The 143,085-nt window shown below is 36.2% G+C and overlaps 11 protein-coding genes and 1 pseudogene across 17 annotated transcripts; 7 read left to right on the forward strand and 5 right to left on the reverse strand.

Moving 5' to 3' along the window:
* Positions 1-17,791: 17,791 nt before the first annotated feature.
* LOC110704428 (pentatricopeptide repeat-containing protein At5g39980, chloroplastic-like) lies at positions 17,792-22,756 on the reverse strand. 3 transcript variants are annotated; one of them, XR_002507935.1, is made up of 3 exons: positions 22,046-22,756; positions 19,117-19,205; positions 17,792-18,269 (listed from the first exon to the last, which is right to left on the reverse strand). XR_002507935.1 is itself a non-coding variant. In XM_021882208.1 (2 exons), the coding sequence occupies exon 2, from the start codon at positions 21,503-21,505 to the stop codon at positions 19,496-19,498; it is 2,010 nt and encodes a 669-aa protein (XP_021737900.1). In that variant the 5' UTR covers position 21,506; positions 22,046-22,733; the 3' UTR covers positions 19,348-19,495. The 3 variants fall into 3 exon arrangements, 2 of the variants coding, with proteins under 2 accessions (XP_021737900.1, XP_021737899.1); XM_021882208.1 differs by lacking the exons at positions 17,792-18,269; positions 19,117-19,205 and adding an exon at positions 19,348-21,506 and having other exon boundaries at positions 22,046-22,733; XM_021882207.1 differs by lacking the exons at positions 17,792-18,269; positions 19,117-19,205 and adding an exon at positions 19,348-21,515 and having other exon boundaries at positions 22,046-22,733.
* A 3,179-nt stretch (positions 22,757-25,935) lies between these two features.
* On the forward strand, positions 25,936-34,635 carry LOC110704429. Of its 2 annotated transcripts, none has more exons than XM_021882210.1 (3): positions 25,936-26,903; positions 32,589-32,861; positions 33,578-33,821. In XM_021882210.1, the coding sequence occupies exons 1-3, from the start codon at positions 26,208-26,210 to the stop codon at positions 33,608-33,610; spliced, it is 1,002 nt and encodes a 333-aa protein (XP_021737902.1). In that variant the 5' UTR covers positions 25,936-26,207; the 3' UTR covers positions 33,611-33,821. The 2 variants fall into 2 exon arrangements, with proteins under 2 accessions (XP_021737902.1, XP_021737901.1); XM_021882209.1 differs by lacking the exon at positions 33,578-33,821 and adding an exon at positions 34,040-34,635 and having other exon boundaries at positions 25,938-26,903.
* A 12,739-nt stretch (positions 34,636-47,374) lies between these two features.
* Positions 47,375-48,459, forward strand: LOC110704430 (probable acetyltransferase NATA1-like). Its single transcript, XM_021882211.1, has one exon. It carries the CDS (start codon positions 47,526-47,528, stop codon positions 48,231-48,233), a length of 708 nt encoding a protein of 235 aa, XP_021737903.1. The 5' UTR covers positions 47,375-47,525; the 3' UTR covers positions 48,234-48,459.
* A 7,218-nt stretch (positions 48,460-55,677) lies between these two features.
* LOC110704432 (probable inactive receptor kinase At5g58300) lies at positions 55,678-62,609 on the forward strand. 3 transcript variants are annotated; one of them, XM_021882213.1, is made up of 4 exons: positions 55,678-56,528; positions 59,343-59,445; positions 59,565-60,994; positions 61,729-62,609. In XM_021882213.1, the coding sequence occupies exons 3-4, from the start codon at positions 59,704-59,706 to the stop codon at positions 62,364-62,366; spliced, it is 1,929 nt and encodes a 642-aa protein (XP_021737905.1). In that variant the 5' UTR covers positions 55,678-56,528; positions 59,343-59,445; positions 59,565-59,703; the 3' UTR covers positions 62,367-62,609. The 3 variants fall into 3 exon arrangements, with proteins under 3 accessions (XP_021737905.1, XP_021737906.1, XP_021737904.1); XM_021882214.1 differs by having other exon boundaries at positions 59,343-59,433; XM_021882212.1 differs by lacking the exon at positions 59,343-59,445.
* A 1,617-nt stretch (positions 62,610-64,226) lies between these two features.
* Positions 64,227-73,795, forward strand: LOC110704364 (thioredoxin H4-1-like). Its single transcript, XM_021882146.1, has 4 exons — positions 64,227-64,289; positions 71,663-71,779; positions 72,960-73,082; positions 73,250-73,795. The coding sequence occupies exons 1-4, from the start codon at positions 64,227-64,229 to the stop codon at positions 73,394-73,396; spliced, it is 450 nt and encodes a 149-aa protein (XP_021737838.1). The 3' UTR covers positions 73,397-73,795.
* A 602-nt stretch (positions 73,796-74,397) lies between these two features.
* LOC110704434 lies at positions 74,398-83,306 on the forward strand (annotated as a pseudogene).
* Positions 83,307-83,529: 223 nt separating this feature from the next.
* LOC110704433 (serine/threonine-protein kinase AtPK2/AtPK19-like) lies at positions 83,530-87,106 on the reverse strand. Its single transcript, XM_021882216.1, has 7 exons — positions 86,591-87,106; positions 85,311-85,949; positions 85,132-85,214; positions 84,570-84,690; positions 84,306-84,479; positions 84,090-84,197; positions 83,530-83,988 (listed from the first exon to the last, which is right to left on the reverse strand). Exons 2-7 carry the CDS (start codon positions 85,716-85,718, stop codon positions 83,716-83,718), a joined length of 1,167 nt encoding a protein of 388 aa, XP_021737908.1. The 5' UTR covers positions 85,719-85,949; positions 86,591-87,106; the 3' UTR covers positions 83,530-83,715.
* Positions 87,107-95,726: 8,620 nt separating this feature from the next.
* On the forward strand, positions 95,727-97,070 carry LOC110704365. The gene has a single exon (XM_021882147.1). It carries the CDS (start codon positions 95,727-95,729, stop codon positions 97,068-97,070), a length of 1,344 nt encoding a protein of 447 aa, XP_021737839.1.
* A 13,836-nt stretch (positions 97,071-110,906) lies between these two features.
* On the forward strand, positions 110,907-114,763 carry LOC110704435 (1-aminocyclopropane-1-carboxylate oxidase homolog 1-like). Its single transcript, XM_021882217.1, has 4 exons — positions 110,907-111,207; positions 112,023-112,399; positions 112,754-113,086; positions 114,185-114,763. The coding sequence occupies exons 1-4, from the start codon at positions 111,048-111,050 to the stop codon at positions 114,443-114,445; spliced, it is 1,131 nt and encodes a 376-aa protein (XP_021737909.1). The 5' UTR covers positions 110,907-111,047; the 3' UTR covers positions 114,446-114,763.
* Positions 114,764-115,003: 240 nt separating this feature from the next.
* LOC110704366 (methylesterase 17-like) lies at positions 115,004-120,407 on the reverse strand. The gene is made up of 3 exons (XM_021882148.1): positions 120,340-120,407; positions 117,307-117,439; positions 115,004-115,258 (listed from the first exon to the last, which is right to left on the reverse strand). Exons 1-3 carry the CDS (start codon positions 120,405-120,407, stop codon positions 115,004-115,006), a joined length of 456 nt encoding a protein of 151 aa, XP_021737840.1.
* A 6,740-nt stretch (positions 120,408-127,147) lies between these two features.
* On the reverse strand, positions 127,148-130,016 carry LOC110704436 (methylesterase 17-like). The gene is made up of 4 exons (XM_021882218.1): positions 129,457-130,016; positions 128,587-128,727; positions 127,961-128,095; positions 127,148-127,817 (listed from the first exon to the last, which is right to left on the reverse strand). The coding sequence occupies exons 1-4, from the start codon at positions 129,703-129,705 to the stop codon at positions 127,533-127,535; spliced, it is 810 nt and encodes a 269-aa protein (XP_021737910.1). The 5' UTR covers positions 129,706-130,016; the 3' UTR covers positions 127,148-127,532.
* Positions 130,017-133,013: 2,997 nt separating this feature from the next.
* LOC110704437 (methylesterase 17-like) lies at positions 133,014-137,674 on the reverse strand. 2 transcript variants are annotated; one of them, XM_021882219.1, is made up of 4 exons: positions 137,147-137,669; positions 136,544-136,684; positions 134,177-134,311; positions 133,014-133,430 (listed from the first exon to the last, which is right to left on the reverse strand). In XM_021882219.1, the coding sequence occupies exons 1-4, from the start codon at positions 137,414-137,416 to the stop codon at positions 133,266-133,268; spliced, it is 711 nt and encodes a 236-aa protein (XP_021737911.1). In that variant the 5' UTR covers positions 137,417-137,669; the 3' UTR covers positions 133,014-133,265. The 2 variants fall into 2 exon arrangements, with proteins under 2 accessions (XP_021737911.1, XP_021737912.1); XM_021882220.1 differs by lacking the exon at positions 134,177-134,311 and having other exon boundaries at positions 137,147-137,674.
* Positions 137,675-143,085: the final 5,411 nt, after the last annotated feature.

Raw genomic sequence — 143,085 nt, forward strand, 5'->3', positions numbered from 1 at the left:
AAAAAAATAGAGAGTCATCTCCATTAACATCAGCAACAGCATCAGAATACAGTAAGAGAGACAGCAGCAAAAGGGTGTTCAAGCTCACTTCCTTCTTCCAGCCTTTATCTTCATCACCAATCTCAACATCAAAGAAAATCATGGAAAATTCTGATTTTTTTTAGCATTAACTAGATTTTAATGAAAGAAGAAATGGGGCAATCAAACATTGATCCACTCACACAATCAAGCAACGAGTATGAAGACATTGACCAAAGGAATAGGCTAAAACCTGAAATAGATTGTCCCCACGAAGACAACTCATTGAAATAATGCTAGCAATGCAAACAGGTAACATTCTCCCTAGAGGAGCAAAAGCCAAATTAGAAAAAGATTATGGGGTGCACAAGTCAACCATCACAAGAATTTATGCAGATTTAATCAAAGAAAGAGAACAAAGGGGAGTGGTTGATGTCAGAACTAAGAAGCTTGGGAAAACAGGCCCAAAGCCAAGAGAATACTCAGAAGAATGGCTGCAATCAATGCCTCTTCATTTGAGGACAACTGAAAGAAGTTATGCCGGAGCTCTCAAAGTCAGCCATTCAACTGTGCATCAACTGGAAAAAGGGGAATTCTGAGAACCCACACCAGCAACAATCATCCAAAACTGACAGAAAACCACAAAGTAGCAAGGATCAAATGGGTGTTGTCACACATTGTGCCAAGAGGACCATCAGCATATCCAACATATTTATCGATATGGATAATGTCATCCATATAGATGAGAAGTGGTTTTATTTAAACCCCGAAACAAGGAGGTTTTATCTTCTTCCTAACGAAGATAATCCTTATAGATGTGAATAATCGAGAAGGTTTAAATTATTGAAGGCTATATTCATGGCTCTTATTTCAAGGCCACATTCAAACAAAAGAGGCTTCATGACCTTTGATGGAAAATACGACATTTTCCCATTTATTGTCCATCAAAGAGCAAAAAAAAACAACAAAACAGAAGTGCAGGTACTATGGAAATCAAATCTTTCCAGAATGTCAATAAGGAAGAGATCAGGAAAATGCTACTACAAAAGGTAAAAGGGCAAGTTTTCCAATGTCTTTGATATGAACATGTCTCGAATTGCGTCTCTCATCGAGTGTTCGGTACCGTGCCTGAGAAATATGAATGCTAAGTGAGTGATGGACCGCATGATCGAGATTGCTCACATTGATAAAATCGCTATGAAAAAATAAAATAAACAAAATTCAAAAATGAGAAATAAAGCTTGCAAAGTTCAAAAGCCAAAAGTTAAAGATTCAAAAAGCACGATTGCACATCTCAGGGGCTTATCATGGTCTTGAGCCTTTTATCCTTTTTTTCTTTAACCTTTAGCCTAACCAAGTTACAACCCTTAAAAGACCTCTTTGAGGTATATACACACTTGTGTGAGGTTCGCTTACAGCTACGTTCGGCCCAATTCCTAACAGATTCGTATGCAACCTCACAATGAGGTGCGTCCATAATTATTATCACATTCATATTCATTATATACATAATCATATTCAAGGGATTTCCAGTGCCCATCCCTTCTATTTAGAGCTAGACTTGGGGGCTTGAACCCACATTATTAGCCTACCCAGCCTAAAGAGTCATAATATTTTGACTCTTCTCTAAGTCATTTATTCCATAGCCATAGCTTTTGCAGCCTAACCTTAGTAACACTTTCACACACATCACACATACATACAAAGCTAAATCATCCTTCCTTTAGGAACATTTTTCATGAAATCTTGATTTAATATTAAGCATGCCTCATCATTTTTCGAGTCAGTAGTTAGCAAAGTCATCATCCTTACACATCAAGCAAAGTCCATTCGAGTCTCTCGGTAGAGCTCTCTTTTGCAGGTCTCGAGTACATCAATCATTGTCTATACAGTCCAACACACTCGACTTGAAGGCATCGTCTTTATAATCACTTTTATCATCATCATTATCTTTATCATCATCAATATCTTCTTTTATCGCCTCTGTTCGGGGACAATCGAGCAATTTTTCGCCTCTATTCGAGGACAATCGAGAAAAATTTTGCCTCTGTTCGGGGACAATCGAGCGTCTTTTATCGCCTCTGTTTGGGGACAATCGAGCAATCTTTTGCCTCTGTTTGGGGACAATTGAGCATCTTTTATCGCCTCTGTTCGGGGATAATCGAGCAACCATTCGCCTCTGTTCGAGGACAATCGAGCAATAATTCGCCTTTGTTCGGGGACAATCGAGCATTCTTTTGCCTTTGTTTGGGGACAATCGAGCAATCTTTCGCCTCTGTTCGGGGATAATCGAGCAATCTTTTGCCTCTGTTCGGGGATAATCGAGCAATCTTTTGCCTCTGTTTAGGGACAATCGAGCATCTTCTTTCGCCTCTGTTCGGGGACAATCAAGCAATCTTTCGCCTTTATTCGGGGACAATCGAGTAATCTTTCCCTTTATTCGGGGACAATCGAGCATCTTCTTTAGCCTCTGTTTGGGGACAATCGATCAATCTTTCGCCTTTGTTCGGGGACAATCAAGCAATCTTTTGCCTCTGCTCAGGGACAATCGAGCATCTTTTTCACCTCTGTTAGGGGACAATTGAGCAACCTTTTGCCTCTGTTCGGGGATAATCGAACAATCTTTCGCCTCTATTCAGGGACAATCGAGAAATGTTTTGCCTCTGTCGGGGACAATCGAGCATCTTTTATCGCCTCTTTTCGGGGACAATCTAAAGACACCTTATTGTGTCTCCCCAAAAACCAAACCCATTGATGAGTACCTTTCACGTCTTTGATTAATGAGATTGGTAAAGAGTTAAAGAGTCTCATGAAGTTCCTTTTACCCTTGACCATATTTCTAACCTTACCTAAAATGTTTTAAACCAAAATCGTTCATTTCGTGTCTTTAAACCCAATAAAATTCATTTCGTGCCCAAATCATAAAAATGTCCCAACCAGATTATTTTGTTCCATAATCCTGGTCTAATTATTGTTTAATTGGATGGGGATTGAAAAGATCTTTCCAAAGATATATCATAAGCCCAAATCCGATTTAAAATGAATAAGTTATGGCCAAAATACTTAAACCGAGCCCAAACCGAGCCTAGGTCCACCTTACCTACGACCCAATGATCATATGAGGGTCCAATTACCATATTCCCAATCCTAAACCAATTAGGATTCTTTAGGAACTTCTAGAAGTTTCTACAAGGTTCTAATTTATCTTTTAAAGATCAAAGAGTTTGAGATTGAATGAAACTTCTCTTTTAATAATCCTAAACTGACACTACCCCACTATTTTGATGATATCTCAAATTCTACAAAATATTTCAATTTATTTACAATTTGTTAGAAAGTAGACTTCAAGATCTTTCCAACGATATATTATTTATCTTATTCCGATTTCTGGATCAAAATTTATGATAAAAACAAAAGCCATAAAACTGCAGGACCATCGCGTCGCGGTGAAATATGTTTTATTCCGATTCAAATTCTGATCTTTTCTGATCGCTTTGACTCTTTTTTTTCCTATAAATAGAGGTCGTTTCACACGTTTTCAATCACCAACAATCATCAATCTTCTTAATCATCCCTTTTCTCTCTCTCGTGATCCCATGATCCTAGCCTTAGCCTAAACACATCCTTGATCACTCATCCAAATCAGTCACAATACCTCTCATGAGATTTTCATACTCCTAGCCAACCTCGACGTTGCCTTCAACCTCGACGTGAAAGGTTGATAGTTATGAGGGTTTGGTCCCACATCTATTTCAATTCATATTTGATTTATTTACTTTATTGATTTAATCTTTCTTGAAATTTACTAATGTGTGTATTGTTTTAATAGCAAGTAGGTTGAGGCATCAAAGTGAATAATTTAACCACCTTTATTATTATATTTTGATTTTGGAGTAGAAATCATGTTTACATTATTACGTTAATTCCTAGTATTATGTTTAGGATGTTGTTATGATTTCTAGTATCATGTTTAGGATAATGCTTTGATATTTTTATTAGTGACATGCTAGGATTTGTTATTAATCCGTTTAGTATCATGCCTAGGATCTTAGTATTAATGATGTTTTGATGATGTTATTATGACGATTGTTGTGTCAATCATATGTTGCTTGATTTTTCATAATTTATTATTGCTTGATCACCCCCTTTTTGCAAGTTTAAAGGGAGTTTGTACTTGAAATCATGCCTAATAAGATAATTATAGCCTAATAAGATAATTATAATTTAATTTAGGCTAATATGATTTTAAATCAAGTGATCACCAATAATAGATTTGATTGTGCATTAATAATCAACTAATGTAAATTAAACAGGTTTAGGATTAATCTGATGTATGTATGTTGATTGAAAAATGCACATGAATATCATAAGAATTTAGTATAGGCCCATTTAGGGCGATTTCAATCTCTTTTAGGTTGGATTCGTACCATCATCCCCGAACATCCAGTCATGGTTCCGGACCACTATGGAGTTAGCGATTTCCGTGATCGTGAATTGGGTGTAACCTTCACACCCGTGAATGGTTTACAAGTTCCTAAAACTTGTATCTCTAGCTTTCTTCCCGTGGAGGATCGTCATGCCTAAAAAGCATGAATCATAGTGGGGCTCAAAAGTTAAGTTGGAAAAATTCCCTACAGTTTTTGGCGACTCCACTAGGGAGGATTTCTAGATTGATTCTTAAAATTTATTTTGGCAATTGATTTAGAATGAGTGGATGAGACTTGAAAGATTCTAGATATTCATTGTGCGTAATTTTGATTAACATTTCGACATAAGCATAAAAAGGTTCGCATTTGAAAGATCATCTGTAATGCGTCAAAAACATAGGACATACACGTAGGAAAGGCCGGAAATATCTTTCACAACTAAAATCGAACAGATGCTACGAAAAATCGAAAAAAATATTGAACGTAGAAATTGCCGCAGAGCGTCAGAACCATCACAGGACGATAGAAACCATCGCCAGACGATATCTTCATCGCGCCGCGGTGGAGCTGTCGCTGTGTGATAGTTCCTGCCTTCCAGCGATAGATCTGGCGATTCTGCGCCAGCTTTCTGTCTTCTTGTTTTGCCCGATCCTAATACTGCCTCGACGATATTATTTCCTGATTGAGTTTTTTCAACTTTTCTGAACCCATATGTGTTCTACATATGGTTTTGCCCTTGGGAATTCACGCTCCATCCACCCTAATGAACGCTCCGTGCAATAATGGGTGCATCCGAGTTTGTTGAATTCACCAAACCATGGAGTTGAGTTTAAATTTAGGGGTCCCATCCATCGTGCCAACCCTTCTAAGGTAAGGCTTCCGCGCGATGAATCCAGACTCTTAACCATGGACCTTGTTGAACACCATAATCCTTAACCTTAGAGAACTAGAGCCTTGGTTAGGTTGCAAACTCATTGCATCATATTGTGACTATTTGACTACTTGTGCATATCTTACTTGTGCATAACTTGTTTGAATGATTAAACTCACCTTTGGTTTGATTTGTTTCTTGTACATATGCCTATACAAACTAACCTTTGTCTTATAACTCAATTCTTGTACATATGACTTGTATATACTAACCCAAAGGACTTTAATTGCTTAATTAAATTGGTTAATTAATATGATCCTATAAAGTCTAAATATGCTTGATCTAGCAGACTAAAGGCTTAAATCTTCGAAAAAATCACCAAAAACAGATCAGATGACGTTCCAGTATTGGCCCGTAAATTTGGTTTGTGGCGCATCGCGCCAGTCTCCATCGCACTGTGATAGTCTTATCGCACCGCGATGGTTCCAGCGTCTTGCGATGGTTCCAGCGTCTTGCGATGGTTTGGTTGTTTCTTTTCGAGTCTTCACGTCGAGTCCTACTTTCATGATTAACCGGCTTAATGAATAAGCAAGGTCTTAACTTAATCGTTGTTGGAGTCTAATCACGTGTTTAGTCCCATGGTCATCACACGAGTCTTGAACATATCACTTTCACTTACGAGTCTTTACACACACTTTGTTCATACTCTTTTTTCACCCATGACCATGTCTTAGGTCCATACATGAGGCATCCTTTTCTTCATTCGAGTTGAGAGTCCATCCTATTCTCGGAAATTTCCATATCCTTTCATAAATACATCTTTTCCTTCTACACCACCTTCCATACGTTGCATACCTTATGCTTTTCTTTTCAAACACTTTCTACATTCACATAATTTCCTCTTTCACGCTTTCCCCATACATATCATTAACCTCATACACTATGATCTTTCCCCATTTATGCATTGAATCGAGTTCAAGTCATGTGATTGACAATGTGTGTCCATGGCTTCCCTTTTCACAACATTTGGTCAAGGAAAGAAGGGCGCTTAATTCGAGATAATACCTTTGTACAAGTACTCCTTTTCCAGAACACGGTTCGAAAGAAGAAGAAAACAATGGCGGCCAAACAAGAAGATGTTGACAAAATTCAAAAGACCGTAGATGATCTGGTGGAATTGGTCAAAGGATCACCATTCGAATGGAGAAGGTCGAAGACCCTGGAAAATATGTTCCATCTAGACAATCAAGCGCATCAAAGAAAGCCTAAGTCAAGTATCCAATGACTATAATTATCTTGGCCTAAGCTTTAAGGAAATATCACTGGAAAAGGATCTTCTTCCGCACAATTTCTCTGCCACTGACATTCCCAAGTTCAAAGCTACTGAAAATCCTTACTTTCATTTGAAGGCTTTTGATACAATCATGGAGATTAAAGGGATTGATAAGAAAATATTCCCTTCATCATTTTCTCTTTCCTTAGAACCACTATGACAATGGTTCTTCTTGATAGGTTCTGAGAAAATTGCTACTTGGGACAGTATTACTCATGCTTTCATTGATAGATATAAATGTAATATTCAAGTAGAAACTGATCATAGGGAACTTGAAATCCTTAAACAAAAGGAAAATGAAGGCTTCATCGCGTTTTACAATAGGTGAAGGAAACTTCTGCCAAAATGATTGAGGCCCCAGACGAGAAAGACTCTATGAGAATGTTCATCAGAAATCTCCAAGATAAGTACCAAAAGCACTTAAAATATCAACTTCTAAACACTTTCAAGGCTGTCTACAATATAGGCATTGAAATTGAGGATGAACTTATGAAATCGGCAGCTACTAATAATAATGCAAAAGGAAAGAAGAATGACGATCCTTCTTCTTCCTCTCCCACTAATGAAGTACACGCCATAGACACTCTTAAACAACGAATCCAAAGGTCGAAAAGAGTGTTTACTCCTCTAGGCATAAGCTACGAAACAACCTTCGATAAACTACACCACAAAGGACTGGTCATGCCCATAGGACCTATCAAGGATCCAATCCCAGAGGCCACACCACCTTAGTGGGATCCTAATAAACCCTGCAAGTACCACCAAGGAAGAGGTCATGGTACTGAGGAATGTTGGAAACTCAAAGAAGCAACGCAAGATTTGATGGATGATAACAAAACTTCCGAGGTTCTAGCCGTCGCAGAAGATCAAATTTTCTTTAATACTTCTCTCCTCATTACACCTGTTGATGAGCCCATGATCGAAAAAGTCTTTATAACTAACATTAACAAAGTGACCATGATTGAGGAGGATGAAGAAGTTTTCTTAGATGCCACCGAGGAAAACTCAGCAAGTCTAAAAGAAGATGTCCATAAGCTTCAAGATGTCATCGCCAAACTTATGAGTGCGGTGGAAGACCTAGTGAATCGAATATCAGTCATTGAACAAAACCCTCATCGCCAGGATCGGAAGAATGAAAAAGAACAACCACCCTCCTTCTTCTTCTTCCCTTCAAAGACTAAAGGAAAAACTCAATGCTCCTAAGCCACGGGTAAAACGGACCATTGATGAATACACACCAATAGTAATGACTTATAATGAAGCTTTCGACTATCTCCATAGCCAAGGTTTCATTCATCCTATTGGTCTAATCCAAGATCTAGTACCTGAGAGACGGTCTCCTAATTGGGATCCAAACTCCTATTGCAAATATCATAAAGACAATGGTCACACTACCGAACAGTGCTTCACCCTTAAAGATCGCATTCAAGACCTCATCGTTTCAAATTGGCTTCATGTTTCTCCAAGAAACAAGAAGGCCAAGGCTAATAACAATGACGACAATGGCAAGATCAGGAAGAACGACAATCCTTCTTCCGCTTCTTCCCATATCAACTACATCGATGCCGATGAAATCTGGGCCCTCGACAAAGATGCTTCAAAGACCAAGAAATAAAAAAGAGAGTTCACACCTATTGGAATGTCTTATGATGTTTCTTTTGATCGTCTCCACAATCGGAGCTTAATCAAGCCTATTGGTCGCACAGAAGATCCAACGCCAGAAAAGCGATTCTCAAGATAGAATCCCAACTTTTATTGCAAGTACCATCAAGGCAATGGTCATACCACAAATGAATGTTACAAGTTTCAAAACCTCATTCAAGATCTCATCGATGCACACAAGCTTCCATTCCCCTCTAGCAGGCAAGAAGACCGAATGATGATAAGCACAAAGCACGAGGCATGCTTCAACGACAAGAATTCGTGATTCTATTCTTATTTTTTTATTTCCCTTCCCCTTAATAATTCTAGCATAGGCACCCTCCATCATTTCTTAGATTTATTTCATGAGTTTCTCAATAAAATGAGCATTTCTTTCCTTGCATATGATCATTCCATTGCATTTCATTTCGAAAAAAAAATTCCCTCGTTTAGCTAAATACAAGGTATACCAATGATTTGAGGCACCCTTGTAGCCATATTATATCAGCTTTACCCCTTTTGAATATACAATCCTTTCTTGATAAACCACTTTGAGCCTCGTCTAACGATAGACCTTCACTTTTCCAACCCACGTCTACCTAACCTTGAGATGGGATGGTGTGCAACTTATGCAATTCTCAAAGCCAAGTACAAAAGCTTGAGTGATTTTCCCAAAATTTCAAAAGTTCAAAAAGAAATAAAAGTGTGAAAAGGGCAAGTGTTGTTCCAATGTCTTAGATATGAACACATCTCAGATTGCGTCTCTTATCAAATGATCGGCACCGTGCCTGAGAACACATGAATGCCAAGTGAGTGATAGACCATATGATCGGGATTGCCCACACTTATCCAAAAGAAGATTTTAAAACAAATCTTAATTGCAGAAATAAAACAAAAACAAGTTCAAGAGTGAGGAACCTCAAGCGTACAAATACCAAGATTTAAATGCAAGATTGCACACCTTGGGGACTTATTTTGGGTCTTGAGTCTTTATCCCTTCTTCTTCAACCTTTAGCCTAACCCCGTTACAACCCTTGAAAGACCTCCTTGATGTGTACACACACTTGTGCGAGGTTCGACTAGAGCTAAGTTTGGCCTGATTCCTAACGGATACGTAGACAACCTCCGTAAAAAAAACCAATCGACATAGGTGTTTGGGAAATACTCTTACTTCGTTTCCTCCCCCTTCATTGTCTTTTGTCACTTGCCCTCTGCAACTTCGTTAACCCCTTTTTTTTTCACTCCACTACTAAAAGTCTCCACCCATCAACAACCTCCATATTACCCTCCTACTACCCTATTAACCCTCTTCCAGCTCCTCTTCCCACCTGCCTTCTCACTCACCCCAAAGACAAAGGCAGAAGGTGTAATAGCTCCTTCCTTTGCCTTCCCCACACTCACATCCCCTCCCCTACCTTCCCCTTACTTCCCCTTATTTCTCCTTTTTGTCTCACAGCCCCCTCCCCTGCATTCCCCGCCCTCGCATTCCCTTTTAACACCACAACACCCCCCGGGAAGTACTGTCCGAAGCAGTCAGCACTCGATTATCAATCTTCCCTCCACTCTTCTCATGGTTGACCACATTAGCATTAAGTCCTCCCTCCACCAGAGCACCCTCCACATACTCATCTTTTTCATCCGGCTTATTAGTTAGAGCAGGACTAGCAGAGTTTAGATCTTTCTCCTTTGTCACAAAAAGTTGTCTCCTGCAATTAACAATCTGATTGTACTCATCAATATGTTTCTGAACTCCTTTTCTTGGCGACGCACGAAAAAACAGCCCCCACCCTAACCTCTTTGTCCTTTACCCCTCCGAAACCGTGGTACAATCTTTCTCCGAGTGGCCTATAATACCACACGCAAAACAGAAATACGGCAGCGTTTCGTACTTAAATTCTATTCGAACTTCCTCCCCTTTATTTTCTCTCACCTACTAGTGTCTATGCAAGGGTTTTTCTATGTTCATAAGAAGTCTGATTCTCTAGTATCTCTTTAAGTCCTAGAATGTCTTCCTCAATTTCCAAGAACTTGCCAAGGCTAGCTGTTAAGGTCTTAACATAAGCATCAGACCTACAATTAAATGACAAATTAAGCACTATAATCCAAAAAGGAGATCGAGACTGATCAACATGGTCAGTCTGTTCATTGCCTTCAATTCGTTCAAAACGAGCAATTATTCTCCCAACAACACGGCATACCCTTCATAATCTTCTCTTTATCCTTCAAGTGAAAGAATTGAAAGGCCTACAGATTAGGGCTAATAATCCTAATTATCATATCATTAGTCAAAGCCCAAACCTTCAACATTGTTCGTTTGAAAGCTTTGACATTATACGATCGAGATGTACACAGATGCCCTATTAGAAAAAGGTCAATATTTTCATTCAAATCTGCACATTCAACTTCCCTTAAATCGATCAAACCACCCTCTTCATCATCAATTCGGAGGGTCGAACACTTCTTCACCAAATCATCGGTCGTTGCCGCAGCCATCGCAGTCGTAACTGAGATTAGTCGCTCGGGCGGAGGGACGTCTTTCTTCGAGGAGAGAAACCCTTTCTTTCGAGGGAGATTTTCGAATATGACTAATAATGAAGAAAAAGTGTCTGAATTTCTCTTATTTAATTGTGGTTTGATATTAAATAAAATGTCCAAATATAATTATGAAGTTGATGGGAATACCAAACACGAGCCGTTGGTAATTGAAACCCCACAAGTGAACTAAATTCATAAATAATTTATAAGTTCCTAGTTCGAAATCATTAAGTTGGACATAAATGATTCAATAAACGAACTAGAATGTAAGATTGATTGATAGTATAGTCTCATGGGCTATAGGAACATAGAGATGTTCGATCAATCAAATGGAAGTGTATGAATGATATATGATAGAAATTTGACCTACCTTGAAGTTTAGGTAAAGAACTTTCGAATAAATTAGTGGATTCCTTTGACATGAGTGGAACACTATTCTTACTTGATGATTAGTTTAACTATGATTGTACTCCAACGTCATGCTGTAAAGGGGACTATACAGGGTACTTTTCGGTTTCTCTAAAATTTGAGTGGGAGTTTTGATTATCACAAGATTGGATTGAGTCATTCTAAAACATGATAAGTGTCATGGCCCCTTGAAGAAGGAGAATTGAGAAAATGCATGGTCGTGCTCAAATAGATTACATAGTAATCATTTGTTTTGCAATTTACACTCATATTTCAAGAAATGATTTGTAGATTAATATGACCTCGACATGTGATGCAATCATATTATCAAATCAAACACAAATTGACTTAAGGAATTTGAAGATTGCATACTTGTCTTAGACAAGTGGGAGATTGAAGCAACCATGTCTTTGTTAGGTGCAGTTACTAGATATATTATTGGATCAATATTATATATAGAGATAATAAGTTCATTCTTTTGGGTTGTCATTATCAGTTGCTAGACGTGATTAATGAAATTTGAGCTAGTCAAATAGTCCAAAGCCCAATAGAATGGATCCTATGAGGTCACACTTTTGTGGTGATGGATTGAACAAAAGAAGAAAGGCCCAATGTTGGGCTCTATAGAGGGTGGTCAACCATATGGAGTTATAACGGAGGATTTTGGGCTTGTTTGGGACCCTATTATATATATGATATATAATAGAGGCTTGCCTAGGTTTTCACACAACCAATCATAAGTTGATTGAAGACCAAGCAACCAAAAACCCTAATTTATCTCTCTTTCTCCTCTCCCCTCATCCGTTCCTGTATGTGCATGTGGTGTGTGGTGGTGCTCGTGGCTGGTTTTCTCCCCCTCAGCTCCGTCATAGAAGGTGGATTCGAAGCGTTCGTTCCCGACTAACTAGCATTAGTGAGGGTTCAATCCTAACCCATAGACCAAGTAGAGGAATCACATTTGAGGTTCTTTTTCTTCTAGAATTCGTGGTCAATCACGCATCAAAGGTATAATTTATGTGTTTCATTATGTGTTATTCTTGTAGATCCTGATTAAATGCGAACAAAAATGGTTCATGAAATTCCGCAATATAGTACCTAACTTTCTTACAGCTTTAGGGATTAGGAGGCAGCTCGTAGTGGGGAGGAGGAGGTTTACGGGGTATCGCCAGTAGGGAAAGCCTTTGCGCTGGCGCGCAAGGCAGTTGGGTGCCAAAAGGGATCGAAGAGGGTGGATGGCTGGCTAGTGGAGGAGTGGCTTTTTTTTTTGTTTGAAAGTTAACCTTGGTTTACAATGTAGTTCATCATTAAGGTCACGGTTGAGAGCTTTTAAAAGTATATGGCTACCAAAGATAATCGGAAAAAAAGTTGGCTACCATTGAAAATAAGCAATAGTAGAGGGTTACCATTGAGAATTTCCCAAATAATAAACAAAGCAAGTGGTCTCAAAAGTTACATTTACTCTAATTTCATAAAATTATGTATAATGTAATACGGCTATAATAAAAGTGTAAAATATCAATTAACTTAGAAAAACGTCATACACAATATTAAGGGTGTGTTTTATTCACCTAATTTTACTCATTTGGATATCCTTTTATTGATCCGAACATATCTTATCTTATTTCGAGTATTATGTGAACTTATCTTATCTTATTTGAATTTATTTACGTCGTAAATTAAATGCGGATCTTATTTGAATTTATTTATTTACTCAATCTTATCAAAAAAAATTTTTTTTTTTTTTTTGAACTTATCTAATTTTTTTTTTTAATAAGTGAAACTAAGATGAATATAACATGACCTAAACCTAGTTTGAGATAACATGACCTAAGCCTAGTCCGAGATTCCAAATCAAGGTGACAAATAAGAAAGCTAGATGACCTCATTTATACCCATACATGCCTAAAATAAGTGAATAAGGTGAATTGAATAGAGTCTAACCAATGAATGAGATTCCGACTCAAGATAGAAAATAGGAAAGGTAGAAGTGAATACTACCTTTACAAGCCACAACCAATACCAATAGTAGATAAGTGCATATCCGACATTGCCTTAGTGGATATAAACTTAAACCTACACATGCTTCTCGAGCTTGTTCCAGTTTATATCCTATATAAACATAGGAGTGTTAATATCACCCCTAAATCTGACGTGGATGAGCTGACCTTAAAAAATTAATGCTAAAATATTATTACAGTCAAGAGTCACGTTGTCAAATGTTGAGTGAAATTCCCAAGCTTTTGTCCTCCATTGAAGATACCCAAGGTTTCGTCCACCATTAAAGATGGCCAACCATGTCCACCACCACCATTTTCCGACGGCTTTGCTGCCGAAATAAACGAAAACCCTAAGAATAAAGGGTGAAACAAGGGGCATGGTTAACCCCAAAGGGTAGGGATTTGTCGTCATATTTGACTTGTTTATTGCAGCCGACCATTTCTCTATTAATGGTTTCAATTTTGAGTGATGAAGGAAGTGAAAATAAAGATTTCTTTGATGGAGTTAACGATGTAGTAGTAGTATATATCTAGTAAGTAGTATTGTTGTTGCTAATAGATTTACTCAATTACCCTTGACAGAGAAGGATCACTATGCCTTTATAGTAACAAAAGTTGTTAATATAGGATATAAACTTATAGTTCCTCATGTTTCTCCATTCAAGTGAATATCCTTCTACCCAGGTGGCCGGGTTTGCCCTCCTACAAATTTACAACCACATATTATCTAAATTCCACATATACCTAATTAATTACATATTTTCTCTTTCAACTACTTATTTTTATAACAAAGTTATTTCTTCGGTTTTTTTTTGTTGTACCGTATTGACCGGACATGTGTCAATGACAATTCTTATATGCACCCGGGTGCATCACCCAAGGTTGTTATTTTGCTCATTTGAAACCATCCTTTAATCATCAATATAAGCAAAAATATCTTGGATGCACCGTGCACCTGAGTGTATATACCAACCTTTACGGTGTGTTTGGATAGCAAAGGGGAAGAGAAAGGGAATGGAGGGAAGAAAAAGGAAGGGAGAGGAAGGGGAGGGAGATGGTAAGGTTACATTTTTCCTCCAAATCTTTCCAACATTAGAAGGATTTGGTTTATTAAGAGGAAGGGAAAATAAATCCTTCCATTTCCCTTCCTTCCCCTATCAAGAGGTATCCAAAGAAGAGAGGATGATTCCCTTCTTTTTTCTTCTCTTCCTTTCCCTCCAGTTCTCAATTCAAAAAAATATGTTAGTGTGTTAGTGTCATGATAACTACCAATTACTCCTTTTTTTTTTGTTTGTTTGTTTGCAGACATGTACATACATGTACCATGATAATTTTGTAAATAATATCTTTTTCACTTGACATACATATAATTCTAATAATAAGTAGATAATATAATTTTACAATGGTATACATAAATATAGAAATGGTACATTATATACTACAGTACGAAGTATATACTAAAACGAGACCTAATAGCTAATACTGATTAAAATAAATTAGATAAATAAATAAAAGTATCTTGTGTGACTTTTTTCTTCTACATACTTTATTCATTATTTTTTTTTTATATAAGATGAGGAAAATTTCCTTGTAAGTAAGGGCGAAATTAGGGATTCCACATGTTTAGGGGTGAGAATCGAACCCCTCACATAAGGACGGAAGGAGGGCCTCCAACCACTAGGTCAACCTTTGTTCTCTTATTCATTTTTTACTTACACTCATTCAATTCTTCCTAAATACGAAGTACAGGATTTTAACCTTGTCCACATACGAGAATAATTTAAAAACTTAAAAGTTTCACGTACGGAGTAAAACAAAGTATTATTGCAAATTAATCTCATACAACATTCATTTTAACCTTGTCCACATCCGTGAATACGTGACTATTAACCTTTGCTAATAAAATCATAACTAAATACGATCATGGGAGTAATCCACTAAGAAAATCAAATGGAAAACGAAATCTATAACAAATAAAGTCAAGTTTAATGTAATTGTAACGGCAAAAGAAGATTAAAAATAGGAAAGCATCATTTCACTTGAAACCCATGAAAAGTAGTCGTACACTCGTACTTGATATTCCTCTACTTACGCACCCAAAAAGTCTAGTTCAATGCCTAACTTACATTCAAAGTCACGGATATTGACAGACATCTCAAAACTGATCTCTCTTATTTTTCCAACTTTGCGTGCATTATGAAAAAATTAACCACTAAAAATAATTCTTCATTAAAAACCCATATTATATTTGGATTTTAACATTTGACTAAGGATTATGGAGTACTTTACGTGTGAGAAGAAGCTTCCTTCTCATTCAATCCAAATCCCAAACACATTACCACTATTTTTGTATGATTATAAATTATTATTGACTCGAGTTCTAGATAGAAGCAAATTGAAATTGAATTTTTCTAACATATAATTATTATTTTAGTTAACCAGTCAATCATAAATTTAATACAATCTACTCCGTATTAGATTATGTAATTGGCATTCTTTAACACTTCTGTGTTAGTGAAGTAAGTAAACTCAAGCCTTATAAATCTTGCATCATCCAATCACCTTTTTTTTTTGTGGGAAGGATAACAAATTATTTGTAGAGTTAGTATATTCTATTATTTTCTCTGTTTCCTTTGTTTATCTGATTTGAAATCTTTATTTTGACGGAATATAATTTGAAAAAACAATGAAGAATTTTTTACGAATTTAAGTTTTGTAGATTTACAAATTCGTAATTTTTTTTCTTTTCAAAATGAGTAGTTGAAAATATTGAGCAAAACCCAGTTAATATCCTATATTAACAAAAACATGTTTATATCACCAGTTTTTCTCTCTTCTCCCCTCACATGGACATTATTTCCTTCTCTCTCATCCATTCCCATGACCACTAAGGAAACAAATTACTCCATCCGTCCCTTATTTTTTGCCCCATTGTAAATATATGGGTCAAACTTTGACCGTGAATACTCGTTAATCTATACGTGATTATATGTTCATGTGAGATCTTGCTAGCAACGTCTCATTGTATATTTTATTAATATCAAGTTTTTATAATTTTTACGCGTATAAAAATGGAGATATATGCGTTTGAACACGCATATTAGAGACCGTGAAAAGTCAAATGGGGCAAAAAATAAGGAACAGAGGGAGTATTTGTTTTAGAGGAAAACCTCTTTGTTCCACATTGGTGGGATAAGGAAGGTTTTACTTGTTTTATATATTGGAAGACAAGAGTTTTGTCCCACATTGGTGGAGGAGGAAAGTTTTACTTGGTTTTTATATAAGGGTTTAAGGTTAGTTGTTTGAAGTGTTTTTCCTATTTTTATTGGCTAGAAGGGGGCATCCCTACGCGCGCACTACTGTCACCGTCTGGCTAGTTCGGTTCGCGGAAAACCGAGTTTTAACGTTCCCAGATTTTCGCCCTCTATCTTTATTGCTCCTTGATTCTTCTCCAGTAGTTGCGTTTGGTGAAGCTTTTAAAAATCGAGTTTTCAATCAGTTTTTTTACACACTGAAAAACTCTCTTCTTCTTCCTCTTAAAATCAGTTTTCCTCTAAATTAGTTCTGAGCATATTGTGAGTTCCTAATCTCTCGTTTTGAGTGCACATTAAGAGGGATCGTTGTGTTAAATCTTTGGGGGCAACGCCATCTCCGATTGCACCATAGTCGGGGCGAATTTTGCTTCTTAAGACAGTGTTCTTAACACGTCACAGCGTTATTCATACATTTCAATCTTGATGATTTTCTAATTTTTATAGTATCTCTACCTACATTTCCTTTTTTCTCCTCCCCTCCCATGGCCATGTCCAAGATCGACCACCTTCACGGCTCTAAATTGGCAGGCCGATAGGCCGACCAAAGAAAAGACACCCTAGTAGCAAATTATGTAAATTGGACCCATACTAACCACTTAGGGAAATGAATTTGCTCGTGCTGGTGCTGCGGTCGAATGGTGGTGTTAATGGTTAGGTCGGTTGGTGGTTCTAGTGATTGTGCGGTGGTCGGCTGGTGAAGCTAATGATCGTGCGGTGGTGCGGCATGTGGTACTAGTGATTGTGCGGTGGTGATAGAAGGGAGAGAAAGGGGTGTGGCTGCTAAATTTACAAACTTACCCTTAATATTAACAACTTTTGTTAATATAGGATATTAACTTGTATTTTCTCGAAAATATTGATGTTTGAATATATACAGGAAGTACAAAAGTAAAAACGAGACAAATAAAAAGAAACGGAGAGAGTAACTTATAGGTTATTTTTCGTTCCAAATTTCACCAAATTTTTTTTACGAATACATAAAACAAATATTACTTCATGAGATGTTTTTAAATTCGTCTTAATGTATATTGTTAATGTAAACATATCATAATTTTACTATTATTAAAGAAAATTAGAGATATTTGGGGTCACACTTGTGCATTGGAAATAAGGTGAATTGAACCGGGCTTGAGTAGTATGCAAAGGTAAATAGATAAATACTCCGTAATCCTAACTTGATGTCAATTGCTAGTAAAACTCTTGAGAATAACGCAAAGTAGACTCAAGTCAAATAATCAATAGTCCAAACTTGATATCACATAGAAAATTAAAATTTATCTTTGGTCTTGCAAATAGGGTCATCCGCAAATAAAGGCTTGAATTACAGCAACTCCAAGCAAACTCTTGACCAGCAACACAATAGCAAGCAACCTGATCTAGAATTTACAAATTAAATGGTAAAACGTGATTCAATATACCAAACAAAATCTGAACTAATAATCTAGCACTCTGTATCTCATTTCATCTGCTAACATACGGAATATTTGTGCAAAATGGTATGACGTTCACAATCCTAGTAACTTTTAGAGAGAAAATACAGATCCAACACATCTCTCCTACAGAAAAGCATGTCAATGGGAAGAGCACATCAGAGTATCAACTTCAGCTTCAGCTACAGATGCATAGACTCGTCTTTGTGATGTCACCCTTTGCTCTTCGTACATGGTTCTTTAATGCTCCTATGCCAAACTACAAGCGTTAATTTCACCAATGAGAATGCAATCACTGCAACATCCAATGGTAACACTGTCAATTACATGCTGAGGAAATGTAAGAGATCAGGAATTTCATGATATTATTTTACTGTCAACTTCCTGCTTAAAACATGAAATATGTGATTACAATGATATTTCCAACGCTCATTTAAAATTTACATAAAGTATAAGTTTGTTAGAAATGTAGTAGCCAAAAGAAAAAGTAACCTAACTTCCCAAGAACTAAGCAACAAACACTAATTCAAACTAAAGCATATTCGTATATTTAATGATCAGATACATTCACTTAGATGAAAGGAGTGCTGACATGAAGAAAGTGGGTATGCAAGAGCATGATTGGACACAAGCGGGCGAAGGAAAGCGATATGTGGATGAACACAGGAAATATAGATTATCAGATTATGCAATTGAACAATTCCTTCTGGAAAAAAGACTTTGGTTTAACAGTAGTTGTTGTGATCAAGCTCATTTACTTTAGCTATGCATTAACCAAAATATAAGAAAATCAAAATGAAACTTATTTCCTGTTCATAATTATCAACACCTCAAATTAAAACACAATTCATATTGAAATAGAGAAGACAAGCTGTAAAACACAGTTGCTGGACAAACGATGATGATCAAAAGAGATGTACAGATTATATTTTCATTTAAAACAAGAGTTGAATGGAACCAATCAACATTCTTTCTCAGGAGCAAAAGATCAAAATTAAACTAGTAATTTGATGGAACCAATCAACATTCTGGAAAGCAAAAATCCCACAATGGGTACTAATTTTGCAAAAGCATTCGAGCACTAATTTGATTAATCAAATTCAATTGTCAACCCTAGAAGAGGTATAGAGGCAGATAATTACCAGTTGCTTCAGATGCTAGAGGAGGGTGCTCAGAGACCATAGCCGTGTAATTTAAGCTTCAATGGAGATCTTTCTAACAGAGCAATTACCTGACAGAACAAGGAAAAAGGGGAGGAGGATAATATTTCTGACAATATTATTACTCCATACTAAAAAGAATTAACAATCTCGATTTCATGAGAACATATCTGTTAGTTGTTACTCAAAAATTTGCAAACAGAAGACAGAGAGAGAGAGAAAATGAAAGAAAATATGTATTAAGTGTGGGTTTAGAGAACATATACACCATCTACAGGAGTACAACACAAGTCTGTAACAAACTAAGGCCAAGGCAATGTACAAAACTGAGCATATACATTTTTTTTGTGGTGATCAAGATTTATTTGTCAGTCATCTCATTGATGATTCTAGCAGCATCACTGAGTCTTTTAGCTGATTTATATGAGTTAGAAACAACAAGATGCAATTCCTTCTTGTTTATGTTTGGGTCGGAATTCAGCGTCTCAAAAAGTAATTCCACAGTCTCAAAGTCACCTCTTGCACCATACAGACTCAACATTTGGAAATGAACTTCACTGGGGAAAATACAGCCCTCTTCTCGCATCTCCCGATAGACTAAATCAGCCCTTTCAAAATCCCTGACTTTTCCATAAGCATTCAAGGCAAGAGCGATGACATTTGAATTGGGGAAGTATCTAATTGCTCTCATCTTTTCAAACACCTCTATGACATTTGAATATTTCCTGTTTCTCGAATACAGTTCTATCATACACTCAAATACAGAGATATCCTTCACTTCACCGGCATCAAATGCCTGTCGAAAGACCCATGTGGCTTCTTCAATCCTTCCAGCACTGCAAAGAATAGTTATTGCAGTATCTCGTGGGATATTGTCTGGACACTTAAGCTCATGGAGCAGCCGTTTTGCATGAGCAACTAATCCTGCTCTCTCATAAGCCACTATCATAGTCTGATACAGAACCTGGTCAATTTCAACACCAGAACTCCTAAGCTTTTGAAACAACTTGGCAGCACGATCCAATTTCCCAGCCCTACTCCATATAGATATTATGGTTGAATATGTAATTGCATTTGGCTGAATCCCACTTTTTTGCATCTCTTGAACCAAATTTCCAGCTTTCTCGTGCTCAAGGGATTTGCCATATATTTTTATCATGGTATTGTAGGTAACAACATTCTGTTCAATATTTTTTTTCTGCATCAAGCGGAAAAGATGTATAGCTTCACCAAAAAGCTCGGCTTCTCCATACACTCTCAAAAGTGTATTATAACTAACAACATTAGGTTCAATGCCCATCTTTCTCATGCTCCAGAAAAGCTGATCAGCTTCCTTGGCCATATCAAGCTGTCCATAAACATCTATCATAATGTTGCAGGTAGTGAGGTCAAGAACACATTTAGCCTCACTCATCTCAGAAAACACAGACAATGCCTCGACAAACTTATGATTCTCCACATGCATATTCAAAAGTGTCGAGTAACTAACTGTATCTGGTTTTACTCCATTTTCTTTCATTTCTTTCAAAAGATCCTGAGCCTCACAAAACAACTTAGCTTTCCCAAACACATTAATCATTGTATTGTAAGCCACAAGGTCAGGCCTAATACCGGACCTCTTCAACCTTGAAAACAAAGAAATTGCTTTGGAATAATCACTCAATTTACGAGACAACTCAATCAAGTTACTGTACAAAACAAGATCACCAGACACGCGATCCTGCTCCATCTTCTGTAGCCAAGAAAGTGCAGAATCAAACAAGCCCTCTTTCCCAAATTGGGTAATAAGCATCGAGTAAGTAAACCTATCAGGGGCCAATGCTCTCTGTCGCATTTCGTCAAACAGGCCATGTGCAACCTCCCATTGCTTTGCCCGAAGCACATTACGGATAACAACATTGTAAACAAACACTGATGGAGAATATAAAGCAACATCATTTATCCAATCAAGCAATGCAATTGACCGTTGCCAATCTGATTCCCGAGAAAGAAGAGAAACCATAAACCGAACAGATAGTTGCCTGCCTTTATAAGGTGACAAAAGAGCAAACAACTCTCCCTCATCTGCAGTTTGCGAAATGGATTTCAACAAATCATCCATGTCTACGCTGTGGTCTAAGAAAGTGTTTCTTTGTGGTTGCTTTTGGCGGTATGTTTGTGGTGGTTGCTGTGAAAAAGAAGTAGATGATGGCGAAGGGGCTGCCTCTGACAGTAACCTGGTCCAAACATCTTTGGTTGAAGATAATGAGGTTCGTGTGAGACTACATCGAGTTCTATGTCCATGAATGATGTTCTTAAAAGTGGAAATTCGTTGAGTGTGTGCAATTGCAAGAACACCTCCATCCACCATCAACAAAGTACTATCAAGCATCCTACATAAACTAAACAAACCCATTTTAGAGATCTTATTAACAGATTAGAGCTAGACAACCATACATTACGACAAATCCGCTCCCTTACTTCACAATAATCCATTTTTTCCAAGAAAATGAAAAGGGAACTCATACTCTATATTTGATTTATTTAGGCACACAAGCCCGTCTCCAAGGAAAGGGCAAGAGGGAAGCTGCCGAAAAGTTTCAAATTCATACTTCCACCCTAACATTGAGGAATATAAGCGAAAGCTTACAACACATTATCGACCAAATTTGAGTCAATTATAAAATTAAGCTCTAATTTCACATAAATTTTTTCTCGCTTAAGAATATTAACAATATTGTTCGCTATAATCTATCTTCAACTTCAGTAATAATAACCAATAGTTTAATAATCTACTTTAGAAGAACCCTAAATTGACTATACTGACAAAGTGACCATTCAATTAAGGATAACCCTATTGTGAAATTGAAATTCAATGAATAAAAACAAACAAATAGAAAAAAGAAAAAAAAAAAAAAAAAAAACAGCTTACCTCAGAAGGTACTTCAATGGTGGAGAGCTGCTTCAATGGAAGAAAGGAAGGTCAGAATATGCTTCAATGAAGGAGGGGTAGAGAAAGAGTTGCTGCGTAAAAGTGAGTTGTTCACGGTCCAAAATCGGAAATTTAAAATTTAGTACCCAGATGGCCAGAGATTGGACCAGTTGTGACTAGGGGTGTCAAAAAAAACCCGATCTGATTGACCTGACCTGATAATCCACTGACCCGAACAATATCCGACGGATAATTTGAGACTTTTTTTTAATTTTTTGGGCTGGGTGCCCGGCCCGTGAAAGTATTCAGGTAATGGGTCGGGTCATGGGGCTGAGCTTTGAATGACTCAAGTACCTGTATGACCCAGTAGTTTTTTTTTATTATTTTTTTTTATTTTTTTGCTAGGTTAATGACAAAAAGAGGGGTTGTTTGATAAGTAGCTTTTTGATTGCTTTTTGTATACTTTTTGACTTTTGGCATTTAGACGTGGTCAAACAGCCAAAATATATGTTTGATTAATTGGCTTTTAAGTTGGCTAAAAAGCCAGCTTTTTCGCCAAAAACTAGTAAGAGTAGCTTTTTTGGGTTGGCTTTTGGCTTAAATGATAAAAATTACAATTTTATCCCTAATTACATCTATTAACATTCTCATCAATTACCTTTCTCTCTCATTAAACAAAAAACCCCCAATTTACTACTAATACAATAATACACTACAGAGGTGAGGATTATTATATTTGGGGGAAGTTCAGGCGAGTCAGATCACAATTTTAGATCATTAATATCATAATATGCATGTTTATGATTTATTTTTCTAAGTTACTACTTATGTTCTATTATTCATTTTAGATTGTACTATTGAAATTATTTTAAGCATTGTTTTACATGTGAGAAAAATATCATAACTCTTTTATGAGTCGTTTACCATAGCACTAATACTAATAATTATTATTGTTGTTGTATTGTTTATAGTAAATAAAATATGTGATAATAAGTATAAAAGAGCACTACTACTACTACTACTACTACTACTACTACTACTAATAATAATAATAATAATAATAATAATAATAATAATAGTAGTAATAGTAATAATAGTAATAGTAATAATAGTAATAGTAACAGTAATAATAGTAATAATAATAATAATAATTGATTAGGGGATTTTTCCCCGCCACGTGGACCAATCACGTGCTGCCACGTGTCATCCACGTGGACCAATTAGAGTCCACCACGTGTCATCTCGTAAGAGGTCCAAAGTGGACCAATCAGGCCACGACACGTGGCAGACAAAAAGCCTGACAGGAAAGCAGCCTCTGACGGTCCAAACTCCTTGGCAAAGGCCCAATCAGTCCTAGGTTTCACAAAACCTAGTATTGGGCACATTCTCCCACATTATAAATAAGATGTTTCCCCCAAGAAACATTGATGATATGATAGTCAAATCCAAACTCCAAATGGACCATCTCACAGATCTCCGAGAAACATTCGCCACACTCAGGCGGCACCAGGTCATGCTCAATTCTAAAAAATGTGTTTTAGGTGTTGATTGTGGGAAGTTTCTCGGATTTTTGATTGATCAAAGGGGAATAGAGGCGAATCCTGAAAAAATACATGCGGTCATAGATATGCAGTCGCCCCGCACTGTTAAGGAAGTTCTAAAGTTAACAGGTTGTCTGGCGGCATTGGGGAGATTCCTCAGTCGGTCAGGCGACAAGTGCCTCTATTTCTTCCAAGCAATTAAGAAGAAGACTATGTTTGAATGGGGGGGCAGATGCAGAGGCGGCCTTCCAAAAGTTGAAAGAACACTTACACTCTTTGCCAAGACTTGTCAGCCCTCTGAGAAAGGAAGTGTTGTATATGTACTTGGTTGTCTTCGATCATGCTCTCAATGCCGTCCTCCTTGCTGAAAGAGACGACAGTCAGCTCCCTGTTTATTTCATCAGCTATGTTATAAAAAATTCTTAGTTACGGTACCCCATGGTTGAAAATTTTAGTCTGGCCCTCTTTATGGCAGTAAAGAAGTTAAAACCTTACTTCTTGGCACATCCGGTCGTGGTCTACACTGATCAACCAATCAAGCGGCCATTAACAACCATGGAATCATCCGGGCGAATGATTAAGTGGGCAATTGATATGCAAAGCCTAGAAATCACTTTTGAGCCAAGGAAAGCAGTGAAGGGGCAGGCTCTTGCCGACTTCATTGTTGAGATGACTAGGTCGGCTGGTCCAGACAATCCTGATCAAGTCTGGAAGGTATATGTGGACGGGAGCTCCACAATGAACGGTTGTGGTGCAGGCGTCATATGTCAGTCTCCTGAGGGAGACAAGTATGAGTATGCACTACGTTTTAAGTTCCAAGCTTCAAACAATGATGCAGAATATGAAGCCCTACTTGCTGGCATTCGTATGTGTAAGGCGGCAGGGGCAAAGAAGGTGGACGCCTGTTCTGATTCACAATTGATTGTTAGTCAATATCATAATGACTATGAAGCCACGCATCCGGCTATGATCAAATATTTACAGGCGGTCAAAGAAGAGGCCGAGACACTTGAAGAGTTCCATCTCAGTCAAGTGCCTAGGTCCGAGAATAACCAGGCGGATGCCTTCTCCAAATTGGCATCCTCCGCCTCTTGTGACACACCAAGATCCGTTTTCTGGGAAGTAATGGAAAAAAAGGAGCATTGAGGAAGAACCCATTGGTGTTCTTGATCGAAGCTCCACCTGGATGGATGTCATCCGGGTATATTTAACAGACGTCACCCTGTCGGATACTTACCCAGAGATGACTATAATGAAGAAGCGTGTGTCTAACTTTGAGATGCACCAAGGGGAACTCTTCAAGAAAGGTTATCTACAACCTCTTCTGAAGTGTGTTACCCCAGAAAAGGGCCGAGAGGTCCTCGAAGATTTGCACTCAGGGTTCTGCGCCTCTTATATAGGCGGCAGGACGCTTGCAAGGAAAGTCAAGCGCCAAGGCTACTTCTGGCCTACCCTAGAAGCAGACGCCATGGAGATGGTTAAAAAATGTGACAAGTGTCAAAGGTTTGGCAAGCTCATCCATCGTCCGCCCATTGATCTGACGGCTATCCATAGCCCAGTGCCATTCGCCAAATGGGGCATGGACATTCTGGGTCCCTACACGCCTGTTGCAAGCGAACGGAGATATATTTTGGTAGCAGTCAACTTTTTGATGAGATGGCAAGAAAATATGTAGATATAATTATAGAATTGCCATTAAGATAAATGTTTTATGTTTATCTAGGAGATTAATGGGCCTCCTCCCCATCCTTGGTGCGGGAGATAGGGCTGAGGAAAACTATCCGAAAAACCGAAAACCTGATTCGTAACCGTTACGAAAATTAGGGTACTTGATCTGATAACCATAACGGTTCGGGTACCCGATTCGATAATTTGTTATCGGGTATGGCTATTGTGTATCATTTTAAAATTAACGGTTACCGATCCGATCCGATAAGCAATTTTTTTGTTTTTTTATTCCTTACTTAAATCTATTTTTCCAAAATCTAAACTCTTACTTTACTTCATAATCACTTTATAATATCAATGATTAGTAATATTATTAATAATTTGGTCAAGATCATGTGGTATTGTTGTTAATTATTGTTAAATGATATCATAATAACTACATTATTAAGTTTAATTATAATTATTGGATATTTTATTGGGGTACCCGATAATCGATCCAAAAATCTGGGTACCCAAAATCCAGGTATTAGAACTTATCGGTTCGATTTATAAATATCACTTTTGGTGATATTGGTTATCGATTACTCGAATCGTTAGCGTTAACGGTACGGATACTCGACTCATCCTCACCCCTGCCGAGAGATGAGCGGTGACATTGGGCTCAATACAACTTTGTATCATCTACTCTACTCAGCCATCCACCATTTCTGAACAGTGAAGCCCAATTTACCTACCATCCACGAAATCTCCCTCGATTTCCCCAATTTTTTAATTTTTGCCTTGGTTACAAATTACAATTTCCTTGACTTGATCTGCAACAAGGTCGTTGCTATCAGCAGTTTTTTTTTTTTCACCAAATTTCTCCCCAAAATCGAAGGATTCTCAATTCCATCAATAACAATGAAGTAACAACTTTAGCTCAATTCACTTGTAATTTTCAAGGGAAAAAAAAAATGTCGAAACCCCAACAAAGAATCATCAAAACTCTTCTCAAATTAAACTTCAATGTAATTCACAATCAAACCCAGATTTCTTCTTCAATCACAAAACCCTCAATTCATCATAATGTACGTAGGTTTGCAACTAATTTATCAAATGGGTTTGCAAATTCAGCTGCTAAATCTTCCAAAACCCTCCTAAATCCTGGTTTTCCATCTTCAATATCAAGACCCATTTCTTCAAATGGTGTTTTATGCCCAAAAATTGGTTTTTTCAAGTCATTTTTGGGAGTTTATTGTAGGAATTACTCGGCTGGAAATGCTAAATTGAAGGGAATTTCTGCAAAAACATTGGGTTTTGAAAAATTGGTGTTTAACCCACTTAATATTAGGCAGTTTTCAACTAAGATTTCAGGTCTTGGGAGTAAGCTTAATGCAGGTAAATTGAACAGCAATGCTGCTAAAAAAGTGGTTGAGAAGCCTTTATCAGCTATTAGCTCGACGTTTTCGCGGTATAAGGGAGTGATTGGGCTGCAAATTGAGGGGTTTTGGAAGAGGAATTTCTTGTTCATGATGGGGGCAGGAGGTGTATTTGTTTGCATTGTACTGTGGAGGATTATGTTTGGGATTGCCAATACTTTTGTTGGATTGTCTGAGGGGATGGCTAAGTATGGATTCCTTGCTCTTTCCAGTGCCATGGTTGCTTTTGCTGTAAGCCCTTTGCATATCCTGCAGTTAAATTTGAACATTATGTTTCTTGTCTCGGTTTCGTATGATTACATTGGCTTGTTCTGTGTTGTTTTTGTGCTGGATTGCTTGTAGCACCTATGATAGTAATGTGTTCTGAACATGGTTTATGCAGAATTTTGCTCCATTTTTGTGTGGTACCCTTTTGTTCATTACGTTCACTTTGCTCATTCCCATTGCTTTTGTTTTGCTGGACTTATTGTTCTCTTGATCTGAAGGATCACTAGGGTGATAGAATTACAATAATAATACTCTAGAAGGGGGGGTTGAATAGAGTATGGTCGTTTTTCGCAAAGACTGTAATTTCAAGGTCTTGAAATCAGTTTCTAGGCGGAATAAACTGATTTCACTTTCTGGTTTCAAGGCTTTGGAAATGGCTTAAGGATTTGAAATGAACTTTGAAATGCGACAAGAAGAAAGAACGAAAAGCAGTAAATAAAAGAATAAATGACACAATGATATTTTTACGAAGTTCGACAAGAATGCCTACGTCTCCGCCTAAAGGTGTTTAACCCTTAGGATTTCAATCTATTTTATTTTCTTTCCCTTAGAGTACTAAAGTAACTAGAAGACATTCCCTCTTCTTTCCGTAATCACCCGATTACACTTTAATCACTCAATTCCTAGAAATAAAAAGACTACCCAAAATACAATGATTCGCCTTGTTCAATATCACTCTTTGATATTTCTTTTTCACTCACAAGATATACTTTTTCTTTTCTCTCAATAACAATTACAAATAAGGTAATGAATACTTAGAGAGAAAATAAAACTAAGTAAATGAAGCTTGAATAACTCTTGTATTTCGTTGTATCACTGTGTTTTCTTTTCTTGGATGAATAAAACACTTGAGCAGCTTCACACAATTTATAAGCTTCAACAAACTACTGGAGCAACGAAGAAGTCTTGGAGCCGTTTTGAAATTCGAATTGCAACGGCACTGAGCAGCACAAACAGCCGCTATTTTCTAGGCTTCAAAATCTAACTTCAAGCAGTTAGTTTGTTGAATATTTCCAGCCTATTTTGTAGATTAACAGCCTGTCAAAACAGCTCAATAAAACAGCTAAGATTATCTAAATAAAGTCTATCTTTTTGCTTAAATATATTCGGAACCTACAAAACAGCAATTTGTTAGTCAAAAGATAATTATATAAAACAGAATAGTTATCTTGAATAAGTATGACACAATATTTATCTTAAGCATAAAACAAAAAACATATAAATAATATTTATCTTAACTAAATAAGCATGAAGATAAATATTAAAGCTAGCATCACATTATCATTCGAGACATCTATAATTCTACCTTTATTCATATAAAATTAACCACATATATATTGACTTTCATCATACAAAATTATAATACTGAAACAAGGTGGAGTCTTCATGATCTCTTCTTAATCGTATCGAATTAGTCCATAAATACTAGTGTGTCTGTGGTTCGCAACAGTTCTTTCTAGTGGCTTGACTTGCTATTTAGTTAATGCTTGTTGCCGATTTCTATTTCATCGGATTGATTATAAAGATAAGGATATAGCAGAATAATTAGCCTATTTTGTGGGCTTTTGCAAAGGAGATTACTCAGATTAGGGAGCGGCTAGAAAATTTTATACAATGATTCGCCTTGTTCAATTACAATCTTTTCATAAGAACTTTTTGCCAAATTATTTGCAGTTAGAAACAACAATTATTTTATTTGATTGATTTGCATTTCTGGCTGGTCTTCTGTATTTTGCAGTAGTTAATTACTATTGCCTCCATCATGTTACATTTTTACATTTATATTGAATTTTAGGAGTATACCTGTGTTTTTCTGTTGAGTCTCTAGAGGGTGACTCAGCCTTCATCTCAATAAGATGCAGTGGCTGTTGATTGTTTGTTTAGTAACTTTACCAGAAGTTTGTATTCTAACAGTGAATTTATTGAATCTTGCTTGAGTGATTATTGTCCTGGATCCAGTATTCTTTAGAGACAGGGTGGTTTGGATACTGAACAATGTAAATTATGAGCTCTAAGATATTTCAATACAATTGCACTTGAAGTTTGCAGCTTCTTTTATCAGTATCCCTACTCATGGGTCGTGAAAGTCATGAGACTTGTGACAATCTACTAGAGCCAAAGGGGCTACCTTGTGGCTGCTAGGCTATGTACATCTGGACTTCCCTAAACCTTGCAGCTGTAGGATTGCATCGGGTTATTGTATTAAACTCAGAACTTGATTGGGAGCATCGAGCTGATAGGAAATTTAAGTGATGTACTGGAGAGTTGAGATTGTTTCCGAAATACCATAAAAGCTTTTTAATCAGAACTAAATATATGTTGTGCAGTCAGGGTGTCTGTATGATGAATAGAAAAAAGATAGTGGTTTGAAGATTTGATTCTAATTGTGCGTTTATCATAATTTGTTGATCAGACATTTTTTTTGCTGGAAAAGAATATGGCTTAAAGATTAACGCTTTGTTTTGATAGCGAATAAGGAAGGAAAGGAAGGGGAGGGAAAGAGGAGGAAGGGAAGGGAAAAGAAAGGGAGGGGGAGGTGCGCTCCATATTCCCTCCAAATCTCTCCAATTTTGTAGGGATTTTGCTTATTAAAGAGAGAGGGAAAATGGATCCCTCCCTCTCCTTTCCTTTCCCTTCCTTCCCCCAATCCTTAACCCAAACAAGAGAGTGTGTCCCCCTCCCTTTCTCTTCCCTTCTTTTCCTTCCATTTCCTTCTATCCAAACAAAGTGTAAATGTTAGTTTATGGGTTTTCCATAAATAATTGGTCACTCTTGAAAATGGTTTTGCTGTTCAACTAGCTTTCCTTTTCTTACAGTATGTTCATACTGGGTCTTAAATCTTCACATTACTCGCTTGCTGTTATGATGCCATTCACCTTACTGTAAAATTCTTTCCACCCATCTTCTCTTTTTCAGAAAATAGATAATAGAATTGACCTAAACTATATATATTATATAGCTTAAACTCATACATGTGTTTACTTCTCCAAACAGAGATAAGGAATGGATACTTTAAGGCTCCATCTCCCTTGTTTAATTCTTATCTGAAGAAGTGGTATGAAGATATTCATACCACATATCCACATGAGTTTTGACAAACTAGCTGTCAATTGCTAACCAAAAAAGGCTGAAAAGTCTACTCCGTGTCCTAATTCTCCAACTGATAGTATTTAAGATTATGTCACTAGAATAATCCTGAATTTTTCAAATGTGTTCTCTTCCTCCCTAGTATTCTTTTATGGGGATAACATTTGTGATTTGGATGAAGCTATAAATTGATATTAATGAAATTTTTTTGAATGTGAATAAGACAAGTTGAAGCTCCTGAGTCCTGACCTTGTGAATTCCGACCCAGTCTCTCATTTTTATGGGAGAGGGGGCATGGTGTTCTAAATGATGATTTTTTTGTTAAAAAGCTTTTCTCTAATATAAGCTCTATTTGTCTCTGGAATGCGTAAGACATGAGAAAATACTTACTTTCTTTAGGTAAAGAATTCTGCTTCTCGGGTCCCTTCAATTTTTTGTTGTTTCCTTATTACCATATATGATGAGCTGAACCTTAACATATAAGCCGTAAACCATGGCAAAACTTAGTTTGAGCCTTTTCAAGTATATTTTATATGCTATATGATGGAAGGAATCTATGGAACAGATTCCACCTTGTGGTTGTCTTGATTTTGGAAGCCATTGAAAGCAAAAAAAGTCAGTTGATGGATTGAGTATTCAACTTCAGAATTCAGGTTGTTATTCTGGAGATATAAACGAGTCCAAGAAGGTTAATGTAAGCTTAATTTGAAGTAGAGACATGTAGTCAAACTCTCAAAACGGTTAAGAAGGCTAGATTTTAATAGTTGTCTTCAGGTCGACCGCATCATAGGTTTGTGCTGTGGTTGGCCAGTTTTTCAATTCAATTTCTCATTTATAATGACGTATGCTCTATAGAATCGATATCATGCCTTCATTTTTAAGCTCTGGTGTAACAAAAGGTTATAGGGCTCCTGTTCAGCTAAATTTTGTCTTCTGGCTACTTATATAGAAGAGTTGGTTGTAGTGGCCTTCTTAAGGACATTATGTTATATATAGATCCCTTTGATTATGACGTGGATCTCTACTCTGTTCTTCAGCATTTTTATTGGTTTGCTTTATGGGATATATTGTGGCTAAGAAATAGGCTGAGCCTGGTTCAGGAATTCCAACCTAGCTCCTTTTTTAGTGGAATTATGATCCTTAAAATTAGGAGACTCTAGGTTCTGCTGAATGCTTCTTGTATTGTTATATTTTTGGTTATATTGTCAGTAAACACTGATTTATACTTCGTATGCAATTAGATTTGGCTACTTAATCCTAATTTGATTGACTTTTATCCATCTATATTGGTCGCTGTTTGTGTAATATCTTGATTGGGAAACTAAAGGAGAAGAATAGTATTTCCTATTGCTACTTATCTTCACCGTCAATGAGCGGTGATTCGGTGAGGTTATACTGATTGGTGACCACCTTATCCTAATAGCTAACTTTTAGAAATTGTATAATAATTTCCTACCGATTTTGACTCAAACGTGGTATTTATTAGTCGCTATGTTGTTGGACTGTGTTAACAGTTTTAAAATCCACCCAACGTCTAGATTTTTCCAGTTGAGTACTTTGGACTAGATAGTTTCTTTGGTACTGTTCGTCATCTGTTTAGAGTATGTTGCTGCTATTTAATTCTTGTAACACAGCTCTGTTTAGAACATGGAGCACACCAACAAGGATAATATGGGATGGATTGGCTGGGTCACTTATTTTATGGAATGCAGAGCCGTAAGTCTAATAATTTTGTAAATACTTTTCATCCAAAAATAAACTCCACTCTTTCCTTTATTTTCCCAATAAAACTCCATACATACTTATTTATTTATTTATTTTTATTTTTTATTTTTTAAATCTTCTCTATCTTATCAATCTTTTTCTCTTTCTTTTCTAACACCTTATTACCTTTTGTTTTCTCTCTTCACCCACTTTAAAATATCTTTATTCTACGTTAACTTTTTTTTGGTCTCCTTGTTGATCTCAAATGTAAAGATCATTTTGCTCTTATTGTTGTTTAGGAAAATTGTTTATCTACCTGACAGTAGAGTATAAACAAGGTCAACGAAACTTGTTATAAAACTATTGAACGTTTATTCCTTGTCTTCTCGTGAAACTATTGAGATAATTTGTAAGCTATAAAATTCGCTGTATTTGCTCTTGCTCCTGATTTGGATAGCGTTTAAAAAATTGGATTGATGATTCAATCTGGAATTCATTCACTGATAACTGAGTTCTGTCAACCTTTTTTTTTCTTCTTCCGTGTACCACAGTTAGATCTTGCATCTGTCTTTTCCTCATTTTTGTCTCCTTAAGAATTTGTTAATTATTGAACAAAAGCAGTGTTCTCTCCTACTCGGCTTTGTTTGCTGGCCTTATCATTTCTATTTTGTGGGTGGGAGCCTTGGAGGAGAATTATATTCTGGAATAGTAGATCAGTAGATTGTCAGTTGTGTTAATTTTGTAGCCTGTTAACCTGTGCTGTGTAGCTAAAGCTAAATTGTCTTGTCACCCATGGCACAGTCCTGCCTAAACTGATTAATTTTTATCCCTAATTTATCTTCGTTATATTTCCTTTAGGGCCTTTATCTCCGTTCAAGGTATAATATCAACCCAGATAAAGTTTATAGGATGGCCATGAAGGAGCTCAATACATCTGCCAGCATTCTTGAAGTTTTGGGTGCCCCTCTTGCTGGAACTGACTTGAGAGCATATGTGATGTCAGGAGGTGGGCTTACAATGTCCAAACTCAAACCCAGGCTGAGGAGCAAGCGTTGTTTTCTTATCTTTCCCATAAGGGGCTCTGAAAGGAAAGGTTTAGTGAGTGTTCAGGTCAAGAAGAAAGATGGCAAGGTTTGTTTCTATTATCTATGCTAGCTATACTCATCACTTAATTCTAGAGGTTAGTAATATGCTTATCATAGTTGCTTGTTCATTCAGTTACGCTTAGTCATTGTCATACACAAACACAGAATAGGGACTTAAAGTCGTTAGCTCATAACAAACAACGGTTTGTCAGTGTTCCCTGCTAGATGATTATGAAACTAGGTCATTTTTCATGTATTGCATGCATCGTATGTGTACTACAAACTGGCTGCTCTGGGATTTTTGTTAGTGTGTGTATTTTTCTTGATGACTGCCTGCTTCAAGTTCCTGAAGCCGGTAGCCTGCCTTTGTGTCTTGAAGATTTGCGTGTTTATCAGTGTTATTTGTATGGTTAGAGGTTGGAACAATTTAGTTTCCTCTTTTAGGTATGTGAAGTCTTCATTGCAACTTCTTATTAGCTTCAGAACCATAAAATTTTTTAAGCTTATCAATTACCATTGGGCTTTCTTGAAACTACTTTCAAGAGTAAGACCCTCTTTGTTCATGCTTGTAGTTTTTTTTTTTTTATTTAAGCTATAATGCTGCATTTTGCTGCGAGGAAGATACTCTTTTTGCAAACTTTTTCCTTAGACTACTTATATTTTCTTCTAACAACTTGGTTTTTTATTCTATATATTTGTATGAGATATGGGTTTTAGCAAATTGAGGTTGAGGAGTGCTGAGCAATGTAAATCAATTTGCAGTCTTATGGAGATGTGGAAGTCATAACCCCTTGAAGAAAATATTTTATCTTGGAAGTATCTTTCTGCTTGATTCATATAAGCAAATCACAGCGAGAGAATCACCCGCTGTGGATTTGCAGGGTTCAATTGTAATAAATATAATAGAAACAGTGGTGGAAGGCCGTCTTTCAATTCTGATGGGGCTTAAAGGGAAGATTCATTTGTACAAAGTATCTGTTTTGCGATCTTTTTAGTGGAAAATTTTTATGTATTCTCTTTACCAACACCTTTGATCAATGCTTCTAAATTCATTCTTCTATTACTTTCGTCCATGATTGACCCAGTCAGCTGTGATTCATATACACTACTCCGTATTTAGGTTGGTATGAGCCAAAAGATATTTACTTGTTAGACTAGAATATTTTGGTGGAATCTAAGCTGATGACTGCATGACTAAAAAGTGGGACTTTATTCATTTGGCAGTATGACGTGAAATTACTAGCTGTGGACATTCCAATGGCATCAGGACCTGATCAGCGTTTATTCTTGATTGGGGATGAAGAAGAGTACAGAATTGGCGGAGGACTGATCGGAGAGCTAAGAGATCCTGTAGTTAGGGCAATGGCTGCATCCAAAGAGTTGGAAGAGAGAGACGACATTGAGGCAGAAGAAGATGAAGAAAGAGAACTACAGGAGGCAGAGAGGAAGCACCAGGAACAGGTTGAGAAGCTTGAAAGGGATAGAACCCGGTGAATGTCAATCCTACGATAGTTCTTCACTCCCATATTCAAAGGTTTCCTTTGTGTTTTTCGCTTTTTTAGGAAGATTCCCAAGCTGTTCAACATGGGTGTCCCTTGCACTTATGCATAACTGAGTTGGGGAATGATTTCATGGCTTTTTTGGTTTGTAACGAAGACCATTTTTTAGCAGCCATAAAACTCAGGTGATACAACTGAGACAAAATAGGTGGGGTTGAAGTGTAGCTTTTCTCCTACTTTTTGAATGGAGCACATAAATTTGGATTTTTTTTTATATGCTCCTTCATTAAAGATAAGAAATAAACAATTGTTTACATTTTATTCAACATTTCACAAAGATATGATGTAGTTTTTTCTAAAAATCCATCTTCATAATTGTATCAATACCTCTTCTTGTTCAATCCAAGTGGTTTACGACAACTTTAAAATATTACTACTTTTGTTTTTCGTTACAATAAAAGATTAATTCGGATAACACACGTTCAAAGTTGGGGATTATTCCTAAACTTGTTCAACATGTTCTTGGTAGAATACAAATCATTTACAACTTACATTTCTTTCTAATTAATTAACTAACACGTGAAAGTGTTTGATTATAAGTAGTGGTAGGGGAATTTGATTTTTTCATTTCATTATTTCAACAATTCTCATACATTATGAACAATTCTCATACATTATGAAAATTTACACAAATACAATCTTTGTATGACAATAAACTAATCATTCCTATGTACTAACAAAAAAAAAATGTCAGAAGTATTTTTTAAAATATAAGTGAGCCTTGTATGCGGCTGGCTACACCATATGGTCGCTTGTAAAAGAGAAAGTAACTCTTATAACACTGATCGAGTAACCCTATAACACTTACCGAGTAACCCCTAATATACTAACCGAGTAACCTCTATAACATTGACGAAGTAACCCCTGTAAGGAAAAATCTTGCATGGACTAATTAACATTACATTAAACATAGTGACATTAATTTTAACATAGTAACCTTATTTTTAACATAGTAACCTTGACCTTTAATATTATTATGAATCTGAAGTACGACGTAACGTTGAATATAGTGACCTTAATTTTAACATAGTAACCTTTATTATTCATATTGACTAGTATATAAAAGATTTCTTAAAATAAAATAAAAAAAAAAAAAAACCCTCTTAAGCCCTTATAATACCAAAATGACTTTTATTTCAACTAGGGTGGCCTACACGCGCGATGCGCGTGAAGGGGCTAACTCTTACAGAGAAGTTGTATTTGCATCCTTCATATCATATTATTATCGCTTCATATCTTAAGGGGCAATTGTTAATTTAGAAATCTTAATTGATTTGCATGTTTCAATAATATTTCGTATAATATTTCTAGTGTGGTTTTTTTTTCTGATGAATTTTTTGTGAGCTTAGGTCAAACGGAGTAATAATATGCGAAATGTTGCAACTAAAAATGTAGAATTGTATAAACTTACGGCTTAGCCCTTCATTAATTGGAGCAAAACATATATATACAATGCTAATTCCTAGAGTTACCTTAATTAGGTTACTAGAAATTAGGAAACAATATGAAAGATAATACCAAATATTCCACAAAATATATCCCACAAAATATATCCTCAATACCCCCCTCAAGTTGGAGCACTAGGGTCATGAGTGCCCAACTTGGACAAAAGATGGTGAAACTGTGACTTCCCAAGAGCCTTCGTGAAAATGTCGGCCAATTGAGAAGTCGTAGGAACATAAGATGGAGAAATCAAGCCTTCAACAATCGCATCTCGAACAAAGTGACAATCCACTTCAATATGTTTGGTCCTCTCATGAAAGATCGGATTCTTTGCGATGTGCAAAGCAGATTGACTGTCACAAAATAACTTGATCGCCTGAGGGTGTTGCACACCCAAACTCAACAACAAACCCTTAAGCCACTTGAGCTCACAAGTGGCTGCAGACATTGCCCTATATTCGGCATCTGAAGAAGATGTCGCCACAGTTGGTTGCTTCTTAGTCTTCCAAGTGATAGGCGAATGCCCCAAAAACACCAACCAACCTGTGACAGAACGACGAGTTAGGGGACAAGCCGCCCAATCCGAATCACACCAACCTTCCAAGGTGAGATCACTAGTAGCACTCAACAAGATACCCTGACCCGGGGTACCCTTCAAATAACGAACAACACAAAGAGCTGCTTCCCAATGCTCAATGCGTGGCGCTTTCATAAACTGAGACAAGATATGAACGGAGTATGCTAAATCCGGTCTAGTTACCCCAAGGTAAATCAAACGGCCAACAAGCCTACGATACACTTCCGGATCCGCAAGAAGCTCACCTATGGCACGACCGAGCTTGTGGTTTTGCTCCATGGGAAAACCACTCGGCTTTGCCCCTAATAAACCTGCTTCAGAAATAATATCCAACGTATATTTTCGTTGACATAAAAATAAACCTGAAGCACTACGAGCAACTTCGATGCCCAAAAAATATTTCAAAGGACCTAGATCCTTCATTTTGAAACAGTCACTGAGATACACCTTGAAACCAACAAGTGCAGCGGAATGATTACCAGAAATAATAAGATCATCAACATATACTAAGACATTAATCTGAACTGTGCCTTTAGTATATGTAAAAAGAGAATAATCAGAGTAAGATTGAATGAAGTCGTACCCTTTCAAAGCCGTTGTTAGCTTTGCAAACCAACACCTCGGTGCTTGTTTCAACCCATACAAGGACTTCCTCAAGCGACACACTAATGAAGGATCTGCACCTTCAAACCCGGGAGGTAATTTCATGTATACCTCCTCAGCAAGATCACCGTGCAAGAAAGCATTATGCACATCCATTTGATGGAGTTCCCAGTTCTTTGATGCTGCAATTGCAAGAAAAGCCCGAACCGTGGTCATCTTTGCAACTGGAGCAAACGTTTCACCATAATCTATGCCTTCCTGCTGATGATTACCAAAAACGACCAAACGAGATTTAAGTCGTTCAATATCACCAGTAGAGAAATATTTTGTCTTATACACCCATTGACTCCCTAGAGCACGTTTTCCAAGAGGAAGGTGCTCTAAGGTCCAAGTGCCGTTATCCTCCAAGGCTCTAATTTCTTCCTGCATAGATTGTCTCCAACCTTCATGTTTCATGGCCTCTCTAAAAGATTTCGGATCATGACCACCAACAATAGCTGCCAGAAACTTACAATAATTCACAGAAAACTTGTCACAATTTATATAATGTGCTAAAGGATAGGGAGTACCTGAAGGAGTATTGGAAGACGGAATGGAGGGAGACGGATTTTTAGCAAAAACTGAGTGAGTCACAAAATCACGAAGACGAACCGAGGGAATTTTGTCCCGAAAACCTCGCCCCAAGGGCTGCTGATCTGCGGCCCCTGTACTGCCATTTTCATCATGACTTAAGGACTGTTGTGCTGAAGAACCTGCGCCCACAGCCTCCTCCTGCGGGTGAGCTGAAGCAAGACCTTGGTGGTCTGTCGTAGCTGCACTCGCAGGGTCATGGTCACCCAAATTTCTGCCCTCAAGTACACCATTGGGCATATCACATTCCACACTGCCATCACACTCCTCAAACTCAACAAAATCATCGTGAATAGCATATTGAGAATCAAAGTCATTAGGGTCAATGTTAACACTTTCCGGAGTAGCAAACGGAAACACATCCTCAAAAAATTTAACATCCCGAGACACAAAAAAAACTTTGGAGTCAAGGTCATACAAACGCCACCCTTTCTTCCCAAAAGGAAAGCCCACAAAAACACACTTCCGACTTCTACTAGCAAACTTATCTCCATTAGTTTTCTGATTATGAGCAAAACATAAACACCTAAAGGTACGAATGGCACCAAGCGTAGGGGGTTTATCAAATAGGATTTCGAATGGAGTTTTATTTTGTAGCAATGGAGTAGGAGTACGATTAATTAGGTGAGCCGCGACAAGTACACACTCACCCCAAAAATAAATAGGTAAGTTTGCCTGGAAACTCAAAGCTCTCCCAACAGACAAAATATGCCTATGTTTTCTCTCAACCCTCCCGTTTTGTTGCGGAGTACCCACACAAGAGGTCTGGAAAATAATACCCGTAGTGTCAAAAAAATCATGCAAACAATTAAACTCCGTACCATTATCACTTTGCACAATTTTTATGGTTTGAGAAAATTGTCTTTCCACCATAGCAACAAACATCAAGAACTTACGGAAAACCTTCGTTTTATCATTCAGTAAATAAATCCAAACGGCTCTAGAGTAATCATCAACTATTGTCAAAAAATAACGAGCACCACATGATGAAACATGTCTATACGGACCCCACAAATCACAGTGTATCTTTTCAAAAATTCTAGATGCTTTATTGTCACTCAAAGGAAAACTATCTCTGGGATGCTTAGCACGCATACATACTTCACATCCTTTATTTAAACAAGCTTTATTACTAACTGTGGGAAGCAACTTAACTACTTTCTCAGAAGGATGACCCATACGACGATGCCACAACTCCAACTCTGAATTTGCAGCGCTCACATGATGCACCGAATCCATTTTGCTAAAGTAATACAATCCGTCTCTCCTAGTCCCCGTTCCAATCAGCTCCTTCGTGTGGTCCTGTATAGCACAAATATAAGGGTTAAATTGGACAGTACAATTAAGGTCATCGTTGAGTTGCGAAACAGAAATCAAGTTACAACTCAAATTAGGGACATAGAGTACTCCGGTGAGAGTAATCTTGTCCGATAAACAAACAGAGCCAATAAGAGACGACGACACCGTGTCTCCATTGGGCAAACCAACCGGGCACTCGAAGCTTTTTGTGTCAAAAAGCCAATATTTTTCTCCGGTTACGTGATGTGTAGCTCATGTATCAATAATCCAAGAGGTGTCATCAAACTTACCACTCAAACGATTATCAGAAATTGTAGCATTACCCATCAATCCCGTAATTGCCTTCCATTGTTCACTAGAAAATAAACGACCCGAAGCAAAAGAACTTGTATCCTCCGACTTCGAGCCACCACCCGAAACTGCATTAGCCTTCACCGGACCTCCCCGACCACGACTAGCTGCGGGTGGCCCCCCCTGGCTGCCAGCGGCACCCTCCGGCCAGCCATGTTTGTCATAACATCGGTTTTCTTCATGGCCTCGTTTTTTACAGTAAGCACAAATTTTATCGGACCAACACTTCACGGTTTCATGACCCACTTTCTTACACTTGTCACACACTGGCAGCTGCCTGTCAGAACCACCGGCGCCACCTGCACGACCCCTCCCTGCAGCAGTCCGTACAGCGAACCCGAGGGCAGGAGCAGGATCCTCCTTTGTACGAGAAATCCCTCTAACATTCTCCTCCTGTGAAACCTGTTGGTATGCTCTGTTCAAAGAGGGCAAGGGATCTTGCAAGAGCAATGTAGAACGCAAAGCAGCATAATAATCAGAGTACAAACCGAGCAAAAATTGTTGGAGACGATCCCCATCACGCCTCTGTGCGTGTTGCTTCCCAACATTACAAGAGCACTTCCCACATTTACAAGAAATTAGGGGTTCCAATCTATCAAGTTCATCCCACAAAACCGCTAATTTACTATAATAAACCGCAACTGTCATGTTTTTCAATTGTTCACATCTATTAATTTCAGATTTAATCTGTTGAATTCTAGGGCCATTAACGAGGCAAAAACGCTCATGTAAATCATCCCACAATTTCTTAGCATTATCATAATGTGAAAGCATAGATTGTACCTCGGGATCGATTGTGTTCATGAGCCAAGAAACTAACATACACTGAATTGTTACCCAATCATCCTTCGTACATGGCGGCTCGAAGGTGGTGATACTACCATCAAGGAAACCAAATTTCCGGCGAGAGCAAAGAGCAAGTCGCACGGCATGAGACCAATCGGGAAAATTATCCAATTTTAGACGTTGTGAGGTGATGTAATCCCCGGGCCGATCTTGCGGTCCAAGGTAGAAAGGAGAGTTTGATTCAATTTTTGTAGGTGACGGTGGAGGAGGTGTGTCATCCCCGACGGCCATTATTGATGTTTACAGAGAAAAAAATCAAGGCTCCGATACCATGTAGAATTGTATAAACTTACGGCTTAGCCCTTCATTAATTGGAGCAAAACATATATATACAATGCTAATTCCTAGAGTTACCTTAATTAGGTTACTAGAAATTAGGAAACAATATGAAAGATAATACCAAATATTCCACAAAATATATCCTCAATAAAAAACTTATAAGTGTACGTTCTTTAATTTTCTACGACCATCTAATATCTACATTTAATACTAAAGAATAACCACTTAATTATATTTTTTCTCTTGAATTCTTTCATTTTCTCTCCCATAATTAATACCATTTTTTTTCTTTCTATCGATTTTCCTTGATTTTAGGGTTTTTAAGTTCTTTATACCTCTTGATAACAATTGCTAATATATCACTATTTAATATGAATCCCATTCACATTTCCATAATGTTGTTTATGTGCCATCAAACAATGTAAATTTCAAAAGCTAATAAACCTTAACAATAGTTGTTGTTAAAGCACGACAAGATTGTAAATAAGAAGAATAGGCATGAAGGAGTAAAAATAAACAGTCTCTTGGTAATACACAGTCTCTTTGTACATAAAGTTTTTTTTCTCTTTTTAAATAATAATAATAATAACATATGAATTTTTTTTATTAAAAAAAAGCATTAAAAAAACTTTGAATTAATTAATGATATGTTTAATTAAAAAAAAACATTAAATATATTAATGAGGGTAAACATATTAATGAGGATAAAAATGTAAATACACATTTTTGTATATATTTTTGTACACACTTTTTAGGGTATAGTTGGTAGCACACTATTCTTAAGAGTTATCTTATACTTTTTATAAGGTAGGGATATAATAACCTTCTTTTTAATATAGTTTCCTTTTTTTATTACTAGTAATAAACAACCAAAGTGTCTCTAATGTTAGTGATCCATAATAAATTAGAGTGAACCAGGTCCATTTAAAAGTTTGCACCCCTGTATAACTGCCCGAGTAACCCCTATAACAATAACGAAGTAACCCTCGTATATATAAGAATTTGTGTTGAAATATAGTGCCAAGGTCCAAGGGATTTTGATATGAGTATTTTTCTTTGCAAGCAATGGATTTTGATATTGTTATTTCAACATTTCTCCCACATGAAAAAATTTTACTCAACACAAAACTTTCTTAATTTTTTTACATTTCTCATGTAAAAAGTTTACCAGCTAAATTAATCTCTTGGGGGAAAAACTTAAAAAAAAAATGCATTTAATACTTCGTAATTTTTTTTTGACGGGATACTTCGTAATTAACACAATCAAACTTGATAAATTTAATAATTAACACAATAAAATTTGGTACACTTGCTGATGCACTATTTTAACCATAAATATAAATAAGGGTAATGATATATGTAACCCCTAGGCCAAATACAAACATTAAATATATTTCCTAGAATGGAGTTAAGTTGGGAATTCATGACAAAATCACACGTACATAGGTGTAATTAATGTTGATATATCCTTTTTTAACTTCTTATAGATAACCCTTAAGGCTATATTTATCATTTTTATATAAATAATTACAAAATTATTAACTAAAAACAAAGTTGATATTATTATAAAAATTAGGAAAATGTTATACATAACCCTTAGGGCTACATATAAGCATTAGATACACTCTTGAAAATTATTTAAATTTAGAAAATCATGACAAAAACATACTAATTACACTGATTTACGAGTATTTTTGTGATGCATTTCTAATTTTATACAATTTTCAAGAGTGTATTTAATGCTTATATGTAACCTTAGCTAAGAGCTATATATAGCATTATCCTAAAAATTAATACTCCGTAATCCGTACCATTATCTATTTATTACGAGTTAAGCATAAATACGATCCCTCAACTATAGTATTTGTAGCATTTTGGTCCCTCATCTTTCTAATGAAGCAAATTGGTCCCTCTGCCACCCTTACCTGACTTTTTCGGTGAAAAAATGATGAGTCAGCATAGTTTAGGAACTACAGTGCCCATGTGGCAAAAAAAAAAAATAAAAAAAAAATCAAAGTTTAAGGATCTTCTGGGTATGAGTTGGCATTTAATTAATGAAGGAGTAAAGTTAAGGGACCATCTATCATTTTAACTAATGAACGAGTATTATAGTTTAGGGGCCTTCTAGAAGGTTACCAAAAAAACCCACACTTCATCTTCAAAGTAATTACTCCATTGTTTATGATGTCTGGCTGGGAATTTGGTGAATCTTCGGAGCAGAAGAAAGCGAAGATGGCGAAACTCACATCTGCTCAAGGTATGGTCATCGATCCTGTCTTCTTAAAAATTAATCTCCATTTAGTTATATGATCAAACCCTGCTATGTTATTGCAAAAAAAAAAAAAAAAAAAAAAAAAAAAAAAAAAAAAAAGAGGGCTTTCTGGAATTGTGCTTATTTTGGTTCAAATATGCTTGATTATGCTATTTTATGGTATTGTGTGTAATTGTGATTGGTAAAGATTGAATTTTTGTGGGTTAAGGTTTCTAACGATTTTACGGGTAGGTTAGGGTTTGGTTATACTCTGTTTTTTAAAAATTTAAGTTGCAATAAATCAATGGCCATATCTAGTTGTTGTTGATGAATTAAGAATGAATGAATGATGATGATGATGATCAAAGTTTTGTTGTGATGATTTTCTAAACTACCGTTAATTCCGTTAGTTAGTTGTTCTAATTGATTATTATTATTATTGAATCTCTCTTTTTGATGAGGTTTCTGTTGTTACATGTTGAGATTAAATTGTATGGGTCTTTTTTTTTTTTTTTTGTTTAATCTTCAACGTATCAAATTCTGATAGCTTATTGACTCTTTTTATAACCTTAAACTTATTAAATTATGCTTTAAGGTTTGTAATTAGATAAGAATAGATCATGCATGATATGATCCACCATTATTATTTCAATAATGCTGATTAAATATGTTTACTACTGTATATACCAAAGCAGTAAGGCTACCTTTTCTTGTAATACATTAAAATAATTGAAAAATTATCTATTTAGTTCAATCCTTGGTTTGTGGATGAGCTATAATCAATCTATTAAAAATTTAAGTTGTAATAAATCAACGGTCATATCTAATAGATGCATTCACCTATGTATGGAAGCTTTGGAGGAAGCTCAACCCCTATTCTCCACCCAAAATATTCTGTTTTTATACATTGCAATGTGATCAAGTTTTTATTATGCTTTGAATTGATTCATTGACTTAGTTGAAATTATTGCTTGCTTGGGTTGTTTATTTTGGTGTTGTTTACTATTGTCAGAAATGGATCTAAAACCATGTTTGGTTGTACATCATGGTGGTGAATGGCAAATTTCTTCTGGTGCATTCTATGTAGGTGGGAAGATAAATGTTTTTGATAACCTTCCTGATAATATAGATGGGCATTATGTGAAAGGGTTAATAGAGGGGTTAGGTTATAATGACATTGTGAAGCTCCACTTTTTGGATCCCAAGAAAGATTTGAATAGTGGCATTAGGTACTTAAGCTTTGAAAGTAGGCTTTGTGATCCTTTCTTGTCTCTTCTCCTTGAATACAGACTGATTCACATTTACACTGAACATGACCAACCAGCCACTCCATTGTTCAATCATGGAAGAAGGGGACAATTCATGAGCTTATTAACAGATAACAATGTTTCCGAGGTTATTGGTGAACGTATCCAAACTCCTAGGGTAACCCAACCTTTCACAGTTGATGAAAATGTTTTTGAACCAACCCAAATTCCTAGGGCAACCCAATCTGACATAGATTATGATACAGAGGGAACAGATGAGGATGATGAAGAGTTTGTGAAGGCTAGGGATGATATTGCAATGGATAAAAAAAATCAACATTCTTATGAAGATGAATTGGATATGCTTAGGAAGGTAGCTGCATCAAAGGGCCTTGGTGAGATAAGAACAGATTTTGAGGAGTTTAGTGACATTGAGAGCCCTAATGAGTCAGAGGATGATGATGACTGTGGTTACTTAGTTGCACCCCCTAATAATAAGGTTAGGAAGGTTGCAAAAGCTAAGGATGACGAGTGCATAGAAGACTTCTTCCCTGGTCAACAGTTTGACAACCCTGCTGCATTCAAACAGGCAGTCAAAAATCATTCCATAAAGCTAGGCAGAAACATACCTTTCACAAAAAATGACAAACAAAGGGTAGGGGCAGAATGTGAGAACAAACTTAAGGGGTGTCCTTGGAGAATATGGGCTTCTTGGGATAGGAATAAAACTCATTTCACGGTCAAGTCCCATGTCAGTCAGCATAAGTGTGGTAGATCTCCAAGAGTGAAGAAGATGTAAGCAAGATGGATTGGTGAGACCTACCAAAATCAGTTTAAGGTAAACCCTTATATGAGGCTTCATGACATAATGGAGCTAATATGGTTAGACTGGGGTATTAGAGTGAGTAAGTACATGGCTTTCAGAGCTAGAAAGAGGGGCCAATCCATTATTATTGGGGAGTACAAGGAACAATATGAATTACTTCCCAGGTATGCAGAGGAGATACTTAAGAGCAATAGGGCCAACACTGTGAAGCTGAAATTGAATGGGAATGTCTTTGACAGGATTTACATATGCTTTGAGGCATTTAGGAAAGGCTTTGTAGCTGGGTGCAGGCCTTTCATTTCCCTAGATGGTTGTTTTCTTAAGGGACCTTACGGTGGGCAGTTGTGGCAGTTGGTAGGGATGGGAATAATCAAATGTTCCCTATTGCCTGGGCTATTGTCGAAGTTGAAAAGACTGAAACTTGGAGTTGGTTCTTATATCTTTTGGCTGCTGACCTAGGGACTGATGAAGGTGCTGGGTAAACCTTCATGTCAGATCAACAAAAGGGGTTACTTGCAGCTGTTGCAGAGGTGTTTTCACAAGCAGAAACAAGGGTATGTGCAAGACATGTCTATTGCAATTTTAGGAGTGTGTTTGGGGGTGGCTTAGAGTTAAGGAAACAATTTTGGTTCATAGCAAAGAGCACAACTGAAAATGGTTTTCTTGAACAAATTGATGCTATGAGAAAGCTATCTGAGGATGCAGCTACTGATTTGTTAAACAGGAACTATAAGAAGTGGTGTAGGGCTTTCTACACACCTATGTCTTCATGTGATAGTGTGGATAATAATATGAGTGAGGTCTTCAATGCTTATATACTCAAGGTGAGACACAAGCCAATCATAACCATGTTAGAAGACATAAGAGAAGGTCTCATGGAGAGGTTACACACTAAGAGAGACATGCTCAAGGAGGATGGTCAGCCACTTTGCCCTAGAATTCAACAGCAGTTAGAAAAGCATAAGGTGTGGGCTAGAGGTTGGAATGCCTTTTGGGACGGGGGATTTAGCTATGGAGTCAGGGATGGGTCAACTCAATGCAAGTATGTGGTGAACTTGGCACAAAGAACTTGCACTTGCAATGCTTGGCAAGTGAGTGGCATTCCCTGTAAACATGCCATAGTTGCCATTTGGAAGAAGGTTGATGAACCTGAAGAGTATGCGAGTGAATATTTCATAAAATCAACTTATGCAAATGCGTACAATTTTTTGCTTGAACCCCTAAATGGTCCACAGGAGTGGCCTACTTCACAGAACACAATCATTCCCCCTCCATTGAAAAAGGTCAATCACAGACCTAAGACAAAGAGAAATCCAAGTGTTGGGGAAGTGACTGAAAAAGGGAAACTGAGGAAAACAGGAGTTGCAATGAATTGCAGTTTGTGTGGAGTGCAAGGGCACAATAAAACAACCTGCAAGAATGCCCTAAGAGAATCAAATGCTAGTGGATCTGCTCATCATCAGAACAAGACACAACCTAGGTCAACTCCCAGCATAGTCCCCATGCACAACAGAGGAGTGGGAATTTACACCTACCCCAATGGATACCAAAGAATTGCTACTGTAAGTACCAACTGCCCTATTTATTTATGCCTATTACATCATCTTTTTTAAATCTGCAATTTTAACTCTATTTATAAATATGTGAATACAGCCAAGAAATCAACAAAGACAAAGACAAGCATCATTTTATTCCGATAATGAAGGTGAACAAACCATATATGCTTTCTCCCAAGAATATCCCATGTCACAGTCACAGTCAGAGTATGCATCTCAACCACAACAGACAATCTCAAGTCAAGCATTGCAAGGATTAGCAAAGGAAAAGCAACAGGAGCTAACAAAGAAGAAAACCTAAGGTTAATCCACAACTTTATTTAATTAATTATCATTTCATTACATAATTGCTGGTTTTACTTTTACTACATATGATTACATCACTTGCCTACTTTCTTCTTATTTTGAACAACTCCTAATTACCTTAATTACTAATTTTATTGCAGATACCTTGACAGGAGCTTCCTTCTTCACTGCAGCAGTTTTTTTTTTTTTTTTTTTTTTTTTTGTTGGAAGGATTTTTGCTTTATTTTTTTTGATGATTTTAATGGCTACCAACAACAATATATATAGCCACTTTTGTGTGTAACGACTAGTGTTGTTAAGTATTTTGGAATTTGTTTTTTTTTTTCATTTTTTTTTTTTGCTGTTACAATCTTTCAGAATTAAATTCAGAGCCCCTAAACTTCAAACTACCTTTTTTTTCAACTTAAAATGTCCATGTAAGCATGCAGGTCCTTAATCTTTTGGCAAAAATGAAGTGCAATCCCTAAACTAATGCTGAGTCAACCACAGAAGTCCTTGAACTTTGGCTTAGTTGGCAACAAACATCCCTAAACTTTGCTGACTCAGATGTTGCTCTACCAAGAATGGTGAGCCAAGGGTGGCAAAGGGACCAATTTGCCTCCTTTCATAGATGAGGGATCAAATGTGCAACTAATGGTATAATACAACTCTAGTGTTGTATTATTACATTGCCAATTATTACGAAATAGAGTGAGTAACTAAACATGGGTTGCGGCAGTAAATGCGAAACGGAAAAGTAAAATAGGGAGTTGAAAGATTAGCCGCTTCGCGAAGGGTCCTTTTCTGCAACAACAGTAACAACTCACTCTCTTAAGTTTCCTCAATTCCTCTCCCATTTATAACTTCCCACATTTTCATTTCCCCCACTCACTTCCATTTTTCACCTTCTTCTTCTTCTTCTTCCTCCTCCATTTTCTCTCTCCTCAAAACTTCATCAATGGCGGCCGTTGAACCCCCTCCACCACCAAACCCAACACCCGAACCCAACATGAACCTTCGCGAAGACCACCTCAACCCCACTCCTCTCTACACTCGCATCCGTCTCGCCACCCCTTCCGACGTCCCTTTCATCCACAAACTCATCCATCAAATGGCCGTCTTCGAGAAACTCGCCCACCATTGTCAAGCCACTGAATCTTCTCTCTCCTCCACCCTCTTCAACTCCCCTCCTTTCCAATCCTTCACCGTCTTCCTTCTCGAAGTTTCCTCCACTCCTCTCTCTCTTCACCACCCTCCTACTCTCACTCTCTTCCAACCCATTCACAAAACCTTCCAAATCCCACCTTCTAACCCTGTTTCCGACTCTGAAGAGCTTCTGTTTCGCACCAGTGAAGGCGCTACCATTGCTGGGTTCGTCCTCTTCTTCCCGAACTACTCGACGTTTCTCGCCATACCCGGGTTTTATATCGAGGATGTGTTCGTCAGAGAGTGTTACAGAAGAAGGGGTTTGGGTGGGTTGTTGATGAAGGCGGTTGCGAATCAGGCGGTGAAGTTAGGGTATGGAAGAGTTGAATGGTGTGTTCTTGATTGGAATGTTAATGCGATTAGTTTTTATAAGAAGATTGGTGCTGATGTTATGCAGGAATGGCGGATTTGTCGACTTGCTGGCGACTCTCTACTTTCTTATGGTCAGCCTAATTACTGATAATAATGAATTAATGATGATGCTATATTATCGAAGTATATGCTAATCAAAGTTCAATGTTGATCGGATTTCATAATTGCAAACTTTTGTTTTGATTTGGGTTGTAATTTGATGTATCTGTTCTAACTCAGTCAGGTTGGAAAAGTTGTAGTTATCTGAGATTGAATTGAATGTTTTTAATTCTGGGTTATTGCTGAAAGATTTTTCATGTGTTGCTTGCTGGTAATTATCTGTGTCACATATCTTATGGATGGTTTGTTGATTGTGATTTGATGTTTGTTTCGTGGTGTATTTATTTTTGTTCGATTGGTTTTGATTGTGGTGGTTGATTAGGTTTTCTTGTTCTTATATGGCTTGTAGTATGACAGGACTATAGGATTTTTTTGAAGGGGTTAGGATTTTTTTACCTAGGATTATACCGTGCTCAAGTAGTGTTTTGTTTTTTGTATCCAGGGTGTAATCGTGTAATGCAGATGTTTGTATGATGAAGGTGTGAAGTATTAAGAGTCGCGACTAGGGGTAAAACGCCCCGAGTGGTTGTTTTTGATAGTGTGAGTATAATTAGTTCAAGCATTTGTGTGAGGGAGTAAGATCCCTTTGATTAAATTTCGTTGCTCTTCGTGTCTTTGGTAAAATGTGAGGCGGCTATGTCGTGGCTGTGATGTGTGCAACAATGTTTGAAGGGTGGGTTGGATTTACTATGCTAACAGGGCTTTGCTTTAATGATATGTATTAGTAGGTGAAGATGTAGCAGCTTAAGATTACCGCAAATCTATTATCAATATTTCTTAATGAAGTAGTAGATGTGAATTTCGCTGTGTTTTGGCTTGGAATAGTGTGTTCAAAGTCTATATCTACATTGGACTTTCAAATGCCTTACTCGGGAAATTAGGTGAGTTATATTGTTGTAAAAGAGTCTCGAGTAACATGATTTTCTGCCTAGAGGGTGACTGAGTCCTTAAGTCATTTGAATGCAGGGGCTGGTAATTGCCTGGTAATAAATTCCAGTGAGACAAAAATTGCTAATTTTAGTTCTGACTCCAGAAAGAATCAAAGAATAGATTATTCCAGACTTCGGTTTTTATTAGAGGCAGTATGCATTGTAGGCATGCTTACTGAATCTATAAGGATTGTTCATCGTTAATGAGAATTGCTCTGATCTCTGATCAGTATCCTATATTTTGAGTCATTAAGTAATAGTTGATGTCTGGTTGCTCTTATTGACTGAGTAGCAAGAGATTGGCTTGATGTATTTGAATCTAGTCACATACCATTTGCCGAGGCTATTACAATGGATTCACACCATGAATGGGGGATGTTATACACCAGTATAGTGTGGATTTCTAGTATGTTGTTGCCTCTTAGAATATTCACCTCCTAGTGGGTATACTTGAATGAAACAAGTTCAAGTATTTGTCTATGATCTCATTCATTCATTCAATATCTTTGTGCCCTCTTTTGGCAAAATTTAGGGAAATTATGGTGTGTGCTTCAATTATTGCCTTGTTAAGAGCTTGTATAGTATTTGAGGCATTTAAAGAGTAGGTTGTGTCGAGTGTTGACTATGACAGGGCTTTAATGTGATACTTGGTAGTTCTAGACTTCTAGTCTTATAGATGAAGATAAAGCAGCTTAAGATAAGATGATTAGTTGGATACTATTAAAGCTACGCGTTGGGCATGGCTTTCATATTCAAGTGTAAATTCTTGGTTCATTTATGAAATTTTTGCACGATTTCATCTGGTTCGGAGTGTTCTGAGTTCATACTGGCGGAGTAGTGAAGATCTGACTCATGAATTGGGGCAGATACAAGAGGCAAAGTATGGAGTTAGGATACATAAATAATTTAATACAATTATCTGCTTAGAGGGTGAGTCACCCTTCATTTTATTTGTATATGTTGGGGGGAGGTGATTGTCAGTTAAAGCTGATTAAGTTTCTCAATCATAGAACTTTGCAAAGATAATGGGAATTTGTGTGTGAAGTAACTGTGAAGTAAAGCAGCTTATGCTTATTGATTGGTGTGATTGAATCCGTTCATGACTTTTTCCTTAGCCTAGGGGTTTTTGTTGTTCATATTATAATGTATTTTAAAGAAATTAGGTAATTGTTCGACCGAGCAGTGAGTGAGCGAGTGGTGCTTAGGAAGTAGACACCTTAATTTTCTGTGTGTTGGGTTACTTGGGTAATCCGACATCTATTTATTCATTCATTTCCTGGTCGCCGTTTGGTTCATGGGGTGGAAGAAGTAGCTGCGATCCTGTGATCCTCTGTTGCTTTCTATGTTGTGCTGAGTTGAGCATAATCTATTCGGAGTTGTTTAGCGATTCATAGTAAGGGTGCCCAGTAGTAAATTCTCTTGGTTATTGAAACATTTTCATTAGTGCGATTGAATGAAAAACTTGATGCTTGTGGTTTTGCAAGTAAAAATGGCCATATCAGATCCTTGGTTAGCCCGTGTAATAAGTTGAAGAAGTTTGGGCTTCATTTGATAAGTAGAAGAAATTGGGCTTCGAATGTGTTTATTAGGTCCATGATGCATAGCATAAACATTTAAAGCCCGCTTGCATAAAGATTATACAATCTGCATGTAAAATTTGGGCTTCAAATGGATCAAGGTCCATTATTCTTTATAAACTACTTTCTTTGTTCCACAAATATTGCAATAAGATGAAATTACGCTTCTCAAAGTACATTTTATATGTTAAATATTTATAATTATATAATAGTAAAAATTATAAAAAGTTGATATTGTAAAAGTATTTTACGAGACGAGTCTAACAAGACCTCGTATGACTATATTTTACTTTACGTATAAATTATAATTTGTGGTCAAACAAGCATGATAATAGTGAAAAAGTCCAATTGTTGCAATATTACTAGAATGGAGGAAGTAATTGCTAACATGTAGTAATGAATATCATCATTTGGAAACATTAAAAAATGAGACAATGTCTTTCAAAAAAAAAAAAAAAGACTATTGAAGTTACGTCGACTACAATATCTCTTTAGAATCAAGTTGTGCCCGTCAAAATAAATAAATAAATATATTTATATAAAAATCAAATTGTGACTGAGCAATAAGAAGGTGATGCGTCACATAATAAGAAAATGTGAAGTATGGATCATATAATATCTTGAAGATTAATTTAGAAAATGTATAATTAAACTTGTATTTGGGAAGTTATCTTAAAGACGTGAAAGTTTGGCAGAAGGAATTGTAATTCATCTTTGAGATGAGGCTATCATGGGTTAAACTGAAACCTTTGCATATTGGATATAAAGCTAAAATTGTATCATTTTAAGCAACTAAATCCATAATTGTATGAGTATTTCTCATACTAAGAACGAAATTTTGTTTTTCTCGAGTTCAACTTAAACTTTGTCTTGTATGAATTTGGAGGAATAAAGCTCAAAACAACAAGGAACGTCCAAACTCGTGCAATTATGCATTTAAGCTGAAATAGATTGTGATAAAATGTTGTCCTATTAATGTTGTTATCAAGGATGGTGACAGTAGACATTTTAGGAAGCTAGCATGCACGACTTAGTTGGATTGTGTGGAGAAAAGGAAGTAGCATGCGACATGGAGGTTTTCTAGTCCCTATCAATACTAGCATGTCAACTTTAAGTATCCACAATCAAGGTTTGTGTTGTTGGGTGATTTGTGCTGTGTCACACTGCCATGATCTATGAAATTTTCTCGTCTATACGTTTAAAAATACGTACAATAAAGATAAATTGCTTTCGTTCCTCCCTTGCCACAGTGTGACTAGTGACCCTAATTTTAGAGATTTCTATCAATACAACCTTAATGTTAGGCGCCTCAATATGAGGCTTTATGTAAATTATTGTCAAACCTTATACTTGCTTAGCCCATGAGCTATAAACCATAGTACATAGAAGGAAATAAATGGATCTTGTGATGCATTTTAAGTTTCACACTTTCTTTCCACTTGCATACAATATTTATCATTGTGGTTCTTATTTATTGGTTACGCTTGAAATCTTTTTATGAGAGAAAAATGATCAAAGCGTAACCAATAAAAAGGAACATAAAAAGTAATACGTAAGAAAATCGAGAAGTCGAAATTATATATATTAGGAGAAATAACTAGATCCCACATAATTGTACTAATATTTCAAGTTTTCAACGAGAGTATATGATAATGTATAATAATACGTGGAACAGTTAATCCGTAGTAGAAGAAGTACTCAAGTACGTCAATGGTTTGAAATGAGGAATCGGTCAAAATCAAAACTCAAAACTAAACATGTTAGATTGTCGAGTGCTAAAACATTACACTGCTTGAAAATTGAAACCCTTTTAGCGTTTATTAAAACCAAGCTCAATGTTGTGTTGACTTGTTGCCAAAATGCCATGATGTTCAATTCAATCCACATGGTCACCAAAACAAACAATTCAATTATCATAGATTCATAGTGATGATAGTCAGACAGAAATTCAAATCCATCATAATTACTTCTTTTAATATCTTTTTTCTTATCAATTCATCTAAACCAAAAGGCCAGGTAAGGTATAATAATCATACTAATGCTAAAAGATTCAAATTTGTGATCATTTTAGTCATAGAATCTAGGATTTTCAAATATGAACCATTTTTTGAGCATGGCAAATGCCCATAAACAATTAGCTGTTAGTAAGTTTTAAATTTTATTTATTAACTATTACTAAAATAAAGTATACTGACGTAATTACTGTTCATATGTCACTCTCTTAATGATTTTTTCCCGCCAAAATGCAAGGATGATGTCATCTTTTATTTATTTATTTTTTGTTTGGAGCTACCCTATTTAACATTGTTGAAATTTGAATATTAGAAGCTTCTCCATTACAACTACAACCTATCAATTTATCTTAAGAAATTGAAACAATTTCATATAACACATTAATAAATAACCTCCTTCCCTCCTGATTCCAAGGGATCCTTGGATCGATTCTCACTCCCGCTCTTATGGCTTTCTAAACACAAAAAAAAAAACATTGAAATATGTATTAGTTGACATTGAATAGGTACTATACCATAATTTTGATGAAAATCTAAAATTTTAAAATTACAAATATTTTTATACACGGTGCATAATTCTTAATAATATTCATTTATAATAGCCAATTTATTATAATAATGTAAAAATTACAAAAAAATAGGTTTTATACATATAGACCGTGCATCGCACGAGTTCTAACCTAGTTTTGTTTATAACAAAATTGTTTGATTGTTTTTATTTGATATAGGGTATAGATTAGGAACATCTTCCTCTTTTTTCGTCTTAATAAAAAAAAGAAAAAAAAGGAAGGCCTCTCACAAGACCGTGTCATAATCTATAGTTACAAGAACATAAATAGCTCTTCAATTGCGTGAAAGTCATTTTGAAACACTTAATGAGAAACATAACTTATATTAGGGTGTTTTGTTGTGCCTGGCCAAGCTATATCGTGCCTTATCGACTTATTGTACTCTTGCTTTCCCAAATAAAAGTAACTTAAGTGCGATCTACAACCTAGCATACACATCTTCTATACTAGGTTGGATCATGTTATGGGCCGACCCGACTTAATGCATGTCATTTTAGGTGTATTGACAAACACATACCCAGCAAAGTTGCAAAATTAGCAATAATTAAGATAAACAAAATTGAGGATTGTAAGGCCTTTTTAGTTCAACTTATTTTTACTTATTTCAGAAAAAATAAGTTCAAACCAGATCAAATCAGAAAAAATAAGTTCAGATCAGATCAGATATCAAAATATAAGTTCAAATCAAATCATCATTTTATGTGCAATTTTTTATCGCTAAATATCTTTAATTTCGTTAAAAAAATTATGAAAATTACATATTAATAAAATACACATTATTACGAATCTAACAAGATCCCACTTAATATATTTTTTCCTTACAAATTATCGTACACTTAAGGTCAAAGTTTGGTCAAATAAGACAATAAGATCAGATCAGATCAGACCAAATAAGATAAGATCAAATCATATCAAATAAGCAAAAATAAGATGAACTAAATAGGGCCTAAGAATTAGAACAATATTTGCTATAACCCACAATACTTTACTTGATGCTTTAGGGCAAATATGTGACTATTAATAAATTTTATTACTCCGTATCCATTAGCAAAACTAATACATTACTAAAATTTGGTATATTGTAAGTTTGTAACTATACATTAAGATTAGGTCAATATTATTTTATATCAGCATCAACTATATATAAATAATTAAATACGATCTAATTAAATGTAATTTGTAAAAAATAACATAAGAAAGTTAAAACGAGAAATACTTATACATTTCCACCATCCCTTTTGTTCATTTTTTCATATACATTGCAGAGTTTGTACTTGTTAGTTGTTGCTAATAATAATGGTTAATGATTTAATATCCCCATAACATTCGTATTCCAGAAAATGAAGAAGTCTTAAATTAATGTATGGAATTGAAAGCTGAGATCATGTTCCGCAAGTGAACCCTGACTGGTGACGTTGGATGGAGTACTGTGTAAATGTGAGTCAATTGTTAGTCAAAGGAAGGGACAATTGAAGCGTAACCTCAACGGCAAATTATCCTTATTACGCTTCCTTAAGTTTTTACTACTGAACTATCTCCAAGAAATATTCTTTTCTAAGGTTTTATTTTAATGGTTTGATCCTGTATTTGGTATTCCTGTTATATTGAACTTCAATGGTTTATTAAGGTTTTCATTTAATTACCTGGTTTCTTTGTATTCCTCCGTATATAAGTAACACTTGACCAAGTGGTAATATTATCAAACCTCAATAGATGTTTGTTGCCTTTGTTGGGGATAGAGTTATCAAAAACTAACCCGATTAACTTGAGCACCTGACTCAACCCGACCTAAAAAAAATCCGATCTAGATTTTGACTTGTATGGGCGCATTGATTTAACATGATTTAACCTTGAAATAAATCTCAGCCGACCCGACTTCACTGAAACAATCCAATTACCTGAATTGATACCATTAGTTCGGGAGTGAAAGTTTTTATCATTTCCTTTGTTTATTGTTGTGTATCTAAATAAAATAATGCTTTATTTGAAGAATTGTTGATTCAGTAACGTCTTTCATGAATTTGTTCTTATCTAAATGAAAAGCCTTTATTCCATATATTACACATACAATAATAACTAAGGTCACGATCTAGCTAGTGATATGACTTGATAACTTATTTTCTAATTTGATCTGAACTAGTTAATAAGAGTACGAGTACTACGTAAGACTTAAAATAGAGTGAAGTAGTGAAATGAATATATCCTTTTAGAACCCTTAATCTATTACATTACTTGGTATATGATTAGATTAATTTTCTAACTTGTACTTCAATTTTTCTCTAACTCGTTAATCTTTGTATTTTTCAAAAGGACACTCTTTTTTAAAATGTTGATGAAGTAATAAATAAAATAACGGTTAAAAAAAAACAAGTACTACTCCGTAAAAGAAGATTCCTTGAAGCAAATAACGTTTAATAGCATCTCGAGGTCAGTCCTTTAAACAAAAAAAGTAAAACCCGCAAAGTGAACAAACAACGCAGCAAAACCGCAATTGCTTCCCCATATCTGCACTCACACATTATCACACAACACTCCATTTCTCATTTTCTCCTCATCACTTTGCTCATCCCTAAACCTCTTCACTACCACTGTACTTCCCACCTTTTTTTTCTTTTTCTTTTCTTTTTTGACCAATCTCCCTCTCCTTCTTACTCGTAATTCTTTATTCCCCTCGGGTTTTCTTTTTAAATGCATCACTTTCCTAAATCGAGTGTATGTTATTATAACAAAGGGAGTCCACTCCTGTACAAAACTTGACACTACTGAACTGTATCACACTCACTATTTCCTTTTTTTTTTTTTTTTTTTTTTCTCTTTCTCATTTTATGCCAAAACCAACTTCCCTTTTTCTCTCTCTTCTTTTTTTTCTACCAAAAATTTTTATTCTGGGTCCATCATAAAATTCCCTCTTTTTCTTGCTTTCTGTCTCTATTAATCACTCAATTTCAGTAACTCATTTTTTGTAGTTGAGGGTCTTCAAAGAGAAACTCACTTAATGCCAAATTCCTCTTAATACAACAAAAGCGTTGTAAAAAATCTAAAAATTGGTTTACCAACACTTTTTTCCGTCGGTTTCTTCTGAAATGAGTGAAATCCAAAATTGCTAAAAGAACTCACTCATTTCACTGAATTTCATCTGGGTTTCTTCTACATTGGTGGATTTCTCTGCATTTTTGGCTCCCCTGTTTTTTCACAAGGTTTTTCTCTCTCATCATAAATTTTTTTTGTCTATTTATAGTAATTTTAGTTTCTGGGTTTTGCTTATTTACAGTTACATGAATGTCATTTATTTATTTATTTTTGCATAATTTTGAAAATTTGTAGGCTTAGTTGGGAAAGAGGTGGAGAACGAAACAAATCACATTGCATAATTGGTTGATTTTTAGTTGTATGTTTTGTGATGTATGCTTGAAATTAGTTGACAATTTCTGCAAATTTTTGTTTTTTTTTTAAAAAAATTGTTTTATTTACTTGCATTTAATGTCCTACAAAAAAAAAAAAAAAAAAAAAATCTAACGGCTAGTCTTGTTACGGTTAGATCCCACGATAATTTGCTCATGTACCGTTTACTATGATTAATGTTTTATTTGATGTAAATTAGCTAATTTACAGCAACTAAATTAAATTTTTTTAAGTGTTAACAGTGAAATGTTATATTAGAGTTGTATATTACCTCTATTTCAAAATAGTTGTTGTATATTACCTCCTAGTTTTAGTATATCGAAAATAAAAACTAGATCCAAGTATTCGACCATTAATATTGTGTACTTTCGATGCAAAATCTTGTATGAGCCCGACTTTGTAACTGGAGGGGCTTTTCGACTTAAAGGGTAACTCGTCACTATGTCACGAATAATTCCTAACAGAAGTTATTATAAGTCCGTCTCACCTAAAAGTTGTTATAAATCGAATAGTAGACCACATAATGGAAATTTGGTAACTGAGTCACCTTTCCTTTTCTTTCTTTTTTCTTTGTATCTTTATTATCTTTATTCCTCTTTTTTGTCGCATTATAGTCCAAAGTTGTTTCTGCATTTTTTGTCAGAGGATGCCAATTGACAGTTGGAGCATTAAGCTTCTGTTGTAAAATAATTAAGTAAGTGTAATGGTTTTGCTTTTGCTACTTAGCTTAGTGAACTTGACAGGTAATTAGGGAGTTATAACTGGACAAAGGAGCTTAGTGGATGTCTTTTAATCCATTATATGTGCTACGTGTTCAACTAAGAAAATTCGGCGGATATTACTTTTAGAATATGTCTCAAATTAGTTTGCCCCATAAGAATGACCTAGTACGACTGTACGAGGGTCTTGTTGCTCAGTTAACGAGTCCGGGTTTGGGGGGTGCAATGTGCCCTATGGTGTTGCCCTGAAGTTGGTGATTGTTATATTGAGCTTATGAGCTATGTTTTATAGTTGAGCACTTGAGCAAGCCTAATTTTAGGGCCTATTACGTTTCTATTTTGGGGTAGTATTTCAACTCTCTAGGTCATTAACCTATCATAATTTTGTATTCTAATGTATATTCCTCGTGGATATGGCTTACACATGGCTAGTGAACCACATATATTTCATTATTCTATGTTGTTGTTCCTCGCTAATCCATATCGCATTTGTTACAACGATTAGGAATATTTGTTTTAGACTTTTGGTCAATTGTACTCCACAAGTAGTCAAGTATTCCCTCGGCCCAGAATTAATAGAGTCACATCGGCCATTTATTACCTACATAATTAAGAATTTGTCATGATTTTACTAAAATCTCCTTGATGTCACTGAGTTTCAAAGTGAATGTCGTAATTGCATCCTCTCTTCATTATTCGATTTAAGCAAGGGTATGCGTAGGATTTAACGCATAATCTAATGTATTTTTAGAATTGTAACACATGTTTTTTAACGTTCCAAAATAGTATAAATGACTACTGATTTTAGGTGGATGGAGAGAGTAATGACTTTAAAGAAAGATTGAACATCAATTATCAAGGGTAGTGTTAGGAGCTTGTCTAGAGAAGATGTGTCTTTTTGAGGAAAGCATATTAAACTTTTTAATTTTTAAATTTTGCATGGCAAAGTATGGTTTTTTACTTTTGCTTTTTTGCTTATAATGGGCATTGGATTCTTTCTAATCTTTCTTTTCTTTAGAGGGCTGCTTTTTAACTTTACTGTATATTATAAATTTAATTAGGATCTTTCAATATATAGATAATAGTAGTATATATTCCTGAAATGCTGGGTTTTATTTCACTTTAAATCTTAAAATGTTAAATAATTCCCTCTAAGTTATCTGAATATGATACATTTTTTGTGTGTTTGAAAAAACCCTCGACCTCTCACTCTGAGGCAATACTCTAAACAATTGGAGCATATTTTGATTCTTGTTTATTTGAAAACGAAGAAGTTATGATTGTAGCTAAGAGTACTAACGTACAATGCATTAATTTTTATTGCATGATGTTGATTTTCATAACGTGAAAAGTAGGTAGCCCTTCTAGTTTGATTACTTAATAAGTATATATTCCTTTTTGCATGATAGAATCATTGAGAGGACATTTGCACCTAATATAATAAAGGAAAAAGCTAGAAGAGATTAAAAGAATTGGTGGTCCTCATTATGGAATCATCGAAAGTACTATATACAATTTTTGTTCATAATTAATTGTATGTGTAAATCATACTAAAGTACGAAAAATTGTAGACCAAAAATTGCGAATCATTTTTAATGTCCTTTGACCTCTTTCTTTTTAAGTATGTATGTATGTATGTATTCGCTTACAGTATCCATTAGTTGTTCGATGCCTTGATCATTATTGCAGGAAATTTCAATTTAGAGCAAAATGTAAAGATTATATGGGTTGATTAGATTCTTACTATTAGTAAAGATGATAAACAATATCTACATATATGTATTATTTTAAGTTAAGTCCATATCGTTTTATTAGATACTCCCAGTGAAGTGCAATTTTTGTTGAGTTAATCACTCTTTTATCACCCTGATAAATTGTTGATCAAAATAGGAAGCGAGATAAATGAAGTGGAGCAATGGGAATGGCTAAGTTCTCTCTGATGGTGAAGATATTTAGTCGATGTCATGAAAAATAGTATTTAGTGAGGATAACTGTCTGTAGTCAAAGCTGTATCCTGGTTTTTATGCAATGCATATATGAATGCTGATTGAGTTTAAAACTTATGATGTAGGTTTCATCTTCTAATAATTGATTTTGCTTTTGATGATGCAGTGTTCCTGTCAGCCTCTCCCTTCAGATGCAATAGTCATAGAGGCTTTCTTATTGAGACAGAATATTGAAACCACGGCACTGCCTCATGGTTTTATTTCTGCATCTAGCATCTTAATATAGCTTCAGCAGAAAATCCACCATGAAGCGTCAATCCTCCTTGCTAGAACTTTCCGTCTTTCTTATCCAAGTTGCTATACTTCCTCTCATTTGTGCTGACTTGAACTCAGACAGGAAAGCTCTTCTTAACTTTATAGCGAATGTTCCACATGGCCGAAAGCTTAACTGGGATGTTGCTTCCCCAATATGCACCACTTGGGCTGGTATTACTTGCAATACTGAAGGAACCCGTGTCGTTGCTGTCCATCTCCCAGGAATTGGTCTTGTTGGCTCTATACCATCCGGCACCATTGGGAAACTAGACGCACTTGAAATCCTAAGTTTAAGATCAAACAGCCTTCATGGAAAAATTCCCACTGATGTTGCTTCTTTACCATCACTGCAATCTTTATTCCTCCAATCAAATAATTTCTCCGGGAGCATTCCCGAAACACTATCTCCTAGACTTATGTTGGTCGACTTAAGCTTTAATTCCTTCACAGGAAGAATTCCACCAACTATCAATAATTTGACAAGGCTTATGGTGTTAGATCTCCAAGATAATATGCTTTCAGGACCTATCCCTGATCTTAACCCTCCAAGGCTCAAGGTTTTAAACATAAGTTACAACAAGTTAAATGGCGAAATTCCATATTCACTGAAGAAGTTCCCTAGTTCATCATTTTTGGGGAACTCCTTATGTGGGTCGCCTCTGGACAATTGCTCCTCGAGTAGCCCATCACCTGCTCCAGCTTCCTTGGCATCTCCGTCAACACTCCCTATGAAGAGCAAAACTGGCAATCGCGGGAAATTGAAAATAGGTGCCATCATTGCTATAGTAATAAGCAGCACTTTTGTGTTGTTTCTTGCTATAGTGATTTGCTTATTATGCTGTTTGAAGAGAAGAAATGTAGAAGATAGTGCGGTTGATAAAGGGAAAGAAGCGAATGCCAAGAAGGGTAAAAACCAGTTGCCAAAGGAAGACTTTGGGAGTGGTGTGCAAACAGCTGAGAAGAACAAATTGGTCTTCTTTGAAGGATGCTCATATAACTTTGATCTTGAGGACTTGCTTAGGGCTTCAGCGGAGGTTCTTGGGAAAGGGAGCTATGGAACAGCATACAAAGCAATTTTGGATGAGGGAATTGTTGTGGTGGTAAAACGGCTGAAGGAGGTGGGAATTGGAAAGAGGGAATTTGAGCAACAAATGGAGATGGTTAGCAAGGTTGGTCAACATCCAAATCTTGTGCCTCTTCGGGCTTACTATTTCTCTAAGGATGAAAAACTTCTAGTGTACGATTACATGCCTGGTGGTAGCTTAAGTGCCGTCTTGCATGGTATGCTTACCTTAACCCTTTATTCTCACTGTTTTACATGCATTTATGTCCCTTAGCTAAATTAGTAACTAAAGGATTTTGATGCCCATACACAACCCAAAACTCAAACTCTACCTGAAATCCCTTGACCCGATAACTAATGTATCTAATCATGGTTATTTTATTTAAATAGTTATATTAGCACAATAGAAAATGACCCGACCTGAATGGATACAAACCGAAAATTAACCTTAACGAGCATTGCCCGAAATGGACTGGTATAGGACCCGACTCAAATTGACTTGCAGGACCTGATTACCACCTCTATTTACAAAGTAAGTAAATTATAGGAATAGAAAGAGGACTAGTGATTTTCATTTGATGAATTCTTATTTATTGCTCAGCTGTTGCAGTTTATGATGAATGATAATCATTCCACTAGTTTCTGGAGAGCTATTTTCTTGGGGAAATCTTCGATTGTGAACTGCTATCTGATTGATTTTGACTGATATAAGAATCATATAAACTACTAGAACTCTAAAAGCATAAGCATCTGAAAATTTGTTGTAGAATAGCGTATTCCAAAGATTATATCTGCATTCCAGTGACATCAATGCATTAGGAACACAGGAGTCAGAATGCTGTCGTTCACTTGTTACTGTAACCTGTGAAAATTTTAACTGCTTCAAATTTGCTAATTTTCTGAAATTATGTTGCTAGCATTTTCTTGATGCATCCTTGTTCTGACTTTTCAGGCTATGGTTACAATGGAAAGACTCCCCTAGATTGGAACTCTAGAATTTCAATTGCACTAGGAGCTGCACGAGGAATACTCCACGTCCACTCTGAAGCCGGTGGTAAATTCATCCACGGAAACATCAAGTCCTCCAATGTCCTCCTCACACAAGATCATGAAGGCTGCATCTCTGATTTCGGCTTACCTCTATTGATGAATTTCCAAGGCATCACCTCGAGGAGCATAGGGTACCATGCACCAGAAGTGATTGAAGCAAGAAAAGCTAGCCAAAAATCAGATGTTTACAGCTTTGGAGTACTTCTTTTAGAGATGCTTACCGGGAAAGCCCCTCTAAAGACTAGTCACGGACAATGTGATGTGATTGATCTCCCTCGATGGGTGCAATCAGTGGTGAGAGAAGAATGGACTTCTGAAGTGTTTGATGTAGAGCTGCTTAGGTGTCCAAACGTGGAAGAGGAAATGGTGCAGATGTTGCAGATAGCACTGGCTTGTGTTGCAAGAGTTCCTGATATGAGGCCTAGAATGGAAGATGTTGTTAGGATGATTGAGGAAATTAGACCATCTGAGTCAGAAGAGAGACCATCTTCTGACGAGAACAAGTCTAAGGACTCTAACGCGGGTACTCCAACCCCCTGATTCTTCTCAATGCCTTCGCGTTGGAGCTAAGTTCTCTGACTGGTCATCGGAGAATGATTTGTGATAGCCATATCGTAAAGGTGATAATGCTTATTCCTAATTTATGCATTTTTTTTCTAGGCTTGTGCAACTGTTTGTTGAGCAGATAAGCTTCTAGACTGGAGTAATGTTAAAAGGCACTTGTGTAAAAAAATACGTTTGATTATAAGCAATGCATGAATTGTGCTTTGGCCTTTGGGAACATCTTCTGTCGCTTGTTTTATTTTTAATTTTTTGGACTAGCAATTTTTGTAATCATCGAGTTGATTAAAAATCTGGAACATACCTCCAACTTCTGAGAGTCAAGCTACAAGCCTACAACTAGTGGATGTCTCTTAAGAAGATTGTACCATTTGTACCGCGCCTTACAACTAGAAAAATTACATATGCGCTTGAGCTTATCTTTGAGATCCATGTACTCACTATCGGTAACCCGAAAATAGTAATCGGGATACTCAGATTGAAGTACAATTAGCCCTCCCAACTGCTAGGATGCTAGCCACACCCTCAGCTCTTTGACCAATCCTATTAATCTTATCCATTTTCCTTACTAAAAATGGTGTTGTACGGTTTTTTTTTTCTCTCGACTACTCTTTTCTCTCCTGTAGTACTCTTAGCTAGTAGTGTTAAGTAAGATGATGGTGCAAATTGAATGCAAAATCCTTGGCATATTATACTAACTAGATTATTTCCAAGTCATGCAATTAGATAAGTCAATCATAAAGCATTTTTTAAAATACCACACATCAATAAATCTCATTGATGAAAAAGGCGGTAAAATCTATAATGATATTAAAGTGAGCACGAAAAATATTCAATACACAATGACTATTTGAAAAGATGTTTTTATTTGTTTTGATTGTAAGGTACCACCTCCATTTTATAATGATGTTAATATTTTACTTTCTCACGATTATAAATGTGAAATTTTGAACATTAATAGCTATAATTTTTGTGTATTTGTAAAAATTATGACAAGTTAATATGATTAATATGATATCTCAAACAACTTGCAAAAATGGAGAGTATAAGCAATTTAGTGTAAATATACCTTATATTTACATTTTTTTTTTTACTTTAATTTATACATTATTTACATATTTTACTTTAACAAGATTATATGATTTAGGCCAAATTAGAAAATAACACCCAATAAAAACCCCAATTTTGATAATAACTCCTGTAAAAAAAAAAGTTTTATTATAACACCACCAAAAATCCCAAAATTTTGGTTTCACCACCCACTAAGGGATTTTTGGATGGGAATCGTTAGTGGGGCCCACTAGGGACACGTGTCAATAAGGTATTGGCTTAAAAAAAAGATAAATAAGATAAATAAAAATAAAAGTAAAAGTAAAATAAAAAAAAAAACCCCCTAAACCCTAACCCAGCCACCAGCCTCACCACCGGCGGCCGCCACTCCACCGCCGGAGACCCCCACTGCCGTCGGAACACCTTCCTTCACCAGCGCAACATCACCACCACCGTCGCCCCATTACCACAACAACTGCCAAAGCGCCGAAATCCAAGCCCCATCACCAGCCCCAACCCACTAGGCGGAGAAAACCACGCCCAATTCCACCCGCAACCCTGCCAGATACAGTTGCGACCTCACCTCTTGCTGGCGACGCGAAACCACGAACCTTAAACAAGCGAAAAGGATTGTTGGTGGCAGGTGTGGTTTCGACGGAGATTGGGAAAAAGAGGGGATTTGTAAAACATCGCCCACAAATTTCTACATAAAGCCCACAATTATTTTTACTTTGACTATTTTGCCCTTTTTCTAATTTTTACCGAAAACGTAATTCTCTCTCACGAAAAATGTGGAGCCGGAGTGGATCGCCGAGGGACACCGGAGGGCCGTCATCGTCGCCGGAAAGCGAGGTAATTTGGGGAAAAATTACAAAAAGTAGGGGTGGCGTCTGGGCGGGACGCCACATGGTGGCGGCGTCCCAGCCAGACGCCACTCCTACTTTTCGGTTTTTTTGTTTTTTTTATTTATAATTTTATTTAAAGTTTTTTGTTTTTTTTTGTGGTTTTTTAACTTTAATAAATTAGAAATTAAATATGTGTTAATAAGTTCAAAAAAGAAAAAAAATTTGTTTTAATTTGAAATTATGTTTTAAATATGTGTTAATAAAATTATGTTTAATTTTGTATGTGTAAATTAAATGTGTTAATAATTTCAAAAACAAAATTATGTTTTAATTTTGTATGTGTATGAATACTTTTATACATAATTATGTGTTAATTTTGTGTTAATTATGTGTAAAGTTAGAAATTAAATGTATTATGCGTTAAATATAGAAATGAAATTTACAAATAAAAAATTTAGAAATTACTTATGTGTTAATTTTGTGTTAAATGTATTAATTTAATATTTATATAATTATATGTATTTAAAAATAATATGACATTGTTGCAGGATTATGGTGGAGACGAAAATGATTATAGTGGGATTTTTGTACATGATGGTCCCTTCGAAGATTATCAACAAGCGATTGATTGGGAAAAACAGGTTGCAATTGCAATTAGATCTGGTTTTTGTTTAGTAGTAGCAAGACATAAATCTCTCGAGGACTCTAGACGGCGACATGGTATGATGTATTGAGTTCATAGCGCAAAACCCAGCCGAGAAAACGAAAAGGGATTATCTGAGTAATAAAACAAAACCAAATTAAATGAAATTCTGCAATATTTAAGATTGTCAATCAATTAGATTAAAACCCAAAATAATTGAAACGTAAATCAACTAAAACACTCAATAAACCCCATGCAGCAACATGACATACAGTTAAACCCTAGATTTAAATACAATGGCTTTTTACTACTACACAATAAATAAAAATTCAATAAAACCAAGTATATATGAATGATATTCAAGCACAAAAGCAAGGAAATTGATTAGAAAAATAACGATATTACCATAAATTTGAAGAAATTAACAAGCAGCGGAAGAAATTTAACACGACTTCGACCCGAATTCAGTAAATTTCAGGCGGCTTCAAAATATAACTATGATTGCATAACAATATAAGAATACAGGATTGTGATGAACAATTAGTTTTAAAGTATGAATTTTTCAGATCTGAAAGCTAGAGAAAGAGAAGAGAGAGAGAGTGAGGTTTCTATGGTTAGCAGGGGCGATTTCTGATTTTTTTTATTTTTTTATTTTTTATGTTTTAAAATTTCATACACCGCTTTTTTGAAGTCATGGGGCGATTCCTTGTGATGTAAGCCTACGGCCCCCCAATCATTCCTTTCCAGCGTTTCGACGCTTTTCCATGTCGAGAAACTAGTTCGACTCAAAAAAGCGTTGATAAAAGCGGAAATATATTGTTCCACTAACGCCTCATAGATAGCGTCGAGCCAACAACGTCTAGAAAGTAAGGGATTTGTAGTAGTGATGTGCTATATCGTGACCAGATACGTCAATGGAACAACCTAGCTGCCTTTTAGTTTTTCATGCGTATACCTTTTCTATGTAACCTTGTATTTGTATTGCTATTTTTATTCCAGTTATTTATTTTTTGTATTCTAATTTTGACTAAATTTATATCTTGCATGCATACTAATTAGTATTTACGCGTTACAAACTAAAAAGATAATGTCAAATTTTAAAAACTAAAATGATAATGTCAAATGTTACAAACTTAAACGATAATGTCAGATTTTACAAACTAATATGATAATGTACAAAATGTTCTATAAATAAACTGCCTACAGATCAGTAATCCCTCTTTGACGCCCACTGCCACTGCGCAAGATCCTCGACCGTTTTCTGCTTATCGCAGACACAGTGGACGTAGATGATGTGCTCGATCTACTAACAAATCTACCATCTCTACCCTTACGCACATCTACCCTATGCGTCTCATACATATCATCAAGCCTCTGACTGAATGGACCGTAATCATCATATGGTCTACTTTGATCGTCCACATCCTCGTCTGCGTCCTCCTCCTCTTCCTCCTTATCAACATCATCATCTTCCTCCTCCTCAGGATGGTGAACCCGTTCTCTGCGAGCTGAGGCCGAAATACCACCCGATCTAACGTGTCTGGGCCCCGAGCTCTCCATTGAATAGTTTCTACTTCTAATAACTTCCATACTCTTCCCCGCACCAGGTCGAAAATGCGATACCTAACTCCATTAAAAAAATTAAAATATATTTAAACATAAAAAAATTAAAAAAAAATAGCGAACCAAAAAAAATATCAAATAAACAAAAATAATACTAACAAATTGACATAAAAAAAATTAACAAAACACTGCAAAATAAATAAAAACAAAAAAAATACAAAATAAAAAGAAAAAAATTACCAAAACATGCAAAAAAAAAAAACATAAAAAAAAATTAAAAAAAACAACAAATAAAATACAACGAAATTGGAAAAAAAAAACAACAAAAAACATACAAATAATTGAAAAGTAAATATAAGCATAAAAAAAATACAACAAATTTGAAAAAAAAATATAAAAATAAACAAAAAATATACAATAAAATGAAAAAAAAATATAAACATAAACAAAAAAAAAAACCTGAAATTTTTTTTACAGAAAACTAAAAAAATAAAATAAATATAAACAAAAAAATTTAAAAAATTAAAATATAAACAAAAAAAATAAAAAAAAGGCTGGCGGCGCCCCAGACGCCGGCGGCAGCTGGGCAGGACGCCAGAACCACGGTGGCGGCGCCCTCGCAAGACGCCACCACCGTGGCCCTGGCGTCCTGCCCAGCTGCCGCCGCTGTGGGGCTGGCGTCCTGGCCAGGCGCCCCGCCTTTTCGAGGTTTTTTTTTTTTTATAATTTTTTTTAAAAAAATTACCTTGCCACCGTGACGGCCTTCCTCCGCCTCTGCCGCCGCCAATTCCTTGCGGTAGAAAGATGGGTGATCGGTTGGGTGATGTGAGTGTGTGAGGTTTTTTTTTTATATTAATGGCAAAAGTGTCAATTCAATGAAAATTTGTGGGCTTTATGTGGAGATTTTCTGGCGATATTTAGCAATCCACAAAAAGAGGTGGTGGTGGCGACTTTTCTTTTTCGTCGGTGTAGGGATCGTGGTTTCGACGGTAAAGGATGGGCTGTGGTGGGTGGGGTTGATGACCGGTGATATCGCCGGTGAAGGAAAGGGTTCCGACGGCACTGGGGGTCTCCGGCAGTGGAGTCACGGCCACCGGTGGCTGGGTTAGGGTTTAGTGGTTTTTCTCTTTTTTTTATATTTTTCTTTTTTTAAACCAATAAACAACTGACACGTGTCCCTAGTGGGCACCACTAACGGTTTCCATCCAAAAATCCGTTAGTGGGTGATGAAACCAAATATTTCGGATTTTTGGTGGTGTTATAATAAAACTTTTTTTTAACAGGTGTTATTATCAAAATCGGGGTTTTTATCGGGTGTTATTTTCTAATTTGGCCTATAATTTATACCAATAGTTAAGAATAATATTAATTATGTGAGATTATGTCGTGTTCACCTCAAAAATTTTAAACTTTAATTGCAACAACAATTAAAGATTTGATGATTAAAATAACATAGTAAAAACTAAAAAGATAATTGTTGTATCTCTATTTTTTTTTCACTCTAGGGTTCTTCAAAACAAGTGTTTCACTGGCCGAAAATAGTCAAATTTCTCCAGAAATTTGGCTATTTCCGACCCCTTCCCTTTAGTTTCTTTATGTTTTTGTTATTGAATTCAATAATCTACACTCTTTGAAGGTAGTAAGTACCCCTATAGTGGCTTTGCGTGTAATAAGTGCCCCTATGGCGGGCTTTGTTCTAGTTTTGTTTTTGTTTGTTGAGTTAGTATGGTACAAGTTGTTTCATGGGTAAAAATTTGTATGGGATCGAGAAAGAGGTTAATACTTCGATTACAATCAGATGAATCACACGAAAATTTTCTTCGCGACTACAATAGATCGATAGACTCCCTCGTCGAAAAAGCTTATCACAACGATATGAAAGAGGGTATGAAGAATGTATTATGTGCAGCAAAGATCATAGCTCTGTGAAAGGATGTTTTTATTTGATTCAATTGTCATGTATTTATTAGATTTAATCTCTTTAATCTTTATTCAAAAAATAAAAATGTTGCATTTAAAAAAAAATGTAAATTATTTATTTATTTTTTATTTTTTAATAAAACGCTCTTTAAAAATGTCCGTCTGTCATCTCTCACCAAAAAGGTGACATAAATTAGAAATAAGGTGTCCTGTCTCCCCCCTTAATTTACCATCAATTTCATGAGGGATTTCTAGTAAACACAATTACATTGAAATAATTTTCCCCTACTCAATCAATTCTTTCCAAATGTGTCGGAAATTCTTATGATCTGGATTTTGGTGACAACAATTCCTTTGTGAACAAACCCTTTAAGGTATCCTGTTATTTCATATTTATATTTATATATATATTCTTTTAAGACATATTGTTTATTTAAAATTGTATTTTTGTTTACTAATTGAATGAAATTTTTCATCATAAGTTTCAGACATTCAGTATCTATCATTCATTTGAATTATGATTGTCAATATTTGTCATCAATTTGAAATTGAAATGAATTAATATGGTTAGAAATTTTGGTGGCACTTATTTTATCAAAATGTATGTTGCACAAAAATTGAAGATGTTAAATTTACAAAGACCTAATTTTTGGCTTTAAAATAACTGATTAAATTTTTACTGCCATTATATTATAAGATGGAAAGGAAAGAAGGAATTTTGGGTATAATGAAATATGATTGTCAATATTTTTTCACTTTATAGGTTATTTGATAGAGGCCAAGTTTTCACTTTCAAGGAGCTCTTTAGCTTTAGCTCAAAGATATCATTGGCTCATATAGGAGTTTGATCCTCACATTACCCTCACAAGTGCATTAATGGGTTTTTTTGGGGGTGAATGTGTGCGCGCGCTTATGTATTTTAAGGTGGAGCATTATAGTTAAGTCATAGAGAGACGACATGAGGCCATGCTTACCCAAAAGTATACTTGTATACTCCTTTCGTCTCTTAAAGATTGCCATATAACATCAAATGTACTTTTTTAAGAGCGAGACAATGTTATAGCATTAGGGTATGTGGGAGACAAAATTGGTACCCATTTATGGTATGGATCAAATTCTAAGAGGCATTCAAAAGTGGGTGGGGCCAGTCTTTGAGGTGCATAGGGAGTATTTCTTATATTCAAATTCAAAAAGACTTTTCAAGGAACTCTTTAGCCTTGTGCTAGATAAAAATATCTTAGACATAGTTAGAAGTCTTGAGATATTCATTTATTTGGAGATCCTTGTGCAGATGGAAAGCTTAAGTCATAGAACCATTTCATTTGTTTGAGAGATTTATCCTTTAATCTTGGCTTCCATTGCGATCACCTCCAATTTTTTTGCGTTGTGGAAAATTTGGGGGTCAAACAATAGCATATTAGCATTAGAACCTAAAGTTATTGTTTATGTGTGTTGAAATGTTGCGTGATGAACAAAAATGCAATTTCTTAGAACAGAGATGCAGCCGTAAAAAGTCTAATAGGGCTTATGTATTGAATAGTAGGTGTTAGTGTGTTACTGAGGAGATGATCTGTTATTCAGGAGTTAGCTTAGGATGGCTCTATGGTGCTGCATTGTGTGTTAAAATAAGTATATGATGTTTATTATTGCACTGACTAATATAAAGACTGGCTCTTGGGCACATTAGGTAAAATATATTTCTCTCCCACCAACTTATTCTACTAGCATGTACACCTCCTTTGAACTCCGAAAGGAAAGCGTTCACCTCTATTTCCCTTTGAATGGAGTTTTGTTACTAGCTGTATAATTAAGGAATGCCTTGACGAGTCTTATTGAGACTATTAAATTTTGTAGCAAACTAGAGCGTATCCGTGCTAAAGCACGGAATATATCAATCGTATATATCAATTATTTTTTCTTACTATGATATTATTAATTGATTTTTGCGAATATGATAGGGGAGGTTATTGAATCTGTTTAATGGAAGTTATAGAATTGGAAGTTATAATGGAAATTGATAGGTTTTTTTTATTTTTTTTTTTTTTATTTTTATTTATTATAAATAAATGTAGAGTTAACATAAATTGAGGATACAAAGTTTGGAGTGTTGTGGTTAAAAGACTCTACAATTATATAATAGATTAGACTATCTTCCTTGCTCAACAATGGGTTATTATATATTATATAGATTCCTGCAAAAGACAATGAAGCTTTAAGAGGCGAGGCTCATGGAGAGTGCCTTGAGGTTACTTTAGTAATGGATATTATGAACATTTGTGCGTGTGTGTGTTTGTGTGTATGCGCACGCGCATATGTGTGTGTATGTGTGAGCGCATATGTGCATGCATCTTGATATTATGCTGCTTGATACTGCATCTGAATATTGAACTCTCTACTGAATATTTGGTGATTTGGTCTCATATAAACTTCTTGTCTCCATAGTTAAGGCCACATTTTTTCTCTTGTTCAGAGTTTGACTTGGCCTCCATCCTTTTCTTACAGGGGATTGCTGTAATTGTAAGAAGGCTGGCTTCCCATGCTTAATGGGACAGTGCTGGTCCTGCTGTAGCAGGGTAAATTTCTTATCTTGGATTCTTCATTGTATTGCTGTTTAGTCTTCGCCAGCATAATAATTGTGATTACTAACTACATTCTTGCCTTCAAATTTTTTTTGTGATATCTATTCTGTAATCATGTGTTCTTATAGTAAAATAACTCGTAGTATAATGTAATTTATTGTTGTAGTTTTTTTGCATGAATGGTTTTTATTTATTTATTTATTTATTTTTTTTTTTTTAATATGCTAAGTAGTGACTCTAGCTATTATCGATTCACATACGAAAAGGATTGCAAATATGCTAAGTAGTGACTCTAGCTATTATCGATTCACATACGAAAAGGATTGCAAAGGTTCTTTTTTTTATTCTCCTTTATTTGCCTTCCTTAGAACATATGCTAAAGAGAAATGAGACTTGTAATTATTATCTTTAGCTGATTTTATCAAGCCTTGTAGGTTTATAAAAGATAAATGCAAGTTCCTGAGTCAATTTTTCTCGTATAACTTGCCCTCCGTGCATTGTGAAAACGAGCTTTGAACATACTTCGTATATTAAGTAGTTCATTGTGAAAGTTCCTGAAATTGTATCATGGCTTTGTTTCTGCTTTGCAGTTTTTATTCTTTTGATTATGCATCAAGTCATTAACTATGGATTATAAATGTATACCTTTTCATGAAAAATACTTAAATTTGATAGTTATGCAATTGCAAAGGACATCACAAACTACGCCAAACTGGTGGAAAGGTTCAACATATAACCAAAGAAGAGAGTTGGGAAGTAAAAATAGCAGAGGCTAGGCGAAATGGTAAAATTGTAAGTTACTTTTCATCCTTCTTTTAGTTTTTAAATCATCCTTGGAAAGCAATATGACAATTTCCTCACTAGACTTACTACTAGTTATCTTCTACAAATTTGGCGTTGTTGGATAACCTTTTCCAATTCGCATTCAAACATTTTGTAGCAGTCTCTTCCATGAGCTCTTTACATTACTCTTAGCTACACTACTATTGGCTTTACTCAATGTGCTCTGACTGCTCTATTTACCTTTGTGGAACCTCTGTCACTTCTATGTCTGTAATGTCATTATGCTCTAGTTTCTCAAGCTATAGTACTATACTCTCACACCACAGAATATCGAGAGCCCATATATGGTTCAATACTACAGGCGTAATATAAGTAATGACACCTTCATCATGGCTTAAATCAACAAATTCCATCTAATTAATAGCATGACTACAAATCTAATTTACAAGTCTTGGCACTAAAACTACTTGTTGGTTCTATAATAGGTTTACTGGCCTGCTGTAGATTAGATTGGGAGATTGATAGCATGCAAGTCTAATATTAGTTCTATCCTAATCAACAGAAATAGCCTACTAGTCATATTTCATCAAGCTAAGACTGTTATTTTTTACTTTATCATTTTTATTTATCACGACAAATATTTTGCATGCATAAATGGGGAAATTACACCGTTTGCTATCATCCTATTGCTAGGATTTATGATGGATTGTTATATATTTTAAGTCTTTTAACCTTAGTGATAGGGAATTAGAAGGCCGGATGAGAACCTATAAGAGCATGCTCTTGGGTCCAATGCCTGTCATACAACTATACAAGTGAGGGGTGCATGGTTGGGTCTAAGGGAATCCCGTTAGCTATGTCGTAATTTAGCACTCTAGCTAGCCAGTTGAGTTAAAAATTAAAGAAGCTGGGTGACATATAGTCATGTTTACCATACATCATATGAGCATTAGCATCTTACTAGAGAGAACTCTTCTGAACTTTTCTTTGTATTGAGTTCCTAAAAAGTGTGGTATATGTATGTTAATCACTATTATTGCCATCAATGTGAGAAGTTGGATAACATAAGATGAATGCAACTCTAGCCTAACCTTTAATAGTGTAAATTTGTGGCTAAGTTGTTTCTCTTCCTCACTTAACTAGTAAAGATTTCATATCTAGATCCACCCTTAATTTCCTTTTTCTACAGGTTGTGGTTAAATTTTCTGCAACTTGGTGCAAGAACTGTAAAGAGATAGCAGCAACCTATCGCGATCTTGCTGACAAGTATCCTTCTTTAGTTTTTCTCTCTGTAGATGTTGATGAGATGACAGTAAGTATGCCTTTAATCTTATTTTCTCGAATTTTAAAGATATACTACGTACTATAAAAATTAACCCCCTTCTTGTCATCATACAATTATATGGTTACTACTGTTATTTTCTTGCATAGGATTGAATTGGTTTGTTCAGTAAGGATTGCTACTGTTTTTTCATGCAGGAATTTTGTACATCATTTGATATTAAAGCCACCCCAACCTTCTATTTCCTTAGATCTGGTCAGCCAATGGATAAACTAGTAGGAGCCAACAAAGTTGAACTTCGAAGGAAGCTTGCTACCATTGCTGAATTATCGGCAAGGATGTGAATTTCAGACTCCCTTCAGAAGTTTTCCTGTAAACGATGACTTGTAATTGCATAAGTTATGATGTGGCTTGCTTTCTTGTGCTATAGAAGGCTTTCCTATAATGGTGGGAATGTGGCTTGCTTTCTTGACTCTTGTTGCTATAGAAGTCGTTCCCGTAATTTTGAAAGCTCTTGTACATGCTTGCTCTATCAATTAGGAGAGAAGTGAAGCTTGACGGACTAAACAGAAGTTGATATTTCTATATGTATGCTTTGTCAATAATAATATGAATGTAATAGGTGTTGATCTTTAGAGCATTCAAAATGGTGAATGATAGAACTTTGTAAACTAGACAAAATTAATTATTTGTTTTGTAGTAGTTTGAACAAATCAATGGTAAATTTTATTTGTATACATATATAAGAAAAAGGCTAAGCAATAATTTTGACCGTGTTTGGTAAATGGCCTTTGACTTTTAAATGACTTTTTGGTTAACTTTTGGCTTTTTTATGTGGTCTAGTAGCCAAAAAATATATTTGGTTAATGACTTTTTGGTTGATTGAAAAACTGACTTTAAAAGAGATTTGAGAGATAAGGAAAGCAAGGAAAAGAGCTAGAGAATTCAATTGGTGAAGGAAATTCAACATTTTGAAAATTTAGGCATGAAAAAAAAAACCTCAAACCTCGAATATCTCACGCATTTCCAAAATCACAAGGGTATGTTGAAAATTTTGTCATATATGAAGGGTCTCGTAGAAAGTTTTCCTTAATAATTAGATAGCTCATTGTTTATAATTAATAATTAAATAATTTGTTGTTTATAATTAATATTCTTAAAGGTAATTGTATATTCTTACTACCAATCATTAATTTTAACCAAATGTATTTTTAAATAGCTAGTAGCCAAACAACCAGCACATATAGCAAATGCAAACAGTTAGTTAATTCAGCTAAGTTATACAACCAACAACCAATTGCCAAACAAGACCTTTATTAAATCAACTCAATTTCCGCCAATTAAAATAAGTTTTATAGTATTTTCATTTCTTTATTTTCTTAGGGATTTTTTCTTTATGTATATTGTTGGATCCTCTCCTATATATCATGTAAGTCCAAAAAGCAACAAGTGGTTATTGGTCAACAAAATAACAAGTGAAAGTGTGAAGTTAAATTGATCTATTACCGATATCTAAAAAGTATTATAGCTTTATTTGTTGGGAGTAAAATATGGAGTAGTATGATCTAAACTAAATTGAGCTAAATGAAACTAAACTTAATGAAATTTAGAAAATTACATACTTCATGTCTCCCTAATTATGTTGGTTCTAGTTGAACTAAACCGAAAAAAAAAAATTCTAAAAGACAGGGCCTAAGTCCATGATGATCTAAACCTAAACCTAAACCTAAAGCCCATTACAAACATTAGTGTTCTTCCTTAAATTCCCAAAATCCCATTTAAACCCTACAACTTCATCTTTCGAACCAATTTTTCCTATTTCATCAACAGTTATATACAGAAGAGAAAAGGAAAGCAAGAAGTTAGAAATTGAAGTAAATCTATTTGTCGAAAATTTGTAAGTCTTAGTTGTGTTGTTTGATATTCAATGTTTTATCCTATTGCTATTGTTATTTCGAATAAATAATATTTTGCAATGAAATTTTTTCAAATAAAAATATAAAATAAAATTGTGATGAAATTTGTGTCGATATCAAATAAATTGACCATTTAATTTATTTTCAGGCATTCGATTGTATTAATTAATTTACCTTTTTCTTATTTTGCAGCTATAATGGCGTCAGAAGACACTAACATTGATATTCCTGAGGTTTGTGTTGTTCTTCTTAGTTAACCCTTAATTTTGATTTTTTTTTAAAATTTTTCATTTTGTAAGATTAAAGTTTCATTTTTTTTTCTTCTTCTTGTTTTAGTAGTATTGCTTTATTGATTATTAATATTTCAGCTTGTAAACAACCTAAATATTGGTTTGTTTTGGTAAAAATTACTGACATTATTTAAACAAGTTTGTATTTTTTTCCTGCAATTTGTTCAAGTTCTGGGTGTGCGGAGTAATGTCATTATGATTATCAAAGTTCCCATATCGTAAAAAGTTGTATAAACGGGTGTATTGTGCAGTAAATTAATTTTTATGTGATTTAAAGTGACTAAGCTGTTTATATACTCTATGATACACTCTTTGACATACTCCTTTTATATGGATATGGAAGTATCCATTGTGCGATAAGTCAACTTTATGTGGTTTGAAGTGACTAAACTTGTTGATACGCTCTTTGACATACTCTTTTTTATATGGATACTAAGTATCTATAATAAAGATTGTGTTATTACCGTTGAGCGAAAGGAAAAAATAATTATTATATTGTGTGAGAACCCTAATTTGATTTGAGATGACTCACATGGAATTGGTTTTCATATATGCTACTTAGTGTTTATAGCTAGGCTAGGGACTTTGTTCCGCGGTAGTTCAGTTAAGTAGTTGTATTTTTCTATTGTTCTTTGTGTGGTGTAAGTTCTTTTTTATATTTTTCAGTTAGCTCCATTTGATCCAACAAAGAAGAAAAAAAAGAAGAAAGTTACTGATGAAAATGTGGAACCCTTGGCTGATACAATGGAGAGCATTGACAGGTATAGCCTGGATTACATTTGATACTTCATATTGTCCCCATGTATATTTCCTTGGATTTCCAATTTGGGATTGCTGAAAATTGTGTATATATTTTTTTTCATAAAACATAAAATAAATTGACATACGATGTAAGAAAATGAGCATGATTAGTGTTAAATAACAGTTTTCGGCATGTTAAATGATGCAAGTCCAGCAATACTGACTTTCACATCGTGCAGTTTCTGATGGACCTGATACATCATTTGCTGGTTTAAAGAAGAAAAAAAAGAAGCCTGTAAGTTGCTCTCTAGGTTCTTGTTGTCATTCATGATCCCTCGTATTATTTTGTGCTGCAAATGTTTATTAACTTGTTATTTTCAGGTTGACCCAAATATGTTTGATGATGTTGGTGAAGGAGGAGAAGTGATTGATGGTAAGTAAAGTGGCAAGTGATTGAGAATGTATTTTTCCTGTTGTTCTCAACTTGCCTTTAGCTAATGTGTATACATTTGTTCAGATTCTTATTGATTGTTGTTCTACAATTTAGGAGACATTGGAGAAGATGGACATGGTGATGAAAGTGATGAGGTGCAACTACCTCAATTCCTTGGGAGGGGGCTGACAGAAATTATGTTTACGAGGAAGTAAGTTTCATCACATACTATTACTGAGTTTCAAAATTATTAATATGCCACTGCTAATCCATACTAGTCTATCTGATAACCTAGGTTGCATACTCTCTTGTAGTCTAGCACCTTTAGCTGCAAAGAGGTTGCTTAGTGAAACTCTTGGTCGTTGGTCCAAAAGGTTACTAACAAGTCCATAATAATGAAAGATAATTTTACATTTGGTTAAGGCTCTGTTCTCCTCACCTTATATTTAATTTATTTCAAGTCTTAAGTTTAGATAAGTTCTTGTAATATAAGTTTAGGGTTAATATGTTTGATTAGATAACTTTAGTATTATTAAGTACAAATTATATAAGTTTAGGGATATTATTTTAGAAGAGTTTGAGTAAGCCAAGTTTAGGGCTTAATAAGTTAGGTTTCCATTCTTCTCACCTTCTTTTCACTTATTTAGATCTAATAAGTTTGAAATAATACTAGTTTTGGGTCGGTAAGTTTAGGGGTGATATCTTCAAATAAGATAAGTGAGATATTCTAGTGAAGAGTACCACCTTAATTTGTTGTAGTCCAAAATTAAAAAGTCCTTATATTATGTAGAGGCTCTTTTCAGATTTGTTGACAATGGATAATGACTAGTATCTTATTTCATATTTGTTGCTGTGTTAAATCAATTTCATTTTATATCAGTTGTCTATTAATTTTAACCCACCCACCCCCCCCCCCCCCACCCAAATTTTAATTACTATTTTCGGCCCTTAATATCATTTACTTTTGCTCTCATATTGCAGCTTCTGGGAAGGGTATTCAATATTCTCCGTGAAAATAATCCTGAATTAGCTGGAGACAGGCGCAGGACAGTGATGAGGCCCCCACAAGTCATGTGGGAAGGAACCAAAAAGACTGTTTTTGCAAATTTTACGGATCTTTGTAAGATGTGAGTTTCTTGGATTTTTGTCTGCAATAGCTTTCCTTTTTTTTTTTTGCTCTTAACATATTATATGCCTTCCAGTGACTCGACTGTTTTTACGAATTTTACGGATCTTTGTAAGATGCGAGTTTCTTGGATTTTTCTGTCTGCAATAGCTTTCCTTTTTTTTTGCTCTTAACATATAATATGCCTTCCAGTGACTCATTGTAAATTGTCAAATCATTATCAATCTTCTAAGAATACCAAGAATGTGGAATCTACATTACACTTGCTGCTTTTTTGGGCATAATTAACTTTTCTTTAATAAGTAGTCCCTTAGAATATTTTTGGTATCTATAATTATGATTTTTGTTCAGGTTGGTTGATGAATGTTGTGCACTTGTGCTAGCTAATAGCTTATTCTTTGTTCTTTGTTATTGTCTTCCTTCACTCTGCTGAACCAGTGATATTCTGTTAGTGCCTTTATAAATTAATAATTTACTCTAGTCATCTTTTCTTTTGTGATCGTGCTATCTGTCGCATGTGTCTTGCCTTAATGTATTTTTTTGATTCCATGGAGTTTCATGTTCTAACTACAACCCCTTTCCAGGATGCATAGGCAACCAGATCATGTGATGAGTTTTTTACTATTGGAGTTGGGAACAAGTGGTTCTTTGGATGGACAACAGCGTTTGGTGGTTAAGGGAAGATTTGCCCCAAAGAATTTTGAAGGGATATTAAGAACATATGCGAGTAAGTATTGGTTATTTACTTCTTTTAAACACTATACATATATTTGGCTGAAAGGGTATACAATTACGTTAATTTTGGTAGTGGTTTCTCTGTATAAGAATATTATTTTGTACATAAAGTATCTTCAAATCTTCCACAGGATATTTTCCAAAAAAGTATCTTCAAATTGTCAGCAGAAATTTTTTCTAATTCTGAAGAAACATTTCCTTAGAAAGATTACAGTGAAAAGGCATTTCACATTGCTGCATTATAAGCCATATATATTGTCACACTGTATAGAGGCTTCTATCTGTGTTTTGGCTTTACTATTGCAATTCCCTAGTGTTTATTGTTTTTTTTTTAAATTTTTTTTTTGTTCCCTGTAGATGAATATGTTATTTGTAGTGGGTGCAAGAGTTCGGATACCATTCTTTTTAAGGAAAACCGTCTATTCTTCCTCAGATGTGAACAGGTAAAATTTTGTTAATTAATGCTTTTATTTCTTCGTTCTGTTATAATGGTTTGTTCTTTCATAGTTACTTTTTATACTACCTCCGTTAAATGTTATGTGCAATTAGAAGGGGGTTTACGGCTACCAATGCAATTTTTAAGGGGCAAAGATTAGAGAAAGTTGAAGTAACTTGTGGTATGTAATTAAGGTGGGGAGAGAATGTTTGGATAATTAATCAACCACCCACTGCCACCACCAAGACCAGCCAACACCACCCACACCGCCTTCACGACCACCACTGCCGCCTTCACCGCCACCACTATGACCCCCACGAAACCACCACCACTATGACACCCACGAAACCACCACCACCACCCCCCCACGAAATCACCACCACCACCACCCCCACGAAATCACCACCACCCCCACGAAACCACCACCACTACCAACCCCACGAAACCACCACCACCCCCACGAAACCACCACCACTACCAACCCCACGAAACCACCACCACCCCCACGAAACCACCACCACTACCAACCCCACGAAACCACCACCACTACCAAACCCAGAAATCCCAAATCATACCCGGAAATTGTCACCCAACACCCAGAAATTGTCACCCAAATCACCTAAAACCCACGCCCTAGAACCCTAACCCAGAAATCGTCACCATCATCACCTTCAGTATAACCCAAAACCCACGCCCTCAAACCCTAACCCAGAAATCCGACCATCATCATCACCTTCCATATAAATCAAAGCCCAAAAAATCAAAACTCCGAAAATCGAAATCAAAACCTTGAAAATCAAAACCCAGATAATCGAAATCAAAACCTTGAAAATCAAAACCCAGAAAATTGAAATCAAAATCTAGAAAATCAAAACTCAGGAAATCGACGAAGAGGAGAGAGGAAGACGAAATCAAAACTCTAAAAATCATAACCCATTTTCTATACTCGTTTTGTCAAAGATCTGTTGTTTAAAGTCTGGAGAGTGAAGGACGAAGAGGAGAGAGGAAGACGAAGAGGATGAACATGTAGGTTCATCTGGAGGTTTGTCACTATTAATGGATGGAATATCACAAATTGGAGAAAATGAAGGACGAAGAGGAGAGAGGAAGACGAAGACGAAGAGGATGATGAATCGGAGAAAATGAAGGACGAAGAGGAGAGGGAAGACGAAGAGGATGATGAACGAGGATGATGAAGAGGAAGACGAAGAGGACGAACATGAAGGTTCATCTGGAAGGAATACCAGCCATCACATTAATTGTTGGTGGTTGGGATTGGGAGTAAATAGAGAGATTAATTAAATTAGGGAAATCTGATTAGTTTTAGGTTAATGTGGTTAAATTAAGTTAAGGGCAAAATTAAGAAAATTAGAATTTTTTAAGTAAGGGTAAATATTTAATTTCCAGAGTTTTTGTTTACTAAAAATAGAAAGAAAACAGAGAGTTGCACATATCCCTGATCATCCCGTTTTGGCAAAAGTTGCACATAACATTTAACGGAGGTAGTATTAGTATTTATTTAGTTCCTGCTTTCTAGTTTTCCACTCTACTTGTTATGGAGTATGGTTTTATGTCTAAGTCAATATCTGACTAGTCTTCACTACTCAGATTCTTTGATTCAACACACTTGTGTAAATCCTGTGACATTTAAGCAATTCTACTCAGCTGCAATTATGTCAAGTTTTCTACATACTCTGTAATATTCTTTCTTTTACCTAGTGTACTTTTGCAGTCTAGGAAGCCTTAGACAACAAAAAATTCCTCTTTGTTTATAATAATTAAATGATTAGATGCCAGTGATTATCTGGTTAAATGGTTACCTAAACCGTATGAACATATCATAATAAATCGACTTTGTTCTATGCCTTATTTTCTATGCTGCACTAATCAATATTTAATATGAAAGCTGTGTTTTTTAGGCCCTTTGGATTTATTAGTATACTGTTAGAAGCATTTTATTGGACTGTTGGTTAAAATGAAACTCAGTTTGATGATCTGTCCAAGAGAAGGGGCCTGTGATGATCTTTCAAAATTTGCCTACATTGTCTGATATAACAATGATAAAGCTACATTTGTGTCTGAGGCCTTAATTTGTCGTGTTTAATGGTTTGCCACTTTGCCTTCTTTGTATCTGCTATCTCTTCTACATGTTACACCTTTCTCTGTAGAACATAACTAGGAACACATTTATCTCTTTTGAATGTAGATGATTTTTTTAGTTTTCAAAATTAAAATGCTAATAAAATGTGGCTACCACATTTGAATATTTATCTAGTACTATCATGAGCCTCAATTCTCATGGTGGCCAAACTTTATGGGGTAGATGAAGTATTATCAAGGCCTGTGATGATCTTTACAATAATTGCCTACATTGTATGATTTTACCGTGATAAAGAAATATCTTGGTCGGAGGCCTTGCTATGCATGTATCTTGATGTGAACATGTCTTATCAGATATGAAAATCATTTTAGTAAGAGAATAACTTTGACTAAGTCCTTCGCTTGTTTTGTATAATTATGTTAAAGGAATATGTCGGGGTGCGACTGGTGTTAAGAGAGGCCTTTCTGAACAATTTCTCTCGTTTTCTATTCTTTCCACCCCATCTGCTTTTAAAAACAATAAACAAAAGAATGGGAAAAAGAATTGAAGATTGTGCATGCAATGAATGTCTTTATATAGGTTAGTATACTGTTAAAAGTATTGGGTGGTTACAACTCTTACGAGTGAAAGTTTGATGTTATGTCTAAGAAAGGGGCCTGTGAAGATCTTTCAAAATTTTTGCCTACATTGTCTGATGATACAATGATAAACTATTTTTGTGTCTGAGGCCCTAATCTATCTCTTATCTTGGCTCACCTTCATTCGAGCTCATATTATTATTATTATTATTATTATTATTATGTATTTTGATGAAGACAAATGTCCTCTTAACTTTATTAATGCTGATTGGTGTTTCCAATTTCTCTCTTCGGTTTACAACTTCAATGAGTTTTTAAAAAACTCATGTTCATCAAATTCTTCTTTTTGATGCCCAAGTTCTAGTTAAATGTGTGTTTTATGACTATATCTGAAATATATGGCTACTTGTAATTTTTTTTTTTGAATAAAAAAACTCTAATGGCTTTAACTTAAATGTTATGTCACATTGTAAATGAGGCCTGTGATGATCTTTCCAAATATGTCTACATTGTTTGATTTCACAGTGATAAGAAATATAAAGTCTGAGGCCTTGGTGTTGTTTGATTTCACAGTGCTGTGTAATATTTGTTGAGAGGGACTGTGATGACCTTACAAATAATTTGCTTCCATTGAGTTGGACAGAAGCCGTGGCTGTTGCTTGAAGTGTCTTTTTTTATGTGTTTATTTTCTTTTTAACTACCCCAATCCCAAGTAATGTTTCCTAATTTAATAAGAAAAAAAAAAGAATCGATAGAATAAGTTTTAGTTAAATGTTTTGGCACCCACTTGACTCCATCCAAATATATGAAGTATATGCTTACATTTTATTTAGTTATTTAATTTTGGTTAACTGGCTACTTTGAAATTTGTAACTTCAATGTTATGTCACATTGTTAATGAGGCCTGTGATGATCTTTTCAAATATGTCTACATTGTTTGACTTAACAGTGATGAGAAAATATAAAAGTCTGAGGCCTTCTTGTTATATACTTTGTTCTTTTTTACTTGACATAGTTTGACTTTGGTGCTATTCACGTCATCTCTTTTGACCATCTTTTGTGATTTTTATGTAAGAAAAAACAAATAGTCGTGCATTGGCAAACGTGATAAATGAAATAGGTCACGTAAAAAGAACAAAGTATAGTGTTGGGTTGCTAGCGTATCTGTGTATGTAAGCCTGTTATCTGTCAGAAAAACACACAAGCCTGCATTTGGATCAGTGTTTATCCAATACACACACTGGGTCATGAATTCATGTTTTGAAATGTTTTATAGGTTAGTCAGCTCATACTTTAGATGTGGTGATGTTAAAGATGTGTAGTTGTGAATGCAAAGGTTTCTGATAAATTTTGCTATGGTTTCAAGTATAACTTCTGAAGTGCATGATCGTATCTCTATTCACTTGTCTGCATTTTTTAATTTCCGAGTTAAATTTATTTGTATATTTGGGATATAATATGAGGCACATTGGATAGGGATCAATTTTGGGTTTTGTTTGGTTAATTCTTGGCAAAATATCAATCTTTAGTTTTGTATGTAAGTGATTGCATGACATATTTTACTTTTGATGCAGTGTGGCTCTGCACAGTCTGTAGCTCCTGTTACGCTTGGGTTTGTTGATCTTGTTGGTCGCCGTAGTGCTTAGTGGTGGAGGATGTTATTATTCTTCGTATAGTTATAGAGTGCTCATGTTGGTCTTCTGGGTTTCTCTTCATGTAAGTTATTGGCAATCGTAGTGTGGTGGTGGTGGTTTGTTGGTCAGTACGACTTAATAGATAGATTACTCACAAAATTAGAATATCCTGTTGACTACAAGATAAGTGGATTAGTCTTTGATTTGATACCATGTATGTACATTTGAAATCACAGGTATTCAGTATAAAATTAGCTTTTTTCATTTTGCGTAGTTTTGTTTTATTGTCTCAATTCAGGGTGCCCTGATATTTTGCTCACCTCTAATTTCAACCAAATTGTTATTTTGCTGGTTACAAAAAGTGGTGGTACTGAATTAAAAATCGCTGCATTTGACAGCAATTGACCCAACTGCCCTTTCATCGATTCAAAGCATACTTTTCCCTCCCACCTTGAGCTCACATAGTTACACAGCAAAACTACTGATCTGATTACGAAAAGCGTAAATGTGATGATTTGTTTTAAACCAGACATAAGTTCTAGTATTTGTGCAACAAAACTTGAAAGGATTTTGCTAATAGCTTTATTTATATCCAAACTTTTGGTCACAAATGTTTAATTCAACATTTATTAACACTTCCCAATTCTCTCTAGGAGAGGTTCATTAAGTGATCTCAAAGAAATTCACCAAACTCTTTGAAGAGATTTTCACTCTCCTCCCTTGATCTTGGACTGGTAGCCGGCGAATCGACCAAAGACATTTTGGTCCATTCCTCTGCAATATTAAGAACACAATCTTTCTCACCAACAACTGGTTTAAAGCTTGGTTGAATTTGTTTCTTTTCTAACTTCTTCCAATTGATGCACTTGAACCATTTATGGCTTCTTATCTCATCTTCCCCTTGAGGCCCGCTTCCTAGCCGCTTGCTCGGGTCTTTCGTTAGCAGCTACATACCACAAAAGGAAAAACAAACATAGAAATTGAAATGAGAACTTTTTAAGTGCATATTAAGCTAAAGTTTCTACTAAAGTTATTACAAAATCTTACTCCTTTTATTAGAGAATGTGCTTCACTTGATAAAAAAGTAGGTAACTTGATCTTGTCTTTGATTATTTTCTGCTGTAATCTGAAACTGCTTCCACCACTGAAAGGTAGCTGTTACAGCGGAAATACACGAAACAATTTAGCTTGGGGCTTCAGTGAACTGAAAAGGAAACAGAATTACACACAATTAAGTGAAAAAGGATGGAAAATATGGTGAACCTTGCCAATGAGCATCTCATATAAGAGAATCCCAACGCTCCACCAATCCGCAGCCTTATTATGGCCTTTGCCAAGTATAATTTCAGGAGCCATGTACTCTGTTGTTCCGCACAAAGAGTTTGATCTTGTTGTGTCGTCGAATTGTTTTGCTAGACCAAAGTCCGTCAACATTATCTGATCATGGATGGGAATGAAAGAAATTAGCGCCTACACTTTCTTGTTTGAATGGAGATGTAAAGGAATTAGTTTAAGAAAAGGACATACATGGCCATCTGCGCCTAATAGAATGTTCTCTGGCTTAAGATCCCGATGCATGATGCCATTATCATGTAAGTAAGCAACTGCAGAAACTATCTCAGCTGCGTAAACTCGAGCCAAATCTTCCCTGGAATACAAACGTATAAACACATGAAGCTAACAAGCATTACATATTTTCCGAACTCTCTGTACAAGCATTAACCTTCCCTAAAGTTTCTGCATATACTCCGAAAAATCTTGTCACATTTCTTGACAAAGTACTGATTAATGACTGTGTTTACTAACATGTCCCGACTGAAATTAAAGTGACAAGGAGACAATAGAAATAACTAAAACTAATTAATGGTAGCGTTGTAAAATCATCTAATTTCATATCATTAAATAAGGTTGGGAAATATATATTTCATTTTCTTATCGTGGACAAAAGATATTTGTATATAATCATGTTTGTATAAGACCACTATACAAAGTATTGTATATTCCTAAAGACTAAGCACTAGTCAAAGTGACAAACTGCATTATTTCATACACTAGAGGAAATTTTGCACTCTGAGTCGCATGATATTACCTGAATAAACCATGTTGAAGGAGCTGAAAGAACAGCTGACCGCCATTGACAAAATCTAGCACAAAATACAGCCTATATTTTGTCTGCATAACATAATGAAAATAAATCAGTTGTTAAAGCTATGTAATGTTGTGATTAACAAGTCGCGTTAAACAGTGAAAAGAGTCCTAATCCCAAACCTGAAATGTGTAGTTTAGCTTAACAATAAAAGGATGATCAATTTTCATTAGTATCTCCCTCTCGGATTTGATGTATTCGACATGGTTCTTTTGGATTATCTTGTCCTTTGCAATCACCTTCGTTGCGTAAATCTCATCAGATGATCTCTTCCTAACTTGATAAACTTTCCCAAAAGAGCCCTTGCCCACAACTCTAAGCACTTCAAAATCCTTAACCCCAACAACACATGATGACTTTTTGTTAAGATCCAAAGACGAAATTTCATATATTCCATTTTCTATTTGAGGGTAATTCGAGTCCTTGGAATCGCAAAAATAAGGATCAATTGAGGGTCGTTGCACTGATATTGGACCAAAAACATCAGCAAAGTTATGAATCCCAACACAATCTGATGCTAAAACAACCATTTTTTTGGGTTAAAAATTGTGAAACAAGGGCTTTGATGGGTTGTTTACAGTCTTGTTTCGAGTTCGAGTTAAATGAAGTTAAGGAATGGAATCAGAGTGCCTAGGAAACTTGGAAGTGAACAAACCAAAACCCACAAAAAGCAACTGTTCTTGTTTCCCTGCTTGTGGGAAACAATTGATCTTGAACCACTTCTTGAATTCATCAACTTTACTATGTATATTTGATCAAATCTGCAATTATTGAAAACAATTATATATAATGATTAGAACAATTTTATCACATAAAAGAACAAAAAAAATAATAAAACCCCTTTCAAACAGAATTCATAATTGAAAGAAATACAAGTATAAAAATCAACCGCCCAACAATTAATTCCAAATTTACAAAGATCAAACCTTTAAAATTTTCAAAAATATTATTTTATAAAAAAATAAAAAAATAAAAAAATACCACTAAATTAAAACGAAGTGAATCCCGGAAACATCAATCAAGAATTTAAAATTGTGAATATACCCGCCCAATTAATAATTTATAAGGAAATTAAAGACTGTTTTATAAAAAATTAATCAATGGAACTTTAATTGGTAGCAGACATAAGAATTCAAGTAATAGTTGAAAAAACTTTAAGCAAAAAATAGTTGATCAAAGAGATAAAAAATACACACGCAACTATAAAAAAGGAAAATTCAAGTTGAAGATGATCAATCATATGAAAACACGCGATTAATCCAATAATAATTCGAAATTATGATTCGGGTTGTTTGCCTGGTTTTCTTTCCTTAACTAAAATTCGCCGTAATCAGGCGAATACAATAAATTCGAAAAGTAATTTAAAAAAAAAAAATTCAGAGAGAAGAAAAAAAAATCGTACCTTTGGTAATGGCGCGGCGAAGGGGGGATGTTTGGAATTGGAATGAGAGTAAATAAACAGAGAGGATGCGTAAGCGTTACGCTGCTTAAGAAAAAGGGCACGTAACTGAATTAACGGAATTCATTGCCCACGTGTTGAGTTATGATTGGTTGTTTTATTTTTTATTGGAAGGTGGGTTGTTACAAGGGATTATATAGAATCTTTTTGTTTGTTTAAAAAGTAAAAATAAAATATAGGTTTTTATTTTATTTTTTCTTTAATTTTGGGGATTGGGGAGTGGATTTGTTGGGGGGAGATGATAAGATTTGATGAAATCATTAGCTGTCTTAGTTTTGAGAAATGAAAGTAGCAAGTGTTTTCACGCAGGTTGCCTACTCATCTTCCTGGCAAACCCTTAAATACAATGGAACAATACAAGTATACAACTAGAACTCTATATAAACTTCTTATATGTTGCTTCAGGTGTAAATACACCAATAATTCAGATGACTTCGTTGTGATCGTGTTTGAATTAAACAGCTACGCAATTAGCATGTAAGCTAGCCTCGGGAGTGGATCCAGGAAACCCTCTAATGCTAGTTAGCGTTTGAACAAGGTAGTGAACCAGTGACACTGGTTCAGTCTTAGTGCAAGTGCTAGAAAGGGTCAAGTGAACTAAATACCTTGGGATCTCCAAGTGACGACTAAGCTATTTATAAGCATCTACAAGTATTAGATTAAGCAACTGGGCTTTATTTTCTTTCGGCCTTGGAAGAGAAATAAGATGCTATTGTCATCCTAGATTGGGCTTTAGGCCCGAATTAGTGTCATTTTGGTGCCCAAAGATGTAATAAAATACTTAAGTGCTTTCAAAAAATTTTGTTATGTTCTTTTGAAATGTAACAACTAACAAGTGTGATATATATATGTATATATATTTTACAACGATGTGTGACAACTACAAAGTACCAGAATCAGATATTTTGACAAAAAAATTTGGTATTTCGTTCCTTTACTTGATCCAATTTGACTTTTACACTATTCACATCCTCTCATTAGACCAGGGGCGAAGCTAGGATTTTCAACACCTGGAGGCCGGACTTGTTAGACTAGAGATTGATGGAAAAAAAAAAATTGTACTAATATTTTATTGTTACCAAAACAAATTAGTTGAATCGTATACTACGATTTTACACAGTAGTAAAATAATCAATCAAAGATTCAACACTAAAATTTACAACAATCTATTTTTCTATATATACTACCAAAAAATATCTAAGAAAATCATCCTCCATTCAATAAAAAAAAATTAGCCAAAATCATAAAATATAAAATAAACATATTAACCAAGTAAACAACTAATCACAATCATGTAAATACCACAAAGAAATTTATTAATTAAATGAAATTACATAATTTAAACAAATTAATCAAAAATAAGAAATTAAAAAAAAAAAACCTGATTTGGCTGATTTGCTACTGAACAACCCCTAGTGAAAATGCTTCATTACCCAACCAACATGACAAGCTATGTTTAATGTTACTAACTAGTGAGTAGTCCGTGCGTTGCCCCGCGTTGCTACTATTGTAGACGTGCAATCGATAAATTTTTTAAACAGTTTTCAAAACTGTAATTGTCACTGTCAAACTAAAATCGAATTATTCTTTGAGTATTTTTTTATTATTTTTTTAATAATTGAACCTTATGGTTTGCACTTATATAATTTTTTTTTTACATATTAATAACATCATTGATAATTAACTTAGATGGTTGAATAGTTATCTTTGTTACAAGAGGTTGAGGGTTTGATCCTCCTTATCCTTACGTTTTTATATGGAGTAATGTTGGTTGCTTGGTGATGTGGCATTGTTTGAGTGATGATGTGGCCGATCCGATATCCGAAGAAATTACCCAATGTTTCGGTATCAAAACAATGGGGCCTTCGGGTGGCCCTTTTGAGGTGGAGAAGACTGGTCTCGGTCCAAAAGATACTAAAGCCGAGGATTTCCTGCACAGCAAAGAACACGTAAACTAACCTCGGGGGTGGTTGCCGAGGAAGGCTCCTCCGATGCTAAAGTCATTTCAATTGAGAGAGAGTGCTATGCAAGAGATTTTGTGCTTAAAGCTTAGTTGCATGAATGTAAATAGATGTAATTGATGGCGTTTATACCTTAACTCAATTGAGGAGAGTTGGGCCTTTGAAATCAAGTGGGCCGACCACATTGACTGGGCTTTTATTGACCTTAGTATGCTTTTGGAGAGTTGAACCTTGCTTTGGGCTTGAGTTGAGTTATTTGGACTAGGCCCAATTAGATGGACCAAATTGGACCTAAACAACTTGTCCCCCAGACCCGATTCGGCTGAAAGACGGGTTGGATTTGACTTGTGAATATGGAAAGACAAATAACGGCAACTTCAGCTTTGAAGGAATCTAGGCAATTAATGATGTTTAACTTCCATTAAGGAGATTAATTAGGTAAGATAGAGGGTTTAGTGGGTAGTTAACTTGGAACGTGTGACAATTTGTGTTTAATTTGGAATTCGTGGGGTTTTTGGCGGCTTAAGGTTTCTAGAATTCTTGACTCCTAAAATCCGCGTATAAAATCACTCTCTCCACTTTTCTTAATCATTTTCTCGCAAACACACGAATTTCCTTAAGTTTACTGAACTCACTGAATACCCTAGCTTTTCGCCGCCCTTAATCTCTGCAATTCCGTTGCTGAAGTCAGAATTTGTTGCTGCGAACTTGAAGATCGGCGAATTCTGAGTCTTGTCAAGGTAACTTTTTCCGAAATTTGCTTGGATTTCTCTTGTTTTGAGTATTGTACCCTTTTTTCCCAGTATCCGTTTCTTCGTAATAATGGTTAGAAGTAGAATCGAGAGGGAAAGATCTTCGAGTGAAGAGGACGATCTTCTAATGACTGTGCTCGGTGCTCGGCGCAACCAGCCTTTACAGCGGATGCCCCCTCTCAGCCACAAGCACAACTCTCCACTTTCAAGGAGAGAAGATAGGATTTCCTCCCTCGAACCCCCTGTTGCTGCAATTCCTCCGAACTCGGTACCGTATAGAGGCTGGGAAGAGGCCACAACCTCAACCAGCGGCTCCAGGCACGGACCGCGGCGATTGCCGGAAGGAGCCAAGGAATGGCAAAATCCGCCTGAAAACGGCGGGTTAATGACTGCTGCCCCCTATGACTGGTGGGTCAAAAGGGATGCCCTCCATCACTTCGCCGAGCAAATAGAAATCTTCTACGACATAATGGAGGAGGACGGGTATTGGTGCCAAATGTCCGTAGCCGAAGATATAATCCATAGGCCGCCACCTGGTTATCTGGGCGTATACACCAGACAGCTGCAGTTTGGCCACAGATTCCCTCTCCACCCCTTTATTGTCCAGGTGCTGAACGGGCACAACATTTCTCTGTGCCAATTGACCCTGGTCAGCATCCGAAGAGTCATGATGTTTTTATGGGTCAGTCTCTTCTACGGATTTCTGCCGAGCATCCATGTCTTCAGAAAGCTGCACAAATTGGTGCCGAACCAGCAGTCCAATGAGCACCATGGACATGGGTGGTGGAGAATAGAGACCCAGAGGGGGTATTTGACCACTTGGCCGAAGGACACTTCGGACAAGGAATGGAGAGGTTAATGGATTTAGGTTCGGGCTCTTGCTGAGGAGGACCATCCGAACTATTTTGGGGGCTGAGGTATTTGAAAATGCCTGACCCGAAAATGAGCATCCTCGGCCCCGATGACTTTTCTACCGAGGAAGAGGAGTTACTGAAGCTCTTCAAGAGAGATTCACACACGAAGGGTGCCAGCTGAACAACTGGGTTGCCAGAGACCTGGCTCCCCTGCTACCATTATATCTTCAAAGAGAAGATATTGGTTGCTGTCGGCCTCAGCCGAAAGTTTTAAGATGGTGAGAACCTCGGCTGGGGCCGAAAATCTTTACTTAGCTTATTTTTCTCCTTTTAAAGCCTTATTTCTTCATGTAGAATAACCCTTTGTTTTTTGTGTTTCAGTGCTGCATGAAGGAAACTGTGGCTTGGAATACAACCGGCTTGGGATCAACGCAGCTCGGAGGGTGATAAGGGGTGACCCTGTTATCACCCCTCCATCCGCTAGGGCTCTTGCACTGTGCCCTTCTCAGCTGGAAATTGTTAAACAGCTGAGTATTCTGCTCAGAAGCTGTGGTATCTGAAGAGGGACTCGTTCTTTTTGCTGGGCCTCGAAGAGCACATTCTTGCGGCTGCAGCTGCTGCTAGGGCTGGGGGTTTTACTGTTAACTCCGAGCACTACGCTGAGCCATCAACATCTATTGCTAGGCTGAACGTGCTCACTGCTTCAGACGAAGAACTACTAAGAAGTTCGATAAGCTTTTTAAGTGCTTTTGAACTTTTCTACTTTAACTTAGAATTTTGCTTGAATCTTCAACTTGTGAAATGATCCTGAAAATTTTTCTAAGTATTAAGATTCGGCTAATAGGCCTCTTCCTTTGTGAGAATTGCTCAAGTGTCAAGTCTCGGCTTTAAGAGAGTTTGCCGTGTTGTTTTTTTTTATGATACTGATACTCATATCCCCCTTGCCCCCCTTGTTTCTTCTACTGCAGTCTGACGAAGAAGAAGAAAACAAGGACGCTGAAGGAGTTGCCTCTTCTTCAGACGAATCTTCAGAGAAAGAGATGGCCCCTGGAAGGAGGATATTGAGGAGAGCTGTTGTTGGTCCGGGATAATTCCCGGCTTCAGAGCCTGCAAATAAGAGACCTCGGCTTGGGTCTTGAGACCCAAGCCGAGGAAATTAAGGAAAAGACTCCCCCTCTCCTCCTGAGCATCAGGAGGAAGAAGTGCATCAAAGGACTCCTCCTGTTCTAACAGGGTCTCCTCGGCATGCGGCCGAGGATTTCACAGACGAAGTCCAGAGAGAAGCTGATGCACTCATTATGCAGCACTCCGAGGACGACGATGTGCAGATTTTGTCGGGGATACCCAATGATTTCAAGGAGGTAGACGAGAGGGTTGAGGTTCCCAAGGAATCTGACATTCCATCATCTGCTTTCCTTTAAAACCTTTCAATCCGGAGAGATGGGGTTTGATGCTACCCCCATGGTGGTAGTCCCTGAAGCGACCAGGAAAAGGTTGCATCTTCACCGAGGCTCGGACCTTGACCTCTTTGGTGACCTGTCCAGCGTTTCTGAGCTGGAGAAAGCTGAGAGGTGGTCCATTCGCGCTGCTACGGGAGTGGCAGAACCTTTGGTGAAGGTGCCAGACCCTATTGCTGAGAACAAAAAGTTATTGATGCAGGTAATTCATGCTCAAACCTTTGTCTTAAGCTTGCTTGCTTTTCAGTTCTCTTTTCTTTTCTTCTTCTTTATTTTTCTTTTTTTTTAACATCTCCTTTTCCTCGGCTAATGCATTTTCCCATCTTGCCAAGCTGTCCACAACAACGTGCTGGAGGCTGGCCTGAACGAAGAGCTGAGGCTCAAGGTAGAGGAGGCTGAGAACCGGGCTTGGCTTTATGAACTTAAATGCAAAAAGGCAGAAGACGAATCTTCTGCTAGCCTATCTCGGATGAGGGATGTGGATGCTCAGCTCCAAGATTTCTGCCAGGGGATTGAGCGGACCGTTTTTCCCTGGATTAAGGAGGGCCATGACTTGATTCAGGAGTACAGTGTCGTTGACATTCCGAGTTTCAAAGCTCGGATCGAGGAGAAAATGAAGAAAGAGGTAGAAACTCGGCGAGCTATAGCCGAGGATTTGGAGATGGAGAGGGCCAATCATGAGGCTGAGACTCGGCGGCTTGTCTGCCACCTGGATGCCAAGGACTCTGACCTATCTGCCATGAGGTCCGGTCTACAAGAGCTGAAGGCTCAGTTGGCAGCACAGCTTGAGGAAACTGCCAGGGCTAAAGGATAGGCTGAAAAGGCTAAGGCAGATCTCTCGGCTGCCAATGACTTGTTAAAGGTCCGCATCTATACCCGAGCACAATGGTTTTGACAACGGGTTCAACGCTGCTCGGCGCCTGGCCTTCCATGCCTACCCAGAAATCAACTGGAACCAGGTCAAGGAATGGGCAGCTGTCCCTAACCATCCAAAGATGCGGGTTGCCCATCCGACTGAAGATGGGTAATTAGCTCACCTCGCCGAAGCTGAGGCCGAGAAAGATGGGGGTGAAGATGGGGATACGACCAAAGAGATCGACGTTGTTCACCCTGCCTCATCTTCTGCTGATGAGACCTTGAAGGCTCCAACCTCAGATCCAGCCAATGCCGAAGCATAGGGACTCGGGCAGTTGTCTGCAGAATCTTGCGGATCTACATGTTCTTAATTGGATTAATGCCGCAATTGCTTTTTGCCTCTTTTTTGCTTAAGCTAGCCTTCCCTTGTAAAACTTCTGTTTGTTTAAGTATATTTCCTCGGCAGCTATGTTTTCCGCTTGTGGGCGGCTGCCGATTTCTAGGATTTCTTTTTACTCTTGACAATTGGAATTCTCAATTTATGGTTTTTATGAAGTATTTTCTCAATTTGCTTCTCTCATTGCCTGCTTTAATGCTCTTTGTACTATAACTGCTTTTCTGAATTTCTTCAAAATTTGGCTAAGTGTAGAACTTCGGCTTGGAGATACACTTGACTGAGAATATACTTTGACTGAGAGTGTACTGTCTCTGCTTGCATTCCTTTTGCCTTACTCGTTTTTACTCGGATATTTCAGCTTGTGAAATTTTTTTCCAAGTACCTAGGTTTGGCTAGGAACTTGCCAAGTGAGTGCCTCTTGCCCCCCCCCAGAATCTGAAGATGATGTCTTTAGAATTCTTGGATAATTGCCTTTATTTCCTCGGCACAACCGAGGGTCTTGCCTTGGTGAAAATTTTGCACTATTTTTGCTCATTTTGCTTTCTCTCTTCTATTTTTGTTTTCAAAAGCTCTGATTTCTCGCTTAAGAGCCATAGACTCTGAGAGCAATACTCTTGTGACACTTTGAATTCATCCGAGGGAACGACTATCCGAAACACTATGCCGAGGCAGTGATCTATCCAAAACATAATGCATCACTATGCAATAATTCGGAAATGCAACCACCACCCAGAACTGATTCATCCGAAGTACAAGGCATCACTATGCAATACTTCGGGGCTTTATCAGTCCTCATTTTGTAGGCTATGTTTCGGATGCGCCTATGGCTTCTTTGCCCAGAGGAACAGATTCATCCGAAGTAAAAGGCATCATTATGCAATACTTCAGGCTTTTATCTTTTATCCTCATCTCGGCAGGTTTTACGACTTGCCGAAGTACGTGCATCATTATGCAATACTTCAGACAGCGCCGAACGAAAACCTTGAATTTTTGCAAAAACCATAGAAGATAGAGAAAATAGAAATACATCTGAATTTGGATAGATGGTGGCTCAAAGGCCTTTTCATTGATAAGAAATAATGTACTTACATAGATTGTTCTTTCCCGAAGGGATTTACACATGATATTTTTTGAGTACATCAGCATTCCAATGGTTTTTCAGCTCGGTGCCATCCAACTGTCGAAGTCGGTATGTGCCTGGCTGAAGCTCATCATATATTTCATAGGGTCCCTCCCAAGTTGCTGAGAGTTTACCATGAATGCGGCCTTTTTGCACATCAGCAGCATTCCGAAGAACCAGGTCTCTGACTTTAAGAAGCTTTTGGTGGACTCTTCGATTATAAAGTTTTCTGATTCTCTGCTTATATGCAGTCATTCTATCCCAAGCTGAATCTCTGATCTCATCCAGGAACACTACAAGAATTAAGGAAATTTCCGGCGGAATTGACGTCCGTCGGAAATATTCCGTCGCAAAAAGGGGCATTTTCCGACGGAAACAAGTTCGTCGGAATGTTAATGAATTTCCAACGGAAGTACGCATTTTTCGAGGGATATTTCCGTCGCAAAAATTCCGACGGAATTGTTCCGTCGGAAACCAATATTTCCGACGGATTTTTTCCGTCGGAAAATGTTTTGAACCTAGGATGCCATTTCCGACGGCAAATTCCGTCGGAAATCCGTCGGAAAATGCATTGGATAGTGGTTCTGCGCATAGGATACCATTTTCCGACGGATTTACCGACGAAATTTTCCGTCGGAAAATCCGTCGGAAATTTTTTTGGCCTTAATTCAGCGCGCCTTGGTTTTTCAGAAACTTTTTCCCACTTCTTTCGTCTTCCTCATTGCTTTCCTCATTTCGTCTTCCTCCTTCACTCTCAACCTCCCTTACCACTTGCTCCAAGCTCGAAATCAACAACACCCATTAGCAATCCGGTAAGTGTTTTTAATGTTTATGTTTATGTTAATTTATTTGTTTAATTTTTAATATCAATAACCCCATACTTAATCCGATTCGTTTTTCATGTGTGTTCTTCGTTTTTATGCTCAAAAACGCCCATTCATGTTAGTTTTTAAGTGAAATTAGGTTAGATTATGTGAAAAACGACTCAATTATGTTTATTAGTTTAGTTTATATGTTAATTATGTTTATATGTTAGTATAATGGTTTAGTTTATTAGTTTAGTTTATATGTTAGTTTATTAGTTTAATTTATCACCAATAACATATATTATGTGAAAAACCTAACTAATTATGTTAATTATGTTTATATGTTAGTTTAATTAGTTTAGTTTATTAGTATATATAATGTATATGTTAGTTTAGTTTAGTTAGTTTAGTTTAGTTTAGTTTAATTAGTATAATGTATATGTTAGTGCAAGTTATATATATTAGTATAATGTATGTTATTAGTTTAGTTTATATTAGTATAATGTATATTATTAGTTTAGTTTATAATAGTATAATGTATATTATTAGTTTAGTGTATAATAGTATAATGTATGTTAGTTTAGTTTCGTTTAGTTTAGTATAATGTATGTTAGTTTAGTTTAGTTTCGTTTAGTTTAGTATAAGGCCTTAGGTATGTTAGTTTAGTTTGGCATAATGTATGTATGTTAGTTTAGTTTAGTTTCGTTTAGTATAATATATGTTAGTTTAGTTTAGTTTAGTATAATATATGTTAGTTTAGTTTAGTATAATGTATGTATGTATGTTAGTTTAGTTTAGTATAATGTATATATGTTAGTTTAGCATTTCAATCTTCTAAAAATGTTTGAAATGAATAATACTCGTTAAAGTTAGAATCATGAAACGAAGAGAGCGGAGCTGGATGTATGATAGATTGGATGGGCGTTCTATTAAGCCTGGGTTCTTAAAAGGGGTAGAGGAATTCATACGGTTTTGCGAAGAGCATCGTGAGACTGCAAAGAATGAATATAGGTGTCCTTGTGTTAAATGCAATAACAGACGTTTTCAGGATCCGGACACAGTAAGAATTCATTTGTACAGCAAGGGATTCACTCCTCGTTATTGGGAGTGGCTTTGTCAAGGGGAAGGGTTACCTGAATCCTCAGTAGAAGGCCAGTCAAACGAATATCGTGATATGGTTATGGATGTTGTTGGTCATAATTATGATCGATCGGGTACTGAAGCTGCAGAGGAGGAGCCTAACGCTGAAGCAAAGCGTTTTCTTGATTTGTTGAAGGCGTCTGAACATCCATTGTATGAAGGGAGTTCGATGTCGGTTTTGGAGGTGGCGGCAAGAATTACTAGCTTAAAGTGTGAGTACAATTTGCCGCACAGGTGTGTCGATGGGTTCGTTTCATTGTTGACAGAAGTGATCCCTGGCAGCAGTCGTTTGGGTGAGACATTCTACGATGTTAAGAAGGTTGTTAAGGGGTTGGAGCTGCCGCATGAAAAAATTCATGCATGCGCCAAGGGTTGTATGTTGTTTTGGAAAGAGGATGCTGAACTTCCTACTTATAGAGTGTGTGGCAGTGATCGATATAACAGAATTTTTAAAGGCAGCTTGGTTCCGAAGAATGCGCTATTTTATTTCCCGATCACACCTAGGTTGCAAAGGATGTTTGCAACGAAGAACCTTTCAGAGGAAATGAGTTGGCATGCAAATAATCCTTGTGTCAAAGGCACGATGGCACACCCTAGTGACACTGAAGCTTGGAGACAGCTTGATACCTGCTTCCCAAAGTTTGCCTCGGATCCACGGAATGTTCGACTAGGGTTGTGTACAGATGGTTTTGCTCCTCATGGTAAGTTCGGGGGTCAGTACTCTTATTGGCCCGTGATTTTGAACCCATACAATTTTTCTCCCTCGATGTGTATGAAAAGACAGTTCATGTTCTTGTCACTGATAGTCCCTGGCCCCAAAAACCCGAAGGGAAATTTAGATGTGTACATGCAACCACTGATACTGGAGCTGAAACAGTTGTGGGAAGTTGGCGCAAGTACTTATGATATATCAAAGAAACAAAACTTCAACCTTAGAGCAGCCATCCTATGGACCATTAGTGACTTCCCTGCATATGGTATGTTGTCTGGATGGTCTACGGCTGGTAATAAGGCATGCCCGTACTGCATGGAAAAAAGCAAAGTTGCTTGTGGGAGCTTCCGTATTGGAAGCATTTGCTGATTCGTAACAACTTAGATGTCATGCACATTGAAAAAAACTTCTTTGATCAAATATTTCACACTATAATGGATGTGAGAAGACAAACTTGTGACACACCTTCGGCCAGAAAAGACATCGCCAAATATTGTTGGCGACCACAACTTCATCTACAGGCTGCTGATAGCGGGAATGAGGTCATGCCAAAGGCCCCATTCTCCCTCGATAAGGGTCAGAGGAAGGTTTTGTGTGAGTGGGTTCGTGACCTGCGATTCCCTAACGGTTACGCCTCCAATTTGAGCAGATGTGTGGATCTGCAGGCGTGTAGAGTACATGGAATGAAAAGTCATGATTGTCACGTGTTCATGGAGAGGTTATTACCTGTCGCTTTGAGAGAATTTCTCCCTGTTCATGTGTGGAATGTAGTTACAGAGATCAGTCAATTCTTTAGAGACTTGTGTTGCTACACAGTCACAGTCAGTGACATGGAACGGCTGGAAAAGAACATTGCCGAGATCCTTTGCAAACTTGAGAAGATTTTTCCACCTGCATTCTTCAACTCCATGGAGCATTTACCCATTCACTTACCGTACGAGTCAAAGTTAGCTGGACCTGTGCAGTATCGATGGATGTATCCGTTCGAGAGGTAGTGAACCCTTGATTTAGTTGTTGAGCAGTCACAAATTCAACGTTTAGTTTCATAACATACTTTAATTTCAGGTTCCTTAACCATATAAAACGGAAAATTGGCAACAAGGCTCGCGTTGAAGGTTCGATAGGCAGCGCTTACCTTACTGAGGAGACAGCAAATTTCTGCTCAAATTACTTCCAGCCGTCAGTTGACACAAAAACACGAGATCTGGGTCGGAATGTGAATGCTGATGTTGACACCTCCATCGACACCAATGACATCCCAGAACTGTTCACGGAGGACAGCGGTCGTGTGTCAACCGAGGGAAAAATGAGGTGGTTAGATGAAAAAGAATTTCAACGTGGGCACTTGTTTGTTTTATCAAATAGTGGCATATTAGGTGATTATGAAAGGTAATCCACAGTAACTAAATTGTTTCCATCATATGATCACGTGTACTGAGTTTCACGGTCATTAACATGTTCTTGCTGTTGTAGCAGGAGGTTTGAGGACCATATTCTTAGCGCCCGTCCTACTCTGCGTAGAGAAGATGTATGGGAGACATTCGAAACACAGTTCCCTAATTGGTTTAGGGACAAGGTGCGACCTCTTTCAAATATAGGGATATTTATTGATTTCTGTATGTATAATCCAAATATGACGTCCTTTAATTTTATCTAACACTAATAGGTAACTGAAGAGAAACCAAGATCTGATGTGTTGCAAGCTTTGGCTATGGGTCTGTTCAAGAAAGTTCGCACTTGGAGCCGAATATTTGTTAGTGGTTTCAATTTCCATACGCAAGACTACGGCAGACATAAGGGCACGATCAATTACGGTGTGTGTGTGTCCAGTCAAGATGGAGGAGAGTATTTTGGCATGTTACAAGACATTATTGAAGTGGTCTACACTGGTGCGATCCGTGAATACAAGACCATCTTGTTTAAGTGTAGTTGGATGGATTGTGGTAGGGGTATGAACATACATGAACAATACAAGCTTGTTGACGTGAATCATACTAAGAAATACCCCAAGTATGACCCATTCGTGCTGTCTTATCAAGCTGGTCAGGTGTATTATCCACCATATCCGAGCCTCAGACGGGATCGGTCTCAATGGTGGGTTGTGTTTAAAACGCAGTCAAGGTCCGTTGTGGATGCTCCTGTTGACCCGGAGTTCTTGCAAGGAACACAAACACGAGAATGCAGTACACTCTTCCCACCAACTAATATCCCGGACTACGGTGGCGATGGAAACGGTGGAGATGATAATGCATTTGTTGTCTCCGAGGGTGAGGACGACGATGTTGTGTCTGCTTCTGAAGACGAATCAAGCGTCTCTTCAAGTGACAACGAAGAGGACAGTGACGAGGATGAGGACGACATTGTTGTTTTTGATGATAGTAATGATGATAACAGTAGTGATCATTGTAGTAGTAGTGATAGTAATGAGTAGCTTTATTGATTTATATGAGGAATACAACTATTTATGCAATGTATGTTATGTATGTATGTATGTATGTTATGCCCTTGAACTGTTTTGTAGGGAACCATGGCCGGCGGAAGAAAGGGAGACAGTTCGAGTAGGAAGACGCGCAGATCTGATCCTTACCCCTCGTACCATGTGTCAGACAGCCAGCAGGCCCCCGAGACCGCTGAGGATAACTCAGTTCATGTTCAGGGTCTGGGTGACAGTCAAGTACCAGATTCGCGTACTCAGCATGAGGATCTGTCAGAGCCCCGGAGTTCAGAGCAGTCGACGGGGCACTGTGTGCCACGCCTAGACCCGACCACGCTGTGGTAAGAGTATTAGACCATGTATGTTATGTGCATTTCGTGATTCAAATTTCTAATTATCAAAAGCTACTGACGTCGTTTTTGTTGTTCTGAAACAGGTTTGATGACCAAATAGTGAAGAAAGCCGTCTCCGGCTCGATCCAGGGGCACTACACAGCGCCTTGGAGGAACTATGGAGAGGTTGACGATGCCACGAAAACCCATTGGTGGAACTTGTTCAGCGTATGTACCAATACAATTGTGTATTATTTTATTTTACAAAATATTTTGTTGTTACGTTTTACGAGTTTTGATTTCGCAGCAACATTTTACGTGGTCACCGGAGCTGGACAATCATGTACGGTCGGCATTCAAAGCTCGGGCTGGTACCCGCCTTCGTGACATGTTTTACACTGTCACGAAGAAGATGAAAGGTGTGAGACCGTATTGGGTGTCGGAGGAAGTGCACAAGAAGATGATGGAGATTCCGGATTCTGATGGCACGTACCAGAAGCGGTCCACCCAGAACAGGCTGAACCGAAGAGGCGGTTCCATGGAGAATGAGGTGGAGGCAACCCACTTCCAGGGTTCCATATCAGCGGCACAGCATGCAAAACGGATGGTATGTATATGAGAAATGTTGTTTATGGTTTTGCAGTAATTCAGTTTACATATTAAAGTGATTTATTTTTGTTTATGTGCAAAGGCGGCGGAAAACCAAGGGAAACTGCCATTCGCTGCTGATCTGTTCCTGAAAACGCACTTCAAGGAGGTGCCAGGTAAAGGAAAGGTGCCGACAAACAAAATGTCCAAGGAGATTGCGGTAATAAATTCAATAATTTAATTTCTTGAAAATCACGTAAATCGTCCCGAAACTTAGTGAAATGCATCTAGGGTTCGTTTTCAACGCATGAACACTTGTAACTAGGCTATATTGGTATGTTAGTGCAAGTTATAGGTTAGTTTGATAAGAGATGTAAAAAATAGGCAAGGTAGAGCCCTTTTTGGCCCCTTTTCCCTTGAAAATCACGATCATCGTCCCGAAACTTAGTGAAATGCATCTAGGGTTCGTTTTCAACGCATGAAAACTTGTAACTAGGCTATATTGGTATGTTAGTGCAAGTTATAAGTTAGTTTGATAAGAGATGTGAAAAATAAGCAAGGTAGAGCTCCGTTTGGCCCCTTTTCCCTTGAAAATCACGATCATCGTCCCGAAACTTAGTGAAATGCATCTAGGGTTCGTTTTCAACGCATGAAAACTTGTAAATAGGCTATATTGGTATGTTAGTGCAAGTTATAGGTTAGTTTGATAAGAGATGTGAAAAATAGGCAAGGTAGAGCCCTTTTTGGCCCCTTTTCCCTTGAAAATCACGATCATCGTCCCGAAACTTAGTGAAATGCATCTAGGGTTCGTTTTCAACGCATGAACACTTGTAACTAGGCTATATTGGTATGTTAGTGCAAGTTATAGGTTAGTTTGATAAGAGATGTGAAAAATAGGCAAGGTAGAGCCCTTTTTGGCCCCTTTTCCCTTGAAAATCACGATCATCGTCCCGAAACTTAGTGAAATGCATCTAGGGTTCGTTTTCAACGCATGAACACTTGTAACTAGGCTATATTGGTATGTTAGTGCAAGTTATAGGTTAGTTTGATAAGAGATGTGAAAAATAGGCAAGGTAGAGCCCCGTTTGGCCCCTTTTCCCTTATAAATCATGATCATCGTCCCGAAACTTAGTGAAATGCATCTAGGGTTCGTTTTCAACGCATGAACACTTGTAACTAGGCTATATTGGTATGTTAGTGCAAGTTATAGGTTAGTTTGATAAGAGATGTGAAAAATAGGCAAGGTAGAGCCCCGTTTGGCCCCTTTTCCCTTGAAAATCACGATCATCGTCCCGAAACTTAGTGAAATGCATCTAGGGTTCGTTTTCAACGCATGAACACTTGTAACTAGGCTATATTGGTATGTTAGTGCAAGTTATAGGTTAGTTTGATAAGAGATGTGAAAAATAGGCAAGGTAGAGCCCTTTTTGGCCCCTTTTCCCTTGAAAATCACGATCATCGTCCCGAAACTTAGTGAAATGCATCTATGGTTCGTTTTCAACGCATGAACACTTGTAACTAGGCTATATTGGTATGTTAGTGCAAGTTATAAGTTAGTTTGATAAGAGATGTGAAAAATAGGCAAGGTAGAGCCCCGTTTGGCCCCTTTTTGACACAAAATCACGTAAATCGTCCCGAAACTTAGTGAAATGCATCTAGGGTTCGTTTTCAACGCATGAACACTTGTAACTAGGCTATATTGGTATGTTAGTGCAAGTTATAGGTTAGTTTGATAGTCAGTGTGAAAAATAGGCAAGGTAGAACACTTCTAAGGTTCGTTTGTCTCGTCAATTTTTCTGTTGATAAGAACCCTTTATTGTTGGCCTTTTTTCTCTTCAAACGTCATTATTTCTTAATGTATCTCGGTTATGTTATGCAGGAAACATATCAGAAAATGGTTGAGGAAGCAAGCAGTCAGGAGTCTTCCAGAAGCCAAGATGAGCTGTACTGGGATGCAGTAGGCGGGCGTAACAAGAAAGGCCGAGTAAGGGGGCTTGGTCGAGGTGCTGAGTTGTATTATCAATCCTGTTCTGCAGGATCTGGGTCCTCTCAGCAGTACCAGCCGCCGCCGTCTGTTGTGGCTGAGATCGAGGCTCGAGTGCAGGCCCAGGTACACGCTCAGTTAGAGGCTCGATTAGAGGCTCAAATACAGGATCGAGTCGAGGCTCGGATGGCGGAAATGGAGCGGAGGCACAAAGAGATGATGGACGAGATGTTGGGTCGCATGACCGGACTCAACACTCCATTCACATGTTCCAGGATGCCCCCGCAGCCGCGAGACCCTTGGGACGACAACCCCTGTTCTGGGGGCTCTGATTCTTTTCCAGTCATGTAGCTTTCTGTTTCTTTTCCCGTACTGTACACAATTTGAGATACAATTTAGGTTACTAATCCAAACTGAATGTAGTAATTATAATTATTAATTTATGTTGATCGTTTGCTATATTTTCAAATGAAATGTTATTATGTTTTAAACAGGTTGCAATAGGGAACAACAGGTCAAAACAGGGAAAAAAAAATACTAAATAGCGTTTCCGACGGAAAATATCCGCCGGAAAAGGTGGACATTTCCGACGGAATATTTCCGCCGGAAATTTCCGACGGAAACAATCCGCCGGAAAAAGGGTACTTTTCCGACGGATATTTTCCGTCGGAAATTTCCGGCGGAAATATTCCGTCGGAAACTACCTTTTCCGGCGGATATTTTCCGTCGGAAACGCCTTACTTTCCGACGGATTTGTTGTTCCGTCGTTACTTTCCGACGGACTTTTCCAGCCCCCAGCCACCATTCTCCGACGCAAATTTTCCGTCGGAAAATGCATCGGAATTGGGATTTCCGTCGGAAATGACCTTATTTCCGACAAGGGTGTTTCCGACAGACGTTTTCCGACGAATTTCCGACGGAATTTCCTTTTTCCGACCGAGTTCCCTTATTTTCCAACGGATTTTTTCCGTCGGAAATTCCCTTAATTCTTGTAGTGGAAGTCAAGGGACTCTTTCATGAGTTGCTCATTTTCCTCGGCTGAGAAGAGATTTACTCTTAGACTTTCTGAGCCAATTTCCACTAGAAGCACGGCTTCGGATCCATACACCAACTCAAAAGGTGAAAGTCGCGTCGCTTCTTTTTCTGTTGTCCAAAGTGACCAAAGGGTTCCAGGAAGGTCTTCCATCCACTTGGATTTTTGATCTTCAACTCTCCTCTTGAGAGCGTTGAGGATTTGCTTATTTGCGGCTTCGGCCTGACCATTGCTCTGCGGGTGACAGATTATCAGAGTGTGCCAGCTTGATGCCGAACTGGTCTGTGTACTGCTTCAGCGACAGATTATCAAATTGTCTTCCATGATCAAAGACAAAAACCTTCGGAATCCCGAAACGAGTGATTATGTTCTGCCATATGAATTTCCTGACAGTTTGCTCTGTAATGTTTGAAGCAGCCTCGGCTTCGATCTATTTGCTGAAGTAGTCTACACCGACTATCAAGCACTTTTTGATAAGGAGCCTCAGGAAATGGTCCCAATATATCTAATCCCCATTGAGCAAATGGAAGAGGATTCAGGATTGGCTGAAGATCTTGGGATGGCCGATGGATAACCGGTGCAAATTTTGGCATTTCTCACATTTTCGGACCAGGTCCTTTGCATCTGCGATCATTGTTGCCCAGAAGTACCCAGCCCTTAGTGCTTTATGGGCTAAGGTTCTTCCCCTTATGTGGTTTCCGCAAATGCCGAGATGGATTTCCCGAAGAATGTAATCTGCATCTGTAGGACCCACACATTTCAATAACGGGGAAGATAGGGACTTTTTCAGAAGTTCCCCCCTGAAGACAACGAATCTTGAGCTGATTCTTTTTATCTTAGAGGCTAACTTTTGGTCCTCGGGGAGCTCATCCCGAAGTTTGTAAGCCAGGATGGGGTCCATCCAGCTCGGTTCACGTGCAGTGCAGCATATGTTAATTGCTTTGGCCACGCTTATTTCTCGGCGCACCTCCACATATACAGATCGGTTCAACTCGGTTAAAGTTGAACATGCAAGTTTGGAGAGTGCATCTGCTTGAGCATTTTGACCCCTTGGGATCAGCTCCACTTCAAAAGTTCCCAGCTTCACAATAACTGTTTTGATCTTTGCGAGGTAAGCCACCATTAAAGGCTCTTTGGCTTCATATTGACAGGCTAAAGTCGTATTGCCTAAATCAAAAGTTAATCCTAAAATCGCCAACTAATATAGTTAGGGAAGTAGGGTCGAATCCACAGAGAGACGGGTCTTTCTATTCCTAATTAATTAATATAATCTAAATTATCATGTAACCAAATTGTTTAAATGAATGTTGAACTAAATCTAATCTAAACAAATTAAATAGGAGAAGAAACAATGATAAAAGGACTAGGGTATAGGGTCACCAGTAAACAATATTCCGGGGTAAAACGCAACATTTAATCATCAATGCATAGATTAATCAGATCATAAAGGGATTTCACTACTTATTACAATCACAGAATTAATTCAGTGGTATTAAATCGCATCTCTCGAATCTTGACCTAACCATTTGTAAATTAAACCGCCTATTGAAACTAAGCCTAAATATCAATTCTCATCTCTCGAATCTCGAATTCATATAGCATAACTCAATACAATTAAACAGATCTAATCTAATTGCACGGTGTTAAATCAATCAATAGGAAACTAACAAAGCATGAATAATTGACAATGATAAATTACCCCTTCATATTATTCATGGATCCCCATAAACCCTAGAATTAAACTACTCACACATAATTAAATTAACACTAACGAAATAAATCAAACAAGACATAAATGATCAAGAATATAATAACTGAAATTGAAAGAGAAGAAATTGTTACCAAAGTTGATGGAAATTGTAAATTGCATTCAAGAACCAAAAGAATCAATAATAATCCCTAAAGTTCTACTCTCTAATCACCCCTAATCGTGCTTAGAACATCAAAATTAAAAACTAACTAAAAAACTAAGAACAAAAACTAATTAAAAGCTACAGAAACACGCGCCCGGTCGGGCGGAGCATCGCCCGGCCGGGCGCGCCTTCGAGCGAGGGCTTGCCCAGCCGGGCGAGCTCATAGACCTCTTGGGAAAAGTTCTCTTTGGCCCAAATTCCAACGCCAAGCCCTTGATTGCCGACTTGATGAATCCTACCGACCTCGGGCTTTGAAATACGGTCATACTCTCTAACGCTCGTAGTGGTCTATCAAAAGTCCGGGAAAAAGCTTCAAATCTACAATTTCCTACAAAACAATACCAAAACTACGAAAACGCTGGGAACTGCATATTAGTAATAAAAGTGACTCTGAAGAGCCAATAATACTCCTAAAAATGACCAAGGGATGGGGGTAAAGCACTATATAAAATGAACATATCACATATTCACCTCGTATCTGATTTGTGACGAGAGAGTCTGTTTTTAGACAGACATGCTCGGCTTCCAACGCTATGCACAACTCTAAGCCAGCAATTGCTGCTTCATATTCGGCTTCGTTGTTCGAGGCTTTGAATGAGAATTTTAGTGCATATTCGAAGGATTTGCCTTCGGGAGAGGCTATGACGACCCCCACCCCCGAACCATTCACGGTGGAAGATCCATCCGTGAAGACAGTCCAAATTTTCTTTCCTTCGTCAAGCGTCTCTTGATAAGGCTTACGTCTTGATAGCTGCCCTCGGCTGGTAACTGATACTGAACTCGGTGAGCTCGATATCCCACTTCGTTATTCTACCGGATTTTTCCACCTTGCTGAGGACTTTTTCCAGCGGCTGATCAGTCAGGACTACTATTTGATGGGAATCAAAGTAGGGTCTTAACTTCCGAGCGGCTACCACTACTGCGTATGTAACTTTTTCGAGTAGGGGGTAGAGTGTCTCGGCATCTATCAGAGTGTGGCTGACAAAATAGATCGGCTTCTGAACTTTTTCTTCTTCCCTTAGCAACACCGCGCTTACTGTAGCCGGACTAACCGCCACATATAAGTACAGAGTTTCTCCTTCAGCTGGTCTTTCCAGTGTTGGGAGTTGAGCCAAGTGCTCGTGGAGTTGCTGAAAGGCTTGCTTTTGCTCGTCTCCCCAGCTGAGCTCTTTTGATTTTGGGAGTTTGAGCTCTTTGAAGAAAGGTAGCCCTTTGTCCGAGGCTTTTGAGATAAACTTGGACAGAGCAGCCATTCTGCCAGTTAGGCGCTGAAAATCCCTCCTTGTCATCGGCTCAGGGAGATCGAGAGCTGCTTGTACTTTTGGCGGGAGTAGCATCAATCCCCCTTTTACTGACCATGAAGCCGAGGAACTTGCCTGACTTCACGCCGAAGACACATTTCTTCGGATTCTGCTTCATTTGATGTTTGCGAAGGGTGGTGAAGGTTTTAGCAGGGTCCGTAACATGGTCCTTTTCCTCTTTGCTTTTGACGATGGAATCGTCAACATAGATTTTCATATTACGGCCTTTTTGCTCAGCGAACACCTGATCAACCAGCCTTTGATATGATGCCCCCACATTTTTCAATCTGAAGGGCATCATTTTGTAACTGTATACCCCAGAACTTGAAACGAATGTCGTTTTTGCTCGGCCGTCGGGGTGCATGAAGATCTGATGGTATCCAGAAAATGCGTCCATGAAGCTGAGCAGGGCATGGCCGCTTGTCGAATCGACTAGCTGATCGATCCTCGACAAGGGATAGAAGTCTTTCGGACATGCCTTATTCAGATTCGTGAAGTCTACGCACATTCTTCAGCTACCATTCGCCTTCTGAACCATCGCCACATTGGCCAGCCACTCCGGATACTGACAAAGTTCGATGAACCCAACATCCAAGAGTTTTTTTACTTCGGCTGCGATGTCTTGATTCTTCTGCGCGGAGTAGTTCCGCTTTTTCTTCTTAATGGGTCGACATTAAGCTTATGAGAGATGAGGTTCGGATCAATCCCAGGCAATTCTGCTGCCGAGAATGCGAACACATCTCCGTTGTCCCGAAGGAGTTGGATTAGTTCAGCACGAACGTTTGGCTAAAGTCCCAGTCCGATGTTGACACACCTTTCAGAATTTCCTTTGGCCAACTCTATTGACTCTGTCTGATTATCCAGTTCCATAGCTTTGGCACTGGATTCCTCGGATTCCGGCTTGCTGTCAATATCAGCAGGCTTTCCAGACTTCGGCTGATCTTCTGAGTCTCTCGGCTCAGATGAAGAACTAGCCCTTTCACCCCTTGAAGATTTTTCTTTGGCTGGGGTTCCTTGGGCCGAAGCATTTAAGCCTTTAGGCTTTCTCGCGCTACGGTCCCGCTCTTTCTCCTCCTCATCATTCCGGTCGCTGCAGCGACCCTTGGATGGCCTGAGGTGGTTACATCTTCGAGCTTCCTTTTGGTTGCCCTTTATTTTTTCAGAGCGTCCTTCGTCCGAAACATATATCATCGTTTAATGGTACGTCAAGACAATTCCTTGAATGTCGTGAATGAGGGGTCTCCCCATGATCACGTTATACACAGAGGGAGCATCCACGACTAGAAATTCATCCATGATGCTCCGCAATGCTCGGCCTTTCCCATCTGGATATGATGAAGAGCCATTGAATCCGGATACCGGGTAGGGTATCGGAGTTAGGTGCTTGGCTTCCATCTTCAGCTGGTCGAATGCTCCCCGAAAGAGGATATTCGCCCCGCTGCCACCGTCGAAGAGTGTTCGGCAGACGTTGTGGTTTGCGATGCCCATCACTATTACCAATGGGTTATCATGGGGGTACACCACCCCCTCACAGTCTTCGGTTGTGAACAGGATGTTCGGCACCGGAGAGTGAGACGTTCGAAGCTTGGCATGAATTACTTGATGGGTTAAACCCCTCAAGTGGCGTTTTACTGCGCTTCGAGAAGTTCCCCCGGAAATAGCAAGGATGTCAAGGGTGTCCTTGTCCTGCTGCTTGTCTTTTTTCCGGAGAAAATCCAGATCTTGTCGAGAGTCTCTCTCGGCTTTTTTCTCCTCGCGATGATCCGCGAGGTATTTCTTCAAGTAGCCTTTTCGAACCAGCTCTTCGATCTGGTCCTTCAGCTAGAGGCAGTCCTCGGTGCGATGTCCAAGAGACTCATGGAACTCGCACCATCGGTCCTTGTCCTTTTGCTGATGCCATGGTGGCAGCTGCTGAGGCTTCTTGAATCTCCCCTCATCCCTTGTCGTGCTGTAAATTTTAGCGCGAGGAAGAGTTAGGGGAGTGTATGAGTCATATCTCCCCGCGTAGGGGACAAACTTCACTTTCTTCGGCTCGGCAGCCGAGGACGGTTCTGAGGCCTTGGCCTTCCCTTTCCTCGATGCCGGGCCCTCGGACAGTTGTCCTTTCGATCTCCCAGCCCCTGATTGGGACTAAGATTTTGCCTTGTTCAATTCTTCAGCTCGGATGAACTTATCCGAGGCATCCAAAGCTTCCTCTAAGGTCTGCGGGGGATGCATGACCATGAAGTCAAGGAACTTTCCAACTTGCAGACTATTCCGTAGTGCGATACGGAAAGGCCTTGGTCCAGACTTGTAATTCTGGACGACTCGTTGTTGAAGCGAGTCAGATAGTCGCGGAGACTTTCATCCACGGCTTGCTGCAGACTCATTAGTTCTGCAATTGTCTTTTCTCGGCGATTAGCCGTAGAAAATTTGCTCTTGAATTTGTTGAAAGGTCATTCCAACCTGAGATAGAGCCTTCTTTTACCCCTTTGGTGATCCACGATTGTGCAACACCTTTAAGGGTTGTTGGAAAATACTTACACCAGGTAGCCTTGGACCTGGGGTTAAGATGTGCCCCTCGTAAGAAGCAATGTGATCCTTCGGGTCCGAGGTGCCATCGTAGTTAATGTGCGCCAGTATTTTCACTGTTGGCACATGCTCTTCCAATATCCAACTTTCGAAGGGTGAGCTTGTAGGGACCATTACGGCCTTCCCCTTATGCCTGGCCGAAGGGACCTCGCTCCTCCCTCTCAGAGAGGTGGAAGTGGTTTTCGTCCCTGGCCGAGACAATTCGGGGTATGACCCGGTCTCTTCTGGGAAGGTGAGGCGGCTATGCACATTCACCTCCCCTAAGCCTAAGCGTTCGTGAACGCTTCGGCGAGCAGACTTCGTGTATGCGGAGGTAGTAGGTAGTATTGCTGCTTTGGAAACTCATTGTGTTCCGAGTTCCGGAATGGTCGAAGAATTGTGGGTTCTTCTTCCTTTCCTTGCTGGTGTTCCATGTGTCCTCCTACCACTTTTTCCCGAGCTCCTGGTAGGATGGAACTTGTCCGTTCTTCTCTTGACCGATTCTCCTTCTTAGATGTCTCGGCTAAAGGGATGGAGACTCGGGAGGTGTTAGTTAGAGTTGAGCCCCTTGGGCCTTAAGGAACTCCATGCCGCAAACCGCCACGGCCCTAGCCACTTCCTCCGTAGAGGGCCCCGAAGGAGGGGTTTCTTTCGGCTGGGACCGAGAATGCCAGCTGTTGTGTGGCGGAGGGCTCCTCGCATTAGACCCACTCGGCCTAGGCGAAACTGTTGGCTGTCGAGTATGGTGCGAGGGTGAGTCTCTTGAAGCTTCCCTTTCCTGAGAACTGGGAGCTCTTGAGGCCTCCCTTTCCTGAGAATCGGGAGCTCTTGAGGAAGGAGAGGATGGCTCTGGTGACGGGGACATCAGCTGATGTTCCCTCACCGTGATCATGTCCCTACTCCTCCTTGAGGGGGTAGGACCGCCCCTCTTTCTAGCACGTTTGATGCTTTTTCCACTCTTAGTCATGTTTTCACTAGGAGTGATGGATATTTTGGCGTGATTTTTTGTATCTTCCCCACAGACGGCGCCAAATTGTTTCGGTATGAAAACAATGGGGCCTTCAGGTGGCCCTTTAGAGGTGGAGAAGACTGGTCTCGGTCTAAAGGATATTGGAGCCGAGGATTTCCTGCACAGCAAAGAACACGTAAACTAACCTTGGGGGTGGTTGCCGAGGAAGGCCCCTCCGATGTTAAAGTCAGTTCAATTGAGAGAGAGTGTTATGCAAGAGATTTTGTGCTTGAGGCTTTTAGTTGCATGAATGTAAATATATGTAATTGATGACTTTTATACCTTGACTCAATTGAGGAGAGGTGGGCCTTTGAAGTCAAGTGGGCCGACCACATTGACTGGGCTTTTATCGACCTTAGTATGCTTTTGGAGGGTTGAACCTTGCTTTGAGCTTGAGTTGAGTTATTTGGACTAGCTTCAATTAGGTGGACCGAATTGGACCCAAACACTCAATATACCGTATTATTTTTACTGTACATGTTATAACACATACCAAACCCTAAAGTTTGAGACCCCCAATATAAATCCCTCAGACGCCCCCCCTCCCAACCCGACTCTCTTTCTCTCTCCTCTTCTCTATCATCAACCTCTAACTTTCTCTCTCCTCTAAATTTTAGTCTATCATTTTCTCATGCTTTGTCCTTACAATTAGCACTTCACTAGTTGTTCTCACTCAACCTGCAACTCAACGGCCTGTCGTTCTCAACCTTTGCAAGTTTGTGGCTCCGCCTCAGTGGAATTTGGTCAGATTGAAAAAAAAGGGAGGACTAATACTTCAATTTGGTATTGCTGTACAAATTGCCATGAGTATATACAATTATATGGTAATTTGCATGATTTGGGGTTTAATTCTCTTGAATAAAAGTATAGTTTTATAACTTTATTCTGTGCTCATCCTAACTAATCTGTTGACATAATTACTTTAATTTAGTATTTACTATATCTTTCCTCTACTTTCTCGTAAAAAAAATAATTCTTTAATCATCATGCTATTCACGTGAACTTCTCATTGATTGATATAATATTGTAAATAACTTTCAAATACATAATATATATACTCATTCTTGCTAATTTTGTAATCAAAATTTCTTCATTTGTACTTGTATATATATCAGGTCAAAAAATTGTACAAGTTAATACATTGTGAAGTTTTGAGCATTTCTTCATTACCAATCTTTCCATAATCTGTATCTTCTCTAAAAATGGTCTCCGAACAGGATTGTGATCGAGAGGCTGAGATCAAGGCTTTCGAAGACTCGAAAACTGGAGTCAAGGGCCTTGTTGATGCTGGGATAACTAAAATCCCTAGTATATTCATACATGAACAACACAGCCTCAATAACATTAACAACACCGATAATGGTAAGTCATCTTTATTTGCATCCAAAAATTAAAGCCTATGATGAAATGCAAATTAAAAATAAAAATAATCAATACACATAGATCAAAATTTTCTCTCATTAATTACCTTTTTAATTTATTTTTTTTTATTCATGATTATTAGGAGTGCACAATTAGGAAAAAAAAAAATCTCTTAAGCAAGACTGGCTTGATTAACTAGTAAGAGCCTTACCTCATATCGTAGAGATATGAGGTTCAAATTGTATGGTATGAGGTTCAAATCTTATCAACTGACAATATTTAGTGTTGGGTCGGGGATCTCCTTACCTCTTTCTCCCAGACTTTTAAATACATACCTGACCCTCATATTTCAGAAAAAAATAAAAAATAAAAATCCATGTGGGTTAACTTTAGTCAAGATTTTTCTTTGTACTTTTAAAAAAAAAGTAGTAGAATATATAAATCGATCTTGGGTTTCAACCAATAAGTTTAAGCTTTTTATTGAAATGATCCTTTAACATGCTTTTAAAGGCAACTAACGTGACACAAAGGTCACGGGTTTAAAACTTATTTTCCCCCCATTTTAAGTAGAATATTAAACGTTGAGTATGAGGGGGGGTCCATAATGCATGCCTCCATCCACACTTCAAGCCCAACGGGCTCTTGTGTGAGGGGGTGTTATAGAGTATATAAATCGATCATGAGCTTTAGCTGATAAATTTAAACTTTTGGTTGAGTTGGTCCTTTTACAAAAATATTTTCAAAGATATTACATATTTACATGAAATGTTTTTTTCATAATATTGAGAATGAAATTGCTCATATGAACACTGCAGGCACATACAAGTCTTCTGATGATGACAAAAAGAACAAGATCCCTTTGATCGATTTCAAGGGGATCGATGACGAAGATGGAGGTCGACGTGAGGAGGTAATAGAGCAAGTGAAGATAGCATGTGAAAATTATGGCTTCTTTCAAGTCGTCAACCACGGTATTCCTCTTGAAGTACTAGATGAGATGATAGAGGGCATACGTAAGTTTCATGAACAAGATGTTAAGACTAAGAAAGAGTATTATTCGAGGGATTACGACACCAATCATTTTTTGTACAATAGTAATTTCAACTTGCTCCAAGTCAAGGTGGCTGCTTGGAGAGATACCATGACTTTTATTCGTGGATCTTCTCCTCCCAATCCTCAAGAATTACCCCTAATGTGCAGGTACAATATATAATAATACTTAGCTTCCTTTGTTACTAATATATAGAGCTGATCAAAGTCAGCTCTCGGCCCGGCACGATTTTGGGCGGGTTTTGGGCAGATGTTTCCGGCCCAATTTTTAAAAAATTTGGACGGGCTTCAAAATGTGTTTTTATGCAATTTTAGTTGATTTTTTTTTGTCCGGTCCAAAAATCCCGCATAGCCCGACTATTTTGAACGGGTTTGGACATGTGATTTTTGGGTCAAAACTTGGCCCGACCCGAGAAACGGGCTGATTTTTTGGCCCGGCCCGGCCCACCCATCCCATGAACACCTTTACTAATATACCTGCACATATATTGATCACAAATGCAAGGATATATTGATCCATTACACTAATGAGGTGATGAAATTAGGTGAAACAATCTATGAGCTACTATCTCAAGCTCTTGGACTTGAATCAAGTTATCTTAAGAACATAGGGTGCAACGATGGCATATTTGCTCCATGCAATTACTACCCTGCTTGCCCCGAGCCAGAATTGACCATTGGCTCAGCTACTCATGCGGATAGCGGCTTCATAACTATACTCCTCCCTAACCACATCCCTGGCTTACAAGTTCTCTATCAAGGTCATCAGTGGCTCGACGTTGTCCCTATTCCTGGTTCACTAGTCGTCAACATGGGAAATTTGATGCAGGTGATATGTTTTCTATTTCCATTTTTTTATGCATCATTTGGACAAAAAACGAACTCTTAGACCTTTTTTAAAGATGAAAGAAAGATAAAAAGGAAAAAGAGGACCCATATGATATGAGAGAGATAAAGAGAATTTACTTGTATTAACTTAAAAGAAATGTGATGTATCAAATTTGAAACTTCCTTATTTTTATATTTAGGAAGTGATACATCGAATTTGAAACTTCCTTGTCTTCTTATTTAGAAAGTGATGCACTTAAGAAGAAACGGAGGAAATAATTCATTTTCATTCAATTTACCAAAAATTTTAAGTGTTATACATAATTGATTTTTTGGCACTTTTGTAAAGTTTTCCTGTAAAAGATGGTATGGTGTTGTTAAACAACCGACTCAACCAAAAACTTAAGTTGAAATATAGATGAGATTTAAACTCATGACCATCCTGTCACGCTGTTTTTTGGTATCATGTTAAATGACCAACTCATCGAAAAACTTAACTTGATGGTTAAAGCCCATGATCAATTTTATATACTCTATTAGGTGTCACTCACTCAGAAATTACAGTATGTATGTTTGCCTTAAGTAAATGGAAGAAGAACATATTTAATTTTCCTGGTCCTTTGCGTTTGGTTACACCATCATACCTTTAAAAATTCGTTACATCTCATATCTAGAATTCTTGATATATTCCAGCATATTTTGACATGAACATGAGTAATTTTATACCTTCCTAATCCTACCCCGGGTATACAAGAGTAAAACATGCATAAATTCAACTAAACTATGAACAATTGAGGTCCCCCCCCCCCCCCCCTTCTCTTCACCCTGCACCTACTTTTAGAGGTGTTAGTTTAGAGACTTGAGAGCGGCTAACAGTGAGATATTTAGCTGTTGCATAGCAAGGTACTATGTTATTTGTACCTATGCACAAAAAGATACTACGTATTAAAGGACTCATTTTGCATATCTTATTAGAGAGTGGATATGATGTTATGTTGCAATTGTATAAATAGCGTCATAAATCATAAAACCAACAAGTTTAGAATGTGTTTCTCTTAAAACATAACAAAAGCTAACAGTTTAAGCATTTAACTTGCAGTTGATTACCAACAACAAATTTGTGAGTGCATTGCACAGGGTACTAGCAAGTAAAGAAGGGCCAAGGATTTCAATGGCATGCATTTTTAGAGCTCACTATTATCCACAGAATACCACACGACTTTATAAACCAATCGAGGAGCTTTTATCTCCAGAAAATCCTCCAATTTACCGTGCTGTAACTGTTAAGGAAATCATCTCAAACAAACAGTCATCTAATCCTGGAAGCATTGGCAACGCTCTTGACAAATTTAAGCTTTGATATGGGTTACGTTGTCCTCACTTACATTACTCAATCGTATCTGAATCAGAGATGATGTTCTTAATTTGAATCAGAGGGGAAATCTATATAACCCTTTAAGTATGTGGTCTCACTTTGTCACTTTCTAAACCAATCGTGTGGAATCTTATTTATTGTAATTTAATCTCCTGCCTTTTATTTTGGCAAAATGTATGAACAAGTAGTAAGCCCAACTTAAGTATTATAAACTATATTTATAATTAGTACCTTATGATACACTATACAATAAATTAATTATGGGTTTCAACCTTTGACGTGATATCAGAGCTAACGTGACAAAAAAGTCACACGTTCAAAATAGAGATCATTAAAAAGATATATTATGATAATATAAATGTTTTTATATCAATTCGATCTGCTCAGTTAAATCCTCATCCCATTTAGAAAAACAACAATCATTGTATATGAGATACATACTCGTATAAAACTTATATATATCTTCTTTTACATATGTTTGTAATCAAAACCCTTAAAGGTTAATGGTAATACTAATGACTTTCAAACTTAGTAGTAGCAACCTTAAGAAGTAATTAAGCCAAAGAGATGAGAGGGATTAGAGAACATAGGACAATGATCACTATCAATTTCATAAACATCAGACGGTGGCCATCTCTTGATAAACAAATCTTGTTGCTCACGTGAGTACACTTTGTCACGCAATGTCTTTATGTAAACACGTGGCACCTTATCAGAGCCCTTACCTTCAGGAAACATGGCCCCATGAATAAGAGCTTTTGGGCATGGTCTCAAAAGCATTGTTGCCAATGTACAATCCTGTGGAACATTTACACCACAATTCTAACCCTCTAATATTGTATGTAAATATGTAGCACTATCAAAACGGTTTGACAGTTCGGTTACGGTTCGGTTTGAAATCGATTTGGTTTGAAATTGGGTCTGTTTAAAATCGGTTCAAATGTCTTACGGGTCGGTTTCAGTTCGGTTTAAATAATTTTCGGTTCGATTCAGTTTCGGTTTATTCTTGAACGGTTTAAATTCGGTTCGGGTTGTAAACGGTCCGGGTAGTAAACGATTCGGTGCAGACGGGTTGCGGTTTGTTAACGGTTCGGTGTAAACGGTTTTTATCCCGGTTTAAATTCGGTTCGGGTTGTAAACAGTCCGGGTAGTAAACGGTTCGGTGCAGACGGGTTGCAATTTGTTAACGGTTCGGTATAAACGGTTTTTATCCCGATTTAAATTCGGTTCGGGTTGTAAACGGTCCGGGTTGTAAACAGTCCGGGTAGTAAACGGTTCGGTGCAGACGGGTTGCGGTTTGTTAACGGTTCGGTGTAAACGGTTTTTATCCCGGTTTAAATTCGGTTCGGGTTGTAAACAGTCTGGGTTGTAAATAGTCCGGGTAGTAAACGGTTCGGTGCAGACGGGTTGCGGTTTGTTAACGGTTCGGTGTAAACGATTTTTATCCCGGCTCAAACAGTTTCAGGTTAGAAACGGTTCGGTTCTTTTTTGGTTCAGTTTAATTTTAGTTCGGTTCATAATTGGTTCGATTTGTTAACGGGTTCGGTTCTTCTACGATTTAACATTATTTGGATCTGTTTTATTTCAGCTTTACTAAATTATGGTTCGGGTCTGTATTTGATTTCAAAAAATCGGTTTTTTATCGAGTCGTTTGGATTCGGCCAATCAAACAGTTTTGGTTTGAAATTTTATACTACTTTCTAACTTTTTTCTAGTTAACAAGTTTTATATAAAGCCAAGACTTCATCACTTCATATTGAGGCATCATATTATATGCAAATTCTCATTAATTTTATAAATACATATCATGTTATGTTTCAAGTTTAGCCATACTGATCTTACTAGTTTATTGCAAAGTAGATTATAAAAGTTTAGTGCATTAATGTATTATTGTTTTACTATCAGATTATTATCTGCTTCTTATTTGATCATTTAGTTAATAGAGTCATAATCATGATTTGATGAGTTGTTGTGACATCGAAATTTGCAATTTGGTATTCGATACTTAATTAGTCAACAAGACTGATAATTAAGACTCGTTTATCATTATATATTTGCATAAAGTTATATATGAAGATATTACAGAGTAGTTTGATTTGTATAATGAAAGAAAACATTAATGAAGAAGAAGGTAATATTGATTCTTTCAATCGATTATACAGATACATAACATATAAGATATAACCATCTCATATTCTCATAGTTAATGGCCCGTTTCACTTTTATCTCGACCCTGACTCGACCTTGACCCGCTAAATATTCATCTTGACCCGCAACTGACCCGCCCCGCTAATGACCCGCATCGACCCACCCAATAACCACTCCTAGTAGTAAGTGGTTTGTAAACGGTTCGATTTATAAGCGATTTGTTTCATAAACAGTTCGGTTTATAAGCGGTTCGGTTTATAAGCGGTTCGGTTAATAAACGATTCTGTTCATAAACAGTTCGGTTTATAAGCGGTTCGGTTTATAAACGGTTCGGTGTAAACGGTTTTCATGCCAGTACAAACGGTTTCGGGTTAGAAACGGTTCGGTTCATTTTCGGTTCGGTTTCCTTTCTGTTCGGTTAACATTTGGTTCGGTTGTTAAACGGTTTAACGTTACTCGGATCGGTTCGGTTTCGGTTTTACTAAAATGCGGTTCGGGTCGGTTTTCGATTTCAAAAAAGCGGTTTTTAATCGGTTCGGTTCTCATTCGGATAGGTTTGAATCGGTTCGATTTCTCCGGTTCGGTTCGGTTTTCGACAGTACTATAAATATGTAATTAATGTGGTGTTGTTATTCCTCAAAAAAAAAAAAAAAAAAGTGTAGTTATTAGTTGATTAAAATAAAATTATGTAAGTTTACCTCTAAAGGACTCATTTGGTACAATATCTCACGATGAACTTCCTTTTTGAAAGTGGCACTACTTGGAGGATTGTTCGATCCTTGTTCATGGGTATAGTCAAATACTTCCGATTTTTGACAAATTGGGCGATCCCTACAAGATCACAATTCACAATACAAAATTATACTCCGTAAAATACTTTTACATATGATTGAGCTAATAAATAACTCCATCATTGCCAATTTAGTTGTGATGTTATACGTAAAAATTCAAATTAAACATGTATAATACTAACATATGTAAAAATAAACTATTATTGAATCATGTGAATTTAATACTAAGAAATTTAATTAAAAGAGTAAAGCAGATGTCTCTTTTAATTAGAAGCCTATCTACGTAAATTCATCAATTATGAAAAAGCCAACAAGTAATTAATTAAGCCAACTTATAAGAATAACAATTATAGTTTGGCACAGGCAATACCCCGGGCTGTTACTTTCAACACTTATAATTGAATAGATAGATCATTCTTTATTATTTATTTATTCATTATTTGTTTATTTGTAATATTTTTTCATTAAACCTTTGAATAAATAATTTATGGAACAACTATTAACTAATTGTATGAACATGTCCTTCGTATATAATTTATAATATAATAAAAATAAAGACATAATTATTATCAAAATAATTAAATAACTAAAATTAGTTTATAACAATAGTTAATTTTTCTTGTATGAATTACCTCATTAATGAGCATTATTAGCAAATAATAAAATCGTTTTTTTTAAATCGCAGTAATTAAATGTTTAGATCTCCAATCCATATATATATTTATGAGTTGAGTATAAAAACATGATTAATCATTAGATGAGATGGTAAGAATTCTAATGCATATTTTTGTGGTTGTGAGTTCAAATCTCATGATAGAAATTTTTTATTAGAATATGTTCATAGTTGAAAGATGACATTGCAAGGGTGTCACGTGACACACAAACGTTTTAGGAACGTTTTTTAATATATAAGTATAGATATCGATATAAGTTGTTACAAATTTTCAATTAATATTTTCTCAAGTACATCTGTTTATAATATTACAAATTTTGAAATATTCAATTGCAAAAATAAGGAAGATAAGAACTTACATAATTTCTATCTTCTTCGGTTTGGAACCCATTTCGAAGCATAAGAGCCCCAACAAATACCCCAACTTGGATTTTCTCTGGAAAGTTCTGTATGGCCTTTGTAACACTGAGTCCTCCTGCACTATGCCCTACCAATATCACCTTATTCAACAAAATTAAACCAAATTAATTAAGTTCCGATCCTCTATATAGTTCGATCTTAAGATGAAAATGTGTAACGAGTTGTATTGATATAGTATATAAACTAATTTTGATATCATACTCCTTGCGTTCTTTTTTATTGTTCTTACTAGGTTATCCCCGTGCGATGCACAATTAGAATGAATCTTTCTTGTAATTTGTATTCTGTTGCATTATATTGTATATAAAAATTATAATTAGATATAAAAATAATTTACATTTAAGAATATATATGAACCACATTATTTACAATTAATAATTGAAATAGTCAAAAGAAAATTATTTAAGGAATGCATAATAATGAAATCTGAAGAAAAAAATAAATACATAGTATATAATTAGCACCAATGTCATCAAAATTATTATTTTAGCTTCCAACAATTAACAGTTTGTATAGTAGTTTGTAGAAGCATCTATTTGATTTTTTAGTCAAAATTCATAAACAGTTTTCAAATTAATAAAAATAGAGTAGTTCAACTTTAAAAAAAATAAAAAAAAGATAAAGATGATGTCATTAAAGCATTTAGGCGGGAAATTTTTTTATGAGAAAGCGACATGTGTACAAATTTAGAGAAAGATGATGTTAGCATGTTTTGTTTTAATATTAGTTAATAGATTTGGAATGAGTTCGAGCAACAAAAAACAAAGGTGAGGGAGTACAACTATACAAGATGGAGTAGACAAAATAATTTGCAAACACAAAAATTGCAAATTCATTATTATTAGGCCCTGTTTACTTCACCTTGTTTTTGTTGAAGTGAAATTAATTTTACTGAATTGAAATTATTTTTGTTGAACTTAAATTATTTTTACTGAATTGAAATTATTTTTGTTAAACTGAAATTTGCTGAATTAAAATTATTTTTCCTAAATTAAAATTATTTTTTATGATTCTCTATTATACTTGTTCTTTAGAGTTACTGATTTTTGCTGAACTGAAATTAATTTTACTAAACTGATTTTATTTTTGCTGAACTGAAATTATTTTTACTAAATATTTTTTTTTTAAGGTGAACTGATCAGAACAAGATCTTAATGTTATCGCCTTGTATAAATATATTTACAGTAGTACAAATCATTTGGTACTATACTCATGTAATCATGTATCTATATCTTCATTTTAGTACTTTAATTTCTTAACTATACCGTCATTGACAAAATTTTATTACAGTATACAAGTACTTGGTATAATTTTTTTTTGACAAGTAAAAAAAAAAGAGTGGAAAAAGAAAAGTAAATCTAATTTTATGAGATTTGTTGTGGTTCAATATATATATAATACATTACATTTCTTTAAATTGCAACATTTGGACTTTTACTTTATGTACACAATTTTCTTTCACCATCTTTTGTGATTTATACATAAATAAAAAACATAGTCATTTGGTTCTAATTATATATGTTTTAGTATCTACTTTTCAAATATCAACTTTTTAATTGTAACTAAAGTATAATATTAAATAAAGATATTAATGATAAAGTAATGCATTACCGAGCGTAAAATCACAAATGGTGTAATTAAAAATAATGAAGGGGGTATATTTCTTATAACAATCACAATTAAACATGTTAATAAGAGCAAGTATATAAGCATAGCTTGCTAACCTTTTCACCTTCTGGTAGGCTTGCCAAAAGATCATCGAGGGGCTTATTATACTCTTCAAAAGTAGAGATAGTATTAGCATCAACAGGGTTAATCCCGCAGCTACTAAGGTCCGGGCAACTAACCTTTTGCCCGATACTTTCAAGTGGACATCGGATTTTGTACCAACACCAACCTCCATGACTCGCGCCATGGACTAGGACAAAGTGCGTGGAAAAGGGTAAATTAATCATGGTATATTATGAAAATTAATAGAAGTTCATCAACTAAATTTAAAGTGGTTTCAAAAAAAAAAAAAAAAAAAAAAAAGTACATTTAAAGTGAACCACAATTTGCTAAATAAATCATGCAAAAATGACAATATTGGCGCCCGTACTTTGAACACAAAAATGGGAAGACTTGATGAAAATGATAAGAAAGATGAAAAATGTAGCAATTAAGACTAGGATACAACATTAAGGACACTTCCAAACAAATAATACAACCAAAGAAATTTCTCCAAAGATGTAGAAAGATAATTAAGATTTTCAATTAAAGATAATGATATAAATTTAGAATGTTATTTCAACAACTACTAAGATCACCGTTAATTAATTGACATTTTAATTAGTGGAGATAAAATTCTTAAATGGACCTGTTTCACACAAATTTATTGTGGACCACTAACATTAGAGATACTATGATTGTTTTATAGATAAAAAAAAGGTCACTACATTAAAATAAAGGTTATTATGTTGAAATAAAAGCGATTGTGACATTATAATAGCTATAAGAGGTTAATTTTTTGGGATGTAAACAGAAATAACATTAAAGGTCACACAAGTTTTAATATAGGTTATTATGTTAAAAAATAAGGATAATATGTTAAAATTACGGTCACTATATTCCAAATAACGTTAATTCTGCGTGTATATAAATCTCCAGTCTACAATAATATTATTGTGGACCAAGTTCACGCAAGAATTTCTGCTGGTCCAGTAATCGAGGGCCACAAATAATCCTATGAAAATTATATTTGCCCAATTAAATTTGGGATGTATGGAAATTTCTTTGTTACGTGTCGAGATAAAACAATGAACGATCTATATAAATCCTAAAATCCTGATATTGATAAAGGAAAAATGATACATGTAGCTAATGAGTAGAAGTAGCAATTAAATATTGACTTAGCTTACTAGCAAAAAAGGGTATGATAGGTTACAACCAACTATAACGTCGTAAGTCCTTGATAGAGTATTTAAATCAATCATATATTTTAACCATTAATTTTAAGTTTTAGTTAAATTAATCCTTTAACATGGTATCAGAGTTAGTGTAATACTAAGGTCACGTATTCAAAGTTTAAACATTTGGTTAAGATATAAATGAAAGTATATAAACCAAGGGGATTATTAGTTTTTAAAAGGTAACAAATTGAGGAGAGAAAGTTTTAAAGTGGTCATATCAGTCGTTACATAGGCCTCACAGAGTCACAGCCAAAATAAGACCGAAATCAAGGTAAGATGTGGTGAAATACAGTACGAAGTATTATAACAGCCCATTAAATGAGAAGAGTGTTGCAAGATGGGATGCTAGAGATTGTAATGAACTTGTTTCTCTCGGTTCTTTTCCCCAAAACTTGATTACCTTGACGGAAATTGATCTTTTTTAATGAAATTCTTGCAACTTGGTTTAAAAAAAATGAGAAAAGTGTTGCAGTTTTAGTAAAATGAAGGAAGTATAATATTTGTTAATTAGCATTTTTTTCTCATTGTATACGCATGGGTGTGACATAATCAAACTAATAAATAGTTAACACAAATTATTTAACCTAATGACTAGACCTGATCAATGGGCCAGATCCGGGCTGGGCTGGCCCTTAATTAAACGGGCCGAGCTGGATCAGGGATGAGGATAATCTGAAAAAGGTCGGGTTGGGTTATGGACCGTAAAGCCCAGCCCGGCCCAGTCCATTTAAACTTTGAAGGCAAGTTATAACAGCCCATTAAATTTAAAAAAAAAAAATTGAATCCATTAAAGGGTCTTTAAAGGGCAATATTGTCAAGAGTCTTCTTAAATGGATCGGTCAGGAACTAGAATATCAGAAATTCACCAACTAATTGAATAATGAACCCCATTGAATAATAGGAAGTATGTATGATATAGTTTGGGGTATTTAAAGTTAGTGAAGTATCATTTGCATTGATTATACTCAGCCTACCCCTACAATTCTTCAAACTCTAAATACTATTATTTATTCCCCAAATTAATTTAGTAGATAAAAAAACTTTGAAATTAGATCTAGAAATTCAGTAAAGATCAGAAAATTAGAGGTTGGAGAAAGAACAAAAGAGAAAACAAGAAAATTTGATGGTGATGACGACAAAGAAGCGAAGTTAGAGAGCAGAGGAGAGAGAAAGATGACCAGGGGTTCAAGAAAGAGAAAATGAGAATGACGGTGAATCGGTGATGTGCGAAAATGGGAATTCAGCGAATCAGAGTATGCTTCAGTGAGGAGAGTGAGATAGTAAGCCCGTATAAGAGACTTAGCAACGTATAAAGCTTGACCCTCTAAAGGCCCACCCCGCTTCATTAAAAGCCCGCATAAGGTTGACCTTTTTAAAGCCCGACCCATTTATCAAGTGGACTTGGTTAACCCTGCTTAAAAAAGGGCTGGGTCAGGGCTTTTGATGGGGGCCCGTCCATCTGTGCAGGTCTACTAATAACCTTTGTTTTGCGCCGGTTATTTTGATTTATGTGTTGGTGTTGTGGCGGGGGTTAGGGTTGGCGGTGGTGGTGGGATATATAAGAAAAGATAAAAGGAGAACGAGAAAAGGAGGAAAGAGAAAAGGAGATATAAGGAGAACGAGAAGAAGAAGAGGAGAAAGAGAACTAGAGAGAGAAGGAGAAGGGGGAAAGAGAAAGAAAAGAGGCGGAAAAGAGAGGGGGCTTAGGGTTTTCTTTGTAAGGTTTTTTTTTAATTATGTTCTGACGGACCGTTGGAAATTTCTGACGGATTTTTATTTCGTCGAAAAAGGTACTTTCCGAGGAAAAAATTCCTCGAAAAGTACATAAATTCCGACGGATTTATATTCTGCTGGAAATGTTCGGCGGAAATTTAAGTTCGTCGGAAATATCCGTCGGAATTTTTGATGTTTCTGACGGAATTACGTGTCCGTCGGAAATCGCCCTGATTCTTGTAGTGACTAGATTGGTCGGGTGAAGGATAAACACCACGATCACCACCTTTGCGGACAACCAACACCACCACGAACCACCACCACCACCGAACACACAACCGGCGCAAGGGGAGAGAGAGAGGGAGTTTGATGGGGTCGGTCTCGTGTTTGCTAACTTGGGTTTTCGATTAATAGTAAATCTGTCTTAGGAAAAACCTAGGCACCTAGTTTATTTATAATCATATTATAGTTAGACTAGGAGCGAGCAAAGCCCAAAACCCTCTACACTCCTCCATGTGGCCGGCCACCTAGAGGAATGAGGCCCAATATGGGCCTCTTCCTCTTATGCTCAATCTAGGCCCTTTGTGTGACCTTATAGGATCCGTTCAGTTGAGCTTTAGACTATTTTACTAGCCCAAAGATTGTTAGTACCTCTAGCTATGATATAACGACGACCCAAAAGAACGAACTTAATTATCTCCATAATGTGTCTTGCACAACATGAATATGTGAAAACATAATCCTGAGCTAATTAGAATGTATGGCACTGCATATGGGATTGTGGCTGTATGTGAAGAAATCAATTGCATTAAGCATGTTAATATTGCATTCAAGCTATGTTGATTTGTTCCAAGTTCCTCCGTATATTTATCCAAAAATATTTGTTCCTATCCTGCAAAATTAATTAGCTATACAGTTAATTAATTTTATTTTTCAAAAATCTTTTAAATATTATCTTATATTCAAATATCAGATATTTTTGCTCAAAAACCAATTTTAAATTCAAATTGAAAAATTAGCTCTTGGATTAAATACCCTTGACCCTTCAACGTCACATCACATTAAATTGGATGATTATAATCTAGACCAAGGGAGAAGTTTTTACCGTCCTTCTTCAAACGACACCTCACCTCCAAATTCACCTTCTACAATCTTCTACCTACCCGTTTCAACTCCCCAAACACTTACCTCTGTAAATGGAACCAAATCCTAACCATTGTTCCTCACCACCTCACTCCGTAAAATATACTCTACACTTCACCGATTCACCTTCCTCACCCATGGAAATTTCTCAAAATTTGAAAACCTCTCCTCAAAAAGACTCACCCATGGACATTGAGTCAGAATCCACCTCAAAAGGATTGATGATAGAAAAATCGAAGAACATGTCTGCTGAACGAAAAGAATCGAAGAAAAGGAAACTCGAGGAAGATGAACCAGAGTGGGAGGAACTGGGTGAACCAATTCAAGGGGAAAATAAAAATCGAGTGTTGTTAAGAGGCTTGAATATTACCTGGTTTTTGCATCAATTTAAAGTGGTGCGAGGCCTGTAAGTATTCTGAACTTCTTGAAATTCTTGAAGCTCTAAATTGGATAAAATTGTTTAGTGATTGCTTCAATAATGTACTTGCTCATGCACCATTGAAAGAATTTTGTGCTGATTTTAAAAATGAATATGGCGTATGCTCAAGCGAAGTTAAAAATCGAAACTATGTTTTGATGCTGATGACTTGTGTGCTATATTTGGAACTCCTAATGTAGGGTTTGGTGAGTATTTCAAAGGAGAAACAAAATTGGGAGTTAGGGAGGTACCAATTGGACAGATTGTATAGTCAATTAGTGGAAAAGCCTCGAAGGTGAGAACTTACCATAACCTATTTTCTCCAATTCAAAAACTGCTTTTTGTCTTTGTGCACTAAGCCATTGTTCCTAGAACTTAAGATAGGAACAAGGCAAATCAACTTGATGTTGTGGTGATGTATTGCCTTGAAAACAAAATAAAAATCAATTTTCCCTCCATAATGATCAAACACCTCACTCACTGCATTACAAACCATTTGAAAATTTCCTATGCAAACTTGCTAATCACACTTATTGAGAGTTGTGGTGTCCCTCTTGCAAACCTTGAGTGCCTCAAGCTAAAAACCAATCACTATGTCCAACCCAGAACCCTTGAAGCTCGAAACCTACATGTTGTTGATGGTGTTACTCAGTTCCTTCCTAAGCCAAAACCCAAATCACAAATTAATAAGGAGGAAAATGAGAAATTAACTGCCGAGGAAGAATTGGAGAAATGGCTGGAGGAAGATGATGATCCTGAGGGGGTGTTGGAGAGCCAAGAGAAAAGAAAGAAAAATTAGAGGAATCTGACAAAGGGAAGAAACCAGATGGAAAAAGGAAGAGTTCTTCCTTTGTTTGATTTGAGTGAGGAGAAAGTATTTGTTCAGGGGGAACAGGGTACCTTTAAACAAGCTTTTGTAGTGCGTTCTATTCCAGCATGTACAGGTTTTGCTGCCTTTATATCTCCAAGTTCCTTACAGGAACTAAGAGAGCTCAAGGAGTCTGTGAAGAAACTAACAGATGCACAGCCTGCTTTGCTTCAGAGGATCAAGGCTCTTGAGAAGGTGGTGGATGACCTTGAAAAGGCATCATAAGATCTGGTCACTGAATTTAAACAAAGAACCACTGCTCTCTCACAAGGACAGGAGAACCTGATGAAGAAGCTGGAAGACATTGTAGTGGAGGAGATCTCAGATGAAAATGCAGGATAAGAACACAACTCCTCTGCCCCTATAAATGAAGCCTGATTCCTTGTTATTTTGCTTACCTATGAAACTTTGAGCTTTGAACTTAGTCTGTATTAACTATTTTTATTTTTCTTGCTTTTGGGTCTGTTAAACATTAAACAAGGTGTTTGTTTATGGATTTTGATGTTTGGAGGAACATCAGTTTGTTTATGTGATGTTAATATTTGCTTGCATGCTTTAGACTATTTGCATACTATTTCCGCCTATATGTGCTTTGTTCTATGCTTTGGACACAAACCATCTTTGATGGTGCTGTGTTAAGATATATATATATATATATATATATATATATATATATATATGTGCATTAATTTTGATGAAAGCCAAAAGGGGGAAAAGAAGGCAAACTCAATTGTTGACAAAGCTCTCCATCTAGCAAAGTCTTATGAAGAGGTATATGTCTCTAGTTCTCTTTAGTTTTAAGTTTTAGTTTTTAGGAGTTGTTATTTTACCTTCATTTCCAACAGAGTTTGTTTGGGTTTGTCATTTATCAAAAAGGGGGAATATTGTTGACTCTAAATTTTGATGTTGACTTAATGGAACTTCAGCAAACTCATAAGGACTTAACTTTGTATTTGAGTTGTGTGAATAACAGGTCCTTTGTAGGATTAAGTTATGTGCTATGATGATCTAGAGTAGGAGAGATCATGTAGCAACGTTTGAAAGCAGCTCATGGAGTTAAGGAAAGTAATGAAGAAAATCAGCTTTGGTAAATATCTTTTTAACGTGTGTTTACTTGGTCAAAACCAGTTGAGATATGGAAGTAGTAAAACACTTTCAATAAAATTAGGGAAGTTGTTTTAGCTTGCTGCCCAAGTTCCCTCTAACTGCACTTCCTTAAATTAAGGGAGTTGTGACATAATGGAGCTTAAGCAACGACAAAAGCAACTACCTATCTTTCCTACAATAGACTTGGTTTTCATTTGAGAAAAACACACTTGAGCATTGCAATCTTTCTTGTTTTAAAAAAAGTCGAAATCCGTTTGAGTCATTGAGTGTCTTTGTGCTAAATATAAGAGTTAATCTAGAGTTGTATTGGGTTGGAGTTTGAGTGAACTCTAAAGTGCTTATTGCTTTGAGTGAAGCAAGGAGAAAGAGAGAGTTTGAGAGTTCAACTGGTTGAGGGATCAATTGAAAAGGGAACTCGAGTTTGTTGAGAAACTTGAGTTAGAGTCATAGATTGTAATAGGTTGTTTGCCCTATTATAATTAAGAGTTGAGTTTTAAAATCCCTTGTAGTCGTGGTTTTTCTTCTTGATTAGGATTAAGAAGTTTTCTACGTAAAATCTCTCTTCGCACTTTAAGTTTCTTTTAAGCTTTATTTTATTAATTCTGCAAAAATTACCCTACTTCCTCTACAATAATACAATTCATCCCCCCTGTATTGTTCATTAGAGTCAACAAAGCGTATCCCTTGGAATGCGCCCCAAGAATATCAATAATGGCCATGATTATTCGTGAATGATGAATGGAGTTAGACGAGATTTTTCCATAATATGTGCGTGGTTATTCAGAAATGAAAGTAGTACATAAACCCTTAGTTACACTAATATGTCTTTTGTTAATGACGGTCTTAAAATAGATTATCACCACTATTAGCAGCAACCTTAAGAAGTAAGCCAAAGAGATGAGAAGGGTTGGAGAACATAGGACAATGATCACTATCAATTTCATAAACGTTAGACGGTGGCCATCTCTTGATCATCACATCTTGCTGCTCACGTGATAGGACATTGTCATGCAACGTCTTGATGTAAACACGTGGCACCTTATCAGAGCCCTTACCTTCGGGAAACATGGCCCTACTAAGAGCTCTTACTGGGCATAGTCTAAGAAGCATTGCTGCCAATGTGCAATCCTGTAACAAATTTTCCGACTTTTACATGATCTGAAATTCTTAAGTGATTAAACTTACAATCCTTTTATACGAAAAAAGAGTGATTAAACTTACAAAGTACTTAGTTATTACGCAACATTTTGCTAATAACTTAAGAAATTTACCTCTAAAGGACTCCTTTGGTATAATATCTCACGTTGAAACTCTTTCTTGAAAATGACACTAGTTGGAGGGTTGTCATGTCCTTGACCATATTCATAGTCATATATTTCCCCATATCTAGACAAGTCAGGTGCTCCCTACAACATCGTACAACAAATCAAAAAAATTACTTGAATCAAGTTCAAATTGTTTTGGTTCGACATAATTTAAGCGATGCCTTATTCAACAAAGGTACATATAATGTTCAAAGCATGTCAAAACCTATGATTAAACGGAAATAGGAATATATAAATTAAAATTAATAGATAGAGTATATAAATCAATCATAAGGTTCGACCATTAAATTGGTCCTCCAACAAAATAAAAAGTTTTTTTTTTTTTTTTTGAGAAAATTATTAATCTATTTTGATAATTGACTAAAAATATAATTTGTTTTTGCGCAATCACTCTAAAATTGTGTGGTGGGATATGATGGCTTCCACACCCCGTCGTGGAGGCCGGAGTTATATTTAAGATCAAGGAAAAATTTTCAAATTCAATATGATCTAAAATGGGAAGTGAGGTAGTATTTAGTCATCTTAGAGGGAGAATAAATGTAAAGAAGGAAAAGAAAAAAAAAATTACGTACTTCAATTCTATCTTGTTCAGTTTGGAATCCATTACGGAGCATTGTTGCGCCAACAAATACTGCTGCTTGAATTTTATCAGGATGATTTTGGACAGCCTCTGTTACGCTGTGCCCTCCTGCACTGTGCCCCACCAAAATCACCTAATTTCACAAAATCATACAAGTACATAGTTAAACTAAGTAGTGTAAAATGCAAGTAAATTTTAAGAGGGAAAAAAAAAAGTGCTTGACCACAGTTTGTGATTGTATATACGAAGTAAAATAAAGGTAAGTATGTCACATATTGTTAAGATTTATTTCAATGATTACGTATCAACTAAATACTAATTTTTTTTAGATTGCATGACTTTGTCTATTTTTGAAATTGTACGAACCAGCTAGAGGAGTGGGGGCCCAGATTATATCTCGGTTTCCCACTAATTTTTTGTAGGTTATATGACTTGGTCTATTTTTAAGATATAATAATCTAATAATATGGAGTCGAAAAACAAACACCACCCTGCACTCGATATTCTTAAATAATAAACATCACTTTCAAGTTCCAACTATCAGCCTATCACACAACACAAAAACGTATTCAATTACATTGTCTAATAATATACTCATCATACCAAGCTAAGCTTGGTCTAATGAGAAAGATTGCACCATCCAACCTTGACGTTGGGGGTTCAATTCCCACTAGAGACATTTTAAGGGTAGGAATCTCCGACCCTTCTTTCCGCTTACTCTTAAAATGCCTAACCCGCAAACATTAAACCAAAAAAATTGTGAGGATTGAGATACAGTCAAATTCCTTCTTTTTAGCTTAAAAGATTACTAAATAAATAAATATATTGGCTACATTTAAGGATGGGTATGAACATTACTAACCTTTTCACCTCGTGGTAAGCTTGCTAAAATATCATCAACAGGCTTATTATAGTCTTGGAAAGTAAAGATAGTATTAGCATCCGATGGATCAATCCCGGAGCTACTAAGGTCCGGGCAGCTAACTTTCTGCCCGGCGCCTTCAAGTAGACATCGGATTTTGTACCAGCTCCACCCGCCGTGGCAGGCGCCGTGAACGAGCACGAAGTGTGCATTCGATGGCACTCTAACCTTATCACATCGATCTGCCATTTTTGTAACGTTTTTGTGTATAACAAATTATAACTTTGCTTGGATTAATACAAAGTATGCCGACTACCGAGTACAACACATGTTACAAAGAATATATTACAATTTCTTAAGATTAAACGGAAATGATGGATGAAACTGAGGGTGACAGCTCAATTACAGCGAGTTATTAGGTGTACTTCTCCTTTGTCTTACTTTGCCGCAATTAAATTAGTGGGAGTTTACGAAAGGATGTTCTGTAATTTGCAAAAACAAGATAATACAATTTAAAATTATTTAGATGACTTTTAAGCTCTAACATTCTAATATTTTAGCAGGATTATTGATTGCTTGTTTGATGATTATATATGGTAATACATGAGATTAATTCATTAATAGTCAAATATCACTTAAAGAAGCAACGTTTAGTACTCAGTAAGTTATTAACAGAGTATTGCACTAATTAATGTCGCATACTTGTAAATAAATTTACCCATTAATTACTCCACCGGCCAATGAGGTTGTCTAAAGGAAAAGATTAATAATCATCCAACTAATTAATCAGGACATGCATGGAGCACTTTGACTAACACTAACCTAGTGGTAGTATTACTTATTCCACTCTTATATAAGCAACGTATACAATAATTTTTTTTTTTTTGGTGTTTAGAGAGTCACAAGGGCGAGTGATGAAAATCGATCACAGGATTAATTGAAACTGGCCTGGGAGAGAAGCTTTAACCACTTGAGTTATGTCGTTATGATATATACAACCCTTAATTAAAGAGCACATACTGTTAGGGGTGGAGCTAGGGAAGCTGGTGGAGGCCTAGCTTCTTACTACCACAACTACGTAAAATTAAGTATTTATACTTTACATAATAAGGGGCCATTTGGTCGGGGGTATTCACCAAATTAAAGGAATAGGAATCAATTGCCCTTTTTTCCTTTGTTGTTGTTTGTTAAGGCTTTTTCCCCATTCCCTTTACGGCTTTACCCTCAGCTCTCCATTCCCCCAAATCCTTCCAACTTGATTCTCCATCTCCCTAGGTTTTCCATTGCTTTTCCTTTTCCTTATCCACCATTACACCACCATACCCACACCATCCACCACCTTCCTACCCTACCCCCACCACCCATGCACAACAACCCAGCCAGTTTGCCGACCCTCCCCCGCCCCTCGCCCCCCCCCCGAAAAGCCCTCCCCTCCCCCGAAATTCATCCCCCACCCCTGCAAAACCCTAGAAACCCCTCCCCCTCCCCGAAAGATCGTCGGCCGTCCCTCCCCCACCCTCGAAACCGGCCCATTGTTGCGATGATAGCATGACTATCATGCTCCTCATAGAATCAAAATGTTCAAGGCAATGAATTTCACCAAACAATTTGACTGGGAATGCTACCATATCTTCGACTTGAAAATTGGGTTAGTGGCCGACGGTTTTTTGGGAGGAGTTTCTAGGGTTTTACGGGGGTGTGGCGGATGTTTTTCGAGGGAGGGGAGGGCTTTTCAAGGGGCGGCAAACCGATGGATGGTGGGGTGGCTAGAGAAGGTGGAAAGTGAAGGAAATAGGTGGTTGTGTGGTGGTGGTGGGGCTGGAGGTTTGTTTACTTTTGTTATTAAAACAAACAACATACTTCGTATATAGTAAATTTTAAGGTTTTTCATTCTATTTTTTTTCTTTCCCTTTATTCATTCCATTCTGCTTATCCCGTGCAAATTATATTCAATTTGCAGCGCATGCATATTATATGGAAATTAAAATTAAGTTGGCTCAATGGTTGGAGCTATTTCTTGTATGGAATAACTTTTCTTATTGGGAAATATGAGACGAGCATTGTTGCCGCTATAAGTTTAGGATGGATTTATGACAGAATCACATGACGATTATTATTAATAATAATAATTCTTAATTCTACAGTTCTGTGTCCTCGAACTCTACATATTGCTTTTATTTTAATAGCGATTGTCTCACCAAATTAAAAAAAAAATAAAAAAAATCAAATTAGGAATAACATTTAGCTTTGTTTGGATAGGAAACAAGGAGGGAAAGGAAGGGGAGGGATAGAAGAGGAAGGGAAGAGAGAAGAACGGGAGGGAGAGGTGAACTCCATTTTCCCAACAAATCTCTCCAATTTTGGAGAGATTATGCTTATTAAAGAGAGAGGAAAAATGGATCCCTCGTTCTCTTTTCCCTTCTTTCTTCTAATCCTTTACCCAAACAAGAGAGTTTGTCTCATTCCTTTCTTTTTCTTTCATTTCCTTCTATCCAAACAAAGTGTTAGACATGGATGTGATTATAGTATTTAATAATAACCCCATTCTTAGAGGTACCCAAATCAATCAATCAATCCCCAGTTTTCCCCACGTTTCGATGTGTAATTGTATGAAAAGCTTTATTTCCACTCATCCAACTTTATGTCGAAACTATACAAATTTCTAGCTTTTTGGATACAAGACGGTCAAATCCACGGTGGAAAAGCTAGGGCCGGGAAATAAATTTTCCAAAATCCTTTCAAGTGTAAAAAATTTATTAGGTGGCTACTGGCCCATTTTTTTGTCACAATGTTTTAAAGGATCAAACTTGAATCTTCAATGAAAGATGCATAAAAGTTTTTGAATTTGGACTAGAGTGAACCACTAAGAAAGTGCTAATGGAAGACAATATTTAGATGGTTTCTCTAGTTTCTAGATAAGAGTTGACTCTATATATGATGATGGGTTATTGCGTATTAACAGTAATAGCACATCCAAGATTATTGGTATTAGGTCATTTTTGGGTGCCTTCTCTTTACTTAGATCAACTATATAATGTCTAATGAACACTATCCTTTTATCACAATGATATGACATGTGATGAAGAAAGAAGAAAATCGAGCTAGGAAGGTTAGTCTATGTGGTTTAAATTTACTCTTACTTCTCTATCCCATTAGAGAGTTGATCATCATTAGCCTGTTGTTTTGGTTGACAAACTTAAAAATTGTGAAATTGAATTGGGCGATTATATATCATGTTTTGAAATGTCATATTAGTTTGAATAGTTCAAAAATACATTTTTTTAGGTCAAAGCTTGGCATAGCCCTCAAATTAGACACCTTTTTTTTGGCTCATAAGTTGGCTCGACTCAGTCCTTTGGCACATAATTAAGCCACTCCATATGATAATAGTCTGTAACTTAGCTCAATTCTAATCATTTGGTTATGCTGGCTAATTATTTCTTATGTACTAAGAAGGGTTCAATGCACATGTAATTATTCAATATATGTAATACATAATTTATTTATCAAACCCTCATGTATTCAAACCTACATGATCCAAAATAGACCTATTCACATTATAAAATATAAGTATATAGCTAGAGAGAGAGATTCTTTAAACAATTACCAAAAAGACAATCCATGTGAGAATTATGCTAAAAGTAAAGTCCAATATATATAAATCATTTACATAGGTAGAGGTAGTACTCCTAAAAAGTAATTTTAGTAGTAGTAGTAGTAGCAACTTTAAGGAGCAAGCCAGCGAGCACAAGTGGGTTAGAGAAAAAAGGGCAATGGTCACTTTCAATCCCATAAACTTGTGTTGGTGGTCATCTCTTTATCATTGCATCTTGTTGCTCTGCCTTTATCACTCTATCTTCCAATGTCTTGATGTATATCCGAGCTACCCTTTCTGAGTCTTTCCCTTCCTCCGATTGTGCTTTTGTTATGGCTAGTGGGAATGGCCGTAACAGCATCGCCGCTAGTGTACTATCCTATAATGTATGTATAACAAATGGTTACGTTACAATTTATACAATGGGTGCTTAGGATATATGTAACCAATACTTGATCATGTCTCATCAAATCACACATATTATACGTTGACTTATACTACCTCCGTTTTTTTTTTAGTTGACACGTTTTGACTTTAGCACTATTCACACACTTTCCTTTGACCGTATTTTGTGATTTATATGTAATGAAAAATATAGTCATGTGCGGTCTTAATAGATTCGTCACGATATATATTTTAAAAATATCAACTTTTTATAAATTTTGGTAATCAGTAATTAAAGATATTAACGGTTGAATTTGTGCATTGACAAACGTGACTAAAAAAATGTGTCAACTAAAAAGAAACGGAGAAAGTATGTGATATCACTTATATGGTCGATTTGGATTATTAAGCTTCCTAAAACAACTTTACCCTTGTCTTCTCCTGAAGAAGGTATGAAATTATTTCTATTGTTAATCATATCTTAAAATTCAGTCATTTTTATACTGTTTTTTGGTATCAACAAAGAGTTTCTTGTATGTCATTCACGCATTACGTACACAAGAGTAAGAATTATTGACTTTGATGAAATTAAGTATGTTTGATGATGCAGTTCTTAGGACTATGTGGATCCCAACATATGATGCACCTATGTATATATATACTTGTACTACGTATGTATATCATAATATCAAAGGGACATACTATGTTCACATTTCAAAATAAAATAATGTGAATTAGTACCTCAATAGAAGTCATTTGATACAAAATTTTCCGTTGCAATTCTTTTTTAATAATGGCACTTGTAGGTGGTTGATCCATTCCTAATCCAAATCCGAGATCATATGCTTCGCCATATTCTGACAAATCTGGAGCTCCCTATTATTAGTCAACCAGCAAAAATGTTATTTTAAAGAGGTTATATTTCAACTTCAGAGAAATTATTGCTTCTTGTCCAAAGATCAACTCAATCAAAATCAACTATGACTCTATGAGTAATGGTTAGAATTTGAAGATTGGTTTTATATTTCTATCACGTCCTCTCCAATGAAACCATTTAGCCTTTAGCCTTTAAATATGGATTTTCTTATAACCAATGCTAAATTTTCAACAGAAAGGTGTGAATGAGATTTGATATTGTAACTTATTTTTCTTATCATGTTTGTTCTGATACCATGTCAAATAATTAACTTAATCAAAAGTTTAAGGTAAAAATTAACCTCGATTAAGATTGGTTTTATATTTTATCACTTCTTAATGAACCATAGATGTTACAAGAATTGATCGAATTTGAAAGTCAAGGTGATTTATTGGCCACCATATTCAATTTACACCAAGAGCTAGCTACTATATTCAAAGTTTAGACAAAAATATTAGTAGTAAAGGACTAACAATGACTATATAAAGTATAAAAAGAATGGTTTTTACACTTAACTATCGTAAATTTATAATTTTATATAAGAATATCTTTTAGGTAGAATAGTGTGCGAAATCAACAAAGTATAAAAAGAATGGTTTTTACACTTTACTACTGTATGTTTGTAAGCTATTAATATAGTCTAAAGAGCATATTACATTAACCCCTTAAACATTCTTATTATGATTACGTATAAAATTCTATTAAAAAGCAAAAATTAAAATGAAATTAAAGTTCTCGCACTTTTGATAGTGTAGATAAAATCATGTCCTTTATTAGAGGGGAAAAAAAATAAAAGAAAAAAAAATAATTAATAGGCCAATTCGAACAAAGTGCTTTTTTTCTCAAGTGAATAAAAAGGCAGAGATGCTTCTTTTTACCGTGATTGTACCTTCACTTCCAGCTAATCATTGGGGCTTGATTAGATTTACGAAATCTAGGCAGTAGATTTTACACTTTTATCTCGAATTATTTTTCAAAATCTTTGAACTCAATTTTAATTTTTGCAAGTAGAACTACTTGGTAATTTTTGTTGAGTAATTAAGACATAATTAAGTCAATGGACCACCAAATTTACAGCTAGTCTTCTCTGTCTATGGAAAATTAAGCAAATTACCTAATTTCTGACGTAATTTTGACTATTTAATTAAACATAAGAAATTTAGGGTCTAAAAATATTTTATTATAATAAAAATGAAATAGATTTTTTAGGTTTGTTAGGATTTGGTGTGGTCCACATCTATTCTCCCATGATTGTGCTTATATAATTGTATAGAATAAATGTTACATATTGTATTTTGTCATGTAATGAGATCTTGTACAAAACCTGTTTATTATCCATTATTACTTTATTAGTACTAATTTGTCTTTATTTGGATTAGTTTATCTTTAAATTAAGGTTTAACCACGTGTGTACGAGGCTATAAATGATAACTCTAAGGAAAAACCACTTTTTCGTACATATATATACTAATTCGTATATAATAAGAAAATAAGAGTTATTGTAAAGTGGTGAAAGGTTTATATATTGACTTTATAAATACTTTACAAAACATCTATTAAGAACTTCATATAATACAGTACTATACACTTTTAGCTAACTAAGATCCATGCTTGTTTTTAAAAATATATACTTTTTAATATATTATATTGTATTTGAATTATCACAGTATTTTTAATTTTCATAAAATTCCAACCTTATGGTGTAAATTCCAACCATATTCAATTTTTGCTTATGTTTTAAAAAGTTCATAAATAAAAGAAATATCATCACTCTTAATTATTTTCTATTTAATCATAAGCTCCAAGTCAATATTGGAAACTTATCATTATTGTCCACTTAATAATTATGAAATTATGTTCATCAAAGCATAATGCACTTCCTATAATGTTTTATAGTATTAATTTATAATTTATAGCAAAATTGAAAATCTGAGTCAATCAAAATAATTAAAGTTTGAGACATGCTAAAATCTCCAATAATTACTTTGATCTTCATAGTTCCCAAACTAGCCCTTTGCATGTCTTGTATATAAACAGATGTATACAACTAATAGAGTAATATGCTAATACATACGAGTACGGGGTATTATGTTATTATTCCGTCGTATCAAATACGGAGTACTACTCTTGTTTAATTAACCTAATAAGTTAGTAATTAATGATAATAACACAAAGCATAATTAGGAACTCACATCTTTAACATCTTGATCAGAGTGAAAACCCAACTTAAGCATGGTGGCTCCAACATAAACAGCAGCTTCTATCTTCTCTGGGAACTTGTGTATGGCCTCTGTCACGCTAATTCCCCCCGCACTATGTCCTACCAATATCACCTGCGAAACTCATCCTTAATGTATATTAAAATAATACGGCGTATTACAGTATTTAAGTCTAATTAAAGATATTGATGATTAAAAAAAATAATAAGGTTGTAAATTAAAAGGCAAAGCGTGAAAGTCACTGTTCTTTTTATTTGTTATGGATTACCTTAAAACATACCATAAGTAAAATACAAAATTAAGACGAATTTAGACATCATTCCATGTTATTAATGTTTAGTACTCTAAATTTTACTCTGTAGCAAGTATTAGTAGTAATGTTCATGACTATTACGACTATGTTTAGTATTTTTCTTAATCAAGTAATAATAAATATATTAATCACTCTTAATTATTGTGGTTCCATTTATATTAACTACTATAGATCAGATGCACTAGACCTTAACTATTAATTGTGCCACGAAAATGACTAGGAAACCAAAAAAAATGACGATATAATAAAAAGACTAATCTAACCTTTTCTTGATTAGGGAGTGAAGTCAAGAGATCAACCAAAGGGTGGTTGTAATCATGGAAGGAAACCACAAAGTTGGGGTCGGATGGTTCAATACCGGACCCTTTAAGGTCGATGCACGTGACCGAGCAACCGGAAGTCTCTAAGAGGGCTCGAACCTTGTACCAACACCAAGCACCATGGCTAACACCATGGACTAAGATAAAGTGTGGTGATAGTGATGATGAGGAGGATAGTTTTGACATATTATTATCCAAAACTTCTTCACCCATGGTTGGAAATTATAGAATAAAAGTTGCTTTAATTTGGTTTTAATTTAGTTTGGTAAATAGGGAAAGACTGCTGAATGAGAAATGCTAGTTTGGGGTTGCTTTTACTGGTTATAAAAGTTGTGTATTTATAGGTAGGTGGCTACAAAACAAAAGGATGATGGAATCACTGAAATAAATAAATAATGAAATAGATAGACTGTGGAACAATTTACAAAAAAAAAAATAAAAAATCGAATATTAAAAGTTTAATTGTCAGGCAGCCACAATTTTTTTCTTTTTTTTAAAATTTCTGCCACCAATAAGTTAACCGCGTTATATTTTAAGATGCGAATGTACATTAATTACCTCTGTAAGGGTTTTTATTTTTATTTTACTTCCTTTGTCCCCAAGTATAGTTCTCATTTGACAAAAAATTATGGCAATTAATAGCTTATCAAAATAATTACTCCTTAATAATAATGGGATAATAATAGTGTGTAGCTCGTATAATTTTAGGGTTATTGTTCATATGGATTACGCTGTACAATTTACTCCATTTGATTTTATTAATTACGCAAATTAGCGCACACAAAAAAAAAAATTAAAAGAAAATATGTAGTATGATTTTGTTATAAATTAAGAAGTTTTCCCTCCGTTTTTAAATATTTGCTCCATTTTTTATTTCCGGCCATTTTTAAATACTTGTTCCATTTTCTTATTTGGAAAGGTTTTACGATATTTAATTCATTTATCTCAACTAGTAGATCCAACATAAATCATGTATTATTAATTTTATATTATCTCTCCTCCAATTTCCTCAACTGCTTTTTATAATTTTTTTATTCTTCCACTACCCCACTATCTTCATATTTTATTACTTTCTTCAATTACTCCTAAAACTCCGCGCATGAAGAAATGGAGCAAGTATTTAATAACGGAGAGTCGGAGAGAGCATCAAGTATCAGGTGGTATTTGTCTTAGGTATTATGGGGTTGGGCCATTAGGCTAATTAATTGGGTTTGAACTTGCTCTAGCCCGATATCGAACACGATGTATATCTTTTCTTTTTCTTTTTTTTCCCCCTTATCTACTTTTTTTTTATTTATTTTTGAGTGATTGGTTAAATAAATTGATTTGGCTCAAATTTACTCATCATGGTTAATTAGGGTGTCTTTACTTGCCTAAATTTTGACTTATTTTTTGTTTTGTTTGATTCAACTTAGCTTATGTTTCGTATGTCTTAATATTTGATGAATTGATTCAACATATATATATGTCTTAATTCATCTTATTTGAGCATATGGCTTTTCATATGAAGGTAGGTTTAGGGAGGATTATTTTTTTTGTCATAAGCATTATATCTTAGTCAACTGAGAAATCATTGCTCAAAGGGTCATTTAATGATATCACAGGTTATTCCTAAGTCATCCAATGAAGTTACCACGAAATTTTGTTATAGGGGTGTAAAGTCAACGTCAAAAGTTGTTGGAATATGGCAAATAATTTTGGGGTAAACTAGATTCAAAATGAAGTTCATGAATTCATCTTGCATTTTCACCATTGTCTTTAACCATTAATTAGAGCAAAGAGCTTATATTAATCTACAGTACAGCTATAACTAAGTAACTAATTTATGAAAGTTCTTTATTTAATTAAAATCATACGATAGAGCGTAGACTAGCTAATACGAAGTAGCTTATAGTTGAGGTACGGTGTAGTATGCCACAGCACAAGGTTACTTCAAGAACAACTAGGAGTAATAACAAATTAAAGATTGCCTTTGAAATCCGTAAATCTCAGTAGCTCCTAATATGGTTGGTATCCGTAAATCTCAGCGATGTCACTACTTCATCATCTCAACCTCATATAATACGAGTATTATATGTTACGTACGTAGATTAAAAGAGTATTTCGTATTTGACTAAAACTTGTACCAAATATACAAAAGCCCCTATTTAAAGGAGAATTGCCATAAAATTTAGAGCCATGGAGATAGCTTGCTTAAAGAAATGATAGTGCTTAGGTATGTCTGTCGAGTGTCGACGATACTTCAATTTTCAAGCATTGACATTGCAAGATTACAACTGTCATGCTTTGTTACCAAATTAATTAATGGACTAAATTAACAATTTTCAAATCAGATTATTGGGACTTTTTGTTTGTTTGTTTGTGACAGCAGGCTGATTAGCCCGACCATATTTCCAATGTTTAATAGCTGTTCTCAGCCATCCTTCTTAATTTTGGATAATATACAATTTTTTAGTGCTCTCCGGCTAATGTACAATGTATATTTTGGGAAGTCAAGTTTTATTAATGTAATATTTTTAATTGAATTGATGTTGAAATTGTTGATTAGTGGTAGATTATACGGAGTATTGTGTTTTTTACATTTGAACTAATCTTATTTTAATTTATTAGAGTTGATCCTATATTCTTATTTGACTAATAAGACTAATTATTAATCTGGTACTAGTTTAAGGCCCGTGACATGCACGGTAAGTCTAATTTTTTAAGAAAATTAGTTATAGTCAACAAATAAAATTTGATTAAACATACACGTAAAATATATAGAAATTATAATGTCATAATCTGTATTAATAGACAAAGCAAAAAATTAAACAAAAATGGATTTTTTTGGGCTACCCAAACCCGAGAAATTTTTTAGGCGGGTGTGGTTTGATTAGGTCTAGTGCCCATATTAGTAAATACTTATATAAAAATATCTTTTTAATAAACATCAAAAATTAATCAAATACAATAGACTAAAATCTTGACTAAAACTATTAGCGCAACAAAAGTGTGCGCGCGCACACACACACATCACCTTTTATATCTAAAAAATCATTTCAATGGAAAAATACTACTTTGATCATTAAAGGCACGCAAGAACAATCAATAACTGGCAACACTAATCTATATTAGTTCCTCTATTTTATTACATTTTTAGTTTATGGATTGATGCTCTGCATATACGATATCGTCATTTTTTGTTGTTATAAAAAATGTGTTTGAAGCTATCCAATAATTGTAGCTAGTTATATTATTTTTGTTTATTGTCTTAAAAGTTTAACCGTGTGTGTATATATATATATGGATTTAGGGTCAAATGAGAAGTTCCTTAAAATGAGAAGGATTTATGTGCATAATTTTTGTACTAAATGTGCATATTTTTCGAACTAAATGTGCAAAAGAAAATTTCTAGAAATTCAATGTGCATAAAAGGATTTTATGTGCATAATTTTTGTACTGAATGTGCATATTTTTCGAACTAAATGTGCAAAAGAAAATTTGATAGAAATTCAATGTGCATAAATTTTGAACATAATGTGCACATTTTCTGATTTTCAAGAAAATTAAAAAAATATTATTAGTTCAAAAATCAATTTTGCACATTTAGTGAAAAACTTTTGCACATTTCTTCCTTCTCATTCTTCTCATTTTAAGAAATTTCTCATTGGATCCCAACCCTATATATATATATACAGAAGAAGATACCAATTGTCACTATGTCTGGCATGTCTTTTAGTATGCAGATTATTTATGAATTTCGAATGTAATAAATCTATCATCTTAATCAAGTGTCTAGGCAAAAGTTCTTTTTTTTTTTTTTTTTTTTTTTTTGCTTTTACTAAGATATTGATTTTTTTAATTATATAATTTATAAAAAAATTGATTGAAATTTTACCTTTTCCTAGAATTAGACATATGATATAATTGTCAAACACAACATTTACTTTATAGTTATACTATACTCTATAAATCCTAATTTGTGATAATATATATGTAGTAGTAAAATTTTAGAAACAAAATTGTAATTAATTTGAATATATAGTTATATTGAAAATGAAATAAAATATTAGCTAGAGGTATTTGAAAAAAAATAATTGTGATGGTTTAAAGTAATTTCTTTATTAACATTTATAATTAAATCAATTTATTATTACTTTTTTTTGGTAAAATTTATTAATACTCCACTTAAAAGATAATTAAAAAGTAGTTGGAATAATTATTTAGGTAAATGTGTATAGAAAAATTATGAACACCAAGTAAAAAGAATATGTATTTGTCATAAAAATAATATAAAAGATGTGGAAAGATATTATTATAGAATCAAATACTAACAAAAAAAAAAAAAAAAAAGGTTAAAAAGGAAAGGAGAGTTTTGGAGGGAAAAAACAACATCAGTATGTGACACGTGTCACTCTCGGTGTCTATTTTAGTATTAAGTTAGGTTATATTGATTGACGGTGAGCACATTTTCACCCATTTACCCAAAATGCCAGCAAATTCCCAATTTAAATCTGCAATTAATTTTCATTTTATTAGCGTACTACAATAAATTAATACTGTAAATAACTTTGTGTTGGAAATCTTAGAAATAAGAATTATGTTATTAGCTCATTAGCCCACTTGAATGAAATAGCTAAATCAATCAAATCCAATTTGTGTGTGTATAATTGGACTTGTCCACAACGTTAGCTTAAACAATCAAATGGACTTTGTAAAGACTACCAAGTCATAAAATGGTGCCAAGCCCACACCTGACAAGTCCAAATTGGAAATAAGAGATCTTCCTTCCCTATAACCATGCTTCTTATCTCTGAAGGCTCCGATTGAAGAGATCACAAATTATTATTCCCAACAATCCATCCTGTGTGCGGCTGGTTATATCATGTAGTCGCTTGTAAACGAATTAAATAACCCCTATAACACTAATTGAGTAACCCCTGTAACACTGACCAAGTAATTTCTAACACTGACGAAATAACCCCTGTAATACTGACGAAGTAACCCCTATGACACTAACGAAGTAATCCTCATAATGGATGGCCACACGGTGTGGCCGGCCACATATAAGAATTTGTGAATTCTTAATAATTCATAAAATTCTACTAAAAATTCTTTCTAAAAATAGTCAATGAGCTGATAATTTTCCAACTATTACTCAAACATATTCGAATGATATTTAAGTTTCACAAGCCCTCATTTAGGTATACTCAATTAGGTTTAATGTCAACAAATATCAAATTAAGCTTAAACCTAAGTAACATACACGTTGCCTTAAGTAGTACATCAAAAACAAATGATTTGGTTTAATTTGTAAATTACATAGTATCATATAGAGAATATAAGCAAATCTTCCAAATTATAATACAAATTCATCTACACATTGAATGAATAAGAATAAATAAGAAGAATGAGACGGAAGGGCAATAGAACCATGGGGAGAAACCGGCTCTCTTATTTGAATGATAGGAGAGAAACTAGCTCTCTTGTTTAAATGATGGAAAATCAAAACTCGTAGGCCCTTTTTGGTTGGGAGGAAAAGAAAAGAAACGAAAAGAAAATTATGGCTTCCTGTGTTTGGTTCTAAAAATTAAATGGAATTTGATAGGAAATGAAGGGAAATGGAAGGAAAGCTTCATTCACAAAATCTTCCCTTTCCTTTCCTCCCAAATTGGAGGAATTTGAGAGGAAAAAAATAAATTAAATCTATCAAGCTTAGGATTAGTTTCCCTTTCCCTTTCCCTTTCCTTCTTTTACTAATGTCATACTAAACAGTAGACTCCTCTCTTTTCCCTTCCTTTACTAATCAAACCAAACATTAACACTTTGTTTGGATTGAGAGAACTTTTGATAGGAGGGAAGGGAAAAGAAACGGAATGATTCATTTTCCCTCCCTCTTTAAT

Source organism: Chenopodium quinoa, unplaced genomic scaffold (assembly GCF_001683475.1).
Source record: "Chenopodium quinoa cultivar QQ74 unplaced genomic scaffold, ASM168347v1, whole genome shotgun sequence".
Taxonomy (NCBI): domain Eukaryota; kingdom Viridiplantae; phylum Streptophyta; class Magnoliopsida; order Caryophyllales; family Amaranthaceae; genus Chenopodium; species Chenopodium quinoa.

What these genes read in the sequence shown, in the direction of transcription:
- LOC110704432 (XM_021882213.1), top strand. Translation starts at nt 59,704, where the DNA reads ATGAAGCGTCAATCCTCCTTGCTAGAACTTTCCGTCTTTCTTATCCAA. An exon ending in CTTAAGTGCCGTCTTGCATG is followed by an intron (nt 60,995 to 61,728) that starts GTATGCTTACCT and finishes CTGACTTTTCAG; the next exon opens with GCTATGGTTACAATGGAAAG.
- LOC110704366 (XM_021882148.1), bottom strand. Translation starts at nt 120,407, where the DNA reads ATGGCGCGAGTCATGGAGGTTGGTGTTGGTACAAAATCCGATGTCCAC. An exon ending in TTGAAAGTATCGGGCAAAAG is followed by an intron (nt 117,440 to 120,339) that starts GTTAGTTGCCCG and finishes GTGATCTTGTAG; the next exon opens with GGATCGCCCAATTTGTCAAA. An exon ending in ACCAAATGAGTCCTTTAGAG is followed by an intron (nt 115,259 to 117,306) that starts GTAAACTTACAT and finishes AATGTTCCACAG; the next exon opens with GATTGTACATTGGCAACAAT.
- LOC110704435 (XM_021882217.1), top strand. Translation starts at nt 111,048, where the DNA reads ATGGTCTCCGAACAGGATTGTGATCGAGAGGCTGAGATCAAGGCTTTC. An exon ending in ATCCTCAAGAATTACCCCTA is followed by an intron (nt 112,400 to 112,753) that starts ATGTGCAGGTAC and finishes TATATTGATCAC; the next exon opens with AAATGCAAGGATATATTGAT. An exon ending in ACATGGGAAATTTGATGCAG is followed by an intron (nt 113,087 to 114,184) that starts GTGATATGTTTT and finishes TTTAACTTGCAG; the next exon opens with TTGATTACCAACAACAAATT.
- LOC110704428 (XM_021882208.1), bottom strand. Translation starts at nt 21,505, where the DNA reads ATGCTTGATAGTACTTTGTTGATGGTGGATGGAGGTGTTCTTGCAATT.
- LOC110704436 (XM_021882218.1), bottom strand. Translation starts at nt 129,705, where the DNA reads ATGGCAGATCGATGTGATAAGGTTAGAGTGCCATCGAATGCACACTTC. An exon ending in GCTTACCACGAGGTGAAAAG is followed by an intron (nt 128,728 to 129,456) that starts GTTAGTAATGTT and finishes TTGTGAAATTAG; the next exon opens with GTGATTTTGGTGGGGCACAG. An exon ending in CTGAACAAGATAGAATTGAA is followed by an intron (nt 128,096 to 128,586) that starts GTACGTAATTTT and finishes ACGATGTTGTAG; the next exon opens with GGAGCACCTGACTTGTCTAG.
- LOC110704365 (XM_021882147.1), top strand. Translation starts at nt 95,727, where the DNA reads ATGAAACGAAGAGAGCGGAGCTGGATGTATGATAGATTGGATGGGCGT.
- LOC110704364 (XM_021882146.1), top strand. Translation starts at nt 64,227, where the DNA reads ATGTGGAGCCGGAGTGGATCGCCGAGGGACACCGGAGGGCCGTCATCG. An exon ending in CATCGTCGCCGGAAAGCGAG is followed by an intron (nt 64,290 to 71,662) that starts GTAATTTGGGGA and finishes TAAATTTGATAG; the next exon opens with TTATGCAATTGCAAAGGACA. An exon ending in TAGATGTTGATGAGATGACA is followed by an intron (nt 73,083 to 73,249) that starts GTAAGTATGCCT and finishes TTTTTCATGCAG; the next exon opens with GAATTTTGTACATCATTTGA.
- LOC110704429 (XM_021882209.1), top strand. Translation starts at nt 26,208, where the DNA reads ATGTCGAAACCCCAACAAAGAATCATCAAAACTCTTCTCAAATTAAAC. An exon ending in GTGCCATGGTTGCTTTTGCT is followed by an intron (nt 26,904 to 32,588) that starts GTAAGCCCTTTG and finishes TATTTCCTTTAG; the next exon opens with GGCCTTTATCTCCGTTCAAG. An exon ending in TCAAGAAGAAAGATGGCAAG is followed by an intron (nt 32,862 to 34,039) that starts GTTTGTTTCTAT and finishes TTCATTTGGCAG; the next exon opens with TATGACGTGAAATTACTAGC.
- LOC110704437 (XM_021882219.1), bottom strand. Translation starts at nt 137,416, where the DNA reads ATGGGTGAAGAAGTTTTGGATAATAATATGTCAAAACTATCCTCCTCA. An exon ending in CTGATCAAGATGTTAAAGAT is followed by an intron (nt 134,312 to 136,543) that starts GTGAGTTCCTAA and finishes GACTAATAATAG; the next exon opens with GGAGCTCCAGATTTGTCAGA. An exon ending in ATCAAATGACTTCTATTGAG is followed by an intron (nt 133,431 to 134,176) that starts GTACTAATTCAC and finishes CATACATTATAG; the next exon opens with GATAGTACACTAGCGGCGAT.
- LOC110704433 (XM_021882216.1), bottom strand. Translation starts at nt 85,718, where the DNA reads ATGGTTGTTTTAGCATCAGATTGTGTTGGGATTCATAACTTTGCTGAT. An exon ending in AGCTAAACTACACATTTCAG is followed by an intron (nt 85,215 to 85,310) that starts GTTTGGGATTAG and finishes TATGTTATGCAG; the next exon opens with ACAAAATATAGGCTGTATTT. An exon ending in CTTCAACATGGTTTATTCAG is followed by an intron (nt 84,691 to 85,131) that starts GTAATATCATGC and finishes TTTGTATTCCAG; the next exon opens with GGAAGATTTGGCTCGAGTTT.
- LOC110704430 (XM_021882211.1), top strand. Translation starts at nt 47,526, where the DNA reads ATGGCGGCCGTTGAACCCCCTCCACCACCAAACCCAACACCCGAACCC.